Here is a 143,222-nt window from a genome sequence, read left to right as displayed (position 1 = left end):
TCTGCACCTTCAGACATTTCTGAAAATCTTATGTAAGCTCAGTGCTTATTGCTCAAAAAGCCTGATTTGCAATCTTGAACTATTACAAACATGCCAAATATCCACAGCAACACATCCCATTCTGGGATACGAGTAACTACAGCAATAACAGCACCGGGAAGCATGCAGTTCCTACCAGCTATTGGAGTCATGGTTAGGAGCTAACTGGAACTCTGGCACTGCACTCATGCATTTCTGAGCACAGATACACAAAGTCATACCAGAAGAACAGCAAAGGTGCAAATTTACCTCCAAAGATGCAAGAGTCATGAAAAGCCTCCTGCATTTCCTTTGTTTCAGTGAACTTCTTCCCATTCTCTTCCTGGTGGGATTGAGGTTCCTCAGCATGCTGTGGTGGCAAAGTGTCTTTGGAGGCAACAGGCACGATTTTCAGGGGCTCATTAGAAGCAGGTCTCTGAAGTTCTCCTGAGGATGTTTGTACTGCTGTGGAGCTGCCACCTTGCTGTCCTGCATCACACAGCTTGGACATGGGCACCCTCATTGGTATCCCTGTAGCCCTGGTGAGAAGGAATAACAGCAATGGAGCATGTTCCATGTATATGACAGCCCCAGAATCCAGCAGAGTAACTACAGCTTTCACCTCCATAAAGTTGACAAAATATATTTCTGAAGAACATACACTGCCCAAGCAGGACAGATTTCCCACTTTTGGGCAAGCACAACACATAAGGAGATCACACTGCTGTGGACACAGAAGTAGGAGAAAAATACACTGAGGGAACAAGGAAGTAAAGGCCTTTCAGCACACAGGTTGTGACCACACATTCACCTTGCTGTGGAACACCAACGCAGCTGCCTGGTGTTACGCGTGTGGGCAACCCCAAGGACTCCCCTGTGCTCTGAAGGGAGACTAAACAGAGGAGAAACAGAACTTCAGATACATTTTAAGAGACCCTGCTCTGATCATTTTTCCAGAATACAGGTTTACATCATACAAGCAGGTGACTATTAAGCATATATATGTAACAAACAAAGTGGCCAGCTATGGCATTCACTCATTCAAGGAAATCTTGCAGTGCTCACCAGCTACAGGGGGAAAACTACCCAAAAGTAATGCACTCCCAAATAAAAAAGGCAGAAGGACCACCTTTTGCACAGACTTGGCATTAGGACAAACAAGACAAGGAGTGGCAGCAGAAAGACACAGAGTAAAGGAAAACATCAAGCAGTGGAGGTTCAGAGAAGATATCTCACATAAAACTGGCAACTGGGCACACACATAAAACACAAGAAGTTTAGCATCTAGAAATTCAGGACAAGCTTGCTGATATCATTTTAAGGCCCACCTCAGAAGATGACCATCTGCAATATCATCAGCCCAGCAATCTTCAGTCATGCTGCTCTTCTGGCCGCTGGACAAGGATGCAGAATTTGTATGAAACTGGAAAGAAGAGAAATAGAAGAATGAGTTAAAGTTGTTACAATCCTTAGTGCAGCCTCATGCACAGAAACAGCAGAAGCTCAGTTTCACTCTGGAAAGAATGTAAAATGCTGCCAGTGACCCACTCCCATTTAAAATTGCATAAATTTTGAAATAAAAAATTATGAAATAACTAGATTCTGTCTCCACAAGATTAAGGATGAAGTTAAACTAGTTCAGATAATATGAGACTAGGAAGCAGGAGTATTTTCCCCATCCACCCATGAGACAGGAAAATGTCCTATTCCCTATCCCAAGTTGCCATGGCAAAACTTTAAAAAATAAATTGAAAAGAAGTCATAACGTGTCAGAGCAGAAGAGCCTACTGACCAATACAGCCAACGACCTAGAGGAAAGCAGTTTAAAATTGTAGCCCTTCCAACAGAATAAATTACTGCAGAAATCCTTAACATCAAGCTAAAAACAAGGATGCAGCCAGCATAATTCAAGCAAGCAAATAAAAACAGCTTAAGCATCCAACACTGCAGTGAGCAGGCAGCACAAAGCAAAAGACAGAGACAAACAAAGCCCCCTTCCCAGAGCAGTGTGCTCATGTTTCCCATGGTTTACCTCAGACAGCCGGGCCGTCTTAACTGCAGCCAGAAGATTTTCAAATTCTTTCAAGATATGATTCTGTTGAGGTAATAAAAGAGAGAGAAATCATACAGACATTAAATTAAAACATCTGTTCCAACAAGGATATTGGTAGCTAGAGCAAGGAACTGGGGAGAACACAGCTTGCAAAAAAAAAAAAAAAAAAAAAAAAAAAAAAAAAAAGCAAATGAATGGTGACCTTTTTCATATGCTGAGAATTTGGACAATCAGCAACAGGTCACTCCTCCCAAGGTTGAGATGCTAGTGCTGCATGCCTTGCCTACCACACCTCCCCATGCCAGTCACGTTGCTAGTGCCATACCTGGAAGGAGAGCCTGTGCCGCAGCACAGCGTTCTGGAAGTGGCACTGCTCCACCTCCTTCTGTAACATGGTCTTCTCCCGGGTGAGCCGCTGTGCATTGGCTTTCTCTGCATTGAGGGCCAGAGCCAATGCTTTATTGTTGTGCTTCAGGGAGACTTTAATAGTAGAAGAGTTGTCTGTAAGAGATAGAGAGATATCACACAGAATCAGCATCCAAGGTTTCATCCATGCCTCTTCCCTCACCATACTTCTTCCTCTTTCCAGAATAATTTTCCTTAGATTTGGATCTCTACAGCTCAACAGCCCACACACAAAACCAGCAGTATAATTCCTTCCAGCAACAGAAGTCTCCAGAGAAGAGAAGGGACAAAATTTCCATAACCTGCAACACTTCAGACACCCTCTTCATCCTCAGTTGGTCATGCTCAGGTAGCAAGCTACTGCTTCAATTCTTAATGCATGATAGCATGGTTCAAGTGCTGAGTTTGAAAAGATATGCTTCTGGCTTTGAATATGCCACCTGAGTCCTCATCTCTATCCAAAAAGTGGGAGAAAAACCTATTTTCCTCTAGTTGTCCTTGAGCAGATTTAGAGCCATGTTTCCCAATCTCAAAACAATTAAATAAGAGTAATAGAAATATCTAATTTTTTCAAGGTAGTCCAAATTATCTCATGTGCTATCTTTGCATTATTTCCCCCATAAAAACAAGTCACAGTTGGGCTAGCTTCTGCACAGGATTCCATATACACTAAAATACTTTCCACACCTCTTGTATTTGCTACTTGGACCCTGAGGACTCAGTTTCCCAAACACAGATGTCTGATGTCATCTGAGATGCCGCTGAGCAGCCTTTGACGCCCCAAGCTGCTGTTCCAGAGGTTCTGTGTTAAACCTGCCAGTCACAGATACTTCAGACACCCCTGGACACCTTGAGTGACACTTAACACTCATTTGCAGGTCACTGAATTCACTAGAAACCCCTCGGGCAGAGAAGCTGCCAAGACTGCCGCCCACCGCCACGGCCAAAGGCACAGTTCCAAGCTGATGTAGCTGCCAGCCTCTGCACGCGCTGCAACGCAAAATACACTCACTAATGATTTTCGTTTTGATTTTGGATACAAGCGAGGCATTCAACTTCGCAGTCTTCAAGGCACCCTTTTTCTTCTCCCGCATCCTCTCTCTTACGCCGCTCAGGCTGAAGAAGGACGTGTCGGCGGCCTTCAAAGACGCCATCGCTGCAGAGAGTGACACCGAGCAGGGTTAGCACCCGTATTCCCCGCCAGCAAGTCCTTGGCGGCCAAGACTCGTACTACCCCCGAGCAGCGGCCCCGCGGCCCCTCATGGCCCGAGCAGCTCTGGGCACAGCCCCGCCGCCCCCCGCACAGATCCCCGGCTCACCTGCGGACGGGGCCGGAGGGGAGGGCGCAAGAAGGAAGAGGAAGCCCTGCCTGCCAAGCGACTTTTGAAAGCGAGCGGGCCGGCGGGCAGCCCGCCCCTCGCCCCGCCCCGCGAGGTGGCGGCGGGAGGGGCGTCCTCGGCCGGCCGAGGCTGCTCTGTTCGCCCTCACGGCGAAGGCGGACCCCGAAACGCGCCTTCCCGGCCGCTGCCCTTCGGGCTGGAAGCCCCGAACCTTGAGGCGCTGCTACCGCCGCCTGCCCCGGCCCCACGGAGCTACACCGCTCCTGGAATGCCTCAGAAAAGCCCGGGGGTTGTTCTGAAGGGCGAATCTCACCCAAAAATGAGGGTTGGTTCGTGCAGAGAGCTTGGCTTGCAGCTTTCACCTGACAGTCACGTTTTACTGTCTATTAAAATGATTTTTTTTCTTATGTAATTTTCACTTCAGCCCAAGTTAATGCACTGTTTTTCAGACACCCTTGAATTTGCCTTTAAGAAGCTGACATTATATATGCTGGTGTGATGACGTTAAATATTTTAAGGAAATGACACATAAGGAAAAAGCAGCCAAATAATTTGAAAAACAATGATTTAGAGTGGAGATGCAATTTATAGCAGAGGTGCCAAGAGAATAAGGCTGATGAAAACGTGTCTACCTATTGACCCCAAACGGGTTCCTTTAACCCGTGTGCTATTGGCTGGTCCCCACATTTTCTGACTGTTAGAATTTCTCTCAATACTGTAAGCAAAAACATAACATAGATGAAAGAACAAGTAGCAGCATCCTTGCTATATGCCATAAACGCTGGAAATGGAACTGTAGATGGGCTCTTGGCAGGTATCAGGTCTAGTCTTTCACCATTCCATTTGGTGAAATGCTGAAACAGTAGAAGCTGGTATCTTCTTTTACAAGGAATTAGATCTGTTAGAAAACCTGGTGAATAGTTTCTGCCTCCCTTGTTAGCAAGTCTTTTATGTTTCCAACTAGCCACTCAGCAGTGTAACTCAATGCCTAGAAGTGCATTAGGATCATCTAGCTTGAAACTGATGACCCAAGCTGAAGGTGCAGGTTTAACCTCTTCTTTGTGATGGTTTTGGTTTGTTGTTTGGGGTTTTTTTCTTTCAGTTTCTCTCAGGTCAGCAGCATTGTTTCTAAGCAACATTGTTTCTAAGCAGCAGTCCTGCATGAAGCCATAGCCTCATTTCCCTGGCACACAAAGGAAGACAGAGGCATGAAAGGAACAACAACATCAAGAGGGAAATCCTCCTCATAAATACCTGAAGTCAGAGAGGCTCCAAACCCAGATCCTGAGGCCTATTGCAAAAGTTGACACAGGTAGTGCATGATTTCTTGTGTACATGTATGAGAAGTAGAATAGGGGGACAATATTCAGCAACAGAGAGTTTGTATATTATGGAGCAAAGGAGTGGAGCACGTGCTCCACGTGCATGTCACAATATATTGGTGGGCCAGGTGCTGGCTTATCTCTTTGCTGTTAGTTCATCTTGCAGCCTGTCCTCTTCCCTGTTTCTACCACATAGATCTGGTTAACAGACACACAGTGGGGAGAGCAAACCTTGTGCTAAGAAACCTGTAAGCGGCAGCAGGTCAATAGCTTGCATTATATGAGAGATATACATCACTACGTTGGGGATGCAGGCAGCTTGCAAGCTGATGCTCAAGATTGATGCTTATTCCAAATGGGTTCATTCTGCCCATTTCCCATTACCAAACTCTTTACCATCACTCTCAGTACTGTTCATGTTGTCTTCTTTCTTGACTAAATTTTTGTCAGTTTCTATTTTAATCCTACCTTGGAAATTCTTTTGGCTAGATTTTTGTAGGGGGTCTCTTTATCTGTTTTTGAGATTTGTTCACTGGTAGAGACACTTGGTTCTCTCCTAGATCCCACTGAGCTTATGCTACAATGACAACTAGAATATGGAAAGAAAACACCTGAAGAAAAAGATTGAAAATCTTCTGTAAGTAATAACTGCCCACAACTGCTTTCACTGCACTAGAGATTGGCTTGTTTTCATTGCAAAGAGTTGTATGACTAGGTGGATGACAACTCTCAAACCTCAGTCTTTCCTTGCAGTGCATCCAGGGCAGCTGCTGTCTGTAAGGGGTCTCCTAGTTCATGCCGCAGTGTCTCATGCTCTTCAATGCAGGATTGCCCAGCAGACAACTCCTCAGGGATGTAAGCAGTGTCCCCTCTATTCCACACAAGTCCTGTGCCCATCTTCTCTAGGAATGCTGGCATTGGATCTGTAGTATTTCATCTGAGGAAAGATTGCAGAATCAGGCCTCCTTTGAATGAGAAGAACAAGCACCAGTGAAGCATCTCTTTCATTCTCTGTACAGTGAAATTCTTCTGTGAGTCCCCAGACTTTAAATAATGGTTTCATATTTCTTCTTCCTATTTTGGAGCCTTTGGAGAAGACAGCAGTGTGGTTTGAAGGAAGCTAAGATCAGCAGAGATGCAAAAAACTAACAGCTTTCCTACTTGGGAACTATCTGTGAGAAATCCTGCAGCAGATTCCTAGCCCTAAATCATAGTGAATTTAGCCTTGGTCTTGCAGTATCTTTAAAGTCCTCTATTACATTTCCTATGCACTGGTTTGCTTAGAACCAGCTGTAATTTAGAGTTATTTCCTTGCTTTAAGGGGAGATTATGTTGGCATCAGACTACGAGAAAAAGAATTTGATCCAAGAGGACAAAGGCCACCCACCTTTCTAGATGACATGGTAATCACCAGAATTCCTACTTCCTATCCTCTTTAACTGCGGGGCTCCTGAGAATTCTGAAGGATGGCTATTTGGTACAGCTAAATAACCTATCCCTACAATGATAAATAGCAGCCCATTACTGAAATGAGTACCTAAACTGGCTGTGAATAGCACCTGGGTATAATGTATCCAAGACAATTCAAGATTTTGTTGATTTTTTTACCAAGAAAAAGCTATTCACAGAAGACATTTGATAAAGTTAAGTCAACTAACCAAAGATTATTCTTCACAAGCCAAGTCTGTTGGTGCATAACAAAACAGAAAGTCTTCCTGGATGCATTTTAAACCTCTGAAACCTCATCAAGTGTCTTACAACAAGTGAGGTACCCAGTTAGTTGAGGCAATATTGGGCACAGCTCAGGTTTCCCTGCATTACCCTGGTCTTTCTGTCTTCCCTCAGTCAAGCAATTCCAGTCAAACAAAACAAATAAGATTCTTCTGTCTTTCCAGGTACATTACAACTTAGCCCTCAGTGTTGCTTTACTGTGGCTTAGTGACTTGGATGCTCCGATTGCACTGACAAGAGAGAAAATGTGAGTATTGAAAAGCTGAGGTCCTGCTGTTGCGGTGGGTTACACCAGTGTGAAAATGAGGTAAAAGCAGCAGTGAATCGACCCCAGGACTACTTTTTGCATTTATAACACCAGAATAATAATCTTCTTGTTCAAAACACCATACAGGAGCTTTGCAGCTCGCAACAAATACACATATCCCAACCGAACTGAGAGAGAAGCTATGATATTATCTTCATACGCTGGAATATTAATGGTAAGAGCACAAAAAAGATGGCAGTATCTTTTATTCTATGGCATATAGAATAGAATAGAATAGAATAGAATAGAATAGAATAGAATAGAATAGAATAGAATAGAATAGAATAGAATAGAATAGAATAGAATAGAAAACTCCTTGTACCCCAGATGCCTTTGTTCATCAAAAGCACAGTATGCAGACAGTGCAAATATTACAATTCCATTCCATTTGTATCAAGTAGCCACTAAGTTTTGTGCAGTCTTAGAAAACAAAGCAGTCAGTTTCAGTAGGTGTGTATATGTTACTTAACTTGTTTCACCCAAGTGCAAAATGGCAAGCAAGTTTCAGGACCAGATCTCAATAGATTTGTACCAGCAGTATGAAACGATACCAGAAGTTCATGTGAAAGCTGTTTCAGAGATCAAAGGAAGGGGCTATAAGCTGGATTTAATTCATTTACTTGAAAGAATACTACTGCTGAAAGCTGAATCTCTCTTTTACCTGTTTTTTTACCTTTTACTGCTTGCAGAACAGCATTCCCGTAGAAGAGATCTTTGAGATTTACAGCATGAGGCCCTCAGCGACACACTCGCAGAGGTCTGCAAATGTGAGTGATTTGGGTTTTTTTCAGCATCTGTAAAGGAAGTGATCCTATAATATCTGTGCCTTTCAAAAAAAAAGCTACATTTTAAACTGAAGTCATTTGCCCCTTTTGCCCCATTAGTAACAGCAAACAAGCTCCAGCCCTCTCTTAGGACAGAGCAAAAAGCTGAATTATTCACCACTTCCTTCTCTATCTTACAGTGTGCCAGGGAGAGGCAAGAAAAGGGCAGCCCCGTTACTCACATCCACACTAAGATGTAACACAGCTCCTGCACCTTTGTGATATTGCTTTACAGAGGAGCATTCCCGCCAGCGTGCTCTTATTACCACTAGTGTGGATTAGGGGAAGAGGCTATGCAATTCTGAGATACAGCCTGGCATGTGTTCAGAGCAACTTTCTCTAGCAATGTATCTTTAGTCATATAATTGCCCTTTAAAAAACAGGAAAGGTATTATAATCTTTAATTTATGACTCAAGTCACAGGAAAGTATTCCGTATGACCCAGGTCCATAATGAAAAAGCATTTGTACTGGAATATATAGATTTTCTTTTCAGTAACACAGACTTTATTGATGTTTCCCAAGCAACCATTAAAAGTTGATGTGGACTTGCAGTCAGACTATAACAGATGATTCACATGTAATTCACAGTGCACTTTATTTTTTTTTTTTACCTCAGTCATGCTTAGCTGTAATATTAATGACAGACTGCCACCCGGTGTCCAGAAAGGGCAGAGCTACACCAGCTCACAGTTACATGCAACAGAACAGCCTTGACCGTAACCTCTCTTAGTTTAGTTCTTCCGTGTCAAGCACTAGATATGTCACTAGATGCCATGTAAGGGCATTTCACAATATGTTATTTAGAAGGAGGGATCTTATTCTCTGCTCCTGGGACAAGTGGGTGGATCAGCTGTCACTCCTTTTGCTGTGAATATTACAATGTATATTTTCACTGTCTTGCTTCTTATGGACAGGAATACTTTTCTCTAGGAACTTCCAACCCAGGATATTTTTAGAAATCTCTATTTTGAGAGCTCACCATACACTGTAGAGGAGTGATATTTTCTTGAAAGGTTTCCAGCTACTCATGCTGTTTCCCATGGTGGGGTGTTTGAGTTTTTGCTTGAGTTTTGGTGGTTTTTTTCTTTGGGAGGAGGGGAGGTTATTAGTGGTATTTTTAGCTTTGATTTGTATTCTGATGTTATGCAAGCAGAGACAAAGACATCTCATGTTACTGTGCACTTGCCTAGATCCTGTCCCTCATGGACTCAGAGACACTTCCTTAATGGTCACAAGGTAGCAAAGTTAAAAAATTTTCTAAAGAGGAAGATAAGCCATTGTTATCAGGATTTCCAGTTTCTGTTTCAGCCAACACCACTGCTTCATTTTATTCATGGGCTTAAGATCATTCCCAACCTATGAGAAAGGAACAAAAATGCTTTGCTGAGCTGGGAAGATAAGGATACTTTATTTTACAAAGCCTTGATTCATTTAAGAGGTTAAACCTACTGTTTTAAACTAACAGTAACTCTTGGAGCTCAACTTATGCTTCCTTAAGAGTCCTGAACTCAAAGAGATGGAATACAGCCCATCTGAAAATTCAGTTTCTGTGGGTATTTCCCACTGAAGTAAAATGGTGGAGATTCCTGTTACCCCTCATCACTTTTGAAGCTTTGGCTTGAATCTCCTTGGAAATCAAGCACTAGCCTTACCAAGATATATAGGTACTTAGGGAGCCTAAGCCACATCCTAGTGACATTTAGGATGGAGGTTATAAATGGTGCTCATTTATCCATCAGGACTGCTGAAGCAGTTACCTTAGTTTCTGCTGACCAGAAGAGTATGTCCATTGTCTTAGCACATAGTTTCTGCAGGTACACTTATTTATGAATTGTTGTCTTTTCAGGACCATTGGATTCAACCTTTCAGGTTCTCCCTGCATCCATCTGCCATGCTGACTGCCCCTGAAGCTGCAGAGTATGCCTGGAAGCAAAGTGAGTACATTTCACCTCAACTCCTACAAGGCCAGGGCAGGGGAACACAGAGCAGCACCAGGCCCAGCAGAGCCACCAAGTTACAGCCTGCTGAGCTCCAACAGCTGCACATGGAAAGGACAGTGAAAACCTCGGTCTGTGCGTCTTCTGTTGTTGGGCATGGGGGGAGGTACAGGTGTTTTCTCATTGTAGCCTAGAAATGGCATCTAGCTCAGGCTCCTGAGGTTCATGACAATTGCAAAAGGTGCATTTTGCTTAGGTTAAGGTAAAAAATATGATTACATGTTTCTAGTAGAATCAGCCTTCATGTCTGTCCATCACTTGTTTGTTCTTAAGCTTGGACTAATACTAGAACTTTTGCAAAGGTCAGTTATGCTACTGGCCAGCAAGAGCCTCCTACAACTTGCCTGTTTCTTCTCCAAGTGCAGCACAAATGAGAATAACTGCAGGAGCATTAGAGAATTTGAAGCTGGAACCCCTTACCTCCAATCATGAGATGACTGCAAGTGAGCCCATGCAGTAGGTCTGTAAACCAGCCTGGTGGCATTCTGTAAGCCCAAGATGATACGAGGCTCTTTCTCTCTCCCAAGGCATCAAGTACCAGACAGCAACAGCACATCAAAAGCAAGGACCTTGTTCAGCAAGGAGAGCTAAAAAGGACCACAAGCAACTAGACCCACTGACCAGAGGAAAGCAACACATTCACAAAGTAGGTCTGAAGAATTCACACAAGCCAGTAAAATTGTGTTTGCAACACTATCACTGGATGTCACAGAGTGGCACTTCAGGCCACTTGTAGCCCACAAAGCCCACAAAAGAGTCTGCCCTTTTCAGTTCTCTTTAGCATGAGATGTTTCATAGCAGCACTAGTCTATAAAATAATGTCAATTCTAAATTGGACTGCAAGCTATTAACAGGAGGTGTCACTTGTGAGCTGGAAAGTCAACTCCAGTAATATTCAATATATACATGGAAAGCACTCTCCTGGCTAATATCCCTGAAAAACATATTCACATTTAGGTTTAAAAAAACCAAACCTATTGCTATAAAAATTAACAAAAACCTAACTCCATAAAGAACTCAGTAATGTCAGATTAGCCCAGCATGTTCATGACTTAGGTTCTGCCTTTCTATCTGACCTTGATTTGCTAAAGCCTGTTGTTTGCCGCAGCTCCACTGAGCAGCAGAGCTAAGAAAACATTCCAGCAGCAGGGCTGGATTTGATGAACTAGAGTAAGGGTGCTCCCCCACAGCCCTGAGTTCAACATGCATCACATGTCACACAGCAGGAGGGAAGCTGATCTGCCATGCAGTCCCCATCTCTCCCAATGGATTCAGCCCTGCCTGCTGTGCTTGCGCTTATTAACATTTGCATCCTGCAGGGAGCTACAGAAGCAAAACAAGGAATCTCTCCAAGGAAGCCTGGAACAGATTCAAAAGTGAGGAATACAAAGGAAGCAAAGACATAACAAAAAACCTAGACTTCACCTACCTCACTTAGTTGTAGGTGAGCTAACTGATGTCTTCTATCTTAGCTTTGGTAATACATTTGCAACTTTTGTTTTGGTTGATTGGTTTGTTTGTTTGTTTTTAAATCTTAGCAGTCATTCCTTCCTTCCTTCCCACCCATCATATCTTACATCCAAGACATTCACTCCTTTTCCCTTAGCCAATTCTCTCCTGCTCCCCTGCCAGTGTGTTGGGAGCTTACATTTTCCCAGTGCATCCCTACTGATTCTCAAAGCACCATGCTACTTTTACAGAGGCAAAGAGAGGATGCAGCACTTCAGGGCCAGGGAATACATACTTCCCCTTTTCCACAGTGCTTTGCGACTCCCACACATGATCCAGTGTTGGGCAGGAATGAGCGTCCCTGCACGTGACGTGTGGGTTGTGCCTCTCAGGATGATCACAATTTCTTCAGCTCTCCCCTCTAACCATCCTGCTTTCTTATTTCAGCAAAGGGATCAGCTAAAGAAAAAGCCTCTCCCTGCAGTGCCAGTGTGGCACTGAAGTCTGTCTTCCAATCCCCATTTGTAGGTCTCTGATGATTTGCCTCTGTTATGTCCATGCTGTGTTGCCGAAGAACACTCCTCATTTCCTAGATGGGCTGTCAACTTTCATCCTTGTACTGACTCTACCTTGGAATATAAGCTGGATGTGGTTCTCCTTCCACATCCCTCTCTTCCTCTGTCACGAAGCTTGAGCACACAATATGGAGTGTTTGTATTAGACTCCTTCTACCTAATTCCATAGAAATTTCAGGGCTCAGTGGGATTGAAGTATTTGCTGCTGAGAGGTGTGTTTAACATTAATTGCAGGGTAGAGAGACTTCATTAGGGCTCTTTACATATAAAAATGAAGATTCCCAGATACTTGTAGCCAGGGGATAGACAGTTATCCAAAGTAGGGTCACATATTGTACAGCTGCATTAACCCATCTCTTGGAGATGGTCCTGTACTCTAACACAAAGTATCTGCTAAAGGAAAAACCAATAAACATTTGTGAAGCAAAAACATTTTTCTCCTTTTCTCCTTTCTGCTGGCTCTGAGTCACTGAGCCTATTTATGGAGATGCCAAAAGACAGCACTACACAAGAAAGCCTGGGAATGGTTAAACTTAATCAGGGATTAAAGGGTCTTTTAGATGTCCTCATGGACTCAAAGCTTGCTTTCAGCTTACCGGGTTCACAGTGTTTTGTTTTTTTAATATATCACAAATTTCCTGTTAAAATCACCTGTCCTTTCAATTCTGGTTTGTCTCTGGGGAAAGCCCTGACTACAGGGCTACATTTAGAAATTACAGATTAACCAGTGACTCTTTGTGTTGATATAGATGGGGCTTCTTAGCCGTACCATGCATCCCCATACTTTCCTTTCAAGCCATGTAAGCCCCAATTCTAGGCCTTAAGGAGTCAGGTGAGAGGGCCAGGGGGGACCTGAGGTAAACAGAAACATCACCTTCTATATTACACAGGAACTCTTTAAGAATTTCTGCAGCATCAGCTGTTTTGGCCTGGTTAGTTCACTCTGCAGGAAGGGAGACTGCTGGAACACACTATCCAATCCTATTTAGTAGTTCCTACCTCTCCTCTATTGTCTGTGTTCACTGCTGAGATAGGTCTATCCTGTCATATTCAGCACTTGCTTTTTCCTGGAGCTCAGAGCATCCATCAGCTTCTGAGCAGAGGCTTCTGTTCTTGCAAACAAATTCCATAGAACAGTAGGCCAGTGACAGGACCTGAGCAAATTTCCTCCCAATTCAAACAGCACCAGTCTGACCCCTGGAAAGCCAAAACAGAGAGAAATTGTCCTTTGAAATGAGGTCACTACAAGAGGGGAGGAGGGGATATTGCTGCTGAGCACATGAGAGAACAATGGTAAGGGGGTGGTTCAGATTAAACAGCTAGACAGAGAGATTAACATCTCATGACTGTTTTTTGTTCACTGACCTGTAATAAAATAAACAGTAAGACTTTAACAAATAGGTGATTAGCCTTGTTATTCCAGTGCTGTCTTTGCTATGGAGTACTGCCATGGCCTTCACTTTTCTTTGAATAATACTTCCTGGTTTTATAGGTGAGACTGGTGGAGTTAAGAGGAATAAGCAGCAGAAATCTTACTATGCTAATAAGCAGAAAAACAGTGTTTTATTTTCAGAGTGCAAGTCCCTGCCCCTTCGCTACTCCCTCTTCTGTTGGCTGGCTGGTATCTGATTGTCTGCACACAGAACTCAAGCCCAGAGGATCAGATGGTTTGCTGCTCACATGTTCAGACAGCCAGAATTAGGGAGCTGAAAGGTGCTTGTAGATGTGGGCACTGTGGGATTGATGAATGATAGCCTTCTGCCACCTTGACTGAAAATTCCTCCTTTCCTGAGCTATATTGTCTCCTGAATAATCAAGGTCTTGCTGCAACCGACCAATTAGTCAGGACAACTTCAAACTCTTTTCTCAGCTACGCAGAAAGCGATGGACATAGTTCAAAGCTCAGATGCAATGCAGAGTCATGAATTTGTTCTACAGGACCAGAAGAGACTTCTGATCATATGTGCACAGTTAGCACCAGTTGTCACATGCATATATTTAGTGCCTACCATTGCACTGCAATACTGTCCACAGTGAGAAAAGTAAGAGGCCATTCCTGGTCTGCTCTTTCGAAATACCTGAAATCACAGTACTGAGGCAAGTGGGGAACTCAACAGGGCATTATCCACTTTTCCTTTGGCAATTTAAGAGCTGCCTATTGTACCCCAGAGGTCAACTTCAGCAGCAGTACTCATGGTGGCAGCTTGGTGTTGCAATTCATAGCCCAGTTTATGACACCGAAATCAGATGGTTTCACTCTAACACTCTTGACTGTGAACAGCACAGCAACTGAGGCACAGACATACTGTCTGCCAGACCAGAGATGCTAACTTCTTCAACTGCTCCACACGAATTAGTGAGTCAGAGTCTTTAGACTCCAGACTTACTAGAGCACTGCCCATGCAAGCAAGCCCAAATTTCCCCCTCATTTCTGCTACAGTAATCCTGACTTCAGACACGTCACTACTGATTCTCTAGCTAGTCCTGAAAATTCTCACTCATTATGGTGAAGAGCTTTTTCCTAGCCAAAATGTCATGTGGAAACATCTAGCATCCACTACGGAATGGTAAAATATCTGTTTTTTCCAACAGATTGGTTTAGCTGTAGGACAAAAATATAACCAATCTCTTTTTAAAAGCATTAGTTTGTCAGGTTGGAAAGTCAAGTGCACAGGACTGTTTATCTTTAAGAGGTAGCAACAGCAAATAAAAGAGTGAAATCTACGAGAAAATCAGATATATTCCATCCCTGTAAAACACTGTAAAAGATGCTGGCCTCACGAGGGGAGTCATGGTTGAAAGATTTAAGAATGGTTAGAGGTGCTTAAAAAAGAAACTAGCTCAGACTGGCTCCAAAAGAGAGTTTGTTTGCAGCAAAGCAGAGTCAGAGGGAACACCAAGTGCCAAATCCTGCACTGTCACCAGGTCACCTGCTGTTGTGGAAGTGATCTGCCAGGTACTTGCACACAGGTATTTCCACTGCAGTGCTAAACACATAGTCCATTTAAGTGAAGAAAGTGTATGATGTGGTTCCCAAAGGCATCAAGGGCTAGATTTCATGGCCTTTCATGGGGATTTGCCAGCAGACAAATATCAAGCCCTGAACAGTGTACTTACAGTAGTACCAGCAATATATAAAGTCAAATACAACAGTCAACCAAACATCATGACAAGGAAATCCAGCAGAATGAAGGCATGTGGTCTGAGGTAACACAGAAAGTCTGGGAGAACAGGGTTGAATATACTAAACAGGACAGGAGGGTATCTAACCTGTTTGGAAATGGTGAGTGCACATTAGCTCCTGTCATTTAATATGGATACAGTTAAAAACAATATCAGTTAAGTGGTTTGTGATGGAAGGCTGTGAAGGTGGAGGTTTGATATCCCCCCCATCCATTTCCCCAGAATACACCCTTCTCTTTCTCTTTCCTTTCTTGCTCAGCACTGAAAGCCCATTTCTTTGGCCTGAAATCGTGTAAATGGAGCTGCACTCCACTAAGTCTCCCAAACTTTACCCTGCCCTCCCTCCTTGCAGCCACAAACACTCATTTGTTCCACTGGAGGTGGAGACCATGTAGTTGAAAACAGAGCTCTTTAAATAAATTTGATCTACAAAGGTGTTTAGCTGCATGCCAAGTTCCTGATGAATTATGTTGACAAGTTCTTCATATGCTTGAGTGAGTTCCCCCAAATACATAAGATTGTAAATCTGGTTTTGGAGTGCAGTAGTTTTGATCTGAAGCCTCACCTACTGCTGATATAAGACATTTGTATAACCAGCTTTGCATATTACATGAAGCAGTTTGTTTTTTAAGAGTCTAAGATTTAGGTGCAAGAAAATGATAATCAGAAGAGAACAAGTTAAGGTTTGTTCCAGCCCTCACCAAACAAGAAGAAAACAGATGAAAAGTTCCAAAACAGAGAAATACAGTTTTCTGTAACTTACTAGCTGTCCTTTAGTATTAAAGCACTCTGCTTCAGCCTTAAACAACAATTCTTCTGAGTTCCAGATAGAGGGCAACTTGAGTTTAACGCCATTTCCTCCCTTTGAATTTTTAGACAGGCTTTCGAAGAGAAAAAACTGAACCAACTGACCCAAACTGATTTACAATGTTAGCCAGTAATTCAGATAAGTGACAAACATCTAGTAAGAACCATTTTATTTCAATATTTATAGTCTTCAGGATTAATGCAGCAGTTAATCACACACCAGGAAAAGGATGAAAGTTTTAATTGCTATTTCCTCCTAACATGCCTATGTTAAATCTGTACACAGTACAAGGGATTAGTAGGCAAAAGGTAACAACACCACATGAGAATGAAACTTTTCCTGTCTCCAGGATAAGGCATGTGACAAAGTATTGAAACTGAAGCAAAATTCACCTGCTCTCAAAAAAGCAAAGATTGGGACAAACTTAGGCAAGAGGTAACCAACAGAGGGTGGAGAAGGATAGGAACAGACCCACACCAGAAACTGCTCAGGTCTGGTGAGTCCAATAGCTTTCAGGCAAAGGAGGTTCTGTAAAGAACCATTCTTACACACTTATATATATGCTTGTACCTATCCCACATTGGGTCAGGTGCACCACATGCAACAGCTGATAGCAGTTGAAAGTGTAGTCTACCCCATAGTTACACGATAATTCACTTGCACACAGCATCAGCAAATGCAGCCCAAACCCCAGAAAAAATAAGTCTCCCATAGTCAATGTAATAAATGCCATAACTACAAAAAAGACAAAACATGAGATCTCTCCAAGGTTAGAATAGTCTCCTCTGTGTTACTCTTTGCAGATACTGCATTAGGACTATGGCGTACAAAAGCAACCACAATGTCTGTGTCTGCACACAGCTCTCAACTTTCATCTCAGCAAACCATCAGAAATGGGAGAGATAAGTGGAAACCCCAGTATGTCAGTACCCTGCTCTGACACAGACACCAGGATGTCTTTGCAAATGTTTATATTGCAGATCATTTTCTTTATGAAGAGAAGAGCTTCTGGGGCCACTGCTATGAATGTAGTAGTGACCACCTTGACCTGCAGCCCTCTGTGAAAGAAAGCAATTCCATCCAGGTGAAAAAAGGCAGCTGGATAATTTACAAGAGCCTCAGTTACTCAGGACATCAGTACTTTTTGAAAAGGGAGGCAATTCTGACTTCCAGAAGTGGTTCAGTCTCTGCAACTCCATCGGGTCTTGCCATGTAATGCTACAAGTGAGTTCTGCTTGGCAGAGGATCACAGTTTAAGAAACTGGGTATAGTTTATCCTTTAAGAATACAGTTACAGTCTCTTCAAGCAACTCAAGAGTCGGGAAAAGTTCAGTAAGGCAATGCAAAGTTTCATTGGACACAAAGGAAATAGTCTGTTTAATCATTGCTATTTCCAGGGCCTTTTCATAACTTGAAGATGCAAAAAAAGGTTGTGTCACTATTCCTAGGTAGAGAATATCTTCACATCACCTAGGGAAGGGCCAGCAGGGCCAGCTGATGTAAACTTTTGCTGTGGGCTGATGTATGCAACTTGCTTATGTGCACACTATCTTATGATTCAGTGACACCAGAACATGTTAAATCAGCTCACTGATATTTGTCCCAGGCTATGTCCATCTCCTTGAGATCTCCTCCTTCAGTGTCTTAGGTGGCTCTTGGGTGTTGTATGAAATGCATAACTTCAGGGCAGACAGTATTTACTGAAACCTAGGGAATACAGAGGTACCCTTGATTGCAGTGCAGTAAATGCCAAAAACTCTCTTTGCAGAGGCCGGCTGACTTGCACTCAGTTATTGCTCACATACTAAGTAAATAGTGAATGCATTCCAAAATTCTGGTTCAAACAAATCTTTCTTCAGTACTACAAACAAATTCAAGTTTTACAGTCCCAAGGGAAATACTATTTCTTTCACATTCTAAGGGGAGAGGGGGGATACTTTTAAAAAATATTCACAGTTAGCCAGCTGTTCCATGGCACATGATAAGTTAGATAACTGTTAAAGGTCTAACTGTATATTGCTAACCGTGGAGGAGGTGTTGGGAAAGGTCTGATTCTTTCATCTAAGTTTTCTCTAGTTTTACAAATTTTGACTTAGCAATAGATTCCAGCTTTATACTTACCAGAGATAACAATATGCAGTTGGACCTTTAACAGTTATTTAAATTATCATGTACTGTGGAACAGAAAATAAATCCCATTAATAGTTATATCCAGTAAATTACTGACTGAGGAAGAAAAGGACAGAAGTGTGCAGAGGAACTCACAACAAGGTGAACATTGTATTTGACATCAAATTCTTCATGCAAACAAGCTGCTCCACCAATGCTACCACCAATCTAGCAAAGTTTTCTAGTCTTATTCCAGATGATTCCTCAAAAGTTAATTATTCTAGATCCTTAAATCACACTACCTTTATATATAGCATGTTTTAGTGAACCTGTGACTTCATGAACTAGATATTTAGCTGATGTCAATCACCCTGCTTCTACTAACTTCAGAGCTGCACTGATCTGTTGCAATAGGAGATTGAGCCAAATCCCTCAATTGCCATGCTATTCTGCAGGCAAGAAGAATTAAATAAGCATACCAGTGTGGATTAGAAACAGGACAACATCTTGTGCTTGAAAATGTCTATCACAGATTTATTTATCATTCAAGTGATTATGTATATGCCTACTATTCATCACCAAATCCTGTGCCAGCAGGCACCCTGTGCAGTTATGAATAAGAGTCATAATAAAATATAACAAAATACAGGTAAGGGATCTCACATCTTAACATACCTCTTCTAGGCAAATATACCACTGTTCTTCAGCAAGGTTCTAGAGACTTTTGGAAAGAAAAAGCAGTGCAGAGAACACAGAACTACTACGACTATCTGCAATCTTATCTAGTATATGTTCACTTTAAATCATTTCATCTGGGCTTTAAATGGTAGGCTTTGATTTTGTTTTGCCAAGTAAACATTCTGATAATGGAGTCCTTGAATAGAACCAAGCAACTTTTAAAGCAGTGAGGTAGACTGCTTAAAACTCACATCTCTGCTTGCTAATGTCAGAGACCTCATTTAGCCATTATTTCAAGCTCACATGACCCATCAGTTATAGCCAGTTAGTGATCCTCTCCAGCCTTTCCCTGACAACACTGGAGAGGAAAATAGAACTATTCTTTGACCTTCTCATCCTTTCTTTTGTACGTGGGACACTATCTCTACCCTCTCGCCTGTCCTTTACTGCGTGAAGTGGGCTGTCCAGCTGCTGCAGAGGTTTGGTGTACATAAGAACATCATGCTTTAGCCAGAGGGAAATGGAACATGACCAACTCAGCTCTCAGGACAGAGGTGTGAAAAAGGATGATTCCTCTTGCTCACAAATTCCTAATATCGTGCATTTATAGGAACTGCAGAGGGTAAGCAATACGTGTGTTAGCATCCTCAGGTTAGTATGCTAACCCAGGTTTGCAAAAGAACACAGCAATTCAGGTGCAGTATCTACTTGTTTGCTTACAACAGGGAACCAAAATATTTCATTTGTCTTCAGCAGGAATAAAAGAAAGAACAGACCAGTTCCCCAGACAGCAATTAACACATGCCTACATACTGCAACAAAATACCAATTAGTGCAATTGAGAACTATGGCTATGCAATGATGTGCAGATTACATGCTGGCATTCCTGTGGTCAAAGGCAAGAATGAACAAAAATAACTATTCAGAGATCAAGGCTATAGGTAGGATGTCTGGATTCTAGACTCTGCTGCATCCTAGGTTTTGGGGGTGGCTAAACCTCTCAAAATGTCTCCACCTGAGACAGAAATAATGGCATTTCCTAGTTTTCGAGGACCACTGAGGGGCTGTTCTTGCTTTTGTTTGCAAATGCTCAGAGAATCTCTAGCAGACATTAAGAACAATGGTGCTAGAGGAGAGAAACATGTGGAATTCACAGATAGTATCCAAGTTTTCACTAACAAGTCTTCTAGCTTCCTGCAGCTTGCTTTACTGTTGGTAGCAGGCACTACAGTTGCTGGCATGCAGGCTATGTTTCTCTACACAAACACTGCTATTTTCAGACTACTCCTGTGCTCGAGTTTTTCTGGGGTGCAAAAGCAGTCAATCTGCATGTAAAAGCAGCTGTCATAACAGCATACTGGTTGAGAACAGTTGGAACAGATGTAAATAACCAGACTTCTCAGACCATGGACACCATTTGTCTAAAAAGATATTTTAGCTCCAGAGTTTAAGATCAACGACAGCCCTTCCTGCATTGCTCAGTTCATCTGTGGCATAGGGTCCTGGGAGGTGAAAGTCTACAGGATTCAAGAAGAAGCTGGATGGGTTCTTGGAAGACAATCTTGTGCCTATCCAACTACACTTGAGCACCTGCAAAAACTGCATTGGCCTTGATGCAAAAGCAGAAAGTATTTTTCTGTAGCAAATCTTTGCTGTGCTAGATATAAGTCAGAGACAGTTTTGAAACAGTTTATCATCTTAGTAAATGAAAAGAAAAAAAAAACCCTGCCCACTTACCACTGTGCAAGAAAAACATGATCAGAAACAGCTCCCCTGCCTCAGCCAGAACCTTTTCCGGTTACTGCATCAACATCTAAGAAGACTGAGGGCACACAACTGCTGTGGCAATCCAGATACATCACTGAGTTTATTTCTTACCTGCATGTAGAGTTGAAGTGTGGTGAACTTGGCTGGACTCATGCTTCCTGCCCTAGCAAGTGCAGTTCTGCTCTCACTGCAGCAGAAAGGACTCACAGCACCACTACTTTAAATTAGGACCCAGGTGGATTAATTCCTTCTAAACTGACTTTTCCACACATACTAGTGGCTATTCACTCTTACCTTGAATCTGTATCACATCTAGCAAGCTGCAGTCACCTAGAAGTGCCACTTGATCTCCTGTTATCCACGTTTGGATTTGTCTGTGCATGCCCAGAAGCACAGCAGCTACAAATCTCTGAGGAATGACTTCAGAGGCAGGATGTTGAAGTTCACAGATAACTGCTCATCTCTCCAATAGGACTTTCACTCCAGGGACATCCAGTTTCATAACATACTTAAAGGAAGCTGTGTTTTATATGAACAGCCACACTTTCAAGACAGCAGTACATCCTGAGGCCTGGCAAATACAGGTGATTCACCAAATGGGGTGCCATGACTGCCGAAGTTGAATCCCTCGAACGAGCAGTGGATATTTTCTAACCAGCACTTTACTAAGCATATGTTTAAAAATAGCATCTTTGTAAAAAAATATTCTTTCAGACCTTAGAGGAAAAAATTAAATACATTCTTCATTTATGATAATGAAAATCCAGAACTCCAGTTGTAACTGAGTCCATGGACTGACTCCATGCTTGAACTGATTTCAGGATGTACCTTTCATCTTGAAATGGCCCATAAAAGAATGGCCTTCACAGTAGTGTTTCTGCTGTGAGTAGACTGGCAAGTTCACAGCAACAGTATCATCATGGAAATACTGCATACCAAGTCTCCAGCTGTGACACTAGATGACTTAAGACAGAGCAAAGCATTTACAGTATTTACCAAGTTTATTAATAAGAATTATTTCTGACAAAGACTATTTCTAATGCTACAGATATCTAATGCTACAGATATTCAGCTTCTTATTCACTTCATGATAAAAAAACACAAACCAAAACAAAAAACCAGTCCTGGTGCCCAATAGTTCCTGGTGCCATTTGGCATTAAGTCCAGATTTCTGCACAAGACTGAATGACTCCTATTTCCAGCTCAAGGCCTACACTATGCTCTTTTGTTTAGCCAGGACCTCACACCATTTGTAGACATGAACTCATGTTGACCTTCCACAGCACAGAGAAGTAGCAGCTTTCTCTGGGCGTCTGGGGTTAGGAACCAAAAGAGAGACCCATTATGTTAAAGATTCTACAACCAGTTCAGTGTGCAAGTGGGCCCCCACGAGTTCCTCACATACTCCCTAGCACACTGTTTACATAACACTGCAGAATCTTTAAAACTCCGTTTCAAGTTTTACAAGACTAGCCATCATTCAGGTTGATCTCTGTACCCTTTCTGTGCTCAGGAATTAGGCTAGCCAAGTCCCTGGAGTATTCACAAGGGCACACCTTTGGTTTCACATCCCACTCAGAAGCAGGCAGTGTGCTGCAGCCAACACCTAACTCCTGGGAAGCTGTGGTGCTAGTATTTTACAAGAATTCCACCTCCAGCAGCAGTTGGAGCTTTCCTAAGACCATTTCCCCTTAGTTACTTCCCTTCATTTGCATTCTTCCCCAAACCAAGAGAAGTTAGGCCCCAAGTTGCTACAGCAGGCATTCTTGGGACAACCTTACCTTGTCAGCTGAGAAGAAATTAAGTTCAGACAGATCCCCAGAGAATGCTAACCCCTACACATCCTTGGTTGCTGCCATGATGTTTTGTAGTTTGTGTGTTTTTTTTTTTCCTGACACAGGGATTGCTTTCAGGAATCATGCTGCAGATCCAGATTGCTGAGCACTGCAACATAATGAAATAATTCATTAAACAACTTCTTAACTAACGCAGAACAATTTGAAGTACAAGTATGGTAATTTCACTGATCACTGGCAGTAAGACTGTAAAGGATGGATTACTTTTTTTTCAGAAGGAAGTTCTCCTTCAGAAGGAAGGAGAACACTTTTATGATGCAATCTTAAGCAGTAAAAACTGGTGTCTTCAGGCATCTTCAAATGAAAGACAGCTATAGCATAAGTCTACACATTCTAGCTCTTGCATAGCTAACCTAAAGGACAGCAGAGGAGGGGCCAGTTCCAAGACTGAACTCCTACCCACGAATTTTTGCTGGCTGTTAGAGCTTTTAAGAACCTAGGCAGATCAAAGCATATAAACACATTCTATATATTTAGCACGAAAGAGTCTTTAAGAGGTACCCTACACAAGAACATTCCCAGCACAGCTGCAAACTTCGGGCTTGTGATAAAGGAGCCCATGCTACAAAAAAGGGAGCAGAAGAGATCAAGTCACTGCCTGGGCCTTTTACAACAGGAGTCATTATATTGAAGGCCCCCTGTGGAAACAAGCTGAAAGGACAGAGAAGGACAAAAACACTCACCACAGTCCCAGGCTACCCTGGGGTTAATTCCTTCATGAATTTAAGTCCGGAGAATGGTTTAACCCTGCATATATGAAAGCAGGGCAGCCAGGGGCCAGAGGGACTTAATGCTATTAGCCAAACCATCACCTCCCAGCTTTAGCTGTGGTCAGTCTCCAACACTTTTGAAAGAAACAACTACAATCCCTAGATATCAGTTTATATGTCAAGGGGCAAACAAATTCTTTTCCATTTTCAAATTTTACAAACAATTAACAAGCCCTGAACTACCTGAGGTACAATATGAATATAGTGACAGAAGGAAAATTAAACACTGAGTTTGCTGATTTAGCTAACAGAATTGCACACTCATCTGGCAATCATAGCCAGAGAAACTCAAGGTAGCTGATTCTGTGCTACCCTCAGCAAAACACCATCACAGAGACCCTGGCATCTTGCAAGGGCCATCTTGCCCCTTTCCAATAGCCACACCAAGTCCAGTCTCAAGTTAATTTGGCTGGAACTTCTAGAAACTAGCACCCACAAAACTCTAATTCCTTACATACAGCACAAGGTATTTTGATAGTGGAAGCTTTACACACAGTCACAAGACCATTTGTTTACTTAGACTGTAAAGATTAATCCTTGCTTCTGTGCAGGGGTCTGTTTGTAAAGAAAGATGGAAGAATTGAGGGGTAGGTTCATTTCTAAGCTAATTTCCAAGTCCATTTCTATTTTGGGTCTTCACTGTTGGTAGACAAAGCATTAGCTCTAAGACATCAAGAAAAACCTCAGCTGAAAGCTTCGCCTTATATCAGGATCATTTATGTTGGTCTGGGGCATGGTCTCAAGAGAAGCCTTAGGGCCAAACAAAAGGTTTGAGAATATTTAAAAGTCAAATACAGATTTTTTTGTCTTTTTTGTTTGCTTCTACAGAAAATAGGCATAGTTTACTAAAAGCAGTACTAAAAGGTATGTGGTTTTTCCTGCCACTTCAGAGGTTCCCGGACTCAAAGTTGCAATCCAATGCAGTCCATTCCTTTGTTAAACCTTTCCTTAACCCAAAATTCATGCTTTCTCCTTATTCACACTCTTCTTTACACCCATTCTGTTATCAGAGCTTGCTGACTGGCAAGTTCAGTCCCTAGTAAGATGACTGAGTTACTAATACACAGCTACTGACGAGAGAAATTAAAAACCCACTAATAATAAACAAAGGATGAGAAATAACCACTGTTGTAAACAGACCACAAGACAGCAGCTAAGGAACAAGGAAATACAAATGAACACTGTCTACCTGACAGTTTAAGGCCCATGAAACAATTAATACATAATTATGGAAGAGAAGTTGATGAAAAGTCTAGCAATTAACTTTCCCAGCTGAACTTATCCATATACGGTCACATTTTAAAGTACCCATACCTAGCTGGCAATGCTTCTCTTTACATCTTCCTCCATTCTTTGATTTCCATATCCTTAGCCAAGTCTCCATGAAGGTAAGTATACAGATATAAAAACTCACCTATAATTACACTACACCTGCAGAGACAAAACTGTAACCCATCTTTTTCCACTGACATCTCTCATTATTGCTCATATTTCTGTGTGAGAAAAGAATGTCTGTTTGTACAGACAGGGAGAGTTTAAACTTGACCTACACCCAGCAATGCAGATGTCCAAAGCCACCTTAACAACCTTACAGTGAACTATCTGGCTTGGGAAAACCTCTAGAAGGTCAGACCAGGAGACCACCCACTCTGTATGACACCTGTGGAACAGACTGTCCTGCTGCAAAACACAAATGCTTTACTTTCCATCTAGAGCACCTATATAAGGCAATAACACAGGCAGCAGTGATTGCCTAGGCTCACTAAAATAACTGCTTCACTACAACTCCAGCAGAGGGAAAAATGATTGCTTTATAGCCCTGGAGCACCCTAATTACGGGGGCAGCAGCATTTCACAAGGGAGGAGTCTCCCATTTCTATCAATGGACGTTTTTGTGTTGCTTTATTGAAGCCTGTTGCAGGACTTATGTGTGTAGGAGCAGCTGCTGTCACTTGCAAGAATCAGCAATGTAAAAAAGCAGAGCAATATCTGAAGGGAGGATTGGTGTTTGTACGTGGGTTTGCTTGGGCCTGACTTCTTCAAAGGGAGCAAGTTGTGAGAAAAATTTGAAATAGGCTGTTATTTAGTCTAGAAAAGGCTGTAAAAAGATTTGATAAAAGACATGCTACAAAAAGCTTCTTTTTGCCACATTACTGTGGAAGGGGCAAATAATAATGGTTTGCATTTGCTTCCAAGGTGATGCAGGTTGGCTTTTAGGGAGGGACTCCCAGCAGTAACTCAAGCCCTGAGATAAGACCGTCAGGGAGGAGGCAGGCGCTCTCTTTTTTCCTGGATGCTGTTCACCAGAGGAGTCTAGGGTGGTTTAAGCATAGCAGATCCTGCCCTGGGGACAGAGCTAGACTCTGAACTCTTATTTTTTTCTTGATGGAAAAAATTATGTTACAGCCTTAAGGCAGGAGAATATTGTGGCTAGCAGCAAGTACCAGAGCACATGTATCACACGACTAAAAATAATTTTACCGTCTCATTTTTGTCAGTGTCCCTCCAACTGTGCTAGGAACTATGTTTAGATATTGCAGTAAAAGATACTTCTCCCACTCCCACACTGCTGATCCATGTGATATAACATTGAGCACAGATTAGCTCTTAAATTTTTTCCAGGGAAACTTCATTGATTTTTTAAAAACAAGACAAATATGCAAAGGCCTATTGCAGGACCATATTTCAGACTGTCTTTATCCATCCCTAGAAAATTTTTGCAGCAGACAACATGTTGCACAGACAAGTTCTTTGCAAAGGATTTCCAAACCTTGCATGAAATCATTGCAATGCTGTAAAAGTCCCCTGCAAAGTAATCAACTATGCAATGAATGGCAATGAATGCTTTATGACATGGAACTGTACGAGACTCACCCAGGTGAGGAGATGACCCAGTGACAGAAAGACCAGGGCTGTGGCCAGAGGTTGCAGGACTGTGATTCTCCCAGCAAACTAGGGAGATGGCCCAGGTCTCATTAAATCTCCTCCTCCCTGCTTTGGAATCTGACACAACAGTAATTTCCAGCCTCGCTTTCTAAGGGCACAGATGGACATGGAGGGAAGCCCACTCCTCTGCATGTCACAGTAAAATGATCTTGTTATTGAATGAGCAGGAGGAGAGTCCTTCTCTGGAGTGCAGTACCTTGGCAGGATTAGTGTGTGTCAGTGTGCTTGGGCAGGGCCACACTTGATGAATAAGCTGATGGTAGGCTGATGAATGTCTTTTCACATTTCTCCTGTGGAAATCTAACTTATTTTAAAAATCTTTCCTTAGTCCTGTGCAAGCTCTGCATACGAGGTAGGGGGCTGCTTTACAGCAGTAGCACATTGGATGCATGGATATATCCACGCCCTGGAGGCTATGCTGGCGGGCTGCTCTGGAGCACGTGTAAAACACCTGTATGGGCTGGTAACCTTCATCAGAATCACAGAATGGGTCAGGTTGGAAGGGATCGCAGTGGGCGATCTGGTCCCACTTCCCTGCTCAAGCAGGGTTGTCCATGGCACAGGATTGCATTCAGGCGATTCTTGATTATCTCCAGCGAGGGAGACCCCACAGCGCCTCTGGGCAATCTGTTCCAGTGCTCGGTCACCCGCACAGTAAAGAAGTTCTTCCTCGGCTGGAACTTCCTGTGCATCAGTTTGTGCCTATTGCCTCCTGCGCTTGGCACCACCGAGCAGAGCCTGGCTCCGTCCTCTTGGCCCCGCCCCTGAAGATATTTATACCCATTAATGAAGTCCCCCCTCGTGAAGCAAAGCAGTACGGAGCCTTTCCTGAGGTGCTCTGTCCCGCAGGGACTGCGAATGCCGATTCTTTTACGGGCACACTCGCGGTGTGGCAGAGGGGCGCCCCGCCGGGCAGGGACCGCCCGCCCCCCGAGCGAGCGCCGCGGGCCGCGCCGAACCCGGTCTGGGCCGCGGGACTCCGCTCCCCGCCCCGCCGGGCGCTGCCCCGCCCGCAGCCAAGATGGCGCTCGCGGCCTCCCCGCCCCTCGGCGGCGGCCCGGGGCGTGTTCGGGAGCGCGGCGGGCGGGGCGGGGCGGGCGATGTGGCGAGGCTCGGCCCCTCCTGCCCGGCCGCCACCGCCGCGGCCGGGGAGGCTGCGGGAGAGGCCGCGGTACCGCGGGGGTAGCTGCGGAGGCCGGGGCGCGGTAGGTGGCGGCGCGGGGCGGTCGGTCCCGGCCGGGAAGCGGGCGACAAGGCTGCGCGGGGGCCGGGAAGGGCCGCGGCCGGCGGCTGTGCCGGGGCAGCCGCTGCTCTGCGGCCCGCCGGGGTGGCGGGGCGGCCGCGGAGCCCGGGGGCGGCGGCGGCAGAAGGGCGCGGCGGCGGCTGTCACTGCCGGGCCGGGGGCCGGGAGCGGCCGTACCCGCTGCCTCTGCCCGCGCCCCGCTCGGCAGCCCTGCGGTTCCCCCCCGCTGCCTCTCCGCAAAGACGAGAAAGCGCCAGGAACAGCGAAAGCCGGAGCTCTCTGTCCTGGGGTGATAGTGCCGGAGAGGAAAGCGCTGTGACCTGCCGCCGCCCCATTCCCGCCGCTGTCTGCGGGCTTTGAGTGCGGATTTGTTTTTTCCTCCCTTCACCGAAGGCCTGAAGGGTATGTTTTCACTTTCAGAGATTAAAACCGAAGTGGCGCTGGCGAAGAACGGACATGCTTGACATTTATCTGCAGTTGCCTGTGTTGTGCTTCGTTATCTACTCGAAAAGGAGAGACTGAGACCCTGTTGTTTTCACCCTTGACTTCTTCTCAGGTTATGATATAACTGTAATAATAAAGCAAAACTGCGGAAAGAGCACCTGGGAACTGAGCATGGTAGGATCTTGAACTAAAGTAGCTGGTATCGACGGAAAGAGGAAGGGAAGGAATGGCATCCCGAGAGAGGCTGTATGAGCTTTGGATGCTTTACTGCAGTAAGGTAAATATTGGGGGGAGTGGGAGGGTTGTTTGTGTGTTTTCATCCTCTTTTGTTTGGAAGTCGAGTACTTAAAAATGTATCTGTAACATCTTTTTAGCACATTTTTTTTCTTAGAAGTTGCATAGACTTGGCTAGCTGCTGTAAGGATTTAACTGCACTTCACAGGCTATTTACAACCTCATCTTGTGATTTGCTGTTCGGGTTGGCCTTTTTTTGGTCTGAGGTATGAATTGCACAGTGTTCATGGCTCAGTTTAAGCATTTATTGTAGTAGTATATTTTAACTACGTGAATGCATACATTCACATAATTCTTTGTAGCTCATTAAGATGTACCGTATTCATTTAATTCACTGTTTTCTAGTATTTAGCTTTATGCTTTCTGTATTCTGATCAGTTCCAGTTTCATTTAAACTTTATTAGCAAAAGCCTTCCCTAAGAGCAGATTTATTAAGTTGCTCCAGAGTCTGCCTTTGCCAGTTATTGCCATAACATCTAAGTATTCCATTAGTAATGGATTTCCTTCACCTGGCAGGAATGTTATTAAAATGCAGTCCTGTCCTGTCGCCATTTGCATTTTATAGTGTAAAGCAATTCATGTATTTAAAGCACATGTCCTAATTGCCACCGAGTACGCTGAGTATATACACAAATTGGATTGCAGATTATCTACATAGATAACTGTAAAATAAGAAACGTACAAAAAATAGCTGTAAAGGTAGAGGAAAGGGCTGGTCTACTGTCATATAGAAGCTCAGTGTCAGTGGCAAGAGAAGCTTTTGGTGGCCTTATTTCCTGGTTTTGTTTTGCCTTTTTGCAGTCTCATTTGTATCTCAGTTTCTTTAAGTCTCCAAGCCAGTAGGAGATTAAGGGTATAACAATCCTTCTCTTGTTCTTCCAAGTTCATTTCTAGAGAATGCCCATCTCAAGAGCGTAAAATGTGAGATGTTAAGTACAGACCATGTTCACACAAGTGCACAAAGCAGTCTTAATTGTAGCTTTTCCTAATTCTTGTATGAGTTTGCAACCTTAATGCTCCATATGTAGTTAAAAATAAAACTAGTGCAAACAGAACAGCATGGTATCAGTTCTTATTGCTCCTTGTGTGGGTGATCTGTTGGACTGGAACATATTTGTGTAGACCTTTGCGTTTTAAACCGATGTAATAATGATACTGGCATTAAGAATTGGAGTAGCACTGGAGGAGATGGATGTTTTGCCAGTGAGTTCATCTGTGTGAGAGGAATACAGACACTTGGAACAGACTCCCAGGAATCCAGGCTTTCCTCAGCTTTGGGAGATACTAAGGCTGCTGAGATGAGCCAAGCTCTGAATTTCTTTGCTCAGCTGTCCTTTGGCTCTTTCCTCCCTTATTCTTTATACAGTTCTTTTGTCTGTCTTGAACCTTCTCCCCCTTGGCTGGAGCCTTTCATTCATTGTATGTTTTCCATCTCCATGTTGTTTGCATGCTAGCAGCAAGTCTGCTAGTTAAAATGTGTGGTTTAGATTACTTAGAGGATGTTCAGTTTCTTTATGGGAATGATTCGTCCAGTCTAGTCTGATCTCAGGTGATGGAAGATGGTCTATTAAAAAAAAAATCATCTTTTCATATATGCAGTCTCCTTATTAGCTATCAGTGACTTTTTTTGGCCTTTTTTTCTTCCAAACCCACACAATGTGGGCATAATTAGGTGGATTCGTATGTTGATAAGGACTTATTCCTAAATAGCAAAACATATTTTAAAAATAAAATAGCTTGTCTTCAAAATATGAAGGCAACTGGAGTGTTTCTGAAAAAGGAGTCTTCACTTTTTCAAAAAGCACTAGGCACAAAACTGGGTTCTCTCTCTCTCTCTCTCTCTCTCTCTCTCTCTCAACTGTTTCAGGTTAAAATGATACCTTATTCTGCTTGAGGCAGGCATGCAACATAAGAGTATTGCATTAAGCTTGGTGAAGTTAAGAGCAGCTGAAGAAGCTAGGTCTTGGAATGCAAAATGATGTGAAGCCTTAATGTAAATGAGTTTGTTTAGTCATGTTTTGGTAACGTGTATGTTATGCTTTGTTCTCCTCAGAGCATCTTGCACAGTGGGAAGATGCAGCAATAAATAACTACCAGTGACAGGATGTAGTGGTTTAGGGAAAAATCTCTTTATACCTGGGGTGGCCCAGTGAAGTGTAATACCATGTCTCATATGTTGCACTGTCATGATTTTGTTGTCAGTGGCATCCTGGGAAAGAAAGCTAGGCCATTTCTTCAAACTAGAGAAACTGCTGGAGAGTTACAATTGAGTAAAGTGGGAATTTATTGTGCCACAAATCTCACCTATGTGGCTTTAGCTTTTGCAGCCTTGTTAACTAAAGAAACAGTGAAATCCAAGCTCCTCCTTTGTGATTCTTCAAATTGTTGCTAATAAATAGTCCTATTTGTCTTCTGATAATCGGGTGCCTCATGATAGTCTGTTAAATATAGCACCCTGTCGTAGAGCACAAGGCTTTTAACAGCTTTAAAGTGCTGGATAATGCTGTGTTACCATCTTGCCATCTATCCTGGGTCATGACTCTTGTTCTTTGTGATCACTTGGCATCTCTGGCAGCATTAGATGCCAGTTGCAACACTTACTTTTGTGCAAAGTAACGTCAGGAAGGCATTTCTCTATTTTCATTGCCTCCTGTGCAGTTGAGCAATTGGATATTTGAGCAGACAGCAGCATGTAACAAAGGTCTCTGCAGAAGCATCTTTGGAAGACACCATGTACGAGGTGGTTTAATTTCTCTGTTTTTTCTTTCTTTTCGAGATAATGTTTGAGTGGCTGCAAGAGATTGTTTTTAGTTGGTATTCAATTGTTTTTCATCTGGCAGTTTCTAATCTAAGGCTGGGATTTGGTTTTGGATTTTTTCCTGCTTTTGTTCCCCTAAAAGCTACAGACTACAGTCTACTGTGTAAGATGGAAGTAGTAGCCACACTTGATTTATGATGCTTCTGATATTTCATGGAAGCAGTTTAAAAATTCATTAAATTTAGTTAAGTTTAGAATTAAGTCACTGGGGTTATATCATCACATTGTATTGTTCACAGTCTGAGCTCTTCTTGCCTTGAGTCTTTTGTTGGTTTAGGGGTTTTTTTGGTTGTTTTTTTTTTGTTTGTTTCAGTTTGATTTATTTTAATGTTGATGTTAAACTTTATGCAAAGAGAAAACTTTGCAACTTCCTGGTGTGGTTTTTTTTTGGTAATTTTCAGTTTCAAATGGTTTTAGTGGTTGTTGGGGGTTTTTTTCTGTTCAGTGATCTCTTAATGTACAATGCTGTTATTCACTTAAATATTGAAATGGGTGTAAATTGCTGTCCTCTCAGCCAAGTGTTGAAATGTATGTGTTTTAACAAAATTGTATAGAATAGATAGCACAGGTCATTTCTATAGAAGTCACTTAAGAAAAATTTTCTCCAGTCGATTGTCAGTTCAAAGCCTTCAATAACCTACAGGAGAGCATGGAACACTTCTTATTTAGGTGCATGTAGAGCAGGTATCTGAAAATGCTTTACTAGTGTAAGTGTACAGCAGGAGAAGAACTCTATTAGGTTAATTGAAGCAGTCTCAGGAAAGGACTTGCTTTCACACATGTCTCTGACTTTTTCATGTTGATGTGACTGAGGTAATCCACCAGTTTTGCCTTAGATCATTATGGCTGTAATAATATTACTATTGTAATATTGCTATTGTAATATTGGTTGATTAACCTTTTAATAGATATTAATTATATATCAGCATAGAAAATATATTTGTTTTACAATCCTCTGAAGTAACTATTACTGCAGATTCAAATTAAAGAGATCCAACCTCTGTCTTATCTGTAAGATTTTAACTATGTGTTAAAAAAACCAAAACAAAATACCTGGTAGGTATTTTAGACTCTTAAACATAAAACATATCAGGATTTCTAGTGTTTTTCATTTTATTCAGAAAGTAGCCAGATACCCTTTCATATTGAGATTTTTTTCATCTATCAAAGAAAAAATCCAATTGCCTTCAGAAGGGGTTTCAAAAGCATAAATGCAGGCATTTAGCTGCCATATGCACATCAGATCTTCAGTTTTCATTGTATTGCAATGGTTGTGAGCTTTCTCTTACACTCTCGTGTTCAGTATAGCCCTGATTTCATTTAAACACTGTCTTTTTGTGTGATGATATAATGGTTTGAAAGGAAACCTCTGAGTCTATTCTCCAGCCAGCTTGTAGCCTGTACTTCTCATTTCAAAGAAGGAACATTCAACCTTAGTGTCACTGGTACAGTCAGGACTCTGTGTTAGCAGTCATAAATGTAATCGTAATGTTCTGCTCTTTACTAGTGCAGAGAGCTGAGACAGTCACATCCCTGGCTGTGTAAAGAGCAGCTGACTTGTGCATAAGCTGTCATCTTAAATGTGCTTTCTTACTTTGTGCTGTATCTGTTATTTGTTTTTACAGAATTTATTGTATAGAGATAAATGTTATAGTTTTCTCTCTGGCATAGTGAGGATATCTATATGTTATAAATATCTTCTAATTTAATATTGTAGCACAGAAATAAATGTGGTAGTTTTCTATAGGAGAACATTTTTTCAGTATTAGATCAAAAGCTGGATAGAAAAAAACCAAACAATAAATGACTATATGCATTAGCCTAAAAATGTCCTGAAGTGGTTGAAGTCCTGTTACTTTGAGTTATATTTTTCCCCATCTGGGATCCTTATAGGCTGCTGTATAGGAATAAGAAGGAGACTTGAATGAGAAATTAAGTGGTCTTGGGCGAAACCATGATTTCTCTTAGGTGCAGGCCACTGTGGTGAGTGAATTGCTGCCCACTGTGGGGTGCCAGCAGTGCTTTGCTGTCATCACAGGGCCGTCTCTACCTTTGGAAGACCATTGTAATGTAAATACTTAGAAGCTGAATCTTTAACATATAAACATTTAATTGGTATGAGTTAAACTTTCATTTTCTTTTTGAGAAGTAGGCAGGTCATTTAAATTAATGTTTACTCTGTGCCCTAAGTGAAGAGTCTTTGAAGGAGAATAATTTAAATTGTTTTCCTGTTACTGTGTCTTAATCCTAACATAGTACATAGAACTGAGATAAATTTGACCTTGATTTATAAATTTATGTGTTCCTTTGGCGGGCTTCCATTAGCATCAGCCACCTTGTGCTGGGCCAAAACTAACATAAAAAGAGGGCAATCTTGCTAGTAAAAAAGGTTGACTGGGAGCAAGAAGGGACTAGTATTCTCTGTGGTGTTATGGTCTTGCTAAGTTGACCAACTAGCAGGCTGTTACTGACAAAAAGCATTCCACTCTATCGTTAGTGTCCCTTCATTACTGTTTTACAAGGTATTGCCTGCCAGAAAATATTTTGCAGTTCAACTGAATCCCTCACTTAGCTACATGAAGAATTTGGGGCATTTAATGTCATGTTCAACAAGTGACAGCAAATGTATAACTTTGGGAAGACTATCATGAAATTACAAGGGGTGGTTCATCAGTTTATGTTAAAGGTGTTATAAGAGATTTTTAAACTCTGTCCCTGTATAAAATTGGAGAGTATTTGTAAATAAAGTAAAAAAGTTTATTATCAGATCAGATGTGACTTTAGATATGACTATTGTAGGGCTGCATGATGTAGTATAATTGAACTGGATTTGTTCACCCAAGTGGTCTTGCAGTTGTTTCTCCAAGAAATGTGGGTTTAGCAACATTATGCTTAGTTGTGGTGAGATGCATGTAATTCAACAAGACTATAATCTTTGGAGTTAAACTGTAAGCACTGTGTGAAACACTGACCTTTGCATCCCAATATGATCTCATCTGGACTTGGCTTGCCCTTGTCTTCCTTGTGCAATTGCTGATTTGGCATTGTTGCCTATCCCATTGCTATGTATTGCCTTTGTTATAGTATATAAAGAAGTATTCAGTTTACAGCTGGATGAATGCTTGAGCAAACCAAATGGTCAGTAAAAGTTTTTTGTAAGTCACTGTCATGGAAATTCATGCCTCTGCTAAAACTGGTGAGTGAAGTTTTATTAAACAGTTGCTGTGTAAGATACCTTTTCTGTAGATCAGTTTTAAATAAATCTCTGCATTCTTAGGGAGTGTTACTTGTAGAAGATCATGTCACAAGTCACTTGTGGCCCTGTCTTGGTGAAATTATCAGTGTTCCGTCTTTATTTATGCGAGGCTGAACTAAGGGTGGATATAGATAAACAAGAACAGTCGGTCTTCAATTCTGAATTTACTGTCTGCTGTTTAAAGAGATGTCTCCTAGTCCAAGAACTAATATAATTCTGACATTTACAAATATAGAACTTTTCATATAAATAATTGACATGAATATATGAGACATTAGTCTCTTGAGTAGCTGTTTCCTTCCTTAATTATGGACCTGGGTGACCTTGTGCTGGTAATTGTTCAGACACAAAAGAGGTACTCTGACACAGAGGATGCAGACTTCAGGTTGAAATGAGGCAGCAGATAAACCTAAGCAGACATAGAAATAAGAAAGCCATAACATTTTACAAGCTATGAAGAAATTATTTTTGTTTATAATTCTGTAATATATTTGGCAATACATATCTAGAAGTAGCTGCTGCTTCTGTGTGAAGAAGAGTCTGTGGTTCCTCCATGCTTTTCTTGTCAGATTTAGGGCTTTACTGGTGTCCAGCATGAGGTTAGAATTCCCTCATGTCTATGGGTTTGTGGATTAGTGCTTTATGGAATTGGTGAGAAACATCCATTTCTGAATGTGCCAACAAATGTATTTCAGATCAAGCTTTTACTGACACAAAAGAATCAAGTGTCTCTTAAATGGAATGATTTATCACAAAGCTAGAAACACAGCCTTCTGGGTCTGTGTGTTGATGTTCTAATATAAGAGTGAATTTAACAAACTCTGCGCTGTTGTGTGGTATCTGAGTTATGGCACTTTGACCTTGAATAGTTTGGCAGATCTGGGGATGGCATGTGTCCTGATAAAAGAATATTGCAGAATTGACTCAAAGATGCAGCATGTTTGTGCTGATTATGGAAATGGCAGAAAGGCTTGCCAGCTGCCCATGGAACAGCATTGTAGCTTAATGCCTGAATCCAAATGCTGTCAATAGATACTGTTAAAATATTTACAGGCTTCAGAAAGGTTAAACAGCTGCTATAGAAGAGAGAAGATCTTCCCTAATTACTGAACTTTTCTTGCTGAAGGATATATATGTAAGTAGGGAAAAAAACCAAAACATGCACATCTCAGCAGTCCAGATAAGCATCTTTTTTTCCTTAAAAGCAATTTGTTCAGGCCTAGCTTTTCTACTTTATCTTCTACTAAGTGGGGAGGCTGCTGTGAAGGACAATGGGTGATGCAACAGGAAACACTGAGAAATGAAAGCTATACTTGATTATTCTCCTCATAAACACTGTGTTAAGTTTGACATCTCAATAAAGTTTCTCCAGGCACCTGCAAATCTAAGCATTAGCTGTGAGATTTCTGTGCTGGTGAAATATTTGTATGTTGATGCATTCTCTGATGTTCAAAGCATTTAGGATAATCTGTTTGTCTAACTTATGATTGAGGATTGCATTTGCCTATAGTAAGCAGTGGAAATAAGTGACATTAAATAGTTGTTTGACCATTGAGTAACACTGCTAACTATGGCTATGTAAAACTAGGAATTAAATTTAACTTTAGGAATGGCTAATTATACTAATATGTAAATGCAGAGCATATCTTAAAACAGAGAGGATATTTAAGATGCTAAATTCCAAAGGCTTTAAAGGCTTTTGAATGCTTTATTTGAAGGATATCTGAGGGAGGCACAAACAAAACCTCAAAAAAAAATGGTTAAATACTACTCTTGCATAACACAAAGAGAACATAAAATCAAATCAAATGGCAAACCTTTAATTATATAAAGATAGCAATTTAACATAGAAAATACACTTTTATTTAAATAACCAGTCCTAGTAATTCCAGCTTTTAGACTGAAAGGGGTGGGGGACAGGGAGGAGCAGATAGGGATGAAGACAAATTTTTGAGGATGGATTTCTAAAGTCCGAATGAAAACAGTGAATTAGTTTGCTTTTAATTATTAATGTTGGGAGAATTGTAGTCTTTTTATTGCCAGTTACCATTCACCAGAATCTAAGAACTTACAGGTGTATCCCATAAGATGTTTAAAAACTGTTAAGTAAGTGAAGGCTGAGGTTGAAAAAGTAGCACTCACACTGGAAAGTAGAATTTGGCAAATGCCAGAGAAGTCTATAAAAAGCCAAGTGAAAATGAAGTAGTTTGAGTTTGACTTCTTGAATAAGATAGCAAGGTTATTCTTTTAACATTAATAATAATTTTAGGAAAATATACCTTCAGCTGGTTTAATGCCAAATTTCACTTACAATGTGGAAATAGAATTTAGGAACTGAACAGAGTTTTCAAAGTTACTGAAACTGATTCATAAAGCATCATGCAAAATGAGAAAATGCTTGGTTTCTGTGGAAGTGATAGAAATGTTCACCAACAGTATATATTGGGCATTAGCCCAGAGTTTCCAGTGATGTAATCCTCACAAGTTTTGTAGAAGGTGGTTGTGGTAATTGCAGGCTGCTCGTGAGTTGCCCTCCCAAGTCTGTCAAACGTTTGGCTAATGCACTCAATTATATAAAACCTGGTATTTGTTTACCTGTGCGTTGACTGAATTTAGGATTAGCTGGAATGAACAGTTTTCCTGATAAATGACTGGAGCCTCGTGGGAACTGTAGGCTAAATGGTTTATCATGTACTGAAAAGCAAGGAGGAAAAAGGTTTTCTTTGATGTTCCTGTTTTTTTATATTAAGTAACAATTTTTGTTAGATCTGTAGTGTTCATATGTTTTAAAGGGCAAACTTGAAATTTGGGAAAGAAAATGATGAGAAGGATACTTCTTTAGTATTTACTGTGTCTAATAACCCAAATTACAAAAAGAAGTCTCAAAAATGGCAAGGAGTCCAATGGTTCAGATGTGACTACTTAAAATTTTTTTTCCACAGGACCATGCAGCATTCACAGCAGTGGATGGGTAAAGCTCTTGGGCATAAAGCAGGATATAGAGAACAAGGGTGTTATTTGCAGGAATCTGATCTCATTATTTGCTTGTGCTAATTGTTTAAAAACCAAAGCAGCAGAAATGCAGTGGATGGCAAACAGCAGTTGCACAAGTAATGAATGTTCTGCTATGCCATAGGTTTTGAGGGTTTTCTTAAGCGTACTTCTGAAAAGTAGATTTGGGGAGTTTAAATTATATACCTTCAGTGTATACCTTCAGTGCTGGACTGATTTGGTAGCATCATCTCCTTGGGTGGTAAGATTGATGGAGAGATAGACAACAGGTTAGCAAAGGCATATAGAGCTTTTGGAAAACTCCATAAAAGAGTTTGGCGGAATAAATACCTGAAGAAAAGCACCAAGATCAGTGTTTACAGAGCATCATGTTATTTTAGTTGCCTTTGAGTTATTTAGGATGCTTTTTGTTTCCTTAGGCTTAAAATACAGCTTCCAGTTGGTTCACCATGTCAACTTTGGGAAAAGTCAATGTTAATTGAATGTAATATGTCATAGTATGGTAAATTCCTGATAAGTACCCTGTGTAGTGGACTCCAAAGGCTGAAATAGCGTATGCCAGCTTGTGCATGGAACTTGCCTAGTGGTACTTTCTGTCCAGTGCAATGTAAAGACATTGAAGTCTGAGTTCAGCTTAACTAGATTCATCCCATGGATGGCATCAGTCACATGCCAGTTCCAAGCTACAAGGCTGTAATTGTGTTGTTGTTCAAAAACTGTAACAAAAACAACAATAACAACAAAAAGACAAGAGAAAGAAAAATAGAAGCTTTACTTCCATTTTAATAAGAAAATTCTTTCATTTTGTTTTTCCAGTTTTGTTGGAGATCTGATGTAAAAAGGAAAATGAGTAACAGTGCTCAGATGACTCTCTTTAACTTAAGGCAATAGTGGAAGATTATAAATATTTTTTGTTTGTTTTGAAAAGAGAAGAAATGAATTTTACTTAATGTTTGTGAACTAAATATTATCATGATTGGCAGCCATAGGTTTTATTTTGGTATAAATCTCTATGCTAAACAGATTTTTTTAACTTGTCCCCAAATAATTGTTTCTATCATGATTCGCTGCAATTTCCATTTATAAAACCACCCCATCCCTTTTTTCTTTTAATTATGGAAATGGAACAGAATGCTTATGTGAATTTTGAAAAAGGAGGTTTATAATTACTTGCCAGGAGCTTTGCTTCCTTTGGATCAGCTGGTTCAAAAATCAATGTTTTGATTAAAATGAAAAGTTGTGCCCAAAAGTGATTCCCTTGGTAATTAGAACTGATTGATTGAATTTATCAAGGCAATTTAGCCAGTTTAAAATGGTTTACCTTGAAGTCTTTTACTAGTTCTAACTGTAATGTTGCTGCTGTAACCAAGCTTTTCATGTTTTATTTTGGCATTTTACAGATATGAAAGGTTCAAAAAAGTATAAGCACTTTAACATATTTCAGAGTAAAGGCTGTTAGGAGTTCTCATGCTAGAAGTGTAGCCTTTCATCTCTGAAAACATGAAGAGAAAAAGCTCCCTTAAAACAAACCACCTAAGTCCCCAAAGGATAGTTTATTTTAAACAGTGTTGAGATATGTTCTGCAATTCTGCATTATGCAGACTACTTCAGTTAATTTTAAGAGTGGTAAACTCACCAATTGATCCAAAGGCAGTGTTTCATGTTTAATTTTCTAACATTACATTTTGTAGGTCTAGTTCAGCCTTGACACCAAGGGATTGTTCTTATTTTAAATAAAATGCTTGGGGATGGGGGATTAGTTACGATAATACCAGTGCCAGTGAGATTTTATGGTTGTGCTTCTAAGCTGAAATCCACTTTGAAGGTTGATTGACTGCTCCACACAGGAGTCAGACCGGGCTGGCTGTTTGATGCCTGCATGTTAAATTTAACGACTTCAAACAACTGTCTTGTCAAACAAGTCGGGTTTGTTTGACGGTAGGACCCTGAACTGCCCTGCAGGGAATTTTTGCCTTTAGAGCATGGAATGTGACACTGCAAATAGCCTCGGGTGGATCCAGCTTTTGTTTTTAGCAACTAACACTTCCTGAACACAGCTATAAAATTGGACTGAGTTTTGCCCTTCCAGTTGTGTCTCTTTGCCTGAAGCCTTAGTAGAAATGAAAGTTACTGCTAAATCTAAAAGCAACACTTTATATAAATAGTGTTGATTTGAAACCTTGAATAAATGTGCCAATATTCCGTAGGCAGAGGGCTGAAGACTTTCAGTTTTCTGTTAAATATTCTCATTTAATTTAGAGTAAACTCTTAAGACTTCAATACTACTTAGCTTGTTAATGAGTTTAAAAAATGTTATATTGGAGCAAACATTTCTCGTGACCTTCTTGATAGGCAAAATGATTACTGACAACAAAATAGGATTGGATTTTTGCTGTTCATTTAATGAGTCTTCATAAAGACTAGAGAAAGCTATTGTAGTTTCTAGATAATCTAGTGTATATCTCTCTCTCTATATATATATAATCTAGATAATCTAGTATATCAAAGACAAGAACCTGTCCCAAATTAGTGTAGATTTTGGTTATAGTTTCTTTTCACTTCATTGCCTTGGAAAATGTCCTGTCTGTCAGAAGGGCTCCAGAGTAGATCCATCTCTGCTACTGGCTTTGTTTCAGCGTTGTTAAATGCTGAAGTTTGTGTTAGCATTGAGAGCTTGTTTGCTAGTTTGCCAAGTCTAAGGAATGCCTTGCTAGAGTTTATACATCTATATTGCAAGTGTTAAAATCTTGGACTCCATGGGAAACTTGCTAATTGTTTGGCACTGTTTAGTCCCAGTATTGCTGTGCATACTGTAGACCTGTACACTATGTTTACCTGGCAAGTGTTTTGTTCTTTCTAGCATTGCACTCTGTCGAGAAACACAAAAAAAAAAAAGGGAACAACACTCTTCTGGATGTTTTGTGGGAGGCAGGTTTAGTGTGTTATGGTTTTGAGTGTGTTTTGAGGTTATTTTCTGTACCTGTTAGAAACACTACGCTGCTCAGGCCTGGCAGTCTTTCTTTTTAAAGTGTCGAGAACTGTAACAATTATTACTGTGCTGAGAATATCTTAAAAAAAAAAAAGGAGGCCTGAAGGGTGATGTGTCATTTTGCTGGGTTGGGTTTTTTTTTTTTATATTTGTTTTTCTTTTTAAAGAAAACCAGAGGTATTTAAGGAAGGGAAGGAACAAGGAAGTATTTTCACTTTTGTGTGTTCTGAGCTACATTTGATTTAATGGGCATAAAATACTTTTTTTTATTACTGCAGGTTTGAATGGCTGTCACAGGCCTTTATTATATAATATGTTGAGCTCAGAAGTCCAAGCTTAGGCTCTACAAACCTGTGGCAATCAACTAAAGAACTTTATTTTGGTTTTTTGTGATTTTTTTTTTTTTTTTTATTCTTAGATTTGCACTTCTCTCACAATGACACCCTTAACATAGCCTTGTTGAAACTCTAGTTGTTTCCATTTATTACTGTGAAGTGGCTAACTTGAGTTTTGTCTTCTTGGATTTCAAACCATGGAGAAATTATCTTCCAGAAGTTTCAAGGCATGCAGTTTCTATGTATGAATTATTATTCAGATAAGTTACAGAAATTTGTCTTGCACAAAAGCTAGGTAAGTTTCAGGTAAATAAATGAAAAGCTTAGGCTTTTGACTTAGAAAGCTTCAAGCTTTCAGAGATCAACATCTTCTTTTAGTAGTTGGAAAGTTGTGATGGGTGAAAGGTATTTTATTACCACACACAGCTTCTTTCTGCTTTTACTGCTGTTGTACAAATCAAAAATTTCCTTCTTGATTTCTTGCTGATCTCATAGGGCATGTCTACAGAGTGTGTGTGGTGGGGCTGGGAACAAATACCAGTCTCAAATGGGTTTATTACAGTTCAGCCTTGTGGTGTATTATCAAAACATACATTGCTTTGTAAGTTGTGCTTTCGAAGTGTGGTGCATCTTCAACCAGCACCACAGAAAACAATGTAGAGCTATTGTCTGACATACAGCCTCCAGCTACCTGTCTGCAGAATGATAACAAAAGAGTAATTATCGAAGTGGGGAATAAGAAATATACTCCACAGGTTTTGCTGCTTCTACTGGTAGTAAGGATTCTGAGTGTTTACTCTGGTGTGGCTAAGATACACTACTTCCTTAAGAGGACTGAGGTATAATGGAGTAGCTAACCGTTTGCAGTGAATCCATTGGAGCTGGGGTTGCAGTTCAGTCATTTGTTGCCCTCAGTAGCAGCACAGATCTGAAGGATTGCCATACCCATGGGGTGCAGTCTTCTGCCACGTGATAACACAGATATTTGTCGTATTGCAACATGTACTGGCTTGGAAAGTTGTTCTGGCATTGAAGAACACAATGGTATTCATGCTAGAGTTAGGTCAGTTTGTGTTCTGCTGTTCGTGTGGTTTACCACTTCTGTCACGAGAAAATAGAGGATAGTTGAAAAGGTGGGTGGAAACAGAACTTAACAGGAACACAGTCTAAAATCCACTGAATTTAAACTCCAGATTAAATGGCAGCAGCTGACCTCAAAAATAATTCAGTTCAACCTAAAGATGCTGGATAGGATAATTGCATTGTACATAGAAACATGGTGCAAGACAACAGCTGATACACGCTATTACTGTCTGGTTTTATTACAAAATTAGAATTTTAAACCACTGTAAAATGACTGTTTTTCTCCTAAGCCACCATACTTCTGGTTTGGGAAAATATAAGATGCATTTGACACACATAAGCAGGTCTTAGGAAAGGTTGTATGTATTTAGCAGTGGTTTAGGATTGGACACTTTTGTGTACTTTGCCAAGGATAACATTTGCCATTTTCAGTTTTCTTTCTTAAATCTGCTTTAGTAAAATTTAGCTTTCTTGCAGCTTTCAACAGGTGACTGGTGTATGGGATCTGGGCTGATTGCTGCTAATAAGGAAAAAGGAAAATTTGGGCCAGATTAAAAGTTTGAAAGCTGTTTTCTAACATTTTTGAAATCACGTATCTTAATTGTAGCCAAACTTTTAAATATTGGGTCACTTTTTCCTGGAATGATGTACTCCTCAATCATAAGTCTTCATTTTTCTTCGTTTCTGGAAAGGTGGCATGCTTCTATTAGCTGGCTTATAATGGACACTTATTTCTTGGTGTTTCTTATGTTGCTAAGTTATACTGTTTATTTTATTGCCTTTGTGATTTTTAAAAAATTTTCTCTCCAAGTGATGTTGAGTTAGTGCTATTGCTTGGATGGAAATCTCTAGATTTGACTCAGAGAGCCAACTATTGCCTAAGCTGTTTTCTACTGGCATAGGCCAGTAGTGTTACCTGGTATTTTGATATCAAAACTGATTATTTTAATAACTTGGAATATTGCATAATTAATTGGCTGGCAGGGGATTGAAGTAGATGGGAGTTGGCTTAAATAGTGCCTGCAGGGAATGATCAAACAGTGCAGCAGCTCTTGATCTTTACCAGAACTGGGAGGACTGTTAGTGGCAAAGTGAATTAAGCAATATGTCCACTACAGATAGGCAAAAACTTTGGACCTTTTTATAACGTGTGACGCTTACTTTTGTCATCTGTGTAATTGCTTTTTCTTGCATGTTTTTCCTGCCAATGTTCTCCTGTTCCTAGTCTGCACTGATAGCCTTGCAAAGGCATTGTAGTTTATAGATAAGGAAGCTTGAAACCGATTTGGACTCATGACCCTTGTGGGTCCCTTCCAACTTGGCATATTCTGTGATTTAGGTTATACCAGTTAAAAGGAGCAAGCAGGCTTTGAATTTAATTTTGTGGTTTGCCCTACCCTTTCCCTTTTCTCATCCTTAACTTTTTGTTAAAGCAATTTTAAGTCAGATAATGATGTTATTTGCACATCTTCCTTCATGGTACCTGACTAAGAAAAACAAAGTTTTCTTACACAAGTTTACCGTCAGCAATTAGCAATGAGCCTCAGCTGTGTCAACAAACAATTTTAATGTGGGAATATGAATAGAATCGATTGAGTATTTCATGTTGTATTTCAAGGAGAAGTTGCTCATGCCAAGTAAAAACAAAGCTACTCATTCCATAGGAAGAAAGTCAAATAAATAGTTTTTGCACATGCATGGGCATTATCATTAGAGGCATGGCTACAAACACATGGCAGTGTTTCTGTTTGTTACTTCCCCATGATTGCTATTGCCTTGTCCTTTGTAGCCTGAGCTATGTTGTAATTACTAAAATTGTATCCTGGTTTTCCTTATCTTTATGGTCCTGTGAAATAGCTTTCTTGTGGCTTGTATTTCACAGCTTTCTTGCTGTGAAATACAAGAAAGTTAAAGCTTTAAGTATGTGAACATTTTTAAAAAGCTATAAAATCTGAAGACAGCATCTTCTACTACTTTTAAATCATTCTTTTAGGAAAGTTTTACTTCTTGCCTAACTTTTGGGTTGATTTTCAATGTGTTTGATCTCTGAACCTCAGAAATATGTATTCTGTGGTCACCTGCTTGTGATAATCTGACATCCTCTGTATCTTAATGCAGTGTCTTGGAAACCTTGAAGTTATTCTTTACCTCAGCAGCTTCCTTCATTCTGTGTTTTGCAATTTCACATTGAGGACAATTAATAGGTGTGTTTAAGATAGCTTAACCATTTGGTGGTTCAGTGCATTTTAAACATGAGAACAAGGCTACATTACACTTCCAGGACATAAGGCCTTTTTGAGAGATTTTTAGCAGAAAAAGAAAGAGAGTGATTACTTAAATCATTGAAATGTGAATAAAAGCAGAGATGAGGAGAAAAAAGATTATGAAGGAAGGAGAGGTTAGGTATTAAGTGAAGAAGGGGAAATAAGACAATTAGGAAAAATGAACAAGAAAATGCAGTAAAGGCAGTGGAAGCAAATAATCAAACAAGAGCTGTATCTAACTGAGGGTTTTATTTGGCACCTGTTGTCACAATATCTGAACATATTTCATAGACATTAATAACTATTCTGAAGTAAATTGTGTCTGGGTGTTTCTGCCACTTCTTGTTTGAGTTATGGTGGTCTTTTGGGGCACAGAGAAGGGTAAAGTCTAGAGTGGGAAGGGGGTTCCCATGCTTTATAACTCCTGTACTTGCTGTGGAAAGGTGCTCTGAGAAAAGCTTTCAGATTCTGGATTTGCATGTTTATTTTATTCTGAGGTTGTTTGTTTTGTTTTCTGTTTTGCTTTAGGGTTTTTTTTTATTTTTTTTATTATTATTTGTTTTGTTTTAATTCCACTAGAGGGTTCTTTCAGTTATTTTGGAGACAGGACTCTGTGTCACTCTTTCTTGCTGAGTCTTTCTTTTGCATTGACATTGCCCCAAAATATTGTGTGTCTGAGAGTTATTCACTCTTTGGTCTTAACTCTGCAGGGAAATAATCTGTTATTTGGGAACATCTGTGGTAATATAAAGGTAATAAGCAAAATGGAGATGATACAGAAAAGGGAAAAGAGAAGGATGAATAAAAAGGTTTTCAACTTTTGCAAAATTTTATTAATTATGGAGTAGATTTACAAATAATTAATAATCTTCAATACTTTTGGAAAATACTTTAAAGCTTTTTTGAAAATGATTTGTGATATAGAATGTGGGCCTGCATGCATGTACAGTCCTTGTGGAGGAATATGTTAGCTATGGTCTGGCAGCTTATTTTTGAAAATTAAGCAGCTTGACTTTTAAAGGGAGTCAACCTCAAATGCATATTGACAGAATTTTCCTGTATGGTTTGTTGTGGTCTATCTGTCCTCCCTCCTCAGGGCTGGAAACTGTGCCAGGGACTGCTGGTCCCAGAGTCTGTGTGCTCTACTAGGAACAACTAGAAAGGAATTTAAATTTAAATGATCTGTTTTGTAGATATCTGGTATACAAGTCACCGTTTCTGCATTGTCTTTTCGAACACCATCTGTCTCTAATCTGCTGCTAGCTGCCATATTGACCTATGAATGAAGCAAAAAACAATTTATTTCTTGATTAAGATTGCTGTTCAAGTTCTTATTTAATTTTATGAGCCATAAGGAGCGTTGTCTACTAATATCTATGGTATCAAGACTAGAACACATAGTAGTGAGTTTGTAAAGCTGGTATGGATTACTTTGGAGAGCAAGTGAAGATTGTTGGTGAGGGGAGAAGCTAAAATGCTTTGGTTGACCCTGGTACCAGGAAGAGGAGACACATAAACTATTTAATGGAGCAAGAATGTCAGATCAGCACCACGTGGCTGAAAATTTCAAAGGATACAGGTGGTCATTTTTTATTTTAGTTCTTCAAAATGTGTATTCCTTCCTTTCTCCCAGTTGAAATCTGTTAAATACAAGCTCTTCATTCTAGGTAGTACTACTGAGTTGTTGATGGATGACCTTGAGTGCAATATTGCCTAATGTTCTCTTCTTCCTTACAGAAAGATCCAGACTACCTGAAGCTCTGGTTGGATAGTTTTGTTTCTAGCTATGAACAGTTTCTGGATGTGGACTTTGAGAAGCTGCCAACTAGGTATGTAGAATTACATGTTCATCTGTCCTTGATATCTGAAACAGACCTGGCTGAGAGCCCAGTCTTGTTCAAGGGCAATACTACCTTTAAAGAAAAGAAAGATTTTTAGTTGTCAGGTGGCACTACCATTCATCTGAAGGTCAAGTTGGGTTAGGAATGATGAAACTAGGCAAATACTGGTATTTACATTATCTTGGGAGCTGGCATGAGTATGCCGTGCTCTTGTTTGTAGAAGTATAATCATTATTCCTGGATCATTTTTTTGAGTAAACATTCATTAAATGTTGCATATGAAATAGTATTAGTGCTTGTTATCTGCATCATCAGTGACTGAAGAGAATCAAGATGTAAGTAAAGAGTTTTGTAATTTTATTTCAGGGTTTGCTTTAAGATTAACGATGAGATTAAATGCTTAATTAAAGATTTGCTTATCTTAGCTGGAAACCTTTTAAAATATGCACCAGGTATAGACTTTAAAGTGATTTCTTTGCATCCATGAAGACTTCAGTTTAGGGTAAGAGTATTGCTGACTTCACTCATGTTGCTGACCAAAATTTCTCACATATAATCATGAGATGCTATTGAAGTCTAATTTCAGAGTTTTATATTTAATATTTTAAATTTGTATGTTGTGTTATCATGATTGTGTTTTCATGTCTAACTTTGCAAATGAGGAATAGAAATTTAAGCACTGGATGTTTTCTCTTGCTTTTGAGATGCTTGGATGAACTAGGGGTTTTAAGAAAAAACAAAGGTTATGGGAATCAGAATTCATGAGCACTGGTGTCAGTATTATAGCTGATACCACTACTGATGTTTGAAAGCAAAGAATGGTGCTCCCTGTATGATGGCTGCAGTCCAAGCCCTGTTGAAATCAATGGAAATTCTTTAATGGGCTTTGGATCAGATCCTGTTTGAAGTGTAAGTGATAGCTTCTACTGTTACAAGGAAATTAAGAATGCTGCAACTGGATCTTGGTGGATAAAACTTGGGCTTCTCAGCCCTTTGTATTAAAATTTTCCTCATCATGCCTATATGAATACAAAATATGTAATGCAATTACCAATAAGCAAGACCTTCAAATTAATTGTGTGCTCTTTCAAAAGATATGTTTTTCTTTGCAGTGTCAAAAATGCATCTTACAGTGTTTAGTTGAGGAAAAGAGTTTATCCTTTAACACAGGTTATCTTTATGCTTTTTAATATTAAAATATGAAGGGGGAAGAGAAGAATGTCTTGGTACTTCGACTATAGGTGCTTTTCAGTTTATTTGTAGTTTAAGTGGTTTTTAGTTTATGTGCTCATGGGTCTTGGGTTGGGTTTTTTCAGCAGCATAACAAACATGAAGCTTAGTTGTTGAGAACAATAGTAGCACCTTCATTGTGACAAATGATGACTTAGTGAGTGTAAAAATAATGTATTTTTCTGAGGTTGATGACAGGATTAGTGATTTAGTCTGAAAGAATAGAACCATGTGGATTTAGACTCATTTGTGGAACAGATGTAATGGAAAAGCATCAAAACAACATAGTGGTGAAGGCAAATCATTCCTGTGCTTTTATGGCTGGATTAAAAATAATACACTGAGAGCAGATATTAGAATGAACAAATAATTACAGTTTCTGCCCTTATTTACATTTGTGATATAATTAGGCATGTGGAAAATGGCATCTTTCTGAGGTTTGTCAGTTTGTATTGCAGGCATTCACATTGTAAAACTGATAATACTGGGCCCATAAAAAAGAAAAGTAGGTCAGTGTGGAACCACCAAATGCTGATTTCCAATGACTTGTGGGGCCATCAGACCTTGTGGACTCATTTATTTTTATTTTTTTTTTAACTTGATTGCTTATTAGACAACTAATTCTGTCTTTTGGTCTTGAAAAAATATATGATGTCAGCTAAAATGAGAAAGTGACTGAACCGATACTTTTTCTCCTTTCCTTTTTTTTTCCCTTCTATAAATCTTGGTATGTTTTACAGCTACATGCCTGCAAGACTTTGTGTACTGAAGGGCTAATGCCAGGAAATAATGAGAAACTGTGTGGAGAGAAGAAAGCTTGTACAGATTGCTGGACAAAACTAACCTTTTGGAAGACAGGCATAAAGTTTTGTGTCAATTTAAAACATGAAGGGTTTTTTAGCATCCAAGAAAATACCACTTCAGAAATGTAAAGATTCTATTAGAGGTTTGGTTTTAGGATTTTTTTTCCTGAAAGAAGGACTCTTAATTGACACTGTTACTTGCTGATTTAACTCATAAGAGTATTTCTTCTATACATTAGAATATATAATTTCCCAAGATCTACTTTGGAAATCTGAAAGGTGCTATGCAGTGCAGAATTGGGAAACCTCTAAATATAGTGGATGAGTGTATCCAGTGGTATCATTTGACTGTATAAGTAGAGCTTATACAATTATGCAGCTTATAGGCTTATACAGCTACAGGTCTACTTGTATCTTTTATCTGTATTTTTAAACGAAATGGCTCCTTGATAGTGTTATTAATGATTTTGCTGAGAAGGTGAATATAACTATGCTGACAACCTTGAGCATTGAGCACAAAAGACCAGTGCACCTGTCTCTTCTTTCCCTAAAAACACGTATTCATGTCATATGTATTTATCATGTAAAGGATAAACCCTTTACCAGCTGGTGGGAAGATTTTTTTCTCCTCATTGAAAAAGAGGAATTGTCACTTGGTTTAATACTTTTAGAAATAGCAAAGGCATCCAGAGTGTTGTCATGTTCTTTTTCTGCTTTTGGTTTACATGATCTTGAGCAAAGGAGCTTACAGGAAGCTCATGCAAAGTACCATAGAAACCATATTTTGTTAACTTACTGACTTCATAAAAATGATGCAGGAATCATGATAGGAATGCTGATTACGTGGTTTCCCGGTCGTTTAAAAGTAAAGCCTGGTTTTCTACAGCACTTTTTTCCCAAGTGCTTACTGCTGGTGAGGGAGTGGTCCCAGTGTGTGAGTTAGAGGTGTAATAAGTGCATACAGTTTAGGGATAATTTAACTTCCTTTCAGACACCTGAGATAGCAGTTTGTATTGCTGCATAACCCTGTTAATGTAAGGAAGGAAATTGTAAATAAAAAGAACCCAAATGTGTAAAGTTCTTTGTCTTTTTTTGAGGCAGGGTACCAGCAGACAAATAAGAATGTCAGTTAAAATATGATCTTTGAAATTTCTGTTTTTTCTTTCTTTTTTTTTGGAATACTTAGTTTAAACAGCCAGTCTTGTTGGAGAGAATTGGTACTACATGTCAACAAATGTAACTTTTAGATTTTCCTGGAGGTATAGTAGTAATTTGCTCTGGGGTGAAAAAAAAGTTGGATTACTACTATTTATTTTACATACTCTATAGTATTCAGTTTGAGTAATCTCAATTAGGATTTCTTATGCTGATCTCACATGAGGCACTAAATTCTCATGGGTTGTGCAATAGCACAGACAGGCAGCTACTGCAGAGAAAACATTCTTTGGGATATGAGGCATGAAGGGTATGCTGTTTGCTATCTTGTAAAGCATTTTATGATCTTACTGAAAAAGACTTGTTGGCCATTTTAGGGAAATAAGTTTGGGATATTTGATTTCAGCTGTCAAAAACTATGGCCTTCCTAATACTGAGAGGACATAATCAAAATCTGAAATACAAAAACTGAGTTATCAGATTACGAGGAACCATGGCTGTAGTTCCAGAGAGTGTGGATCTCCTGGCATCTTGAGGGGTAAAGTTGCTATCAGGGAAATTAAAATTTCATTCTTCGTATTTGTGTTGGAAAAAAGCAGTTGCTCTCAGTTTTGTGGTTAGTGTCTCTATCAGTTTAGAGCCTATAGGCACTATAAAATTTGTGCAACAACTTTCTGACTCCCTTGAGATTCTGAATCTCAGATCTGAAAAGCATATTGCACAACTCTGTGAAGAGGCAAGGAAATGAACAGTATGTGGTCCTCTGTATAGGTACAGGTAACACTTGTTTTCTAGGATAGAAGAGCTTGCTGTCACTTACACCTGTCTAGATGTTTTACTAAATTAGGTCTCCATTTTTCCCTTCTATATAGGCTGCCTTTTTGATGTTAGAAGCTGAACAATGTATTGTACCCCATTTGCCTCAAATAATAGCTATCACAGTGTATAGTGTCAGTCATTGCATTTCTCCACACTTTTTGATCCTTTTTTCTTGCACAGATCTGTGTATGCAACTATCATATTAGTGAGTTTTTGTGCTAGATGAATTTTTATGGTTATGTTTCCCCTGGCTTTGCCCATGTTGAAGGCTTTTGTAAGCTGTAAGGCTCTTGCTTTTGTCTTACTTTTCCTGTGCAGAGTTCATAGAAGATGTGTCAGAAGCTGCTGCCAAAAGCTAACTCCTTTTTTGCATGTGCCACAGCAGATAAACAGTCTTCATCCCAAAGAATGTTCTAACAGATCTGTATGTTTCTATCCTGTTGCAAAAATGCATTTCCATATGGTTGTTCCTGGATAGTTGGTGTATTTGGTTGTATTCATGGGTTTTTTTCCCTATTCTTTTCTTCATGTTTTGGTTCTCACTGATGTATTTCTAAAAATGGTTTAGTTCAGCAAAAAAACAATAGGCAAGATAATTTTGTACAACTTTTTGAAATTTATGTAAGAAAAACGTGAGGTTCACTGTGGGTGAATACTAACTGGGCTTCAATAACTATGTAATAATTGACACCTCGTTTATTTGGACACTTTTAGTCTTCAGTAGACAGTTGAAAATCTTCCCCCAAATGTGTTATGTTGTTTCATTCCATTGTGGCTATCCTTTTCCTTACTTAGGGATTTCCCAGGCTACCTGTTTACCTGCTGAAGATCATGCAATTTCTTCGTGGCAATTAAGGCAGCTCATTGCATGGAGGAGCATTTAGGAATCCAGTTACTGAATTTCAACACTTTTTTAAATGCAGTTCATTGCTGGGGTAAAGAAAGCTCAAGCTGGTGTATTGCCACCAGACATTTTCTTGTGGTTCATTAGAAACTGTTTGTGAACTGTCAGTTTGGTGCCCTTTCCTGTGGAACTTTGCTTGAACACTACATGAGTACGTGAAAATTGATTCCTACCATGTCATTTGTATTAACAATTTTGTGTCTGTGTTTTCTCATTAGAGTGGATGACATCCCACCAGGAATATCACTGCTTCCTGATAACATTCTTCAGGTCCTCAGGCTCCAGCTGCTACAGTGTGTCCAGAAAATGTCAGATGGCCTAGAAGAGCAGCAGCAGGCTCTGTCACTTCTACTTGTGAAATTCTTTATCATCCTTTGCAGGTATTTGTTCTGATTGTTACCTCAGCAATGCTATTGTTTTGTTTAAGAAATCTTGACACAGCCTATAAATATAGATTCTAATGACACATACAATATGATTTGATGTCTTCCAGTAGAAACAGAGAAATACCACTTCTCACAGTCTTCAAATTAAAGAAAGAGGGAATAAAAGAGAGAAGGATACAATGCAGTAATCTTAGCAATAATATTTGCTATGAGAAAGGGAATAGAAAGCCTTTAGGTGCTAGATTCTCTGTAATTACAGAAGATAAATCTATGGGAATTCCAGATATGAGGTATTGGTATAATAAATACTTTTAAAAGAAAAAGTACACTCTAACAAGTGTTAGATATGAAATAAGTTGAGAGAATTGTACAGGAAGAACTGTTTCACATTTTTAACATGCTTAGCATTCCAGAAACAGCTTATGAAACTTCTATTACACTATTAATGCAGCTGATTTCCTTCTGAAACTTCTGCACTGAAGCAATGAATAAACTGCTTTTAGAGATCTATTCCTCACTATTTCTTTAGTCTTCTATTGTGAAGTGCACTGAGAGAGGAAGGGAATAAAATATAATAGGGAACCCCCTTTTCTCAGAAGTATTTGAGACAGCATTTTTGAGTCCTTTAGTTCTCCTTACCTCTGAAATATACAGAGAGCTGTGTATGGCAGTGTTTAAGTATCCTGGGATTTTAAGTATAAGCTGAGTACCTGGTGATAATGTGTTTTTGAATTAAACTATTGTCAGCCTTACTTGCTGAATAGTTCTCCTTACAACATCACTTTGGTATCTGATCTTTGTGACTTGTCCTCAAGACTGAGAAATTCTTTGTCGTTGCTTTATTTATGTTTTAAAATAATTTATTAGGTGTTTGTTTTCCTCGGGAGAATTTAAAGTGAATAAATGTTTCTAGGTATATGTTTGCTAAAGTTTTAGAAAGTGTATGCACTAGTAATGTGGGAGAAGTGGAAGTTATTGTCTTTTATCAGATGCCATTTCTGAGCTTTCTATTTAGAGTGTCCTGGGAATCTGCTTAACCTCTGAAACCCCAAATTCCAAAAAGAATTGGCCTACAGCAGAGTGACTTGAGCCTTTCTTCCTGTTAGATGAAAACTTGTGAGCTTTGTTACTGTGACAGAAGTAAACACTTAAGTACATGCAGTCTTTTAGAGAGTATTTTTTAAATGCTAGTATACTTTTGTATGTTTTAGCATTCTGTCTATAATCAAACATTGTTTGAACTAGCTTCAAATAGTACACTGTGTACAATTCTGTGGCTTTTATGTTGTATTCATAGGAATTTGGCTAATGTGGAGGAGATTGGGATGTGCTCATACATTAACCATGTTATCACCATGACTACGTTATACATTCAACAGGTACGTGGTTAACAATTCCCATCAGTTATTTTTGCCCTCTGATACTTCCTGTTCCTGCTTATCTGATCTACTATTTCAACAACAGTGTTCTGTGGAGAACAGTTTGTGGGTCTGAACTGCTCGGGAGGTGATTGAGATTAATTTTCAACATCTAGAAATTTTCTGACTGCAGCTCTCTTTTTTTCAGTTAAAAAGCAAAACTAAAGAAAAAGAAGTGGCAGATCAGACCCCCATAGAAGAATTTGTGAGACATGCATTGGCTTTTTGTGAAAGCCTCTACGATCCGTATCGAAACTGGAGGCAACGAATTGCAGGGTATGCTTGGACTAGGACAGGATTGTAAACACTGTGGTTTATGATAACTTTAACCATGAATCAATAGAATCACACCACAGAGAAGTGTTATGCTTTCTGAAATTGGATAGGGTTTAAATAACTTTTAAAAATTATAATATATTCACTGGCAGTCTAGAAGTTAAAAGTTAAAAGAAAATTAAATTTGAGGGTATACTAAGTGGTGTTTGGTTGTAACTGACTGTCACAAAGGTCCTGTTGTTGCTTTCTCCTTTTAACAACTGGCCCGTTTTTCTAAATGGGTGGAACAAAGAAACCAAGAGGAAAGTAGTATGCAGACCTGATTGAATTAGGGCAAAAGAAGTTATTGAAGCTCATAGTATAGATATGTTGCATCTTTGAAAATAAGTTTATGAATGTATCAATAGAATTATAACCCTTTAATTTGATGGTTTCCTCTCACCTAGTGAATCCATAATAATGTTTTGTGCCCATTTCAAATTGCATTCTGCATTTTGCAGTCTAGCTGATGGCTTAGTTACAATAAGCATGGAATAAGCATGGAATAAATAAGAGATTGCTGGCTTCTTTATTTTTTTTAAAAAAACAAATCATTTTGTAAAATATTAAGCCATTTGTAGGTGAAACAGAACAGTGAATACAGAATTAGCTGTGATTCATGTTTTCAGGGTGAAATACTACTTCACTATGCTTTGTCATCCCGTAGGCAAAAGATAACTCCTGATTTTTGGCAGTTTTCTACTATAAGTCCTATTATAATTTACTATTATGAGTAATAAATTAAAAAGTATGTCATAAACAAAGTATCATACCTAATTTCTTTGGTGTATGTTTTTTAATGTAATTGCAGACATTTCCTTAGTACAGTTGAAAGGAGCAGACAGAAGTATAAACCAGCTTCCCTCACGGTCGAGTTTGTCCCTTTCTTTTACCGTAAGTATCACTAACAGCCTCTTTAAAATAGTCATCTTTAGAGGACTGAACTTAGTGATCCTAAGTAACTTTCTCCTAAGAATACTTGACAGTGTAAAAGCCCCTCACTTTCTGAGGCTGGGTGAAGTGGGTTACTTTGGTTGCTTGTTTTTTGCTCAGAGAGTCACTGTCTTGCCATTCCCCCTCTTATCTTTGAAAGCCTTTTTCTTTTTTTTCCAGACTTTATTTCAGTGCCCAACATGGTTTAATAGGGTTGGTTCTGTGAATTGCCAACTTTTCTGTTTATTAGTGAAAATAATAGCACACATAAGGTTCCTGTAGCAACTGTGCTGATAACTCTTATGGAAAAATAATCTTAGAAAAGTGTTCCTGCATTTTTGTCTCTTTAATATGATTTAACAGCCAGAAAGAATGGAGCTCTGTGCCATTCAACTAGCAAATGCTCCTTGGGCTTCAGTTTGGGAAACTCCTGTTTTCTCTCTGGTTAAGTCATTAAATATCATGATGGCTGCTTTGGGATTCATGTGTTCTTACCATTATAGATTGTCTGTGTGGAAAAGAAGGACTTACATGTCCATATTCTGTACTTAAATCTCAGGAAGGTGGGATGCCCAGCTAGTTTGCTGGTTTAGCATACTGAAGTGATAGTGCCAACAGAATTGAAGCAGCAGGAACAATATTGAAAGATGGGAAGTGAAGGAGTGAAATCAACCCTTTTTGCAGCTATCTGTTTTTAATTGAAAATAGAAAAGGAAGATTCTATTCCTAGAGTGGTAGCGTTTATGAATTTGATTTTTCTAGGTTTGAGTCACAGCTCCTGTTCCTTGAGATTCAATCACTATGTGCATAAAATAGGATAGTTGCCAAAAAGACCAAATTGCTGATGGCACTAAAATGCCATTATCTATGAGTGAGAGCACTGGAAACTCACTCTAAAGGCTGCTACTGAGGAGTGTCATCTGCAGGATCTCTCCATTCGGTACAGTGCACTGTGGTTCCTCCTAAATCTCTTAAATATTATAGAATGTGACTGAGCTAAAGTTGTGCTGATTAGCAGTTCAAATGCTCATCTGCTTGTTGGCCAACTGACAGAAAAGACAGAATTTGCCAAGCATGTGCTTTAGACATTCTGCCATGACAGGACTAATGTGAAGGTTTTTAGTCTACCCAGCCTAATGATTTATTCACAATCTCCTAGGTACTGCTCTTTATATTTGTCTGAGATTCTCCAAAAGATTCAGAGGCTATAAGTTAAGGGAGTGGTGGTACTAACACCCTAACAATGTGATCATCTAAGCTTTGTTTACTTTGAAGAACAGATTTAAAAATTAGCTCTGCAATTTTCTTTTAAAACAGGCTTATACCTTCAGTATATAGTCAGAAATCTTACTTGTCAATAACTAGTACTTGTCTTAAAGGTCATATTATTATTTTAATGCATATAAAAATCTCATTTTCAGTTTATAATGTTTCTTTAAAATCTCACTTTTTACAAACCCAAGTAATTATCAGTTTTATTTTACAAAGTTATTGGAAGTTTTACAATAGTTAATTCCAAAAAATAATCAATAGTAATTTGTTACAGCTACTTTGAGTGTAGTTTTATTGCTTTTTAAAAAATATCCAGGTTATATATATATTGCTAAGAAGAGTTCCTGAGGCTGTAACTAATTTATATCAGATATGGCATGAGAAAAGATGCAGGATAACTGCCTTTAAAGACTGCTGGAAAGGTTACAGACCTGCATGGGATTTGCTGGGAAGTTTGGCTCTAAGGGAGCAAACTCAAGGACTGTTTTTTTGAACTACCTGCACTGTATATGGCATCAGACTTTCCATGCCAAAATTGCTCTCACCTTTGTCATGCTTGATAACTGGTTGTGTGTTAACACACCTTTCTGTTTCCCATTAGTAGGGACAAGATGATCTTATTTTACATTATAAATCAAGACCAACAGTTGTTGTGTCTATAGTTCTGTCAGCCTTCGTTGAATGTTTTATGCAAGCTAAAGGTCTGGCCCTGAGAATTCCTGATAAATGTGGTCATGTTATGTTACTTTGATAATGCTGGAATTGATGTGTTTGTGTCTAACTTACATAAAAGAAAGTGGAGATTATATAGTTGATTTTATTTTTTTTTAATTTGTATGATGACAGGGAATATAGGCAGGGGTTTTTTATTTCATTTGTTGGTGGGTTTTTTTGAGAGGAAAATTTTGGTAAAATTTGTGACCAGAGTAAGAAATTCTTCTTCTTTTTATTTACTCCAATCAGAATGCTTTCAAGAAAGTGAACATCTCAAGGAAAGCCTGAAATGTTGCCTGCTGCATCTCTTTGGAGCTATTGTGGCTGGTGGTCAGGTAAGGATGTTCTAAACCCTTTTCAGCTGCTGAAGCCTCCAAATGTCTGTTCCTTGCTTAAGGCTTTTAAACACCCCATAACCCATAAATAGGAAGAATTTACTATTGACTATGAATTTTTTCTTATCTTACGAATTTTGGGATCATTCTGTGCAATAATATCTAAATGCTAAACACTGAGTCTTGCTTTCAAATAACAGTAGAAGTTTGCCTTTTACAATAACTACATGTTCATATGAACTTACTGTAGTATTTAAAGTGGGTAACTAGATTAGGAATTTCCACCTGCGAAGATGAAAGTTTTGTAGCAACACATGAAGTTGATCTCTCTTAATTCCAAGGTTGAAAGTTAACTGTTTCAGTAAGAGGCATGGGGCCCTTATACCTTGGAAGCGATTTAAAGTCTTTGAAAGAATATGAAGAAAAGAGGGTATTCATCATCAAAGCCACATCCACTTTCTCAGTTGACTTGTGTAATATCCTGCCTACTCTGGTCACAAGCAGATGTTACTTCTTGTGATCCTGAAGAAAGAGTGTTTTAAATGTTATCAGGGAGCTGCAAAGCCAGGCACTGCTCCATTATGGAAGGCAAGCTGAGACTGAGCAGGAAGGCCAGACAGGCAGAGGCAGTTGGCCTAACTGGCAAAAGGTGCAGTCTCACTATACCTGAACAAGGTCTGGTGGTTGTAACCAGGGTCAGCCAGCCCAGACCACTAGACAAGTCTGTAGTGATGAAACCTAATATCAAGCCAGGAAGTCTGGTCAGCATATCAGAGTCTAGTGATGGTAACTGGAGTCAGACAAGAGGCCATAGGTTGCCAGCCCCATCCAAAGTCATGAGGCAGTCTAAGGTCAAGCTGGGCAGTCAAGTCTGTGGGTCAAATTCAACAGTACATGGCCAGGCACGGACATGGCTGCAGTGTTGCTCAGGCAGGTAAAAGGTTGAGAGCCAAAACTTGAATGCAGTTCCCTAGAGAGGGCAAGAAGTCCCTGACAGGGCTTCTCAAAGGTCTCTACAAGCCTGGGCTCCTGTCCTAGATTTAGGTGCCCCTGAACCTATGCAGTCAGGCCTCCAGGAAGAAAGGTGAGAAGAGTGCACTAAGGGCCCAGACAAATATTCGCTAATTATGATGTTCTTATTGCTAATTCTAAAGTATCATGAATCTCTTTATCTGAAATGAAAATTCAATTTAAAGTTTACTTAGAATTAGCAGTTTATTGAGGCTACTTTATATGATTTTTGTAACAGGTTTTAAATTATATTTCCTTTTCCATATAAGCATTCTCTTTGAAAGAGAAAGCCTATTTAAGTGAACAAGATGGGATGCATTTCATCTGTAGCCATCAACATAATCCAATTAGAGTGTTTCATGTTTATTCAAAAACTACAGGGCATTAAGACATAATAATGTTTCATGATTCAGATAATTTGGGTAGACACTGCTGGTTTGAAGAGGTTTAATTTTTTTAAAATTCATTTATTATTTTTGCCTGATGGGTTTCAGAGGAATGCTCTTCAAGCAGTATCTCCTGCCACCATGGAAGTCTTGATGCGTGTTTTAGCAGACTGTGACAACTGGGATGACAGGAACCCTGAGGAAGTGAGCAGGAAGGCAGAACTGACTCTGAAGTGCCTGACAGAAGTTGTCCATATCCTTCTAACCAGCAGTTCTGACCAGCGTCAAGTGGAGACAAGTACAATATTGGAGAACTATTTCAAGTTGCTGAATTCAGACCATTCTGCTTTACCTAATGCGAGGCGATGCAGGCAGTGGGAGAGCAGATTCATAGCACTACAGATCCAAATGCTGAGTGAGTACCCAATTGTCCAGTTCCTTGAAATATTTCTTGACAATAACTCCATAGCAAGTAATGATTGGGCCATGATAGTAATATCACTGAATGTTCTACCAAAAAATGTTCATTTGGCTAAGCAATTGAAAATTTTCTAACATTTCTTCTTTGATGTTACTTTACATATATTCTAGTTTAATCATTTACTATCAAAAACCAAACCGAAACAAACAAAAACACCCCAAGAAAACTCCCCAGAAGAAGTGATATCATATTGCTACCATTTAACCAGTGTCAAGGTTTGTAGACTGCCAGTGTCCATGAAAAAAGAAAAATGTTGCTAGGCAACAACTGACACTCATCAGCACCTTAGTAATGGCAGAATAAGACTGTTCTGTAATAAAATACCCATGTGGTGACTGTTTTGTGATAGTTTGCTTTTCAAATGGCATTGTTCTAAACATTGGCCAGAAGTAATAGTCTGAAACAATTGGGTTTAAATTTTTGGATAAAAATTCAGGGATTTGTTTTTTCCACTTTGATGTTCAGAATGGGAAATAAAAGTACTTGTTTTTTCATACTTCCTCGAATACTAAAGAATAGTACTGAGGCTGTGATGAATACTACAGTATAAGGCTGCTGTAGAATGCAGAGTAAAGCAAGTCTTCACGTGCTTTACAAAAAAGTAATGCTGCTCATGTGTTCAAAACTGGCAATGACTTCAAACAGAGCTCCAAAACAATCAAAGATATTCATTAGCTGAATTTTTCTCCAGATATAGTAGGTTATGTGGCAATTTTTACAGCATCAAAATGTTCAGCTCTAGGCCCAGTGATCTGTGCTTAAAACATGTCATTCTTGATCAAAGAACGCAGAGCATATTGGTTGTTGTATATTTTTTTTCCCTATGTTTATTATGTAATGTGCAGAAAAAAATGCTTGATGGATTTGGCAAGTGTTTTGTCTTTGATGCCAGTTCTGTTTTAATTTTATAGATACCATCACAGCCATGTTAGACTGCACAGATAGGCCTGTTCTGCAGGCAATTTTCCTTAACAGTAACTGCTTTGAGCATCTCATTCGACTGTTGCAGAACTGCAAGGTACGTTTTCCCTTATCAGAGTATGTTTAACAGAACCTGTCTTGTAATATTGCAAGTATATTAATTATCTTTTCGTCTTCCTTATGAAATAGAAGCAATTTTAAAGTGTCTGCACACTGAAAGTGAAACTTTGGATGGGTTAGAGCCACTAATGCCATGAAAGATCTCAAAGATCCAAGTTACTCTAAAATCTGTTTTTTATTGCTAATGAAGTAGAGATGATTCTTGTCTGTCTTGTGATTAAAGCAGTGAATGCTTATTTTGAGTCCTGAGCAAAATACCTTTACAGACCCCATTCAGGCTCTAAAATCTGTTATGATAGTTACTGGTAACAATCCCCCTTGCCTTTTTGTTTTGGTTTATGTTGTGAGGATGTTTTTTCATTTGTTTGTTTCTTTTATATTCTGTCACTGGATTGCTAGGAAGTCACAACTGCTGCCAGATGGAGGTCTGAACTCTAATTTCAGAGGCATATTTTTCCATTAAAAAAAATCTTGCTAGTGTGCCATTGTTAGTGTTTCAAAATATGAGTCCTGTGTGTAGCTGACATAAAACATGTGATCAAGCTGTTAAAAATGTTCTTTGATTGTTCTTTTTCTACATAGGATTTAATGGTTTTGTCTCAATCCCAGATGGTCATAATTGGCAAACTAATGCCTTGCACTGATTGCTTTGTAGATTTTATTTTTCCTTGCATAAAAAAACATAGATATGATATAACTCTCTGGAATATTTTTTTCTCTTTTTGTGATATGTTGGTGACAGAGCTGTTTTGAGCTCTTTTGATGCTAGATAATTTAATGCTAGCTGCAGTATGCAATTTGTTTCTTAATCCATTTAGATTTTGGATTAGAACATATTTCAGTGCAGTGATACATTAAAAATAAATGTGTTTGGATTATGTCTTAATTGTAATTATATTCAGTGGCAGAATGCCAATTGACTTGCACAGTTTTGAGTAGTGTTTGTAATTTTATTATCTTCTCCTGAAAATACATTGTTTGACCTTTCCATTCTTCTCCTCTGTTTGGGAATCTCTGCCTATTTTTGTACTAACCTTGTACTCTATAAGAGACTTCAAGAAACTTCCCTTTTAGTTTCTTCTGAAGTCATCAACAGTTTATCTGTTCATGGAGAGTCCAGCTGTGTTCCTGCTCTCATAAATAAGTGGTGGAATTTAAGAAAGCAGGAACAGCTACTCTATTTTTGCAGCTTGCTCTTTTTATTTTTATTCTGCCTGTAGATGTGTCAGAAGATACGCTCTTTTAAAGTTTTTTCCTGTGATACTGTCTCACATATCACTGGGAGTGATTGGGTATCAGTACTTGGAGTTTGCTACATTTTTAACCTTTCATGGTCAAAATACCCCCAAGGATGAGAAGTAGGGAGAGGATAGAGATAGGGCAGGTGTTACAGTATATTTGTATTTTCAAATATACCGTATCTTAATTCTGAGTGTTGTTTTTCGCCTGTGATATCCAAAGAGATGGACTGTAATTTATAGGTATCAGAAGGTGCTTATTCTGTTCTGAGAGTCATTTAACAAAGTGGTTTGTCAGTGCTGAATCTTTTCTTGTCTGTTAAACTCTCTCAGAGGTCAGACTTTGAGTAAAGCACAACAACCTCTAGCAGTATGCCTGGTTAAAAAAAATAATTTTGAACAGCTTTTTAAATGGAAGGATTAAAGCCATATGGACATTGTAATAATCTATTTTTCCTTTTCACAATATATATTATGAGAAATTAAGTAACTCATGAAAAATTCAATGTATTTTTTTTATGTCTGCTTTTGCTTCTGTTTAATGTTCTTATTCTTAGTTGTTAACATTAGAGCCCTCTGAGGCATATTATAGTTATTCTGCACTGTTAAGTGCTCTTGACTGTGATGTACCTTTCAAAGTGACTTGTGTTTCTAACCATGTGCTTTCACACCTATGTAAGTCAAAGCAATATCTTAAGTGTTGTCCTTTGTTTTGCCTTAATTTATGGAAGTTGATTTCTCAGGTTGTTATTCTTCAGAGAGACTGCCTAGCAGATAATGGCACAAAATGTGTGTTTGTGTGGAGTGGGGAAAGACAAATGCTTAGTTTTTACCACTAAGAAACACTAAAAGAAAGTGTTGTTTCCTTTTTTTTTTTTTTTTTTTTTTAAGGGACTTCTGAAACGTTTTGGTCAGGGATTTTTTTAACAGCGCGGTAGAAACTTAGAAGGAGGTAAATTTAAGTCCTGATTAGGTTACAGCTAAACTTTGCACACAAGGTGACTGCAATCAGGTATGAATTTGGGTGAGCTTTAAATTTACAAATTCAGGAGCTGACTAGGAATCCAGCTACTAAAAACAGAGCAGTTCCTTTGCTAAAGATGCAGTATAGATTTATGTTTGATTTAAAGCTATTTACAACCTTCCTGATTCTTAGGATGATGTCAGATATTTTGCCTTTCTTCCTGATCTAAAGAATGTGTACCCCAAAAATTCTGCTACTGTGCTGTTGGAAGATTAAATTATTCTGTCTAGGTATCTTCAACCTTCACGTAGGATGAAACATAAGTAGAATGTGGTGAAACATCTGTATCCATTTCTTTGCTAATGCCCCACTGTTGTCTTTATTTCTTACAAGCAAATTTTTGAGAACCTCCTGTCATCTTGCATGTTGTAAATGAAATTAGAGATGCTAAGCTGGAGACCAATAAAAATTCCAGATTTTTTCCTTGTCTCAGCAATTATATATTTCCTTTTTTTTTTTTTGAGGTAAAAAAGTAATTACTCTTTAGAAAAAATACAGTGTAATCTTCAGTATTAAGAATTAACAGAAGACTAATAATAATGGAGGATTGCATCTCACCAGTGTGAGAACACTTTCTTTTTTTTTTTCCTTTTTTCTTTTTTTTGGGATGTGAAATACAAACCCAAGGCAGCCTCCACAGGTTTGGCTGCAGGTAACTGTTTAATGTGCAATTATTTCCATTATTCTTGTCTCTGTTTCTAACAGCTGTTTTTAAATGCTAACAATAAAGTCGCAGACAAGAGTGAGAAAGACCTTACCAACAAATTACTGACAGAAATGAATGAGGACCAGGTACCTACCTAAACTGTATTTTGCTTCAATCAAAGTCAAGCCACAATCACAGGAAAATTGATTCCTGTGCTTCACCTTAACCATCCTACTTAAGCCTTCTGCAGCAAGCTGAACTTGTGTTGCTGCACACATCAGTATTTCCTGTCTCTCAGAAAATGATTTTTCTGAATAACAGATTGAATTCAATCTATGTTTTATTCATCTACTTCAAACTGCAGATATTTACAATAGACTGGGCCTCAGTTATGCTTCTTTTAAGGAAAAGGTGAAGTACATGAATGGAATCCAAATAAATTCTCTCAACCTGGTGGTGATTTTTTTTTCCCCTCGTTTTCTTCTTTTTTACTTCTTTGTCTCAGCACTGTGGTGTTTTGGATTCTGGGGCCTTGTTTGTGAATCTCAATGGTTGTGTTTGGTGTCCTGATTCTTTGCTTGTCATCAAGAACAGATGTTCACAAAACAATGGACAGGCTGAATCAGGGAGGTAGGAATAGCCTGTTGTTTTACTTTTTCCAAATATTATGGAAAGTTTCAAATGCAAATTGTTGTATTAATTTTATAGTAGAATTATTTGTTCCGATTAAAACTGTAAAGAAATGCTAAATACAGGGGATGGTAATCTACAAATCGTGATTTTTAACTAATAGCTTTGGCTTTTTTGGACACAGCACAACACTCTAACCGCATCTAAATGTTTCTTCACATCTAACGTGGTCTTCTAATTCTTGACATTTGATTTTCAAAATATGTCTGAGATGCATATAATATTCCAGAGATGATGAAAACAGTACATTTGTTTGTACAGTGTTGCTAATTAGGCTTACGGATGGATGCAAAATAGTGCTCCAACATTTTTGTTCTTAAAACCACCATAGAAATATCAATATAGAAAAGAATTACAGAAAAAACCTCAAAGGATTGCTTAAATTGGAAAGAGAGGTGTTGATCAGTGCAATGAGACTATGGGTGAGGTAGCCACCTAACTCTGGCTGTGTGACTTATCTCTTATAATTTGTGTGTTTGTGTGCTGCATTGGTGTGTAGGGCCTTGGATGGAAAAGAAGACAATTTATGTGAACTGCAGGTGCCTGATTGTCCAGCAGCACACACACACATACTGCAAGAGATTTCCTGATTGTTTTCCTCCCTCCCTCTTGAGGTTGTCCATTAGGCGCATGAGGAAAACTTGTTTGTCCTTTAGAATATTTGAAGTGCAGCGTGTGTTGTGAATGCTTCTCTCCTCTTGAAGTATGTGGATAGTTGTCTACCGTGGTGTAATTCCTTGTAGGCTGTGGGGTTATGAAATCTTGACTGGTGGGGAGATGATTTTTGAAGCATGTTGCCAAACTCTTGGTTTCCCTCCTGGCAGGAGGGCACAGTACACACTTTGGAGCTTAACCGTCTTTGGACATTTGTTTATGACTTCTGTACCTGCTACTTTCAGGTGTTTCAGGGACACCTGGACTCCTTGGCAGTATCAACCATTCAAGCCCTCACAGCAGTAATGCACAAGTCTCCAGCTGCAAAGGTAACAGTATATATGCAGAGGTCTATTTGCAGTAGGCTTCTTGATCTTTTTTCCACTTAGTGTTTTTATCACAGTATCTTGATGGATCTTCCTAATGAAGATGAGCAGATTGTGGTCACACATTCGTGACAGATAGCTGATTAGAATTCCTTATCCTTTTATATGTGTCTAGTGGCTGAACACTGAGTCATCTTTCTTTCAAAACTGGAAGATCAGAGTATAATAGCAGTTGGAACTTTGTAAAGGAAGTACATTGTTACTTGTCCCATGACTACATGGGGTAGACTTAGTGGGTATTTGCAGGAATTTTCAGGCAGGAGTTTGTGTTGTAGTTTTATCATGGTTTTAAACTAACCTAGGACAGTATTGCTGTCCAAATGGTGGTCTTGCCATTCCCCTGCCCTTCCTTGGTAGTTACCCTTGTGGTTTGATAAATGGATAGATTGTGGTTAGTTTGTGATTCTGACTGGAAGCTAAGCCCATGGAAAAGTAGTGTATTTATTCCTGGATTGCTGAGTTCATTAGATCCTAGCCTTGGTTAAATGATTCCCTGGTCTTGGCATGGGGAAAGGGATGTGGCTGCACAGTATGGTCTAAAGGAAGAGTGGGAGTCATCTGATTTTATTGCTAGTTGCAGTACAGCCTGAGGGAAAAACAACAGGGTCAGTTATGCTCCTCCAGAGCCTTATTCAGGGTGCTTATTTCTCCACTGACTCTGGAAAGCCTGAAAAGAGTTATATGTTGGAGATGAGAACTGCTGGGATTCACAGAGGGTCAGCAGAGTTTTCAGTTGTACTTCTGCTGCAACATACATTTTTCTTTTTTCTTTCCATAGTTACCTAAGCAACCACCTCACTTCTGATGACAGATTTATTCTTTTTAAAAAAATAAAATTAATTTCAGTGCGGAATACAGCCAGGAAAAGAGTATCCATTCCATATGATGTGTTGACTGTTTATTAATTAAACTATAAATATAAATGGATGCTACATCTTGAACTTCACTGGCCGATTTAATATTTTTCTCTTGATGTAAAAATCAATTAGTTTTCAGAAGAACTTCCTTGGAACACTTTTCTAATTTTTTAAAGTGTTTAGGATGGGCGGTTTTTAATCAGCTGGTCTAGGAGAATCTTTGACTGAAAGATTAATATTTGAATACTTCTAATTCTTAATGTAAACATTTCATGCTATAGTTTGCACTAAAAAACAAAGCTATTAGTTCTTTGCGATAGTTTTAACATTTGGATTATACTGAAGCAATTATATTTTTGTATAGGTAATTACTAAAATATTACTTCGAACTTTTATTTGTTTATCTGTGTGCTGCAGTGAGATCCTTCTCATCTGTAGCATTCTAGAGACAGTACAATGGATATGTTATCAAAAAGATTTTTATAGCATTCTAGTTATTATGTGTCTAATATTTTGTTAAATTAGAACCTGCTGCAGTAGGCGAGCAATTTTTGTCCATTTTATTTGTTAGTGAGACTGGGATTTTTATCCTCAGGAAGTCTTCAAGGAGAGGATTGGCTATGCACACATATATGAGGTACTAAAATCACTGGGTCAACCCTCACGGGAATTGCTGGAAGAACTCATGAATATGGTGAGATATCCTTGCTTTGAAAGCAAAAACATTTACGTCCTTCAAAATTACTTCTAGCCCTATTTTATTGTTATTTCACATCTGAGTTCTCTGCTGTTTCTCAGGCTGTTGAAGGTGACCACATGGCTGTTGGGATACTAGGCATTAGTAATGTCCAGCCCTTATTGCTGCTTATCCAGTGGCTTCCAGAACTCGAATCACATGAGCTGCAGATTTTCATCTCAAATTGGTTGAGGCGAATCTGCTGTATTAACAGACAGAGTCGTGCCACATGTGTCAATGCAAACATGGTCATCCGGATCATTGAGACACTCAACTCCCACTCCGCCCTCCACTGTACTTGTGCAGAGAACCTGATTGCCCTTCTGGGCTCTTTGGGGAGCCAGTCAATGGGCTCAGAAGAACTGCTTCAACTGATACGGCTCCTGAGGACTGAGGAGCCCAGAGGAGCTCACCCTTACGTGGTTCCAGTGATGCGAGCCATCCTGGCGATGGCCCGGAAGCAGGGCATGGCCAGTGCCTTGCAGTACTTCAACTTGCACCACAGCATGGCCGGGATCGCTGTGCCAGCAATCCAGAGGTGGCCGGGCTCTGCCTTTTCTTTCAACGCGTGGCTCTGCCTTGACCAGGACCGGGTGGACCCCAGCACGACCAGCAAAAGTGGCAAGAGGAAGCAGCTCTATAGGTATAGTTACTATAATTACTTCAGCAGCACAAATCTAGGTCATCTGTTCCCCATGGCATATGGTGCCCTGTGACATGTGGCGCTTCTGCTTATCTTCATAGAGTGCAATACATAATGCTTAGTCTGTGAAAGGGAGCGGTTTCATCTGTCACCAGAGCCAGGTTATGTTAAAGAAATAAACGTGTAGTTTCTCTGTTATAATGTTTTATTGTCTACAGTTCAATATCCATGACTCCAAATTGTGTTAAGGTTCACTGCTTAAACAAAACAACATTAAAAAACAAAAACCAACCCCCCAAAAACCCCACCCCAATGAACTCTATTTTTTGTATAAGAGCACAATGAAAAGGACAACTTCATAGTGCTTAAGTAGTGGCTGTTGACATGAATGGTTCTTGATATAATTTAACTTTCTGGCTACTAACATTCAGCAGTAAACAGAATGTCTTCTGTTTGGTTTTTTTTTCATAACAAGAGTAACAGCTAGTCACATAGTAAATATTGGACCAACAACAAATGACTTATGTTGATTCTCTCCTTAATGAAAGTACTGTTAGGTGGTAGTTTTGATGAAGCAAGTCCTTGATTGTCTGTTTTGTTCTCTTTCTATAGCTTTTTTACAGGAAGTGGTATGGGGTTTGAAGCCTTTATTACATGCTCTGGGGTATTGGTGGTTGCAGTTTGCACAAAGAGGGAATATGCAACAGTGATGCTGCCTGACCATTGTTTTTTTGACTCTCTCTGGGTAAGATTTGATACTGACAAACACTGTGTTTAGGATAGTACTGTTAGCTAGGAAGTCCAAGTTCTATTTTTTGGTTATTTTACAAATATATATCTCAATAATTCATTGCATAAGAACAGATTTAATTTCAAATAATGAAGGTAATTTTCATGTAGATGAGATGGAGCTAACTTATGCTTGTGTTACTAGGCATTTTTTATTATTAAGCTGGTTACAGCATTGGAGGGTTTTTTATATTAAATTATAACAAGCATAGGTGACTGTGGTGCTATGTGAATATATAAACTGTCCTGCTGTGTTTCTCCCTTACCCTTTTCTATTCCCATACTTAAAGTCTGATGTACGTTATTATGGAAGAGCTGTATCTCTTTTCCCTTCAAAAAACTCACTCTTCCCTTACATGTAAACGTTTGCTACTTGTAAATGGAAGGAGCCAATAGGTGGTCTTATCTTCTAGTTCATACTTTGGATTTATTTTCTTAAGTGGTTTCCTCCACAGCCTAGTAGAGATGAAGTTAAATAGTTCCATATAGTCATTTCACTGTTTTTAATAATGACTTAATTATTTTATATTGCTTAACCAGCACAACATAACTATTGTTCATGTGCCTGGAAAGAGGCCCTTTGGTCAGAGCCTTGTGTATATCTACGTCAATGGACAGCAGAAGGTCTCTGCCCCACTTCGATTCCCTGCTATGAATGAAGTAAGTTCCCTTCTGAGTCATACCCCTGTTGGGATGAACTCTCACAGATTAATGAAAATATAGGTGCCATTTTTAATTTGGAAACTGTGTAAGAGTTTAATATCTTAACCTATTGCTGATAAGCTTCTGTTCAACTTTGGACACTGTCCAGACTATCGTTTTGGAGTGTAACTACTGTAAGTAATGCTTGTTTAGTCATCTCAGTTTAAAAACAAACCAAAAAAACCTCACTAGATGACCTTGATTAAATTGTGAGGTTTTCCTCAAAATAATTGCCTGAACATATTGACATTATGGTTAAGTTATAAAAAATCAGAGCTCTGCCAGTAGGATTGATGTAACAGCACTCAATAAGGATTATTCCCTGTTGTTTTCAGTGGTAACTTTTTTAAATTGCATTTTTTAATGTTTCCTTAACTATATACTAGTCTTATACCTGCTTTGCTAACTGGATAAGCAGTTTATGTGCAGTTAATCCAACTATTTTGAATGTGCACAAATTTAGCCAAAAAATACACTAACCCTCAGAATGAGTGTATGTCATGTTTGGTTTCCTTTGTAAGCATTGTTCATTCTTTTTGTGGAACAAATTTATTTTAAACTGGGCTACAACACTGAACATTCTTCCCTCTTTTGTAAGTTCTAATTTGATATTTGTTAGGTATATGGAGCAAACAGTTAAATTGGATGCCGTCATAGTAAAATCAGTATAAATCTTAAAAATGAGAGTAAATGTAGTTTTCCTTGGAAGATAAAACTCTGGATTTTGACCTATCTGTAGAATAAGTGCTGTAAACATCAAGGTAACTAAAAGTGAGGCAATTAAGCTTACCATGAGAGCATCTATTTTAGTGGAATACCTGATAGGAGAAATGTACAGCAACAGATACACTGGGCTAGTATTTTGGAATATAATCCAGAAAAGGAGTGTTTATGAGGATATCTGGAGCACCGTCCTTCCTGTCTGTGCTCCTGCCAGAGGTCACACAACAGTTGGAGTAATCAAATTACTCTTACTCAGAGAAAGAGCATTCTCTGCTGTTGCGAAAAGTGGATGCTCTTTTTCTTTTTTTTTGCCTAATGTTTTTCGGTGCTTGCCAGAACTTGTTGCTCTTGGTTTAATTTATTTAGTTCAGTATTGCTAGATATAGTCTTCAGATTTAGAGTGTAGATTTACAGTATGTGTTTCATTTTCTTTCTTCCATGTGTGACTCTCCAGTCTTTTACTTCTTGCTGCATTGGTTCAGCTGGTCAAAGAACAACAACTCCTCCTCCATCTCAGATCCCAGATCCGCCTTTTTCCTCCCCGGTTATGCCCCATCGGACATCACTTGGGGGCATTCTCTCTACAGGAAGTTGGGGTGGGGTGCTTGGAAAACCAGAGCTCATCACCAAGATGATCTCAGCAGGGACTCAGGACAGTGAATGGGGGTGTCCAACATCTTTGGAGGGCCAACTTGGATCTGTTATCATCTTTCATGAAGCACTGCAACCTTCTCAGGTGAAAGCATTATATTTAGCAGGTGAGTGGTGATTGTAGTGGCTTAGTGGAATAAAAGGAATGAGTTATGAACAAGACCCCATTGAGCTTTGCTCTATACAGACACATAACGAAGAATTTACAGTCCAGAAGCCTTATAAAAAATAAACTTAAAATTTAATGGTAAGTATTGTATGAAGCTTGATTTAAAAATGTTATGTTTGCATAAGCTCATCTATTTATCATATGTACAGACCTACCAAAATCAGAATGTTAGGTAGTATTTTCACTTGTAAGTTCTAAATTTTTGCTGCTGTTTGCCTACATGTAAATTTACAGTTGAGATTCCTTTATAAAGTATTGCTCTTGCTATGATAGGCCACTTTAAAGTGATTTATGCTTGAGGATTTTTCTGTAAGAATTAATTATTAAGTGGTCATTTAAAAAAAAAATACACTGAAAGTTATGTCATACAGTTGAAAGTGTTAAGGTATTAAGTTCCATAATGACTTGAGGTTGTTAGAGATTAGCATTAAAACATTTGTATCGTATCAAGGAAATATTTTGTATTGATAAACAAAATGATCTTGAGGGTTACTCATTTTTTGGCATCTGGGCTTGATGACAGAGATTAGTGACAAATATGAGATAGGTAATTGTAAAAATAAACATTAGAGCTGTTTGAATGTATAAACCCCCCTGTTTTTCGTTGTGTAGTTTAGCTTTTCATGAAGAATGTAATTCTTTTTAAGCAGACCCTATGAAATAAATTATTTAAGTCATAGAGACTCCTTCAAAGCATGTCTCAAATAGATATGGTTCAGACTGTCCTATTTGTTGTTGCAACAAATTGTAGCAGTATAAAATTTGTAAAGAGCAACATTAATATCCAGTGGACTCTTGAATATATGTATTATAAATATATAATTGTGTATATATAATTTGTTATAGGTCCAAACTGTTTAACTCCATGGAAGTCTCAAGAGGCTGAAGTAGCAGATCTCCCCAGTAAGGTGCTGCTTCATTATACACCAAAGGTATAAAACAGTACATAACTTCTCTTTGATTTCACAGTGTGGATTACTTCTGGAATATGTTCTAGAGGGTCTTTGTTTTGCTATTGCTGTTTCATAGAACAGATGAGTGTGTCATCTTTACACTGTGGTTATTATGGCAAGATAAGGAGCTGTGAGAGCTTTCTTAAACTGTAATCTTCTGCAGACATAGTAGGTTTTGTCCATGTTTGGCAAAAGGACAGAATTATCTTGTACAGCATTGAATGTCAAGTCTCAGATGACATATATGGTGTTCTAAGGATTTCACATTGTTTAAATACTTTAATATCAGCACATTGGCACTAACTTCCTGAAACACGTTAGCCATCACTCTGAAATGTCATGTGTTCAAGGATCTGTAACTTGTTCCTATAAGGTACCATAGCTGCTTTGTTTGTTTAACAGGCCTGCAGAAGCCCAATTTGTCTTGATCTGTCTGCAAACCTTTTACATGGAAGACTAACTGGAAACAAAGTAGTGAACTGGGACATCAAGGTAAATGCATTCTGAAGAAGCAGAACCTGATGTAAACAAGCCAGTGGTTGTGTGCATTCAATTAACTTTTGGAATGCTGGAAATTATTAGCATAATGCAAATTATATTTAGCAGATACAGCATGTTTTTATAATGAGAATTAACGAGATAATGCTGTAGCTGGAGTAGTATTGCATTTACATTGCATTTATTGAGAACTTACAAGGGCCACTGTTTTTACTGTCACAGTGTATGAAGATGTTTTGTGATAGCTGAGTAGTCTTCATAATCATGTTCAATGCATGTAGTGTACTGAAAGCATTTTGTCATCTCTAGGGAATTTTGTGATTTTTTTTGTAATCTTAAGATCTGAATGAGATTAAGATTAGTAGGGTTAAGTTAACACTTGTGACTTGTCAGTAGAATACTACATTTTTTTATCTTGAGGAATAATTTACAAACAAATAAATATGAGCTGGGTTTTTTTGACATTGAACAATCAATTGTACTAGAAAACTAAGTAATAAGGAAATATTCTTAGAACAACCCTATGCATATGCACAGTGCATGTCTCCACAATCACTTATGGACACTAATGTTAAGAAAATTCAGACACTTGGTAGTTAATTTTGCTATGATATGAGTAGTTTGAAAATACTGCAATTTGTCCTCTTTACCCAGTAGTGGGAGAAAGGAGGGATGAGAAGTGTTTATATCTCTAGCTTTATGGAAAAACATATTGTGAGAACAAGTCTTAGCGGAATCATTCATTAACAAACATGATGGGGGTTTGCACCATCTTGAGGTGGACTAGAGAGGAAAAACCACAGGAGCTCATGAGGAGATAGGTACAGCCTAGAAGGAGCTACAGCTACTGCTGTCCTGTGGTTCAGGCAGATTTCTGTTTTCCAAGTTCGATTTCTTTTTCCAAAATTCGCAGGTCTGTGGTGCCTTTTGTTTTGCACAACAAACACAGAAATCTTCATCCATGAGATGAATTTTGCAGATTTAAAAACATCATCTTAATTTCACTTTTCAGTTTGTTTAACCTCACCTTAATAAATATGGATTGGAGAAAGGGCATAATAAAGACACATGGAGTAGAGTTACAACTGAAAAAGCAGACAACAATGAGGAGGAAAGGGGTGATTTTTTCTACTTGTCTCCAGCATTTCTGACTGGGAAAGGAGAGTGATATCCCTCCCATGTTACTAAACTGGCATAGAGGATGTTGGGGTTTTTTTGGCTGTTAAAATTTTACTCTGCAGTAGTTTTCATTGGACTAAGCTGGGACTAAATGAGTAGGCGTCTCTGACTAGCTTGCTGAGACCTGCATTTTGAATTGATTTGAAGTGGTGGTGAATCACTTCTAGAAATCTTGTGATTTGGATGTGTTACACCTTACCACAAGAAGCATTGTCCGAATCACAGAATCAATTAGGTTGGAAAAAACATCTGAGATCAACTCCAACCTATGACCAAACACCACCACGTCAACTAGATCATGGCACGAAGTGCCATGTCCACTCTTTGCTTAAACACCTCCAGGCACAGTCTTGTGCCATCCCTGCTTGTGAGGAGGAGGGGGAAAAAGGGGTCTTAGGAGACTTGAATTTTAAGGAGAGACTTAGAATTGACATATGTGTAAAGTTATTTTAAAAAAACAAAATTAAATTTTATTATTTTTTAACTGCTTGAAGTTGAAATCTTGCGGGAATATGATTAAAGCAGATGTGTATAATCTTACAGGCTTTTCTTACTGCTTACTGCAAGTAACTTAGAAATCAGAAAATATTTTTTTTCTGTTTTTCAAATATATTTAGCAGAAGATTCTTTCTGAGATTTGTATCCTTCAGTTTCCCATGTTTATATGGGGAGAGGAGGAAGGAAATGTAAAAATACACTTTCAAAACAAGAACTGACAGGAAGGCTCATATGTAATTGTGATGGCTAAAACCTGGGCAACTCTGTTGTTAACCTGTGAGACATTTGGATTGATTTGTGATTATGTTAGGTTTCCTGTATTTGGAGTAAATATTTGCTATGTAGTTTAGGAGATTTCATTTATGGTGATGTGTTTTCTCCCTTTTCTCTTGATTTAGGATATGATCAACTGTATTGGTGGAATAAATGTACTGTTTCCATTGCTGGAGCAGATCGGCTTTCTGGGTGGACAGATGCCTGAGAAATCTGAGGGGGAAACTTTACCTCCAGAACTAGTAACTCCCGTAGAGGGAGACTGGGTGGTGTTCTCATCCACAAAGGCATCAGGTAGGAAAGTGCAGTTGAACTGAAATAATTTTTAAATTTTGATTTTAAAAGTCTTTTTGTGAATGACAGAAGGCTGTTTATTATGTGCTGGATTTTCCAGATCTATATGAAACTAAAAAGGCTCTTTCTGTTCCAAGATATCTGACATGGATACTGAATACCAGGAATTCAGCACTATGTAAAAATAATATATTTCAAGTATAGCTATAGTTAATAGCGTTCTTTTTCTTTTACAGCAGTGTAATAGTAAATCATGAAAAGTATGCAGTTTTTTAATTTCTGTTCTGATTATTTTGAGAAATTATGTGTGATGTAAAACCTACTAATATCAATAGAAAAAGCTTTCCTACAGCTTAAGTGCTGGGTCACACAGCAGCATCAGAACAGTACTATTTAGCCTTTAGCTAAATTTTTTTTCTTAGTAAAATGTTCAGGCTCCTATCTCTTCCATTTGACACAGTCCAATTTTAGTATTAAAATTAAAAGAAATTGAAAGGAAGCCTTAAGAATAGATTTTTTTTTAACTTTGCTAATATTGAAACTTAACTTTGGCCTTAACAGAAACCAGGGCGATATCAGACCTTGCAAGGGAAAATAGCTTTTTTTTGGTTGTTGTTGCTGTTTCAAATATGATATGGTGAAGTAAAAAAAATAGATCTTTTTCTCTCTAATTTTTTTGCATACCATGGCTAGAAAGTGTCAGTTTGCAACTACAGGGGGAAAATAACTTCAGCATGTGTAAAAGATTGTAACAAAGAAGTTGCAACCTGCAGCCATGGGTGAAGCAGCTGAAATGAGTACTGGGATCAGTTTGTTCTGGAGAGGCATGAAATGAAAGGAGTTGAGAAGTTCAGGAAATAGTGAGGAATACAAACACTTGATTTTACTGTTTCCTCTCTACTTTTATGCAGTGATCCAATGATAAACCATAAGACTTCTGCTACCATTGTTCTGTTTTGCAGAAGCACGTCTGGAGAAGAACATAGTTGCAACTTTCATCTTGATGATAAAACACTTTATTCAGAGACATCATGTTAATCAAGAAAATCTCATTCACTCCCATGGAGTTGCCACCCTAGGTGCCTTGTTACAGAAGGTGAGAACTTGAAACATCCTTTAGTAATGAATGTCATGGATGAAGTCCTGGTTGCTTTGAAACATAGCCAGGATATGAAGGTCTTCAGAGGTTCCTTAGCAAATGGTCTTCTTTCTTGTGTTTCTGAAACAAAAAAGGTGTGAGAAGTTGGTCTTGATCTGCAAAGTGAAATCCAGTGTTTTGTCTTTTTGTCTTTTTAGCATCTTCTGCTTTTTTTGATATAGGTACTGCATTTTATGGTTATTCAAACTGGACTAATTTTGTTTCTTGTATTGTTTTAATGGAAGCAGATGTTGCTGTAGAAGAAAACTTTATTTTTTTTTTTTAACAAAATCTTATTAGGACATTCAATATTTTAAGTGCTAACACCTGTTGTTATTTTGCAAGGTGCCAAGCATCTTAATGGATGTGAATGTACTGATGGCTGTACAGTTGTTGATAGAACAAGTCTCAGTAGAAAAGAACATGCAGCTTTTGCAACAGATGTATCAACACTTACTTTTTGACTTCAGTATATGGAACAGTGGTGACTTCCCCTTCAGAATTGGTGAGCTCTTGGACTTGGGCAATTGTGCGAAGGCACAGTATTCTTCACTTGACACAAATCTTTATCTAGGTTCTAAAAGAAAACTTTATATTGTAGGACATATACAATATCTTTCTACAATCATCAAAGACAGTAGAAGACTCTTCAGAAAGAAGTATGGTGTGCAGTTTCTTCTAGACACACTCAGGATTTATTATGGGTATGTGGTTTACTAGTTCTGACTCCTCCTCATTTATTGTATGTGGCTGTTATTTTTTTCCCCATCATCCTAGTAAGAATTAATAAATAAAACTGAAAGTTGGCTTTTAGTAGTTGATTTAATTTACAAAATTACATTAAATTTTTTCCCCATTTGACTTCCTACTTTTCCTTGACTTGAATTTTTGTGTTAAGATTATATAAAATTTATGTCAGTGATACTAAAAGCACTTGTAAGAGTCATTAAAATTACAAAACTGTAGAACTTGTTTTCAACAATGCAAATTAATTCGTAGGTTGTTGCCATTATAGAAGGGAAGGGTGTTTCTCATTTTAAGTTCTTTTATATACTTGTAGAATTTGAAGTAGGACTTCTTTAGGAATTTTAAATTTTAGCTTTCAGTATTGATGACATATTTCTGCTTATGAGTATAGTTATGTCCTTGAGGAAGATTGGCTAGAGACTCTGCTTTTTCCTTTAGAGGGGGAAAAGGGGGGAACCTGAAATCCTGACCTATGTACAAATCAGTACAAGTCTACATTTCAGGGCTTTTATGGGCTTGCTAAGTCTGATCTGCTTATTCAGTTGCTTGACTTCAGTAAAATTTGAAAACTCGTGCATGATGCTGGGGTAGATGAAAAATTACAAAACTAGCTCATTAAAATTGCTATAAATGAGTCATGAAGAACTTCCTGAGATTGTCTTTCCGGTCTGTTGGTGCACAGGAGTGGTTGTAAAGACAGTGATTTGGCTCCCGATGACCTGAGAACGATACGGACATCCCTGTATGGACTGATCAAATATTTCCTGAGCAAAGGTGGAACACATGAAGAAATACAGAGCATTGTAGGATACATAGCTGCCACCACTGATGAGGAGCAGGTATCCAACATGGCATAAATTAAGAGTTTAAACTGTACACGTTTTGGTTTTACTTCTTGGTATTTAGAAATCTTGTCTTGTGTGTTTAAAAAAATGGGGAACAAAGAAGATAAAGACCACAAGAGAAGTGTTAATCGATGTATGGTTCTGTTTAGATATAGCTGAGGTAGGATATGCCATTAGAAAAGTTATCTAGTTTACAAAACCAAATGAATTGAACTTTACCTGATCAGTTGTAATGTAGTTTCTATTTTGTAGACATCAACAGCTCTTGAACTTGCTTTATAGCTCTACTTTTTGTTTGATAAGGTGTTCTATATAGAGATAAAATGTATTAAAAATTGTACAAATGCAGTAATATTGAGCAACAAAATTTCCATTTTATTAACCAGCAAAAGGTTAAACTTAAAAGCCAAGAAAATTTTCCTAAGACAGAGCATGAAGTCTGAATGAATTGTGGATTAATTTAGTTGTCTTCATTTTGTAGCTCTGTGGAATTTTGGATGTTCTCTTCAGCCTACTTCATTCCAGTCCAACTCCAGACCAGCTTTTTTTATTGCTTTTTGAACCAGGGAATGCTGATATTCTTTATGCTCTGTTATTGCATCAAAGATACTCTGACAGGCTTAGAGAGCTTGTGTTCAAGGTAATGAATTGAATGATACGTTCTTAAATTAATCAGTTGAACATAAATTTGTATTTTTCAATGGTCTGACTGCAGAAATGGATATAATTAAAAAGGTACTAATCATCCAAGTTTTTTTTCTTATCTCTTATGTTAGCTAGATGGTATTGTCACAAAGGAATTAGTGTTCTCTTGAAGTCAAGTATTGAGATCTATTAAAAAAAAAGAAAGAGTCCATGTTGTTTGAGTTAGCCTACAAAATAAACTTTAAAAACTGTGGACCAGCATATTGTACCATACACAACTTTAAGAGGTCTGGATGTTTCTTTGTGTTTATTTTGCATTTGTGTCTATTTTTTCTCGCAGATTGTGGAAGAGATGCTGAAATGTACCAAAGTTTATGAACGTAGTAAGCACCGTATGAGACTCAGAGAAGTGGGATACTCTGGACTGGGGCTTCTTCTGAATGAATCACCAGTTCCTGTTTCCCTAATTAAAAACCTTCTTAACCAAGTTCTTTACGCAGGTAGTTGGCAAGTGTTATGTCTAACGTCAGTATGCTCTTGCTGCTTAGAGGCAAACATACCTGTTTTTTGTTCAGGAAAACCAGAGCTGTTCTACTCAAAGTTCCTGTTAGTCCCAGCTAATGTTTTCTTGTTTTCTTGAAGTTTGTTCCTTTTACTGTCCATGGATCTAGACATGACTTGAAAGGCAGTTTTTAATATTTAACTGTTACATTCTCGTGTGATATTGCTTATGTTATTTTTTTCTTTCTCTCCTACAGATCCTACTGTGAATTATAAAGATCTTATAGCTGTAGTGCATCTGGCTCATAGATCAGATATAAACGTGAGAGTGGTTATCTGTAGAAAGGTTAGTTGTCTTCTTTAGAACTGGAATATTTTCTTTTAAGCCCATAAACTGCACAGTGTGATAGCTAAATTATTTCTTTAAAACACAGTGGTAGTATTTGTTGCTACTGTTTTCTTTAGTGATGATTCATGTTAAAAACTAAGCCCATCTGTCACTTTCTCTTGCATTTTTTACATTCAAGTCCTTTTAAAGACCAAAACGAAAAGCGATGCCTCTATCATGATTTGCAAATAGCTTGTATTTGCTACAGGTTTGAGGTAGTAGGCTCCTTGAATTACTGAGTTTTCTCAAAGGATGCATAACACCACGATCAAAGTTTTGTTTATGTTCTTAGTATGTTATTTTGATGGAGCATACTACGGATCAAAAAAGTAGTTGTAGATGCAGGGAAGAGATGGAGAAGAAGCAGTGACTTTTTCCTAAACTGAGCTCTCTCTGGCTTGTATCACTGGAATTAGTAGTATTGAATGTAGCTGTGGGGCACTGTATTGTCTATTAAGGTTTTGCAAAATGAAAAAAGTGAAACTATCAGTAAGATATTAATACTGTGGTTTTCTTAATTGTGTCTATTTAATAATCAAGCATATATACTATTTCAGAGTTTTATCTTTTTGTAGACTAGTGACTGAATAGGATTATTTATTGTGATAACTGCTTTTTGCAAGAATTGTTGCAGGACAAATATGAGGACTTAGCAATATGCTTTGATAGCTTCTTTTCTCCCTTATTCCTGAGAATTTTTTTTCTTTTTTGTCCAAAAAATGAGAAAAAAATTATTTGGTGGCTTGTTTGATTATTATTAACCAATTGTTACAAGGTTTTAAAAAGTTGTAAGATTATAAAATATGTAATTGAAAAGCTAGATGAATGCAGTTACAAGCTAAAATTAATGTGTAGATATGTGATATCTTCTGTCCTTAGATTTTGCACCTTTTGCACACCCAAGTGGATGCAGCACAACAGATTTCTCAGCAGCTGGGCTGGCAGGACACTTTGGTTAGATTATTCCAGAAAGAAAACTCAGAGGTCCGAACTGGCTTTAAAGAGAACAGGACTGATTTCTTCAGGGAAGAGGAAAAAAAGCCTCCTGCTGAAGAGCTTCAGAAACATCCGCCTTATAAGACAGAGGGAGAAAAAGCCAGCAGTTTTGTTAATGGTCTGTTTGATCAGTGGAGTTTAGAAGACAACAAATCCCTGGATGTCCCTGCTCATTTCTCTGTTATGCCTCTGGAAGATGCATCCACAGCAGAGATGTCTTTTAGTTCAGAGGACCGAGAAGAATTGTGGCACAGTAATCCTTCACATTTGAGTTTAGATCTCTCCAGTGTTGACTCTTATGAGCTGGCTGATGTTGGCAACCAGATGACAGATAGCCAGCCCAGCACACCATCACCTACAGAGAGCACAAAACCGTTCTCTGGGCAGCCTGACAAAGAGTTGGGTGTTATGAATGATGTGGGCTTCACAGCTGATCTTTCTTTATTTGAAAACCAAGGAGTAAGTAATTCCTCCCTATGTGGCTAATTTCTCTAACTGTTGGCAATTTCTCTTTATTCTTTTAAACTATCTAATGAATAATTATTATCTTTTTTTTTTTTTTTTGGACTCTCTCATCTTCCAACAGAAAAGTGAACAGTATGTCTCTTTTATAGTGAGTAGGGATACTTCCTTTTGTGATGTGTCTTTTTCGATTGTCTGGTTGGGATAGCTTTGATGTTAAACAAAAAATAAAACCAACACCCTCTGCCCCAAACACAAGAAACTACAAACAAAAAACTGCAAACTACCTCCCTGCCTTTTATATTTAAACATCCTTTATCTTCCAGAGGAGGCATGGGGCAGACTTGCTGTGAAAAAATCAAGAGTTGCTAAAGGCAGTATGTATTACAACATACAAGCAAGCCACAGTCTTTTATATTTGTGTTTTCACAAATTTAGCAATTAGACTTTAGACTACAGAGTTTTAAAAAATGTTTAAATGTGCAAGCACAGGGACTGTGATGAGCAAGAAACGTTTTGAAGGTTTTCTACACTACAAGGGCTTTAAATATTTCTCTTCTTTTGTAGGGGAGTGATAATGAACTGGTACAGTTACTTACAGACATCTTACTGTGTATAATGTGGAAAGGTGTTGAAAAATCTGATGATGATGCTTGGATCGAGAGAGGACAGGTGTTCTCTGCACTGACCAAACTGGGGATGTCTAATGAGTTGCTGCGACCTTCTGATGAAATAAAACTCAGGTGAGTGTACTGTCCATCCCTTTTAAGGGTAAACAGACGAAGGGACATGAGTGAAGCTGGGAAGGGGTGGGTGTTTCCTAACAAGATGTACTTTTCTTTGCTCTCTCTTCACATACTGTCAGAAGTATATTCCACTACCTATTTAGTAGTGTCGTGTGGCCATAAGGTTTTAAAACTGTATCGCTGTTTTCATGAGCCTCTCAATCTCTTTTACCTCATTGGCTTATCAAGAAGGTGGCAGTTATGTCACTGCAGACTAAGAGATTCAATTAAATACTTAATTGGATTTTTTAAAAGCCACTTACACTTAGAACATGTAATACTTACTTTTGGATTTTGTTTTCTTTGCAGCTTGCTGGAGAAGATGTTAGAATGGTCAGTCACTGATAACAGAGATTCAAAAGCTCTCCCTACACATGCTGAAAATGCCTTAAAGCTCTTGCTAATTGTACAAGATTTCCTGCAGGCAGAAGGACTAATTAATTCAAGTTTATGGACAGAAAAGGTACAGTAACTGAATAATGGGTGTACCGTATATAGGCTGAAATAGCAAGGAAAAAGTTACCAGCTTGGATACTGTCATCCTTTCTAATCATATGTTTTTAAATCATAGATATTACAGAGTAAAGATTTATCGTGGAATGGAGTAGAGTACCCCATAATGAGTAAGAGTGTGAATGCTTACCACAGGGAATATGCTTAACTTTCCAAATTAAATAGACCCCTAAGTGGTTGTGGTGGTTTGGGCTAGGCCTTCCTTGGTGACTAGTTTGTAACCAAGGAAGGGTCCAGATTTACCCAGTATTCCCTACGATTTTTACGTAAGCTGGGCTATAAGAAGAAAGGAGGAGAGGCTTTCGTTCTTTTTCCTTCCGGCGGCTTGGAGGTGCAGGTTCCCTGCTGTTGAGTCTGCCGTGTTGGGGAGCGAGGCCTGGTTAGGCCTTGTCGACCTTGGGAGACAGAGGTTGCCGGCGATTGTTCCGGAGCAACCCTCGGTTGTCCCAGGAGAGTAGTGAGCTATTTCTTTGCTAACTCTTTTAGTGGATAGATATTGGGCTGGTAATTGGGATATTTATATATATAATATTTTGGTTTTGTTCCTTTTCCTTTCCCCCTTCCCTTTCCCTTATTTTTAATTATATATAAGTGTAAATATATTTATATATCTCACTTTGGTTGTCTCTCTCTCATTTCGGGTTTTCTTTCATTTTTTTTCTCCCTCTTCTCCCTGAGGTTTGGGGGGGGGGGGAACTCTGGTGGTAAGGTTTGGAGACTTGGCAGGGAGCCAGCTTCAAACCATATCAGTGGTACTCTTTACTGAAAATTCAGGTCTTGCAGACTGGAGAAATACTTGGAAAATGTAGAAGCTAATGAAATAATATCAGTTGTAGCCTAAGCACATTTTGCACCATGCTCATTGTGTATCCTGAATAAAAGACCAGCCAAAATTCAGGTCTCACAGACTAGAGAAATACTTGGAAAATGTAGAAGCTAATGAAATAATATCAGTTGTAACCTAAGCACATTTTGCACCATGCTCATTGTGTATCCTGAATAAAAGACCAGCCAAAATTCAGGTCTCACAGACTAGAGAAATACTTGGAAAATGTAGAAGCTAATGAAATAATATCAGTTGTAGCCTAAGCACATTTTGCACCATGCTCATCGTGTATCCTGAATAAAAGACCAGCCAAAACTCTGCTCTCAGCTACAGGCTGAGAAATGTCAGTTCTGGGGTTTGACCTATATTGAAGTTTCAACACCCATAATTTGTCTCAGCATTTATGTAGTTTCTGGCACTGGTCTTGCTTCTTCTCCAGTCTGAGTTGTCATTGCTTTTCCATTTTTCTATGCAAAAGGGGAGAGATGCTATGTGGAAAGTGTCATTATATCATGATAAATCCTCACAAAAATACTTTTTAATGCTACTTTTTTGTGGAGAAAAAAAAAAAAGGTATAATGTTAGTCATCAACACAGTAATTCCTAAGCTGTTCCCCAAAATACCTGCTTATGAGTACGCATAGCTTAATCTTAAAGCTTCAAATTGCTCATTTTAAAAAAGTCTCTTCTTGGTAAAAGCTTTGCCTTCTGTTGTGAAACCTCATTAGAAATGATATCTGAACTTTGGAGTAATGAGAGTTGTGCTTCTTGGCAACTCTGAATTGAAAATTACAGTACTTTCATAAATTATTTTCCACTGTCCCTGGAGAGAATTTAAAGCACTGTAATATCCTAAGCAGGATAGCTTTCAGTCAGAATGATTTTACATTTGAGTGATTTATTAGAGAATGTATCAGTGTGCATTAGTTTTAAGCAAACATGCCTGGATAGTGAAATCTGCCATTTGTCTTGAGAATAACTTCTTTTCACAAGGTTTGTATCACTCCTGGTGTCCAAATTCTGACAGAAAGGAGTGCCTCCTAGAGTGGAGTCTATAACTTTTCTAAGGAAATGTCATTTACTGGAATTAAATTGTAGGAAAAGCAATAAGCATACATACTATATGCTGATCTGGGCTTTATTCAGGGGAGATACTTGAGTTAACATACTGAGCTAGATGGAATTTTGTAGTCAGCAATTTCTTGAAATTACTGGTTTAACTGCAGTGTTCTATGATCCTTTTCTGGGTTTGGTTAAGTTAGAAGTGGGAACACAGGCTTTTCTTCAGGTCTTTGAAATTACTGTGTCTCCAACTGGAGTTATTGTTTATTTTATTACAATGTATTTTATTTATTTTGATTTTATACAAATCTTCTGTTTTTGCAATAGCTCTTGGAAGAACTAGTAACTCTCATGGATAGCCTGTCAGTCTGGTACTCTGCTGGCCTAGAATCAATTAGGCTTTCACAGGTCCAAGTCCAGCTGCTCCTTGGATTCATTGCACAAGATAACTTACAGGTTTGTTCCAAATTCCTGCAAGTAGTACTGAGTTTTAAGGGCGTGTTCGATGTAACTGTTGTGGGGAGAGCTGCTCATACCAGTGGGGAGATTGGCAGCAGTCCTTTATCCTTCTATAGGGAAGATATTTTACTGTTTCTTACCATTTGAAAGCTTACAGTCCTGTCATTATGCACCTCTGAAGCATGACAAAGAAGTAGAGGGCAAGCTGTTTGAAGCTGGAACTATGTAGGCACTAGTGGCAGTAAAAAGATAGGTATTGAAAATTGCTATTTTGAGGATTGCATTCACTTTTTGCTGTTTGTTTTTGTAGGTCTGTGCTATGGCAGCAGCCAAACTAAACACCCTCCTGCAGACTAAAGTAATTGAGAGCCAGCCTGAAGCATGCTACCTCTTGGGGAAGCTGGAAGGCATTTTGAGTAGATCAATTGAAGAGAAGACAGAAACTTACTCATTTTTGATTCCCCTTGTTCGGACATTGGTATCCAAGATTTATGAACTTCTTTTCATGAACCTGCATCTCCCTTCATTGCCTCCTACCAATGGCAGCCCTTCTTTCTTTGAGGACTTTCAAGAATACTGCAGCTCTGATGAGTGGCAAGTTTATATTGACAAATATGTAAGTAGTAGATTCTTTTTTTATCATTTTCCCCCTCTTTTTAACCACGAAAGCAGAGGAACCAATTCAGAAATCGTGGTGTGCTTTTTGTTTTGCTTTGGTGGAACCAGATTATTCCAAATATGAAGCAGTATGAAGAGAACTCATTCAGACATGATAATGAGCAGATGGCACTTTATTGGAAAGTTTGTTATGAAGCATTTATGGTGAACATGCACAAGCGAGACCGGGAAAGAGGAGAAAGTAAGCTTAAATTTCAGGTAAGGTTTTGAGTGAGTGCAAGGTTCTCTTAGAAGTTAGTTCTCTTACAAGAACTGTCTCAAGAGTTGACTTCTAAAAGATGGGTAAAATGAATTCCAGGATGATCCAATTCAAGTGACTGTGAACAGGTTCATTGTTTTAAGATTTTGTGGGAAGTGTGACTATATACACTTCTAGGATATGCTTTTTAATTCTGCTCTCTATTTAAGAATCTTATCTGTTAAGCAAGGTTATTTCAGTGCAGTAGCCCTTTCTCATAGTACAGCAACCTAGAATTATGTTCTGCTATATGCTGCATCTTCTTTTACTTTGATTTGTGTTTTGAATTTCTAAAACCTGTTCTCCATTATGAGCTGTCAGTTTTTTGATTTTTTTTTTTTTTCCTCCTTAGCCCTATTTCAATGCAATTAATACATTTAAAACAGTGAACAGTTCCTATTTAATGTGTGGAAAAATTACTTCTAATCTGACCTTTTCCTATAAGGTCCAGACTCAGTTTCAGCATTAGAATTAACTGGTAATTACAGGAAATATTATAGTAAAGTTAGATTTCTCTTGTTTTCCCTTTTTTTTCTTAATAAAGGAGCTTGTAATAGGTCTGTTTTATTCAACTAGATAAAGGAAAAATACAATGTGAGTCACATCCTAGAATATTAGAATTTAAAGAAAAATCCTATCTATTATAGTAGGATTTCTGGTACTGACCACTTTTCTGATAATGAAAATGACTTTCATATGGATTCAGCATTGATAATGCTTTCTTCACATCTTTAAATCAAAGTCTAGCACTATTTCTTCTAGTACTAAGCTTTTTAAAATTTCTCTCCTAAGCATTAATTTAAAATTTCAGAATTTTTTACTGCTAAACTTTTTTTGTTTCTCCTTATTTTATGAGATTTCTTTGAAGACACGAACCTGTTTTCAAAGGTCAGAGTTACTTCAGTGCTAGATTTATTTTTAATGGTCTTTCAGGAGCACTTTGTGGAACCATTCAGCAGAAAGGCTCGACAGGAAAATCTGCGGTACAACAGTATGCTAAAGCAACTTAGTAGTCACCACACAGCTACTCTGAGGCAGTGGAGAGCAGCCCAGCTTTACTTGTTCTCTGAACGTGGTCCTTGGTCTGAAAGGTAAGAGTGAAGTTCTTAAACTGTATATGATGCTTACAAGGAATTTACTCACATGACTGTTTCACATAGTTAGAACCAGGTCAAATTGAGTTCTTGAGATGTGAAGTGAATACTGAATGGATCTTTTATAATGTTTTCTGCATTTAATTATCAAAATGCAAAGTCTGAAGTGTTATGCTGAGCTGGTTACATGGATACTAGATTTTCTTGCCAAGTGGCAAATGAAAACTTTTGAGTTTTTTATGCATGAAAGTAATTTCAATTTAAGAGTACATTTTGCGTGTCTTAGATTTTAGGCAAGTTCTGGATAAAGATGTTTTGGGGTTTTTTTGTCATTAGCTGAAAGTGTAAACAATTTGGTGTATTTCAGTAGAAAATACTGTTAAACAGGGCTGGTCCTGTTTAACATCTTTATCAATGATTTGGACAGAGGGATTGACTGCTCCCTTGGTGAGGTCACAGATGACACCAAGTTAGGTGGGAATGTCGATCTGCTGGAGGACAGGAAGTCTCTGTGAAGAGCTCTGGGTAGGCTGGATCAATGAGCTGGGGACAACTGCATGAGGTTCAACAAGGCGAGGTGCCAGGTCCTGCCCTTGGGTCACAACAACCCCAGGCAGCACCACAGGCCTGGGGCAAGAGTGGCTTGAGAGCTGCTCAGCAAAAAGGGACTTGGGGATGCTGGTTGACAGTCGACTGAACATGAGCCAGCAGCGTGCCCAGGTGGCCAAGGCCAGCGGCATCCTGGCCTGTATCAGCAGTAGAGTGGCCAGCAGGACTAGGGAAGTGATTGTCTCCCTGTACTCGGCACTGGTGAGGTGACACCTTCAGTGCTGTGTCCAGTTCTGGGCCCCTTACTTCAAAAAGGACATTGAGATGCTGCAATGTGGTCCAAAGAAAAGCAATGATGTTGATGAAGGGTCTAGAAAACATGTCTTATGAGGAGCAGCTGAGTGAGCTGAGCCTGTTTAGCCTGGAGAAGAGGAGGCTCGGGGGGACCTCAATGCTCTTTAGAACTCCCTGAAAGGAGGTTGTAGTTGGGGTGTGGATCGGCCTCTTCTACTGTGTCTCAAGTGTCAGGACAAGAGAAAATGGCTGCAAGTTGTGTCAGGGAAGGGTCAGATTAGATATTAGAAAAAGATTTTTCACTGAAAGAGTGGTTAGACATTGCTCAGGGAAGTGGTGAAGTCACCATGATGACTCACCAATGTCACACTTCACTCTGAAAGTGTTGAAGAGGCATCTGGATGTGGCACTTGGGGATATAGTTTAGGGGTGATTATGGTGGTGACAGGTTGATGGTTGGACTAGATGATCTTGAACACCTCTTCAAACTTTGTTGAATCTGTGAAAATAAATACTGTTTGCAAAGTAAAGATTGATGATTGGAGCTGCAATACAAAATAAAAGCAATAAAGTGCATTTTAATTTTATATGTTTTACAGTGTTGAAGTGGATGACCAGTATTCTTCTAAATATGGTCTTTTGTAATCAGTTCATTCATTTAAGTCTTTGCTTTCTTTAAACTGTTTTTATGAATATTCTTGTTTTCCTAGGAAACAGCGTCCTATTCACTGGAAACTTTCAAATGTGGAAAACTTTTCACGTATGAGACTAAAACTAGTGCAGAATTACAACTTCAACTCTCATCAGGATGCTAGTGACCTGAGAGATAATTTAGGTAAAGTTGTATTTGCTATTTCCTTTGTCTTTACCAAAGAAAGATACACACTTTCCTCTTCATATTTAACAAGAAGTTTATGCTAGATACTTAAATCTTGATTTTTCTATATTTCATCTTTAGTAATACCTATAATATAATAGTGCTGTTTTGACCTGAAACAGTATCTTCCTACTGATTAGAATTAGTTTCTCCTTTTTCATTGAAGTATGTTTTTATTTTGCAATAACAAAAGAAAATAACTCCTTTGTTTTGAAATAAGCAGTCACAAAGCTTTCTCGCATAAGATTATTTTTTTCAAGAAAAAGAAGCAATCAGACCAGAGTAAGCAGGCAGCATTTGTTCAAAACCTTTCAGTGTTTATGATTAAAATGTGTGGATATGAAACTGTTTCAGAAATATGCCAAAGTGGTGTAGCTCTGAAGTTGGGTGCATTGGATATCAAGGCTCAAACAAAACAAAAAAACCCCAACACTCTTGTAAGTCCATATAAGCAAAAAATAAATGCAGTGTTATTTCCATTAAATCTGCATGCTTTAGCAGCGTCTGAAAGAACATTCTAATATATTTTCTTGCAAATGTCCCCATCAGAATTCATATTAAATTTTTCTTAGGTGTTTGTCTTCCCTTTCCACTGTTACAGGTCAATATGTATTTCAGTGTAGTTCAAGGACTATTTTTAGTGTTCTGCATAACCCCAAAAATATTTAAGAAGTCTAGTTGCTTCTTACTTGGTTAAAACCAACATTCAACCATAGAAGACACAGTAGTTTAAATTTCCAAAAGTATTGTAGCAAAAAATGTTCTGAGCTGTAATGTCTATTTATGATAGGTGTGCACCAGACACAGCCCTCTAGTGAGTCTCTGCTTCTGGAGGTGGTGAAGCAGGTCAAAGTGAGTGACTTGGAAGATGATGTTCTTGAACTACCAGATGAAGACACAGCAGCCAGTTCCAATTTGTAAGTAGAGCAGAATAGAATGATTGAAATTTGTTTCTGTGGTAGGGGTAAGTATCAAGAAAGAAGTTTGGGAATTGATTAGTATACAGAACTTCCCTCTTTCTTTGTCTGGCCTTAACAATCCAATCCAGGGCAGTTTTGATCAGCAGAAAAGTTTCTGTTGGATTTATCATTGTCAACAATGGGACATGAAAAGCCTCAGGGAAAAGAAGGCAGAGCATAGGTTTGTGAGGATCCATCGGTGATTTACTGCTCGCGGTTGGTCTGAGGCTGAAGCTCCAGAATTGCTGAGGCTTTTCTGTGTACATTGACTGTAATTCTCAAGAGGCAATCTGCCCTATAAGGACATGGACCAGACTTGAACTGGCTCTTGTCCATAGTTGCTGTGGCTATTCACTGTATCATCAGTTGCATAGTGTGAAAGTTTGCTCGGTTGGCAGTAATCTGCTAGAGAGTGCCTTGAATTTGAGCACTCCAGGGAGAAGGCCTGCTGTGCTTCCTTCATGTCACTTGTGTAACTGTAAGAAAAAAGGAGTAGGGAGGAAAGGGGGGCTTGAGGGAGGATAGCAAATACTTTTTTCAGTATGTGGACATGTGATGTTGTGCATGCATCTCTGTGTGTCTGTGCTGTAGAAGTCCAGTAGAGATGTGGCTCTTTCAGTGATACTGATGCATCTTCTTGTACTTTAAAGTTTATAAAATGCTTGCTATAGACTGTAGCAAAATAACTCGGGAAATAGCTTTAGACACATGAACTAGGACTCAGCTGTGCTCTGGGCCAGAGAATTTAAGCACCTAGCAACTAAAAAGGGAAATGCAGCCTGACATTTTCATACTTCAAAGACATTTAAGTCCATTGTACCTGAGGCTGAAATATTAAGCCTGAAGAGCAATGCCATGAAATGTTTGTGGTCTGGTCTGAAACACCCAAGACTGCTGATGAAAGTAGCTTTATCTAATCATTTATGTTGTACTTTTAATGCCATTTAAATTTGCTTCTTTTCTGAACTGTACTCTTACCAAATACCTAAACAACTGTATACTCTGTACAACCCTGTAATACTTCCTGGTATTTTTGCAGGGATGACAAGGACGAGGAAAGTCAGAAAGAAAAGCTAATATTGTCTGAAGACTGTGAACTCATTACAGTAATTGATGTGATACCTGGCAGGCTGGAGATCACTACACAGCACATCTATTTCTTTGATGGTAGCATTGAAAAAGAGGAAGGTGAGCATGATCAATATCTCCTTTTCAGTGCAGTTCAGCATTCTGCTTTTGGTAGGCTGAGTCTGATCTTTAGAGAATGAGTGTCAAATTAATTGTAGAGACAAGATTTTCTGTACTTTAATATTGCACTTGATGGTCAGGAGCTGGCTAATCCCTTCAGAATCAAGAATCTGGAACAGTACTTGCTGAACTCTTGAAGTGATTCACTATTCCTAGTATTTCTTTAAAAAAATTTGCTTCTGTAAGTTTTTTAATTTATTTTTAATTTTATTTTAAAAAATTACTGACTAAGAAATAGTCATTACCTCTCATTTTCTCCGTAAAGGATACCTCTCTGTTCTCCTTGACAAATAATGTTTCACTCATGCATTGATTAAAAAGTAACAGTACATAAGCATTAATCATCTGTATTAATCTAGTGAACTTTAATAGAATATACACATAGAATATAGAACATAATATATATGTATATATATTAGACACAGTTGAGTGTGAAAACAGTGAAGTGAAATGTTTGACCAATAATAGTAAAATTTTCCTAAACAGTATATCAAAATGTCAACCTTTGGGGAAATTTGAATGTAAAAGCTTCTCTTTGAGCCTGTTTAAAAAAGCAAAGGCATTTGGTTCATACCTTTTGTCAACAAAATGTATTTGTCAACAGAATACATTTATAATATGTTTTTAATCAGAAAGGAGAAACAAATTCTACACTCCATCAGATATTTCTTGCTTCCTTTCTTTCAGCAACAACAGCTGAAGTTAGTCTTTTCCTAGAAAAATGGTTAATCAAGCCAGATATAAAATTTACCTTTTCTAGGAATAACTCTGGGATGATTGTAAGTGGTACTGCCCTATGTCTATATGAAAAGGTTTTTATATATATTCCAAGTCAATAATAGAAGTGTTCTTCCTAGGGGTAGGTTTTGATTTCAAATGGCACCTTTCTCAAATTCGAGAGATACATTTGCGTCGGTACAACCTGAGGAGGTCAGCTTTGGAGATCTTCCTTACAGATCAAACCAACTACTTCCTCAACTTCAATAAGGAGGTATGGGTTTCCTGAATGTCCTGGATTTATGTAATTAACACAAGGATCAAGTTTAAGTTCACTGATTTTATTTAATTTGAGTCTGGTGTCTTTCATAATACTGTAAGACTAGTAGCAAAAGGTTTGCTGGATATAGCCATTATGAAAAACCAGACTGCAGTCTCTGAAAACCTCAGTCTGGCATCTAGAAACTGATTAGTTGTGAAAAGATGGATGAAACAAGATTGTTCTTTTTCCTTTCTCTCTTGTTATCATACAGAACAATTATTGAACTAAAATTACATCAGTGGTAATCTAAATGTCTTGAAGCCCACCTTTTATTAATATTGAGCAAACTAATTACAAAACAAAGGAGACCTTCTGTTTTAGCACAATATTTTAAATTATTGCTGTTTCTATATTCCATGGTTTAGGATTAGTGAGGGATTTTTTTCCTCTTTAGGCAATGTCAGTGATCCTTTGTGTGGGGGACTAAGACAAATATCAGAACTTAGGGTCAGTTATATACTAGTAGGTCAATTTGAGTAGCTCTTATAAAATGTTGTGTGGTTTGGTTTTGGTGTGAAGCATGTCATATCCATGCATGTCCAAACATTGTAGGTAGCAAGAGGTCAAAGTGTTTGAAAGTGTAGCTGTCTCCTGATTATTTCACATTTTAATTAGCAGATAAGTTACTCAATTGTCAGCTTCAATCTCCAGAATATTCTTTTTATTAATGCTGTTTTCTAACAGGTACGAAATAAAGTATACAGTCGAATATTGTCACTGCGTTCTCCAAATATTTCTGGGACCAGATCTCCACAGGAACTTTTTAAAGCTTCAGGATTGATGCAGGTATGAGACTTCAGCATAAATTGTCTAGGGCATTCCTCTGCTTTTTGAAGGAGTCCCTCAGTGTTTAGATGTCAACTGCCAACTTTTGTACCCTCCATCTGGCCCCTGAACTTCCACATGCATCTTTTTAGAATTGTTGTGTTTTGTGTTTACAGTCAGGTAAATCCACAGAGTCAGGCTCTGTTGGTGTGATTGATGGGCATTCCAACGTGAATGGAAAACGTAGCAGACTTGCTTCTGTTTTTAGTCTATGATCTTGAGTGCACATTTTGGAACTTCTTTCACCACATGTGCAAATAGTTTTCCCTGCTACCTTTGCATGATGGAGCTTTCAACAAAACCCACATGAAGTTTAAGTGAGAATTGATAAAAAAGGAAAATGTCAAAATGCCTGTATTACCATAAACATGGATAAATTTTTTGATGTGGTAAATATATTTTTATCTTCCATCTCTTTATGCCACAATTATTGCATTCTCTGAGGGAGGAAGCTTTACAAATAACATTAAAGTATTGGAAATACTTTGGGTTTTATTTGTTTTCCTAATGATAAAAGCTATCATGTTACATATTTAAGTAGAAAAAATATCGTGTCTAATGAAATGTCTCCATCTCCACTACAGACAAATATTGAGCCCTTCTGAACGCAGCTATGTGTGTTCCTTGGTTTAAAATATAATAATGGAGCAAGGGTGCAGGGACCTTTGCTTAGATTGCAAATTCCTGTTCCATTAACCAATGGGAGAACAATTTATAAATAAATTTTGACCTTAGAATTCTAATGGATTTCAGAGTTCTATTCCCCTTTTTCTCAGTACTTGTTTACCTGCCTTCTTTTTGTTTCTTTCATTTCTGGTTTTCATTTCCTTTTTTATTCTGAGGCTCCTAGTTGTCTGCTGCCCTGTATTGAAAACAGTATTGTCATCAATCAGAGACCTACTTTCAATGAAATATAGGTAACACAATCACTGAATCACAGGGAAAATAAACTTTATTATGAGAAATTGAATCTGGACTTTCATACCATTTTTGTGATCTTGTGCCTCTCACTTGCCATTATTATCCTCTTGCAGATAGATACTGACAGGACATGTAATTGGCATTAGTGGTATCTTTGATATAATGAATTCCATTTTATCTTTTTCAGAAATGGGTGAATAGAGAAATATCCAACTTTGACTACCTTATTCAGCTGAACACGATGGCAGGACGAACTTACAATGACCTTGCTCAATATCCTGTGGTAATTTAAAAAGTTAATTTTTAAATTTTTGCCAAAGCTATGTATATTTTTCTGGTTTGAAGCTTGTAGTTTTAATCTCAATTTGATCTTGAATTTTTTTTTTTTGGTAGTTTCCCTGGATTTTACGAGATTACACTTCAGAAGAACTGGACCTGAATAATCCTGCAGTCTTTAGGGATCTGTCCAAACCCATAGGTGTGGTAAATGAAAAGAATGCTAAGACTGTGAAAGACAAGTACGTATTTGAAGACTCGATTATATTTCTCTCTTTTCTGAGCCTGCAGGCTAATTAACACATTCACTGTTACTGCAGTAAAATTTTTAAAGCTGGTTTTATAACATCACAGATGCATTTGCAAAGGTGGTTGATTTGTTGTTCCTGCTGCATTCAGATTATCTTATATGGCACTGAGTTATATGGCAGTGAAAGGACAAAACTTATTGTTATAAATTTTCAATTGTTTCTCAGATGTGGAGATAAAAAACTGAAAGGCTGTAGAAAAAATTTAATGAATTTCAATTGAATTTCAATTTAATTGAAAAAGTGTCAACCCAACAGGTTGAAAACTGCTCTTTTTTTCAAGCATAGATTATTGTATTTAAAATAAAATGTATCTTGATGACTTTTGGTAAGTCCTGTGTGGGTAGGAATAACAGGTACTTACACCAGTGTAGTGTAGTGATCTTTCCTTTTTTGCTAGGGTGGGTCCTGAGTGTGTTATCATACCAGATTGCAGTCAGGTATCTTCCAAAATCTTCTGAAAACTCGGAACATGGAGAATTTTCTTTGAATTATTAGGCTCTATCCTGACTGTAATGATAATTGATTCTTTAGCAGTATGATTAACTATAATTTCTCTTACCAGCCTTGTGATGCTGAGGAATATATCAGCCAGATGGTGGCATGGTAGAGTGAGTTTGTGACTGAAAAAGGAAATGGGCATGAGTGTTAAATAAATCTCTCTTCTGCGTCCTGACACAGTGACACACACATTTCTAAAATCTTTCAGGAAATTGTCACAAGTATCTTCAATAGTAAATATTCAGCTTAGTGATGTGAGGTTTTGTGGTCTGTTGTATAAAGTCATGCTGAATCAGTCCTGTCTGCCCTTTTTCTAGTTTCTGAATGCCTAGGGAAGAATATAACAGGTATGCAAAGGCTTCTTCTGGTGTACATTTTTATAATTTAGCAGCCTTTTGCTTAGAGACTTTCTAAGTAAGATTTGGGATTGTCATGCTTGATAGAATCCAATGTATTTTTCTGTTACAGATTGCTGTGATTGTTTCTTTTGAATCTTTGCCTGTAAGAAGTATAACCCATGTGTAAATCAACTGTAGTGCTCAGTTGTATTTATAAAGATTTCTTGTTTTAGATATGAGAATTTTGAGGATCCTCTTGGGATGATTGACAAATTTCACTATGGGACACATTACTCAAATGCTGCTGGTGTCATGCATTACCTCATTCGGGTAGAACCTTTCACAACACTTCATATCCAACTTCAAAGTGGCAGGTATGCTGTGGGCAAATGAGTAGCACCTTTCTATTTCTTCCTTGTCATTTTACAGAGGGAACAACCTAAGTCTAACCTGAGTTTTCTTATCCACAGATTTGACTGTGCTGACAGGCAGTTTCACTCTATTCCTGCTACCTGGCAGGCACTCATGGACAACCCCAATGATGTCAAGGAACTTATTCCAGAGTTCTTCTACTTTCCAGAGTTCCTGGAGAATCAAAATGGTAAACTGACTGCTCAGAATATTCTCACAGAAAGCTATTATTGCATGCTTCAGAAAAGAATTGTTAAAACCATTAGACTTTATGGTGTGATTGTAGATAGTAATCATCATTCTGGGTTCAAATTGTTTAGTGAAGACACCAGTTGTGTTAAGCAGTAGCCTAAATGTTTAAAATTCAGAATATAGGCTTAAGGATGGTTAAGAATAGTGTTGTTTACCTGATGTAAAGTATGAGGGATTCTTATTTGGATGTTTAAAAAATGTAGTAATAGTTAATATTAAGTAGTCAGCAAAAGTTAATAGAGATTAATTAGTATTCTTTTTACTGGGTTCATTGGGTGATAGAGTATGGACATCTTCAAACATTTGAGGTCTTTTATTTGCTCTAGGCAACCAGCATATTTTCTGCTTGTTACTTTTGTATTCCAGTGCAATATTATGTCAGCTGATTCCAGAGCCATGTAAGGTTTCAGCACCATCAGAAGAAGAGGCAGGGGGAAAAAAAAAGGCTGTTTCACTCATACAGAATGCTAATTGAAAAGACAACATCCTGCATTCTGACATGAGACTCCTAGCCATTTTTAATTCACACTTATTGTATAGAGAATTTTTTCTCTACTTATGTTTAAAAATGGATTTGTCTCTTTGTGCTACTGCTACTTTAGTCTGCTAGGTACAATCTACTGGAGTTCTAAATTAGAAAAATTGGAAACACCCAAGTCCCACTTTCAAGTAATTTGAGTATTTAGAGTTATTTCAATGATAGCTGGTGGGATTTAAGACTTCCTGAAAGCCTTGATTTTACAATCATATAAACCTATAAGTAACTTTCTTCTTATGAATAACCTCATTGAATTGTTTTGGACTCTTAATCCTAGTAAAGCAAAAGCAAATGTTTACAGATGAGTATGTAAAAGATTAATGCTACTTTTATGGGTGGGACTTCAGTTTCAGAATCGTTTAGATGCTTTGGATTATTGTTATCCTATATCATTTGAAATTTTAAACATTCAGAGCAAAACTTAACCTCTTGTGTCAGTGGTAGGGTTATTGGAGATTTACATTAAGAATTTTTCAGTGTTCTTCCCTTACATTGAGAAAAGAATGAGTTTTAATCTTTATTGAGAAATCAAAATATTTGAAGTATTTTGTAGTAACTCTTAAAATTCTCTGAATTATTCACTAGGTTTTAACTTAGGCCAACTTCAAATATCAAAAGAGATGGTCAATGATGTTGTTCTGCCCAAATGGGCCCACTCTCCAGAAGACTTCATTTATAAACACAGGAAGGCTTTGGTAAGATGATGTTTTGTGTGCCATAATTGTAAAGAAAGTACATTTGCACATTGTTACTGTGGCTTAAATGTAAAATTACTAGGATGACATTCCAACTAATCTTGTGGTCTCATTCGGCATTAAAAGTATCATTATAACATCCCATTAAAAGCATTGTGTATGTTGATAAAATCCTCAAAAGAGCATTTAGTCTTTTGGGCATTTTAGACACTAATCATTTGGGCGTTTGCTGCCCTAGGAGATAAAATGCAGAAAGAGGTGATTTTAGATGATTAGACTTCCCTTGCTATTTAAAGATTATTGAGTATGGTATTGGGAAGCTAACAGGTTGCCTTCCCTTGCATAGCTGCATCTCAGTATTCCAGATCTGCTGCATGACTGTATTAATTTTCCCTCTTACCTGGCACTTACTGCCCATAACACATGAATATTCATATGTTTCTGCCCTATACTGAATACCTAATGTGTGAATACTCTTAGTTTAGTAGTTAAATCTCCTCCGCAGAAAACAGTAAATAGTTCAAGATGGGAGCAGTACTTCTCTTATTCTTACAAGAGCATCTTTTCCTTCTAGGAATCTGAGTATGTTTCTGCTCATCTTCATGAATGGATAGATTTGATTTTTGGCTACAAGCAGAGGGGACCAGCTGCAGTGGAGGCGCTTAATGTGTTCTATTATTGTACTTATGAAGGTACAAAGCAGTATGCTCTCTTGTCATTGTCATCAGACCCGTGAGTTTTCAGTATTAGACAGAAAACACTTGATTTGTGAACATACCATGCAGTAGCACATGGTAAGAAAACAGATTTATAGATGAAATATGGCAGCATAACTTGTAATTTACCATCAAATAACTGGTACAGTTTTTTTTAAAGGAGGGCTGTTACAGTTGCTTGTCTTTTCTTTCTAAAAGTTATTGGGGTTTTTTGTTAGTTTCTTATTTGCTCGCTTAAAAGCATTGACGGGAAGAGGTTTCTTGTGGTTTAGAAGTTAAGGCAAGTTCCTTATAAAGAACTAATATTGAAGACAAATGTTAATCTGTTAATTTCAAAGTTAAATCTTGGGTGGGTTTTCTGTGCTATTTGTTTCTTGCCTGAAGTATATTAAATTCATTTGATAAGAAAAAAGGCTGGAATTCTTTTGCTTATAGATATACACTTATATTTTAAATGGACACATTGTTTGGGGGCTTTCCTGGGGTAAAGGATGATAATGTTGCAAATAAATTAAGTTTTGCAACATTAGCTGACCATATTGGTTATCAATAAGTTGTTTGGATTCTGGTTTTTTTCCATCTTTCTACTCTTTATCATTCTGGTTGTGATACAGGGGCTGTGGATTTGGATGCTTTAACAGATGAAAAAGAAAGGAAGGCTTTAGAAGGGATGATAAACAATTTTGGGCAAACTCCCTGTCAGCTGTTGAAGGTAATGCTTTTTTGTTCCCACTCAACTAGACATTTGTGGTTGAAATACAACTGAGTTACAAAGGACTTCTGAAAAAATAATGCTTTGTAAGATAATTACTTGTAATTTTAGAATGTTAAGTCTGTGTTACATTAACATTTGTAAATAACCCATTTTCAAAATAAATTTACTTAAAGAAGGGAAATTAGGTACATAAAAGACTGTTTTCCCATTAAGATTCTGAGTATCTCGTGTATTGAACAAATTAATAAATTAGTCTAATTTGTTACTCCTTCAAATATTGCTTCCTAGGAGCCCCATCCACAAAGGCTATCAGCAGAAGAGGTAGTGCAAAGACTAACTAAAAGTGATACCTCTACTCTGAATCTCTTCCAACACCTCACTGAACTGAAGTCATTCTTCATAGAGGTAGATGTGTTACTTGAAGTTATTTAAAATCTAGTTGAAACTTCTGATGTACTCCAAACAAAAGGTCACAACCTAGATGAAAATAAACTTGCTTCCTATTTAAAGAAAATATTTTACAATGCAATGTCTATAAAATGAGCTCTGTCTTTTTAGTTAGCTTCAAAGAGGTTGAATCCCATAAATATGTATCTACTGGATGCTTGTGTGGGTGTTGTTTAAATATTAAATTAGTCACCACACCAAGAAAGCTCAAGATGTCACCGGTGGTGTCAGAGGACTCACTGAACTTGGTAGCTAAACTCACTGATTTGAGGCAGAGCCAGGGTTTCATTTCCAGTGTTTGGGACAAAGCATACCTACATGAACTCAGTGTGTGTGTACCAGTGTCTTAGAGTACTGTACAGGTCTGACACTGAATCCAGAGGCTTTGGATCTGACTCTTCACAGTTTCTAGAGTTGTCCTTTTACTCTTGGATATAATCAGATCAAAAACATGTCTTTTTTTTTTTTCTTTAGGGAATTAGTGATGGTGTGCCCATTGTCAAAGCTGTTGTTCCCAGGAATCAGTCACGTTCCTTTATTTCTCAGGGAAGCCCAGAGATCTTGGTGAGTTGCATGTGTCAATACTGTTATGATACTGCAGACAGTCAGATGGATGTTTCTTTGTTTTTTTTCATACAGCATGTAGAGAAACACTTAATTGTTCCTGTTCAGATGTGTTCCTTTAACCTATAATGAATGTCAGCTATAAGTTAAACATTTATCTTCCAAAGGAGAAGCGAGGCTGATTTCTTGAATGGCATTTAAGAGCTGATGAGACATGACTGTAAGTTGTAGCGAGGCATATTGTAAGTTGCCCACTTGATTCACTTCCATGTAACAACCCATTTCCTAGTGCAATGCAGCCCAGATTTAAAATTACAGGATTGAGTTATTAATGGTGTCTTTATATTTATCATTGCTTTCCAACCCATATATAAAATATACCATATGTGTTGCATACACACTCCAAAGACCTGCACTGTTGCTTAAATTTACTTTTGCACTAATACAGGTTCTGGTACTATGGCAGATGACCAAATAACAAGGACAGTGTTTTTGTATTTACATCTGTATATATATGGCCTACATATTGGTCCCAGTGCAATAATGTTATGTTTTGCAGGAAAGAATATTATTTTCCAATATTCCTATTTTGTAGGTCAAAATTATTGTCCTGGCTTAATGTGGTACATGCATGTTATTTGGAATTTGGACACATCTAAAATTATGATTGTGTTTTTTATAAATATCTGATGAAAATACCTTACATATTTAGATTCTTTTGTTACTTCCTCAGAAATGGAACTGTAGTATAATGTTTTTGAAACTTCCTCTGTTAATGTGTTAACTGCTAACGATTACTATTCAAAGAAGAGAAGAAGCAGCAGCTTAAATTAAATGACTGGATTGTAATTAAATGTTTGAGAGGGGTTGGTCAGCTGAGATTTTTCATTTTTGTCTCCTGCCTGTCCCTCCACCCCAGCTTCTCTGACCTATCTAGAACATACACTATTCTAGCTTGGTACTATGTACCACATGTGGATTAACTTGTCTGAGCTGGAGTTTTTACTTGTTTGTTTGTTGGGGGAGAGTTACATGTGGTTTTTCCTTTGTGGTAAATTTTCAAGAAGCCTCTACTGGATTTTATGCAAGCTCTATTACCATGAAGGCAATCAGAAAATATACCTCTCAGTTTCACCATTTTTTTTTAATCAAACTTTTTTAGGTAACAGCAAGTCTGAACTGCATTATTGGAACTCATGGTTGGCTACCTTATGATAAAAATATCTCCAACTATTTTACATTCATCAGAGATACCACAGTGACAAATCCCAAGTAAGCAAATTATGAGGAGGGGTGCAGATGAATACATCTAAACTAATGGAATACAGCAATTGTTCAACAATCAATGGATTGTTCTGTTTCCATTGTCTGAGTTTTCACCTAGGAGTTCATCTTCTGATATTCAGTAATACTACACCTAGTCTGTAATGGCGTTCTAGTAAAGAGTTATGTGTCATTTCAAGCTTCGTTGTTCTTAGAGCTACTTCCAATTTTTTTCTAATTATCAATCATAAAAACTCATCTTGAAATCCAAGATGGGCAGTCTTCATACTTTCTTACACAATATCTGGTGGTTTGGGGTTTTTGGTTTTAGAATATTCCTTTTTCTCTTTGATGTTACAGTACTGAGTACGGACATGAGTTATCAAATTGCATAAAAGACTGAAAATATCTAATGTAAAATCTCGCTTCTGCTCTGCTGATGGCAGTGAGAGTTTTGCCATAGGTATAGCCTCCTTTATAGATGGAGTTTGTAACAGATTTTTAAGGATAGAGGAAGTGCAAAATACATAGGTTTGAACTAAGGTTACTCTTAACTGCCCATCATTTGCCTACAGAACCCAACGCAACATGAGTGGTCCTTTTGCACCAGGGCTGGAGATCACCTCAAAGCTGTTTGCAGTGTCCCATGATGCAAAGCTGCTCTTCAGTGGAGGACACTGGGACAACAGCATCAGGGTGACATCTCTTACGAAAGGCAAGCTGATCGGACAGCACATCAGGCACATGGGTTAGTAACTCTTTGTATTATGAAATAAAAAGGGTTTATGTGTGTACCTTGTTATTTGGTGGTCTTGGAAGGAATTATAGGCTTGGGCAAACAAGCATAGCAATTATAAAGCAACGGCAGCATAGGAATGAAAGAATGCTTGAACCATGATTATACATAAATACTTGAACATGGCTTTTTAGTCACTGGAGTGGTGGTTTAATGTAGTTTCAAAATAAGGCTTGCCTGCTGTTTTTAGATAGCAAGGCTGAATAGGTCAGGTTGGTACACTTGGCTGCACCATGACTTCATTGTTTCAAAGAGTCTCATCAGCCCTTATCACAGTGGAGGATTTCATGCTGATGCAAATCAGGATATGTTGTTGCCAAATTGTATCCACATTGCCAGTCTGTGGGAAATTAGTCTTAAATACCAATGTGATAACTTTCTGTTTTCTTTCCTTTATCTAGATATTGTGACCTGCTTGGCAATAGACTACTGTGGAATTCATTTAATTTCAGGCTCCAGAGATACTACCTGTATGATATGGCAAATAGTTCAGCAGGTATGTTACTTAGGTGTACTCTGAGAAGCAGTTTCTGAATGTATTTTTGTCCTTCTCTGTTTTGCTATGATGTTTTGTTGATTTCCCTTCAGGTTTGCAAGGAAGATAGTCCACTAAAATTGATTAGCTTAATAATTTTACTCCCATTGTCTTCTCTGTGTGAAAAACTATCCACGTGAAGTACACCACTTTAGAAGCTCTTTTAAAGATTTCATAGATTATTTTCATGGTAGGAAAATAGGAATGTTACATTTCTAGGCAGTTGTTCACTCCAGTAGTTGCATTTTAGCACTGCTTTTTCTCTGTGGAGAATATTGATGCCTACAATAGGAGCTAGTCTATTACCTGCATTTACACTGTCATTTGAGAATTCTTTAATATTAGTCTTGTGCTTTCACACAGTGAAGGTGGTTGTGTGATCCAGGTGTGTGCTTACACTAAAAATGTGAAGCCATTTCCATTGTTATGCATTTAAAATATTCATTTCTGATTGCTAAGTTCCAGATATACAAGTAGAATTAACTGCCACAGGGGAGCTGTCATGTTTTGGTCAGGTCATTTTGTTCTTACCGTTGAACTGAAGTCAGCACATTAAAGCAGCAGAGTGGTGCATAACTGCATGTGTTTTTGTGGAAGCTGTCTTTATGGTGGGAGTATTCACAGTTCTTTCAATTGTAGTAACAGTGCAGGGTCAAAAAAAAATGAGACCTTAGAGCTCATACCAGTATTTTTTTGTCTCAAGAGGGGATAAATGTTGGAAAATTTTTAGTTTGTCTTTTCAGTGTAAGTTCAACAGTCATCCTCTGGAGATTATCTTTGTTTAGAATGACTTTTTCTTAAGATCTGAATGTATTTTTTGTTTAATAGATATAAGAATGATGTTTTATGTATTATAAATTCTTCTTGTGAGAGTTTTATCTTGGTCTTTACAAAGTGGCAGCAATGGACTGCATACTAGCAGCTCCATTCTAATTGTCTTCTCTGTACTGTCACCTTTCCCAGCCCTGTATTTTGACACTTATTCTGTATTCCTGCATGCTTCAGGCTTTGCAGTCAAATTTTTATCAGAGAAATGAGAACAAATAGTTCTCTGCAGAACTGTTTACTGTACCTTCTCTCTAAGTACAGGTCTTGCCTTAGAATTGGTTTGAGAATGTCTGTGTGTGCTGGCAGTACACTCCCTGTAAGAAAAGTTGTGATACCCTGCAGTTATGTGGGAAAATTACTATTCTTCATGAACATTATTGCAAGATTTCCTTTGCATATCACGCTACTGGTAGTCACTGAGAAGGATTATTTCCTTACTTTTCCTTAGAAAATGAAAGGATTGCTGTTATTTTAAGCAAAATAGCCTTCAACTTCTTTAAGCTTAGCTGTGGAGATAGTGCTTGATTCCAGGGTAAACTATAAGAACTGGACAAGCCCAGATAACACAGGTGAAGAATAAATGTGTGAATGGGGGGGTGAACAAGGCCTGTTAGGACTTCTCACTGTGGCCCTTGCACTCCTGGACACCTGAAGGGATAGAGACAAGACAGCTAAGTAACACACTCTTTCACGCACACACACACACGCATGGAGTAACTGCATGTTTGTTCATTCAAATGATTTCAGTGAATAGGGCTGCTGACATAAAAGGCAGCAAATTAAAATTGGAATGGGTGAGTTATACCTTTGGTTTTGGCCTACGTCAAATACACACCTCTCACAACTGAAGATACCAGAAATTCATTTTTTGTTTGTCCTCAGCTGCAAGAGAATGTGTCATTGCACTTTTTGTTACTCTCAGGGAGGAGTGCCTGTAGGCCTGGCACCTAAGCCATTTCAGATCCTTTATGGGCATACTGATGAAGTTTCGAGTGTTGGCATCAGCACTGAACTTGATATGGCAGTGTCAGGATCCAGGGTAAGTATCTTCCTGCTTTTCCCTTTTTTACCTCTTCTCTACTCAAACCATAGAGCACACTTGAAGTTGATAAAGAAAAATACAAAAAATGTCACTATTGCACAATTTTTTTCTTCAGCCTTGCACAATGAGAAGATATGTGCCATCTCCTTTGCTGCCTGCTTACATCGGGCTGTCTCAAACTGCTGTGCACAGCATGGGCCTCACCTATTATGTGCTGTTACTCTGCACAGATGAGCTTTAACAAGTGTGGACTTCCTTGGAGATTTTAAGCTTCTCATAGCGATGATTCTGGGGCAGTTTCTTCCCTGCTCTGTTAACCCTGTGCAGCTTGCTCATAGTCTGCCTTACTCTTACTATGCTGGCAGGCTGCTGAACTCTGACTTTGTACTGCACATAATGCCCACTCGTAAATGTGACATATGAAATTTGCTGCCTGCCCTCCCCCTCTTGCCCTGCTTGCATTTGGTTTTTTCATATGCCTATAGTGCATGGTCTTGAGGGGAAGGCTTCTTTGTCCTTATCTCCCATTAAGGATTTGGGTGCTTTCAAAGTATTCCCTGTATCCTCTCTGTACAAGTGTTGTGGTAACTTACCTGCTGAGTAACAGTTTGCCTGGCTTTGGTTGCTGCAGGATGGCACCGTCATTGTCCGCACTATTCGGAAAGGTCAGTACGTGAGGACTCTGCGACCACCTTGTGAGAGTTCTCTCCTGCTGACTGTTCCCAATCTGGCTGTGTCCTGGGAAGGACATATAGTTGTCCACACCAGCGTAGAAGGAAAGACTACTCTTAAGGTACTTAGGTTCATGGAATACCTCTGTTTCTGTCACTGAAGACTTTAATCGTAAATATACCTAACTTATTTCCTAAGGGAAAGGCCTTTTGAGCATGCAGTGTCTGTTTCCATATTTTTTTAATTTTTCTAGCCACTTTCAATGAAATTTGATTAAAAGATAAATCACAGGCATATTGTGCTCCTGTGAATTTCATGAAGATCTCCAAACACATGCAAGGAAGATGCTTAAGCATAGGCTAACAAATATTCCTGGGAAAGCTGCTTTGAACTGGAAAACTAGGGGAAACAAGTTCCACTGTGCACAGAAACAGGGGCTTATAAGGGGAGCAATAAGTTCTGTGTGCAAGATGCTCAGTGACTAGTTTCTTAGTTTCAGATTGGAGACATAGCTCTAAGGTTCACTGGTAGCTTATTCTGCCTGTTGAGGAGCTGTGTAGTTGCTTTAATAAGGAATCAAGTCGTGATTTCTAGGAGCATAGGAAATTTATTGGTAGACAAATTTTTTTTACCTAGGCATACTAGCTACATTGGGAAGATGGGGAGAGAAGAGACCTAAGGTATTGTCAGGCTGGAAGAATTTTGTTAGTTTAGTGTCTTTAATCCATCAAGAATTTGTTGCCTTGTCCAGAAAATGATTTTAGTTCTAGTGCTCTAGAAATATACTTGTTTCCTTCTGCTTGTCATTTTGGGAGGGGAAGGGGGGGAGGAGGGTGGTAGCAAGGCTGAAGATGAGTGCTGTCTTCCTTTCTTCTTCCTTAAGAAAAATCTTTATAAAATAGGGATCTGTCTATTAAATCCATGATGTTTCCTGGAGATTTGGAATTAATTAAATGGATAGGTAAGATGTTAGAATGTTACATAAAGAGGTAACTTCAAAAATTTCCTTACAGGACCTCGCATCCGTACTTATTGAGTGTAGAATCACTACTCTTGTATCATTCAACAAGGAGACTGTTTTCAACATTGTCTGTGGGTTTGCTCCTGTTAGTGAGTTGAGGATACAGATGCTACACTCTTTATCCTGTCAGTCCTCTGTAACATACTTATTTTTGATCTATTCAGGATAAGAATGCATTACATCTCTATTCTGTCAATGGAAAATATCTGGGTTCTGAGACTCTGAAGGAGGAAGTGTCAGATCTGTGTGTGACTGGCGAGTATATCGTGATGGGCAGCTTACAGGGATTTCTTTCCATACGGGATCTCTACAGGTAATGTACCACCATCAGTAGTTTATTATTGAGGTACAAATAGTACAAATATAAGGGCTTATTGAAAAATGGCTGTGTAATATGGACTTTGCTTGGTGCTATAGGCAATTCCTGTGTTCCTGAAAAAACTTTTTGGGGAGAACTAAGACAACTAAGGGAGAAAAATAAAATAAGAGGTTGTAACTGACCTCTTTCTTCCCAGACATTTATCCCAATTAGACACCTAGAACTGACAGAATTCAGGAGGAGCTGTGTCTGACATTTGCAAACTGTGATTTTCCTCTGATTAGTGACAGGGAGCTCAGCAACTGCAGGATCAAGTCTCATGTTGCTCTGCACTGAGTTTTAAGCTCCACTTATTGCTACTCTCTGTAGAGCTCCATTGTTCCTCAGAATGGGAGTGATCTTTGTCACTTAGGCAGCTGTGGTACTAATGTTACTATATTTCAGTGAAAATGTCTTAGCTTACTGGCTTACCTATCAATGCCTTTACTTGTTATTGAAGCTCTGTTCTGGGATACGATTACATTGTTCTGTAGGAGTTTACAATAATGGAAATTGCAAACTGGATCCTTGAGAAAGCGTGTTTTATAGTGCATCCTGTGGACAGCCATTTCAACTGCAATGTGATTCTTTGCAGTATGTGCAAACAAATACATGATGTACTTTCTCTCTGTGGTTTTTTGGTTCATTTCAGCCTGAGTCTGAGCATCTCCCCCTTAGCCATGCGACTGCCAATTCACTGCATTTCTGTCACCAAAGAGTACAGCCACATCCTTGTTGGCTTGGAGGATGGCAAGTTGATTATCGTTGGTGTTGGCAAGCCAGCAGAGGTAAAACCTACCATCAAGAACTTTTTCTACCGAACAGTGGGAAGTTCACTTATTTCTGCTTTCCAGTTGAGCAAGAGGTCTCCTCTATGGCAGGGTAAATTTAAGAGCAAGTTTCAGTTTTCAGTGGGAAACAAATAACTGTTGAGACTGCTCTACTGAAAGTTCTCATTAAGAATCAGAGGTATATAGGGATCGCAGATGGGAAGCTCAGCTGGACTAACTTCCAGACTTTATCACTCACATCTGAATAAGCAAAGTCATAATAGCTAATCTTTTCTGAACGGGATAGTGTTGTCAGCCACTTCTTGATGAAATAATTTCCCTGAAGAAAGTTGGAAAAAAAGAGAGCAAGCCACTTTGTTTATTTTTATGGTTTCTGTCAGATATCTTTTAATATGCATTGACTGACATTGGGGGGGAAAAATATTACTTCTTTCTGTTTAAAGTCTCTAATTGCAATGCACAGAGAATCACTTCTGTAGGTTCTCAGTATGCTCAGTGCTCCATATGGTGAATATAAACTTGTTGGTACTGCATATGCAATATCAAATACAGAGCATCCATCTGTCAAATAGATATGCCCAGTTTTTCATGTGCAAAACATAGGTTTTGCTTTAAGTACTTCTTGTCATGACTTTCAAAGTTCTTGAGTTAGCTTAAACCTGCTTCTCTTTATAACTGGATCTCTGTTGTGCTGCAATGTATTTATTTGAAAATGTGATTATCACTTTTGCATGACCTTTAGTACATGCCAGAAAAGTGTCTTAATTTAATTTTATATTTTAAATGTGATAAAAGAGAACTTACTTGTCAGTATTTCAGTATGTTTTAGCTAGGAGATACATAGTTTAAGACTGGAAATAGGCTTCACACAGTGGTAGTCTGATCTTGCTTGCAGCAGATGCGGTGGGGTTGGTTTTCACTGACTTCCAGTTGAACAGCTTTTATTCTATTGTAGAATTGACAAAGAGCTGATTATGATGTGGTTAAACATATGTTTGTAACAGCAGTTTTAAAGTCACTGTCATTTCTAAGTTTCCTATTCCGTAGAAAGATCTTTTGTAGCCTGAAATTTGTATGTATCATTAGACTGAAGGCTTTTTGTTTTCTTATTTTCAGTTCTTAATCATATCTATTTTTCTAACTATGCAGAAAGTGTTGTTTCAAAGACTGATTTCCTTTTATGACTGTAGAGGCTTTCCAATGATTCTTTTTTCAGGATTTTCTGTTTATATTTCAGATGATCTTCAAGTTAATATCCATGTAAATAGATTTTTTTTTTTAAGCACAAACATATAAGGAACAACATTATGTCCCAGATTTTCTAGTTTTCTATAATGGCATCAATCAATATATTTGAAAAGTGTATGTATGTGGGGTGTTTATTTGTTGAATGATTTATTTTTAGTTTGGAAGGAATTAATTACTAGAATTTATCTGTATACAGAAGACAGTGTTGTAGTTCTGGCTTTCAGTGGTGATACTGATCCTTAGGACAGAGGATTGGATCCATAGGAGTAACCTTCTCTAATGTGCATAAAGGGAAATGCTGCTTGGTATTAAGATTGGTCTTTAGTGTTTCTACATTGGCAGTATCTAGTATGAAGTATAATAAATGTTTTTGTGTTTTTAACAATTACTTAGCTGGTTTGGAGGTTGCAGAAGTCTGGGCAATTATAACCTGTTAGTGTTAATCCTGGTCAGCACTGTGCCTTTTCTAGAACACTGCTGCTGTAATGATACAGTTCATAAGCTTGTTAAATTTGTAGTAGTAACTGGGGGGAACTGTTCCTGAACTTGTGTTGTTAAGGCATGCATCTTGTTTACTGAACTGCAAGGAATTTCATAACCTAATCAGCTGCCAGGCTGATCACTACTGACCAATCATCAACCTTGTACTTTGGCAGTAAAACAGTTTCTTAAAAATTGTTGTCAGATTGCAGACCTACCAGATGCTGGATTTAATATGGCCTCTGGTTACTTGTTATCTGTCTTAACTTATGGAGTACTCATTATGACTTACTTCTGGTTTAAATTTTACTCTGAACACTTCACACAGGATCTTTGGAAGACTATAAATTTGACACCAGGAGATAACCTTTCTCTTCTTCCTTCATTCTGCCATCACTGTCTTGCATCTTGGTTATCTTTTCTTTTTCACTTCTAGCACTATTTGAAACCTCTAAAATAAAATGCCCTTTCTTCTCATTTGATTCATTCTTGCTTGACATCCAGTTCTTTTTTCCCTTCCTATCAAAATAGCAATCTAAACACTGTTTCTAGGCCATTTGAAGTAGGTTAAGCATATAAGTGTACATTACTTGGCAATATCCCTTTAGCTGTTCAAAATCAGAGAAGACTGTGGTTAGTGTTTTGTGTGTTGTTTTTTGTCAGTCCCAAGAATCATCCCTAAGTGTTACTTCTGGTTTGTTTTCAAATAATTTTTGTTGATATAGTTTTGTTTACGCAGTACATTGTAGTGTCTGCATTTCACCAGAATCAGTGTCTGAATTCCTTTTTAATTTATCCACCTTATCCCTTCCCCCTCCTTTTGTTTCTCTGAATTACTTTTAAACAGATGCGCTCAGGTCAGCTTTCCCGAAAGCTGTGGGGATCAAGCAAACGGCTCAGCCAGATTTCATCAGGAGAGACTGAATATAACACTCAAGATTCCAAGTGATTGCTGCTTCTACCTTCTCTCACGGATTCCAGAAACTTATTTAATCTTTTTGTCACTTTAAATGTATAAATATGCAATCAGGGGCTTGATTCTTAAGTCTATTGACAAAGAACCTATGTTGGAGGTATAGTAGTAAGCATATGTACTCATGCAAGTTAGCTTGCTTGCATATTTTCCCTAACTGTGTTGACTTGGTCACAGCAGTATCCCTCTCTCAACAGCTGCTAAAACTGTGTTTTGGGAGGGGAAAAAAACCCCAAAACCAAAAAACCCACAAGTTTCCAAACTCAAGCTTACTAATTGAATTTAAGATAAGTAGCATTTGATTTAAAGCTGAATAGGGCCAGATGCTCCTTGATCACAAAGAAGGTATTTGGCTTTGCTTTGACAGCATTGTTATTCCCCAATAAATTAAAATTCTGGCAGTTGCAATGGTTGGATTCAGAATTGGGATAGCTGACAGTTATGACCTTCTCAATATGTTTTCTAGCCCAGTGAACATTTTATTGCAATTTGTTCATGTAAATGGCTATTACTGTCTTCTTTTGTGCAGTTCCAGTTTTAGGCTGTTCTGCAAGGAACATCTGTGTTGCACTACTTGATTATCAGAGATTGTTTAAAGTACAGACATGAATAACTTAAAAGGAGTTGAAGGTGGTGAAGGAGCTGAAGGAGGTAGGAAATACTTGCTGCTGAAAATTATTTATATTGTCAAGTAGACTAAGACACACACCAAGAAATCCCATGGTATATTTAATATCTTGTAGAAATACAGAGGAAGAATCATTATCTTATATTGGTCAAAGATCAATCTGCTTCATTAGTAAGGCAACTCCTGCAAATAGAAGATAAATTTCCACTGCAGAATCATTATGCAACATTGCAGCACAATTTAATTAAAAATAGCACCTGTTTGTTTCTTGATTTGGTGTTCACCAAACCAGTTGTTAGCCATATTTTTTCTGTAAAAACAAACAGGGAAAAACAGATGAACATTTTGAAGATGCATTTAAGACCTAGTAAAAGAAAATACTAGATCCTTACACGTGCTGTATCCAATTGCATGCTATGTTTTGGAGAAGGCATTACTGTTTTTTTTTTTTTTTTCTTGGTTTACCAATATATGATGATAGAAGGGTGTGCATTTTCCTATCATTCTGACATTTTTATAATGTTACTGATTTAAATGATAAACCCCATACTGTTGGAAAAGCCCGGTGCTGAGGGAAAAATATGAATTTTTGGATCAGCGTGTGAAGGTGTGTGTATGTGTATATATGTGTGTATGTGTATATATATGTATATTCATGTATCTATGTCTATTAAAAGAGAAAATACCATGGGATAAGGGGAGTATAGATACAAGGCTGAACTATAAGTGATTGTTAGATAGCATGTTTCCTTTTGGCTACCCCTTCCTTCCCTCTACCATCACTTTTCTTGTTATTTTTTATTTATTTATTGAAATGGATGTGTGTTGTATCTCTTGTAAATGTTATCAGATATTCCCTGTGGCTGGGGAGTTGTTGAACTACCTGAGGAACTGCATAATGTATAATCTCATTTCATTAACTTTAAGCACAATATTTATTAACTTTGTAGAAATAGTAATACCTCCTTACCCTGTTAAAGGATAATCTTTACAATTTCGATTAGTCTCATTAAAACTGATTTCTCCTCCTCAATTTCTTTACTGGAAAAAAAAAAAGCCCTCTTAATGACTGATTAGTGTACTGTGTAAAGAAAGTTGTGTTGCTTTTTCTTAACTTTTGTAAATGAAATAATAAATCAGACTAGTGAACAAGTGGGTCTATGCATAGTTGCAATATTCTAACTATCACTGTGACAGACTGGATTGTCTGGAAAGTTAGGAGGAAGTAAGAATTATTTTCCCGAGTCACTTGCCAAGAGAGGATTAAATTTCCAAAAGTAGAGTGGTGTGGTTTCTTTTCATACTCCATGTATGTAAAAAAAAAATTTACAACCACATCCCATATTTTCAAATAAGCTATAGAGAATTGAAAAATACTATTTTTAATCAGTTACCTATCCAGTAAGAATACTGAGGATACTGTGGAAGTATAAAGTTTGTACATGAGAATGTGAAGTATGTTTGTCCATTATAATTTCATGAAGAAGGGATTGCAGGGGAGCTCTTTGGAGAGTAGTTTAGAGGAATTTCAGCTCAGAATGTGAGATTTTTCTGTGTTATGGGAAATTGAAAAACTCAGTTGGGACATTGAGATGATGGTTTTTGTAAGTATGCATATATGTTGTGTTTAAATGCATATATGAGGCTAAGTGTTTATTTGCAGGGGAAGGGGTCAGGAAATTATGATGTTTTGGGCTAGCAGAATAAAGTGGAAAAATGGAAGAGATGGGTCTTTCCTAGTGTTTGGTGAGAGCATAGTTTGCTTTTTGGCACTTGCTTAGAGAGGTTTGCATAAGGGTTTGAAAACGTCCTACTGTGGGTTAGGTATGTTTATACAATAGTTGAATTGACCTTTTTAGTAGTTTAATATTAAAGATTACTGAATACAGTGAGTCAGTTTAAGTAAAATATGTTGCAATAATTGGGGAGGAAATAGTTTATGATGAAGACCTTTGACATTTCAATACCATCATATCAATGCATCACAAGCATTGGGCAATCTTCACAAATACATGGGACAGGTTTAAATGTGGACAGTTCTTGGGCTCTAAACTTGAGGCTAGTTTGTGTTCAGCACAAAGCAGCTGCAGCATGAGGAGGGGGACAGATGAGCTCTGAGCTGCTTTATGCTCTAGGAAGAGTGGCAACATCCATTGCCTTTTGATCTTTTCTCTGGTCCTTGAGGGATGGGAGGTATACACCATCACACACTTGGTGTCCTTGCCAGAGGCCTTCTGGAGAGACCTCCATAGGTTTGAAGGTTTGCACTTTGCCTTTATCTAAAACCAGCTTTAAGTAAAAGATAAAAGTCGTAAGTGTGAGCATTAGCTGGCATGTTGTTTCTTTTGGTTTTAACTTATTTGTATAAAAAGTAGAAAATAATTTTTTAAAAATAGAAAATAATTTTTCTGATCAGTTGTTTAGGTCGGTTGATTTGCAGTCTGTTGTGCAGTGCACTGTGAATTAGTGAATTGACTTCCATAGTTCTTCCATTTCTTCAAGTCAATAAAGCTTAGGATCCCATTTTGTTTTGTCATATAGTATTGGTGAAATAAGATTATTCTTTGGTTTTGAACAAAGATTTATCTGTTAAAAGTACAGCTGTGAGATGAGAATTCCAATTAAGAATTTAGAATAAAAAAGTCTTAAGTGACATTTGTTTCATAGCACTACATTTGTCACCATCTTCTTGGTGATACTGTTTTTAATTTTTGGAGAAACTCGAGTTATTTATCAACGTTTAAGATGTGCTTACCTTTGAAGATGAGTAAGTAGGAGTGTAAATATATATATCTAAAAGAAACTGAAAACTGACATGCTTTTCACACCTGTACATAAATGAGATCAAGTAGTTAGCAGTATTGAGTAACTTCTCCATAGCACAGTTTTGAGCTTGAATACCAAAGGATATTTAGAAGACATCTCTCCTTTATTTCAAGTAAAATGTTTGCTAAATTTCTCTTTATCAATTTACTTATAATTCATGATAGTATTTTTAGTTGTCTTTTTATATATAGTGAAGAATCCCATCTAGTCTTTGCTGATTTTGTACTATACAAGCATACAGAAAGTGAAGTGCTTGCTCTTCAACTTAGCATTTGACTTATGCAAGTTCTTCTATATCAATGTACTTGTTATCTATTACTTGCTCATAGGATATCTAGAAACCACGTCTTCTATCATCCATGTACCTTACCAGCACTAAATAATAATCTCAGTGTTAAACTAACTGCATTTCTCCTGATGGTTAATACACATTATGGAAATGAGGTTTTAGGAAGCCTGTTGGATTTAAAAAGAAAGGAAAAAAAAAAAGAAAAAAAACCCAAAGCAACAAAACAAACAAAACATCCACAACCTCACAACTTCCCCCCAAAAAACCCAAATTAACCTATACCCACATTACAATTATTTTGCTAATCTGCAACAGTGATATAAAGAAGCTTTTTTTCCCCTCTGGTATATCTTAGATCATGCATATTATCACAAAACAGGTTTATCAGTCTTCACAGGCTTTAAATAGCCTAGTCAATTGACTGTTTTATAAGGATCCTCTTGAAAGTTGTATTTCTTTGTCCTTTAAATGAAAGCAAAGAACCAAGTTTCTGCACTGGAAAAATTCTATATGGGACTAGTAACATTGTTCTGCTTTAAGACAGTCCTGCAGGAATGATAAATTTATTTTTATCTGTAATGCACAATATTAGGTAGGTCTTTTAACTCTTGCCTTAGTCAATGGGAACTGTATACCTCACTTCCCTAAATCATGTCTCCCTCCTTCCTGTTTCCTCTGCAAGTCCTTCCCAATCTTAATTAACAAAATCCTTAGAAAATATAAGTCATGGAACCAAATGCTGCACAAAGCTTTTACTGTGTACATGTATTTAGCTGAAAACATGTATCTATATACAGATTATGGAATGGTAGAGAGCTTTAGAGCTAGAAGGGGTGTAGAAATGTCGACATCCTTCTGCTCCTACATTGAGAGTCTGTGTAGGTACGTGCTCTGTATCACCTGAAAGCATTCCTGTCTTCCACTGCTAAAGGCACCTTGCTGGCTAGGATAATGCTGAGCCTACGTGCCGTGAATATTTTCCTTTTTTTCCTTTCAAAGAGTTAAAAAAAGAAGAAGCACACACATATAAATGCATATCCTAATGTGAACCTAAGGCCTGATCTAATACTGTTATATGAAAGCCCTACATAGGGTTATATTTAATTGGGTGGAAATTCAAGCATGTGCTTCTAGGTCTTTTTATGCTTTTTGGCTTAAAAGCTATTTCAGTTTCAGTTGTAAACGTGACACTTGTTAGTAGTCTCCTTTGGGGGAGAGTAAGTTTTTGTGAAATCACATATATGTGGGCTCATTGGATGTTAGAGTCAACTAAAGTGTTTGGAATATGTCTTTCCCTCCATCCCAAGGAGCCAATCTTATTACTAATTGCCCTTGTTAACACATACTTTTGAAGGAAGCAAGGGTTTTCTAAAAAGCTACTGCAATTAAAGAAAAACATTTAAAAATTGATAAAATGCTATTGTCCCCTTCTTCACTATTGTAGTCATTAGATGCCTAAATGCAGAAATGCCTCTGAGTGGCACCATAACATGCTCTGCAGTTTCAGTCGAGTGCCATCGACCTTACTGCAGTCTTGAACACCCCACCCCATATGTGAGGAACTGCCCTTTCTTTTGTTTTAATTCACCTTTTTGCTGTGTATCTGTGGAAGAAGACTGGTATGTCTTTCTTTTAGTTACCATTTACCTACATGGCTCAGATAAAATACGTTTCACTTCTTTTCAATAGGGTTCCTTCAGTTGTGTGTTATTCCTAGTTTTGACTTGGAAAATTTGGCAGGTATGTCCAGACTTTGTCTGTGATTATACTCAGCACAGACACAATTTCATAACACATCTTCTGTCCCAGAAACATGATTATCAGTGTAGATTATGGTTTAAAGCTGCTAAGATGTTTTGAGATTAGAATATAAAACTTCCAGCCATGTACATCACAGATCTAACTGAACCTGAGGCCACTTGTTTATTTAGCTTCCTTTCTAGTCAGTATTTTCCTCTCAAGGGAGCCATATTTTTGCCTTGAAATAACTTTTTAAAATAAATTTAAGTCTTGCACCTGACAGTACTGCTTTAGTCATGCGCAGCTGTGAGCTGTCGCTTAAAGAAAGCCATGAGGGGAAAAAAGAATTCAAGGAAAACTTGCAATAAGTATTCTGATTCAAACCTTTACTATGCAGGAGCAGCTTGATATAAGCTTAGAGAAATGCTATGTGTAAGACTTACCTCCCTTTGGTCAGTGTTTTGATGGAAACTGTGATGCTACTCAGTTTGCCTGATGAATTTTTACTAAAGCTAATGAGGGAGTGGAAGCAAAGGCCTTACAGCAACAGTTAACCATATCTTCTGGTAATTCTTACGGACTGTGCAATTATGTGATTACAAATGGATTTTTAAATGCCAAAAAATGCCTTTCTAAAGAGTTAATGTTAGGTCTGAGGAGTGTTGGAAATAGCCACTTTCAAAAATGAGCCTTCAGGCACTGTAATGAACTTGCTGTCAGTCTTCTGTGCAATATCTTTTTCCCTCTGGGTGCTTTAAGTGTATACTGTATGTCTTACTTTGTTTTGAGAGTGTGTATATTGGCTAATGATGGATTTTTTTCCTGTACAGCATGGTGGAAGATGTTTTAAAATTTTGCACTTTTCTAGGATTTGCAAGTTTGTAACCTGACAATTTTTAACATGCACACTTTTGTACATAATTAGCATTGTATATATTTAACATGAGTCTGAAGCAAATAAAAGTAATTGAATGCATAACTTCTCCATTTATTAATAGCACAAAAATGAAATGAAGTGTGGAAGTACACTGAAGGAACGGTTCTTTCATTTAGCAGGTAAATCTATGCAGCAGGAACAGCTGACTTGCTGTCCTGTCTTAATTGTGTTAAACTAACTTTTTTTTCGGTGGGGAAGGAATCAAACTGGATACATGAATGTACAGACCCTTTCAGACTTCAAATAGCTCTGATTACTCAAGTACTGCAATAAGAAATGTCTTTTTGCTGGGAAGGAGATGTCCAGGACATGAATCAGGGTGAGGAAAAAAGCCCACTATACATATTTATAAATAGAGATAAGGTTCCCCACCCACCCTGGGACTTAGAAGCATCTCTTTCCTTCTTCCTCATTGTCTTCTCCATGTAGTAATTTGTGCTGCAGGAAATGGAAGGCTACAGATTCGGGGGATTACTGTCAGTCAGGAGGAAACTGAAATCTGTTCCAGGCTCGTGTTCAGTTGGTTTCTTACCCCTTAAACAAGACAAACCATATTGTGAGCTTTAACAGGAGCTGGGACTACTGTGCTTCCATCTGTTACTAGGGATGGAACCAGGCACCCTTATTCTTAACAAGCAGAGTTTTGACTCCCTTCCTTGCCCACATCATAGCACATACATATTAGATTTGAACCTTACTAATGTTCATATGAATAAAGACATGGGTTTCCTTGTTCTGGAGTTCCATGCATTAGGACCAAACTGGCGTTCCCCTGGCTTTCAATAACGGAGCTGACTACTGGGGCTCTTTCTGTGAAGGGCAACTAGAACTTGGAAGCATAAGCATCAGTGGATGCAATGCCACAGCACTTAACTGTGTAAGTTAGACTTCCTTTAGAGTGCTGTCATACTGTCTGCTCCTTTGGAGCATAAAACTACTCATGTTTTCCCCAAAGAAAAATGGAACCAAGGGATTAAGTAATTTCTGATGTGGGGGACAGGCAGCATATACCAGGAATCTAACAAAAGCTTCTCTTCCTTTCTATCTGAAGGATGATAACAATTCAAATGAAGCATTTACCTCAAAAACAGACGTGCTCCTGTCAATCCTTGCAGCGTGGCTTTGTCTCCTTCCACTAGCAGCATCGCACCTTCCCGCAAGCCCTAATGTAGGTGGAAACATTTAACATGATTTTCGAGCTATTTGACAGGGTAGAATGCTTGTCACAAGCAGGCCAGTCTTAGTGCATCTCACCATGACTACAGACTAGACTTTCTCGCTTACCTAACAAAGATGCAAAGACAGAATTTAGTGAGTAATCTTGTTTTAGAAGCTGATTTTCTTGTTTATTTCAGTTTTCACTTTTAAAGGAGGAACCATTAAGGAGAAGAGGAAAGTGTGGTTTTTTTCCCCACAGTTACTTCTACTACCCCACCATTCTTAGATCCAGTTCGGGCCAAGCAACAGCCAGCTGGGTTTGTTAAAACACAGATGTTTTACTCCCAAGATCAAGCACAGGGACAGGAAACACAGAGGTCCCAGTTCCCTAGACAGACATAATGAAATGACATATATTATACTGAATGTGCAAATTCAGAAACTGTATTGGAGATCTGCAAAAAGATATTGTATATGTATTGTACCATCTGCATGCACACCACCCCAGTGTACAATATATGACTAGTGGCCAGTGACTGGGAAGATCAGAGCTGCCTGAAATATAGTGTTTAGCAACATAATATGGAGTATGCATTTAATTTGTTCTAACCCATTTTCTGCAAGCAAGCAAAATCCAAGGTTGAAGCTCTTAGCAAGAATATAATTAACCTTCCATGCCACCGTTCTGGAAGGCTTGTCAGGCAGGGGAACCCACACTGAAAGCTGGCATGAATGCATTTAAAATGTTTATCATGCTACAGCCATGAGCTTCCTGACTGAGAACTACCAGAGAACTCACCAGAACTGGAGGAGTGTTTGGTTCTTCATGGTATTGGCGGATTCTTTCCTCTCTTGTTTCCTGCAATAATGAGTGTAGATTTAGTTTCCCAGGCCATAAGGTAGGACTTGGAGTTATCCAAGTAGCGTGACACCAAGCAATTCCATAACATTAAACAAAGCAGGCACTCTATCCCTCAAGCAGAATGGAGTGGCAGATTGATTCTAACAGATATGTATTTTACCCTTCATCTCTAGTGGCAATTTACTGCAGGCCGATCAAACAGAACTCACACAATCTCAAACCAGAAATGCCTTAAAACTTATTTCCACTCAATTCATCCTTTTTGTTTGTTTCTTTGTTTGTTGGTTTTTTACTACTATCTCTGCGTACACTGAGGAAAGTGGTGGAAGCAAATGCCTGAGGTGCCATTTTCATGAAAGAGGGTAGTGAACCATGGATTTCCAGTGATATTAAATATTTGCTTGTCTTCAAGTAGGTATTACACTGAAGAATTTTCCTTCTACCATGTTTCCTGAGGTTTGCTGCTGAACTGAGCAACAGTAGTTAAAGAAATCAAACCAGAAGGATTTATGGGTAAGGAAACACAGGAACACAGCAGGGACTTGGTACAGCACAGAGCTTCCAGCCTCCTCTTAGAGAAATAGCAAAAGTTATTTATAGGGAGAAGACTGCCTGCTTATCTAATACTGGCTGATTTAATGAATACCTACAACTTCAGCTAAACTCTAGAAGCACACCCATGTCCACCATCTCTACATAGTTTCCTAATTCTTAATACTTCCTCTAACCATGACATTTTGATTAGAAGGAGGAAAGTATTTGGGTTGTTAAAAGATTCACCACAAAAACTGTTCTCCAGGGAAGTAGCTGACATGCTATTCAAGAAGCAGGTCCTCCATACACGTCTCTTTGTGCTTGATGGCTTTAGTGTTTTTCTTTCAGCTGTATTAGTGCATGTGCCTGCTCAGTACTGGACATTAGAGGGTGTGCTCCCTGCAAGGACACCAGTGCCTAGGCATTTTCTTACACCATAGACTGCATGCAATCTCAAGATCTCCCTGTTCTGATGGTTTTTCTTCAGACCCTCCAAAATCACAGTGCATTGCATCTTAACATTTTAGGTTTATCTTTTTCTTTTTTTTTTTTAATTCCCCCATTCCATGCCAGGTATCAAGCAACAGTATTTCAGGCATTGCAAAGCTTCTGTTTGTGAAAAATACTTCATTCCACTTCAGTAATACTGTTGCCAACTCCTCTTCCCACGCAAAGAAAAGTTTAGAATGAAGTAAAGTGCTACTGCCTCACTGGCATTTCCAGTTTCTCTAGGGTGCAGATGTTTGACATTCTGTAGCTTTGTAAGGCCTCACAAATGCACGCTATGGTTACACCTCTGCACCCTGGTTACTGTGTTAGCTCTGGCATGCATTACTTACACCCATGTGAGTGCTTTTCACATCTGGGTCCAGGTAGTGGGGATTAATATTAAAAGGAACTAAACCTAGGGCCTGCAGGGAAGGTGGATAAACAATTGGCATGTCATTGGTGGTGTTGATGCTGATGGTAGCAACGTTAGTTCCTGCACTGGATCCCATGTAAGGAATCCCATCCTGAAAGACAAAAGCAATGATCAGTATGCTGTATCACAAGTAGGAACTGCATTTTATAGCATCTTCTGTCAGTCTCAGAGACTCAGCAATCAGATCAGACTTAGTTCTTCTAGCTCATCTCACTGCTAACTTTACAGGTGACAAGCAGAAGAATAAGATTCGGGCTCTGAGGCGAACAGTAGCTTGTCTGTGTCAGAGAATTAGCTGCTGCACGTCCTGCACTCACAGCTCTGTGACCCCATCACAAGAGAGAACTTAGAAGGTTGTCAGTGCTTATCCTGGACTTCGCTATTAAGAGAGGTGAGACTTGTCTACGTTGCAGTTACAGGAATTACCTGAACTAGCTTTTAACTAGCTTCTGAAGAGAGTAGTCCATCTGAAGTTAATATAATGTTATCACAGCATCAGCTTATGAGTACCATGACCAGTTTAGCATTGTTTAGGTATTAGTACTGAATACTGAGCTGTACATGGAAGAATGCCACTCAAGCATGCAAGTTCACAGGTAATAAACATTAGTAAAAATAAGCTATCTTGAGAGAGTTGGTGTTAATATAACCAAATAATTATTCAGATTTCACTAGTATTTGAACATTTTATGGATTTTCTGCCCACAACAGACATTAAATTTCTATATATAGACAAGCCTAGCTAACCTTTCTTCTTGGCAGCTGGCCTTACTGGGCTTACATAAATCTGTCTAAAGTCATTTGCAGCTCCACATTGCTAGTGCAACACCTTTCTTCTGTTCTCCTCCAGAAATGGTGTATCTTTACTGTGCCTTACAAGATTCACAAGCCGGAACTGGGCTGCTGAGCAGAAGGGCTCAGTGGCACTCACACCTCTCAATTCCAAGGAGATATGCAAAGTAATTATGTAATTTTCAACATGAACAGAACACTGCCTAAAAGGCATGTATGGATCCAACTTTATCACTAGTTTATTAGCAGACAAGCTGTAATGTGAACACATCTATATCTGTCAAAAAGACACAAAGTGGACAACTCAAACTGAAAAACAGGGTTTCTGGACGTAGACTAAGTCCTGCACTGTTCTTCATTGATTCATTTGACTCTCTTCATTTCAAGTTGAGAGACTTATTTCTAAGGTTCACAGCATTGTACATCTCAAGGTCTTGCAGTCCCACATCTAGGAAACTCTTCTAGAAAGACAGACTGCTGACCTTAGTCATTTCAATGACTTAATGGCAGGTTTATATGGCCACAGTTTTCAGTTCATCAGGTTGCCTGAGATGGCTCAACATTTGAAGTATATTAGAAACAAAGATGTAGAATCAATTTGGATTTGTCTAAACAAAACCTTATGCATGAAATCCTGCCATTTAGACTTGACCAGAGTCCTGTAGTTTTACCTCAAGAACTCTTTTCCTGATCTCGTGTATCAGACTGTTGTCGTAAAGAGCTTTCAGGAGACGGAATGTGTTCCCACCTCCTGCAGAAAGAAAGTCCAGCTTATTTAACATGCTTTCACCACCAGTTTTAACTAAAGCCTTTACAAACTTGGCAGGCTCAATGAGTTCTCTGCTCTATTCATGGTACTATCCTGCTTTGAGCAGCAGTAAAACCAGAATCTTTGCAAGAACAGTCATTGGGCAGGCCATGGGCTCATACCCTGAGTCCTTCTTGTAAGGCTGACACTGGCTGTTTGACTGTTCTAATACCCAGGAGCATGGTATTTGGACTAGATCTTCTTAGGCTTGATAAAGTGATGATACAGCTGTGATGATCATGTTTTTACACTGAAATACTGTTCATATTAATAACTTGAAACTTATGGAAGATCCATTAATAAATCTCTCCTACTTCCCTGCCTACCACTAAACTTAGGGTCTTCAGTCTCTCAATTAAAGTACTGTTTTCTGTAGTTTCTAATGATTTCTAGGTCCAACTTTTTAATTGTTGGTCTATAGTGCCAGTTCTGAGCAGGACTATTCAAGTGCCCTACATAAGCCATCAATGGGAAGTGAGAAGTAAAACTTACCAATAAAAATTGCTTCAGATTTCCTTACAGCTTCCACTGGGTCACAAGATTCGTGAATGCTGTCCAGCCCATAACCTTAAATGAAAAAGTATTTGCCTTTGCCACTTCAGTCTGGTGGAAGAATGTGGTATGTTCAATTTCTCTCTGCCCACCCCCTGCCCCCCACCCTGAGCCAAATTTTTTGCCAGATAACCAGGGAAATTTCTGAGAACTCTACAACATAAAACAGAGTGTATGTCCTACATTACTCCCGGGCTTCTGCATCCAGCTATACCAAAGGAAATGTTTGTTTTGTGGATATATGTGTTCAGTGTCTAAGAGCAGAGCATTTCACTCAGCAGGTGCAGGCTGAGGCACAACGTTACCAGGTAACTAAAAAATAAGGAAAAAGCTGTCAGTCTTGAACTTGGCTGTGCTGAAGTCTGATAGGATGTGCTGTCATTGGTCTATCATTACTTGTGCAAATATCTAATCCGAGTGTGGTTTCTGTTGAAATGGCTTTCACAGATTTGCCTTGCTGGGGTTCACTGAGTACAGGAAGCATCAGGAGAGCCAGAAGAACATGGACATTTGAGAGCAGCAATCTTTTTGAAAATCAAAGAGCAAAGTTTGCTGCCCAGGGAGGCGAGTACTGATTATTACTACACTAACAGGTCCAAAGTTACCTTCAACAGTGATAGATATTGGGTGGAGGTGTTGCTGTAGGCTGCTCTGCAAAGATCTTTGCTCCAAGCAAAGCTATCTTGCTGTTCATTGAGGAACTATCTGGCTGGTTGAAGTTCTTTGTAGAAATAGTCTTCACACCAGTGGTTGCACACCTTGAGCACATACGGGAAGAAATGTTCCCTCATGTGATTAAACTTAGTATTTAGGAATAAAATCTTCCTCCCTGAAGTGGGCAGAAGTGTTGCAGCAGGATTTCTTCTGGAGGCCTCTAAAGCATCTAGTCCTAGGCAGAAGTCTGGAGACGGCTCCTGCTGCTCTCAGTTCCATTGCTGACCCACTGTAAGGCAGCAGCCGAGCCAGGCCCCTCTGCAGCGCTGCCGCCCGTTCTGCCGGGGCAGCACCGCCCCTGCAGCCTGCCGGCCCGGGCTCCCAGCGCCCCATCCCGCAACACGGCCGGGGCTGCGGGAGGCCGCGGGCAGCCGGACCAGCCTTACCCACCCAGGCTCTCAAACTTCTCCCTGGCGGTCCGGGCGTAGGCGTCGCGGTCGTGCAGGGCGTAGGGAATGAACAGCACCCGCTTCACCTTCCTGGCAGGAAAGAGGGGAGAGAGCGGTCGGCGCGGCGGGGGCTGGGGCCGGGAGGGCTCCCGCGGCCCCCACAGCGCTTACTGCCCGAGGAAGCTCTGGATGTGCTGCTGGCAGTGGCCCAGGTACCCCCCTCCGTGCAGGGTGGAGTTAGACACCAGCAGCAGGCGTCCGCGGGCCCCATTGCCGCCCCAGCCGAGCCGTAGCCGAGCCGAGCGAGCCGCTTGCTCACCTGCCCTGCCCGGCCACGGTCCGCCCTTCCTGCCCCGCGGCGGCGCCGGGGTTGGAGCCGGAGGCGTCCCACTTGCCGCTGCCGCCGGCCGGGCCGGCCCATGCTGGACCTTTCGCATCTTCGGCCGTCACTTTCCTGCTTCATTTCCTGTGGCGCGTGCGTTACCTGTACCGGGTAATGCTGCGCGGCGGGGTTGGGGGGGCGCCACCGGCCGGCCCCCGGTGCAGGCGGGCGGGGAGCGAGCGGCCGTAGCAGGCCCCGGCCCGCCCATCCTGCGGTGCCCGCCCCTCCCACGGCCCCGGGCTCGGGCGGTGCCCTCTGCCCGTACCCCGCGGCCCGGGCCCGGACGGGGACGTGGCAGGGCCATCGGGAGCGTTCCCTGCCGTGCGGGGCGTTCCCGCGGCACCGCACCCCGCGGCACTCCTCCTGCTTTCCCTGGAGTGAATCCGCGTACCATAGGCGTTGTCTGCTCACCGTGCAGTTTTGCAGGTCTGCAGGGCAAAATCTGTGTGTAAGATCCCACACTGCAAACCTGACCGTTTAAATCTTTACACAGACATCTTTCATCTAACCAGATGAATAATCCTGGTTTAGCCAGGGTGACCAGGCACACGCTTGCAGTTTATCGGCTTAGCAGGTCTGAAGCCTGCAGATGTAGCATATCCAGCTTTTGTTTAATGTTTTAAAGTAGTGCAGCAGTATGTGTGTGGAAAATCCATCTTTCCTGCTGAAAAGCTGTGGGGCTTGTATAAAATCTGAAGTTTCCCATAGACTGATGCATTTCGTTTACTCTAGGCATCTAGGCAAGCATCAGGTATCCCTGGGCTGGCTCCAACGGATGAAAAGTAAGTCACTTCCATCTCCACATTGATCAAGTTCAGCATTGGCAGAGGATGCTGTTCATAACCAGATATCCTCTATGTTCCTCAGGGATGGCAATCTGCCAGATATCATTGCCAGCAGGAGTTTACATGAGTTTCTGGTGAACCTTCATGAGAAATATGGCCCACTGGTCTCTTTCTGGTTTGGAAGGCGTCTTGTCGTCAGCCTCGGCTCCATTGATCTCTTGAAACAACATATTAACCCCAACCGGTTGTGTAAGTGCCCTTTGCATTGTCTTTGAGTCCATTTGTTCCAGCCTTGCTGGGCATCTTATGTCAAAGGCAGTTGGGGTTTCATTCTAAGTCGAAAGAAAATGAGACTGTGTTAGCAGTTGACATGGTGGTTCAAGTATGGCTTTGCTCCTGCTTGCTGGACTTGAATATCAGTGACGAAGAGTTACTGCTGTCCAATGGCCATCAAGAAATCAGTGCACTCTTGTACCATCTCTCTACAGGCAAATGTGTATGGAAAGCATCATGCTCATTAGTCACTTGAGAGAGCAAGGTGAAGGTCCGGTAGCCACTTGGCATACATTTTAAAGGCAGTTTGAAATATGGTTTAAGAGGGAAAATTTTGCTAAATTAAGTCTGAAAACAACTAGGCTAGTTTATGATAACTGCCTTGTATAGTTCAGCATAGAGACTTTTTAAACTGTTATTTGAAGAAGTTCTTTAACTTTTGTTTTTCTTTGGTGTGTAGAATTTTGTGCTGAAAACCATTAATGATCTTCCGGTCTTTCAAGTTGTTGGTGGTGCTGGTAGCTGAGTTGATCATCTTAGTCCTGGGAAAGTATTTTAAAATAGGGTGTAAGTCTCTTAGGTGGGCGTTTTGCTTCCTAAGGTGATCACAGTCAGTGAGTTAACTCAGTTGATGTTTGGGTTTAATCCCTTGCTTTTGTGTTTTTTATCTTACGAGGTTGAATGAGGTGCTGGGTGCACACCTCTGTCCTGATCCTATAGGCTGTCTTTAGGCACAGGCAGATATCTCAGATAACTTTATGCTGGGGTCATGATGGGTAAGCTTCATGTACAGTTGCATGACAGACTCAAAAAAAATATGGTTACAGTCTGGGAAAGGAGTGGGAGTTAATGAGAATCAGCAAGACACAGTGGATAACGATGACACTCCAGAAGGTGGAAAACCACCCTGAAAGATCTAGATGTTCTCAAGTGTGTTTGGGGGAAATTGAGCAGACAGTCACTTTCTCAAAGCTCAGAGAAGTGGTGACAGGCCCCTGAGCAGGCAAGTTCTCAGAAGTGTTCTGAATTTGGGAGTATTTGAATACCAGAGAAAGATAAATACAGCGCCTGGACGTACATACAGGAAATTAAGTGACCCAGGCCACTACAGACTAGCCCAGCATCCTGCTATGCCAAGGACTAAACATGTATTTTTAAGCATGAGGATGAATAGGATGCATGTTGTATAATTAGAATTATAGACAAGGAAAGTGATAGAACTGTGTTTTTGTTAAGGTTTCAGTTCAGAATTTGCTTGGACACTGTGTGGGTCATCATAATGGCATAAGAGAGATGAAAGAGGAAGGAAGGGTGGATTGTCTTGGTAAAATGAAATACTGTGTTGAGGAGGTGACGTACTTCCACTTAACATTAGCATCTTGTCCTGATGGCATTATGCTGGAACCCTCTGTCACCACAGGGAAGGAGAGTGAGATGGTTATCCCTGAGAGCTGGGGTAGCGGGAACAGGAAGAGGAGGGGAAAAAGCAGGGTGCATGAATTGCCCTCAATTCAGTCATCACACAGCCATGGATGAAAAAAGAAAGGGTACATTGAGTCATGTATTTTCTGTAAAGAGAGGAAAACATCTAGACTGTTGCACAAGATGAACATGAGCCAGACCTGGAATCCTGTGTGTGGCTCTAACCTCTGTACTCTGGCATGATGTTGAATAAAACAAGTGCAAATGAAGGCTGCCAGTGTTATCAGAGAAGTGGGAAGCCAGTTGTGCAGAAGCCAGGGAAAGTGTGTTCATCCTGGCAGAAGGAAGAGCTTATGGGGGGATCTTCATAAAGGCAGCAGCAGCAGGCTTGAGAAGGAGGGTTCTCATGATCTCAGACCTGAAAAAGCAGAGATATTAGTTGTATCAGTACTTTCCTTTTAGCATGGGTGCTTGTCAGAAGTGCTCAAATTTTTTTAGAGGTGATGACTTTTACTGGTTGTATTTCCTGAAGTGTTGAGGTATAAACAAACATAGCTGAGTAGCTGTAGCAAAACTTGATTTCCAAGGTTGAGGTGTAGGGTTTGGCTCCAAGTATCGTACAAAGGTTCTTCTCAACTCACATGTGTGTCACAGGTATGGCCAAACTTCTTGGAGACAGAAAGAGAGAGAGGTGCAGATAGTGCATCTCAGATCAGAGCCTTGAAGTTGGACTAATTGCATTCATAGTTATTAATATTTCTAATGCCAGGAGACTTTTTCCTTATGCTTAAAACAGTGTTTGAAATTGGTATGTTTTCATGGCCTCTTAAAACTTGGTTGTGATTAATTTGCAAGAAGAATTCAAAGGAAGTAAAACTTTGCTGCTGATACTGGTGATTCCCCTGAGTGGCTCTGGGGAAGGAGTCCAGGCCTGCAAAGAGTGTGGATGTGAAGAGGGTGGACTAATGCAGGATTGCCAGGAGCAGTATGTTCAGACACCCACTTGGAAAACTCCCATGAGTTGATGTTCCATTTTGAGTGGGGACAATGAACCTGAAGCACATTGAATGCTGGAGATGGAACTATGGGTCCTGACCTGTCTGAGCAGAACAGCTTCACTGCTGTTCTGGAACCATTTGTATTGTGTAGTTTCAAAGATCCTTTCCATCTCTGATGTCCAGTTCTGCTTGGCATCTGCCTTGACTATCCCGTTAGATCTTTTCTCCCTTAGTACTTGCAGTGGCATCCAGGACAGCATTCTGAGGTTCTTGGGATGAGGGAGAAGACTTCCTCGTAAATGAATGGATCAATCAAAATTTTTATATGTTTCACTAAGAGGACCGAAAATGTAACCCTGGAGATATTTTCAAGACAAGGAGAAAGGAAGAAGTCTGTGAAAGTGCTGGCAGAACAGAGCTCCCTCCAGAGACAGTTTGTACCTTGTGGAGTCACTGGCCTCCCACAGCTGTGGAGAAATGGCCATTTCCCAAATGGTGCAGAGCCAGCCCTCAGCAGAGGGCAGCCTGGGTGCTGCAGCCCTGAGAGCACAGCAGTGAGTGTATCACTTGTGTGGGACTGCCAGTCTGGACTAAGGACAAGGGGAGGAAAAAACGGAGCCTGTGGCTGATCCAGCAGCTTGCTCTCATATGCACCAGGAAAACTTTGCAGTTCCAGCAGGTGTTGGTGTTAAGCATCCTCCAGCCTCTCTAGATGCCTCTGCTTTCTGGATTTGCTATGTGGGCTTTACCACCTGCCATCTGTCTTTCTGGCTACCCAGTGTTGTGCCAAGCTCTGCCAAGGCCAGTCGGCAGGGAACTATGGCATGAATAGCAGCAACCAGCCCATGACAAAGTACCTTGGAGGAGGAATTGTCAGCAGCAGCTAGAGTCACATAACAGCCTGCTCCACGTGGAGAGCCACAGGTACCATCTGCTGTGCCAAAAGACACATGCTCATACTCCTTGTAATTCTAAGTGGGAAAGAGGGTGAGATCCAGAGCTTAAAAACATTGGAAGGGAAAAGATGTGAGAGAAAAACATTTAGGAAAGATTACCATATTCATGCCTCTGGCCTTGTTAGCTGCTTTTATGCCATTAGGTAGTAAGTCCTCTGCAGGTGGAATTGTCTCTTCTTGTATGTTTGTCCAGTGGCATAATGATCTCTGTAGGGAATTCTAGATACCTCCACAACTGGGAGAGTCATATGTGTCTAGCCCAGCCTCAGTGTTTTCTGATGCCTCAGAGGTTTCACTCTCCATCTGGGAGAAATAAGACTGTGATAAACAGTGACAATATCCCTCTTGAAAACCCTGATTGCTGCTTCCAAATAGTTCCTTAAAGATTCTGCCAGTTCTACAAGACCCACTGAAAGGTTTACAGAAAGGGAAAAACATATGCCATGCTTTTTCGCACCATTTTACATTGATACCTAGTATACTTTAGCAAATATATTAAATAGAAGTCCCTGGTGGTGAAATTCAAAGTTAAAAATCTAACTGAAGTGAGTCATGGATATGGAAGTTATGTGGTTTTGTCTAGTTTGTACACTGTTGCAAGTGTCTGTGTGGAAGGAAGATGGAAAGAAGGCAATTAGCAGTAGAAAGCATTCTATAGCTTACTGGGGTACTGTTTTCTGTAAGAGCTTCAGAGCTTCTCTGCTGGAGGCAGCCCTGACAGAGAGGCAGCTGCTGGTTTGGGAAGAGCTCATCAGCAGGGAACTTGGTGCATGCAAGAGAAATCATACAGGAAGAGTAGGGTATCAAATGAGGTTTGCTGGGGCTGTGAAGCAAGGGAAGGAGTGCAGAGAGCAGCCTCTGGCTACATCTCTCGTGTGAGCTGATATATCCTGAGTGCATAGCCTTGATCAGGGCAGGAGGGCACACCAGATGTGAAGGGGTAATGTGCTAAAGGGGCTGCAGGTCAGGCTGGAGAAGGGGAAGGACCGTGCTATACTCAATCTTGTCACCAAGGCAATGGCACAACCACCTGGGAACAGGCAAACTGGGAAGAAGCTCTGAAGGCATTGTTACTTAAAGAGTTACTTGGTAGAGCCAGCAGGCAAGCTCTGCTGGGAGAGCTGATCACAGGATGGCACCCTGCCCCAGAAAAGAGACCTTATGAGGTCCCAGCCCACACTGAGCAAGAGAAGCTTGACACCCCAAAGAGAGTGTTCCTAGGGGAAGGAGCTGTGCCTTGCTCACTGCCCAGAAGTAGCAGCACCCAATTAAAGAGGTTGCTGTTTTCATCAGCCCTGTGTAGTGTGACTTTTGAATGGTGTTTCCTCTGTTTGCTTTCAGTGGATCCCTTTGAGACAATGCTGAAGTCCCTCTTGAGATACCAGTCCAGCCTGAATGGGGATACAGGAGAGAGCCACATGAGGAGAAAGCTGTATGAAAACGGTGTGACCAAGTCCTTGCAAAGTAACATTGCTCTCATCCAGAAGGTGCGTAACTGCCTTTGTACAGCAGAGAAGCCCTGTGTGTCTCACAGGGGAAAGTTTAATGAGAATGATCACTAGGATAAAGGACCTCCATTTCAATTAGTGCTGGAACTATAAGCATCTGAGACAGCAAACAGCCCCTACCTGTTCAAGCATGGCGTGAATATTTGGTTTCTCTTAGCTCCAATGGGCCAGGGGGAAGGGCTGAGCTTGGTTCCTTTTTATGCCAAGATATCAGATGCAGTTAAAGATATTGCAGCACCCTGATTCTAGATATATTTCCCAGGACAGGAGGGAGGAGCAAGGAACCAGCTATTGGGACCACAAACAGGTGAAGAACTGTTCTGTTGATTTAGTCCAGCATCTAGAACATGATGTGTTTTCCCAATCTGGAGCTATTAGTGTTAAAGGGTTTAAGGTTTCTTTTGTGACAGAGGGAACAAGAGAGGGAGGATAGGGCTGCCTTGTTGGGAGAAAACCTTGAAAGAGGCAAAAGATTTGAGGCTAAAATGTTACTGTTTAGGTTAACAAGGGAAAGAAAGCCTGGAAAGAGTGTAGCTTCATGCCATAGCCATGAAAGTGTGGTCTGCCTTCAGAGCTGCCTTACGGTGGGAATGTCTCCAGGGGGTGTTTGGTAAATAGACTGCTGATCTTACTTCTAACTAATTGTTCATTCCCTCTCAAGCTGTCAGAAGAACTGCTAGCCAAATGGCTCTCCCTTCCCGAGTCACAACATGTGCCACTCTGCCAGCACATGCTGGGCTTTGCCATGAAGTCTGTCACACAGACAGCTATGGGCAGCAGCTTTGAAGATGACCGGGAAGTCATCCGATTCCGCAGGCACCATGATGCAGTAAGTGTCATGAAGAGCCAGGAAATTTCCTATTATATTTTTCCAAACTAAGAGCACAGAGCTTGTGTCTGAAATGGGACGTGGTATCCTAAAGAGAAGACCAGTTCCATGTTCATGGGAAGTCAATTTTATTTGGTGTTTTCATTTTCCTGAGTAGGGAAGAATAGAATAGTCCCAGCAGTGTCAGCCTGTGGTGAGTGATGGTACTGTTCTCTCTCTCATTTCAGATCTGGTCAGAGATTGGGAAAGGTTTCTTGGATGGGTCTCTTGACAAAAACATGACTAGGAAGAAGCACTACGAAGATGGTAGGTTCCTCCCAAAATCACAGTTTTCCTCCCACTCTGATTAATACTTAGGAATTAGCTAGTCTATGGAAGCACTTAATTTGCCCAGCTGTCTTGGCTTTTCTTCAGAATTGGTCATCATGCCATAAACTATCAGATGTGTTGTACTTACTCTCATTGTTTTGGAGTTGAGTGACAAGCCTGCCATTACTTGAGAAGTCTGTAGGACTAGAACTCTAGTTCCAGGCCTAATTCTAGGGTCTATCCAGTCTGAAGAGTGATAGAGGTGAAGTATCAGGGTATGCTTGCTCCCTTCCTATTCTGTTCCCTAGTGTCCACTTTTGACCTCTCTTGGAGGCAAGCAACTGTGCTAGGTGGAGAGAGATGGAGCCACTTGATTTGGCCTGTGTGGGCATCCATATGATGCATCTTTTGGGGAATGAGCTGCCAGACAGTCACTCACAGGCTGGAGGACACAAGTACAGAGGTGCTGCTTTGAGGGATACTTTCCATGGGATAGCCTCTGATGTGCTCTTACAAGGTAACATGATTTTCAGGTCTGTTATGGCAGTACTTTTGTTTCTCATATATTTTATAGTAAGTAATTTTATTTTTTGGTTGTCCTGTCTTTTTTTGATCTTAATAATTAATAATTAAACCCTTAATAATTAATAATTAAACCCTTTCAGTATTGATTAATAAGATGTTAAACAAAAGTAGCTTCCATCTGGAACTAAGGATTTGCTTGTAAATCCTCCAGACTCAGTGTTTCCTTGTTCTTGGATAGTCTTCAGTAGGTAATTTAAATCAGGCAGCCAATGGCATCTAGGTCCCTAACTCCCCTTGGTTCTCACAGTAGTTACCAGGAGTTGGGCACTCAGACAACTTCAGATGTGTGGATTTGTTGTGCCAAAACCCTCCCACATTTTCCCCACCCTCCTCTCTCTGCCTATGCAGACTCTTTAGCACAGATCCATCCTCTTGCTCCATGCCTGTAGAACCTCTGGCAAAAGGGGCACCATCAGTGGCTGGAGGTGCTGTGGTACTGTAGTAATTATAGCCCTCCAGGTCAGGTAACCAGTGCTATGTGGCTCATACATGTTTTCATGGAGGCTGATTAAACACGTTCTCTGATGGTTAAACATTGTGATTTGACTTCCCTTAAGTGATTTCAGCTCATAGAGTACACATCTTGGTTATACCTGTAAGGATGGCTTTTTACAGGCAACCTGTGCTATTTGATTTCTACATTTTCAACTAAATTGGAGATGCTGCCTTTCAGATTGACAGTAACATGTAACAGAGGCTGCTTCTGTAACTGAGCCCAGCAGGGACAGCTGGTCTGAAAATCTGCTTGAGGAGACGGATTTGCTTCTCTGCAGCACCAGTATGACCAGATTTTAAAATAAACATTTCTTTTTTGTTCCAAAGCTCTGGTGGAGATGGAATCCGTCTTAAGGAAAGTTACAAAAGAGCGCCGAGGCAGATCATTCAACAAGCATGTCTTTGTAGACATCTTGCTGCAAGGGAACCTGAGTGACCAGCAGGTCTGTGCAGCTGTTATATCATTACACAGTAATGGAGTTTTGATAGATGGGCAACTCATTACATTGTAGCCTTTGATTAGTATAAGTTATTGCATCTTAGCTCGGATTCTTTACTAAAGCAGGATTTCTAGTTCTTTTTTCCACTCCTAGAATGTTTAATTGCATTAGACTTTGGTAGCTTTCCTTACCACTGCTTCATAGCTATTTTTATAAACCAGAAATATGTTAATTTTAAGCATGTCTCATGTGCAATTCCAGTGGAATTTCTACAGAGAGTTCAGTCCATGTCTTCTAGATTTATATGCTGCTCTTTACACTAAAGGGATTTCATGTGCTTGAGTGGAGAATGTGCCACTTCTTTTTTATCTTTACAGTCTTGCAAATTTCAGTCTCTGAAGTAGATTTTATTTCCTAGATTCTGGAAGATACAATGATTTTCACCTTGGCAGGATGCATAATCACTGCTAACTGTAAGTACAGATTGTAGGTAACTTCCCATCCTTACACTCGGATGCCTAAAACTCTGTGTGATGACATGAGACTTATCCTAGGCTAATAAAAAGTTGTATTCATCATTTTCTTTCTCCTGAACTACAAACATATAGGAGAAGGTAATTTTTACATCAGACTCTTGACATAGCCTCACAGCTACTGAATTGAAACCAAGCTGTATTTGACAGCCTTCCCAGTCTTTTGGTGAACCTTGGAATTTCTTCCCATTGCTTTTTGCTTGCACTCTTAACCCCAGATAACTGATGCTACATTTGATGAAAAAGCATCAAAATGTATAACCCACAAAGATCATGTTGTAAAATAGGTTCTGGCACATGGGAAAGAAATTATAGTAGAGTGTTGGAATCTGCCTGACCACTTTGAATTTCTGGAGGATAGGTATGTTTCATGTATGGAGGACATTCAAAGGAGTACTCTGGGATTTGTGCAAAGACTGTGGCAAAAAAATACAAATAAAAATACTAGCTGAAGCTGTGTAAAATGTCTTATGATAAGGGGATGGTTATCTGGCTCTGTATCTCAGCCAGTGGGGCTGGGACTCCAAAGAAAACCTCTGAGGTGCATCTAGGTGTGAAACAATGTGGAAAATAAATTAGGCAGCTCTTCCTCAGGGAATATCCTCTGCAAGTACTCCAGGAAGACTGTAATTTTAAGGGGCTTGAATACACATGGATTCCAGATAGTTCTCACAGACAGACATTTTTGAGTGCTAGAAACATTTCCTTGTAGCTTTACATCCTACACACTTATTTCTTATGCAAGGTTTCTTTTTCACTCTGCTATTGAAGATATCTTGAGTACTTCATAAAAGAGATGTAGTGGAGACAAGTGCTGACCAACCTGCTGCAGAGAGTTCCTTGTCAGGAGCCCCGGGCATTGGCTGGGCCAATTCATTTCCATGGTTGGTCTAATAACCCTGATTCCCCAGGGCTTGTTGATCTGTATGGTTCCTTTGCCAGAGCTGAGGGACTGAATGACTTAGTCTCCTGCACAGCTCCCTAAGCTCTTCACAGCATCAGAAAGAGAATTTTAGCTTGCAGGGTCTCTTACTACACAGGAGTTCAGCTCTGTTCCTACCTCTGAATACAGAATCAGCACAGCCTGCTGTGAACAGAGGTCACCCTTTTTTAGGTCAGAAAGTAATGCTGAAAATACAGGAAGTAAGAAAACTGAATGCAGGTTGTAAAGGATTGAATATTCTGGGTCCAGTCTTGTCTTGATTTCTTCCCCAGTGTGTACCTGGGCAGTCTATTTCCTGACAACCTCAGAAGATGTCCAGCAGAATCTCTACAAGGAAGTGGACCGCATTCTGGGGAAGGGACCAATTACACTTGAGAAAATTGAGCAGCTCAGGTGAGTCCTGTAGAAGGAACTGCAGAGGAAGGCTATGTCATGTGGTGTGGGACGGGGGTTTCACATGGAACCTGATGCCTAGCCTACACTGGGCCAGGAGAAGGCATCCAAAAGCTACTCCCTTTTTTTTTTTTTCTGGAAGTGATCAAACCATAGGATGACTTGCAACATAGAGAGAATCTGCTGTAGGACTCCAGACATGGGGACCAGGGTGCTCATTTCAGGGTGTCTTTTGAAAGCCCTTTAGGTTCATTGGTAGAGGAAAGCCCTGGCTGCCAGGCCAAAATTTGTTTGTTTAACTGTCTTGTTTGGTTTCTGTCCTAGTTTTCCAAAAGTAGAAGTAATCAGTCATTTTCCTGGTTAGATTCATGTTCGACATATTTAGAAAGAAAACATGGACCAATCTTCTTTTCAAAGGACCACTGGATGATGACTAGTCAACAGTGTGCCTTTATTTTTTGTGCATCTGTTGGTTTAACTGGGTGCATTTTGGTTTTGGACTAGTGTTAGGGAGTATCAAATGTGTGGGTTTCTTGCTGCTTCTTATATGGGTGAGAGAACCAGGAAAAGGGCTGGTGTGTCTGTGCTTTTTAGCAGTTTTGGTTTGGTTTAAAATCTGAAAGAAGAGAGATTTCGATAACCTTCCGTAAAAGCTGTTAATGAGATTTAGTGCTTCTTGCAAAGCTGGGACTCCTTGCCAGAAAAAAAATACAGTAGGTGACTCAGCTCTCCTTGCTGCCACAAGGATGTGGACAAGCTTCTCTCTGGGAGGGTTAAACTAACCAAGTGTTACTGGTTGCAGATACTGTCGGCAAGTCCTGTGTGAGACAGTGCGAACAGCAAAGCTGACTCCCATTGCTGCACAGCTGCAGGAGCTGGAGGGCAGAGTCGACCAACACACTATCCCCAAAGAGGTAGGGCCCTGCTGGGAACACTAGGCCACGCCTTTCCTGTAGAGGGAGTTTTCTGTTTCCTCTTTTTCCCGACTAGGGGTGAGGCTGGAAGACCGTTTCTTCTGAAACTGTTCAACCTGAGTAGATGTTCTGTCATCTGAAAGTACAGTTTAGCTCAAAGTTTGCCTGCAGTTCCTCTGCAGGAGAGGCTCTGGGAATTCATGTTCTCTTGCTGAGCAGATTTGCTTCCAGTTCTGGGTCTATCAGAGATGAGTAATCTTTTGAAGGGGCTTATAGGCTCAGTTGTGCATGAAAGAACATTGTTTAAGGCCTGATCATATCACTCATCCATATCACCTTCCATTGCAGAGAATAAAGTAGCCCATACATACACGCCAGCAAGAGCAGAGAAATGGGGTCAGACCCTCTGTAACCACTAACAGTCACAGCATGATTCTTAGAAGTTAAAATCCTAACATCTGGGCATGGATTATGGAAATCTGTAGATGAATATAGCATAATTGTCTTTTTAATCCACCTAAATATGAGTAGTCTACAAAATAATCATCATCCAGCAGAGCTGTCCAGAGGTGTCTTTAATTGTGCATTTCTTTCTGCTTTGACATAAATGTCATAATTTTCTTTGCAGACACTTGTGCTTTATGCTCTTGGTGTGATGCTGCAGGATAGTTCATCTTGGCCATCACCATACAAGTATGTAGAATCAACTTATTGCAACTAATTCCTTTCCTTTTTTAAATTAGATCTTAAAGCACAGCCTTTTAGGCTGCAGGGCCTGCCTTAAGCAGATTTTGGAGATGAAAGGCAGTGTAAGAAAATCAGTTTATTAAGGTTTTGGTTTGGTTTTCTCCATGGATATGCTTTCGGAGCAATTAAAGTCATGATCCTCCCATGCTCCAGTCTGCCTGTGTGCGTGTGTGCGTTAGAGTTTAATAAAAACTTTTTTTGTGCACACACAAAGAGTTTCCCTGGAAAATGCTGGTAAATTCTGTTTAAGGTTTTCTGTGAAACAGTGACTTGAATGGCTTTGGAATCACTGCTTGTCATCATGAAACAATGATACAAGAGAGGAAATGTCAGTCTGAAATTTTTGTTTTTTCAGGGGGAAGGAAAATGCTGCCTCATTATTTCTGTCTGTGAAAACAGAACAGGATCCAGGCCAGTGTTCTGGAGGTTAAAGAAAAAAATTGCTGTAGCTTCCTGTGGCCTCCAGGTGGCAAATATTAACGTGTATCTGACTTACTTCACTTGGGCTGGGAAAAAATGTGGGTCAGTTATTCTAGACAGAGAGAAAAGACTGCCGGGATTTAGGAGAAGGAATAGAGCCTTTAGAACAGCACTTGTCTGGTGCTGTGAGTACACCTCTTAGAAAAGGCTCAGGCACTGATGCACCACTCTACAAGCACCTTGGCAGGCATTCCCTGCTAGGATAGGACACGACAGTGTTTAGGTTTGCTGAGGCCTCGTGGGAGAGACAGTGAGGACTGCTATAAACACTGTGTGTTTATTCCAGGAAGACTGGGGTTGAGCCTGAAGTAGATGTGTATTTCTGTGACAGAGACAGGAGATAGCTCTGTGTGATGCTTTCACCTATCTACTGTACAGAAACACTGTGCATAGCTGTTTGCCCTCTGTATTTATTTGCTAGGCAGCTGCATTTTCTCTCCTATTACATCTGTAATTTGCCACTTCAGGAGGAATGTAAGTTTGATGCTGCTTTTCCTGAGGGTCAGCACCCACATGCCCTTTCACCTTGTTAGAAGCAGAGCTTGGTTGTTTAGTCAGGGAAATGAAGGCTTGAAGAATTAAGCAGAAAGGTTTAGCAGAAAGGGAAAGAACTGTCTTCCATCCATCCAACCATCCATCCATCAAATTTTCTGTTTGGAGGTGGTTTTTTTGTAACATTTAAATTGAATTATATTTTGTTAGTCTCCCTTGTTTTAACTCATGCCAGCCCTGGATAATAGTTTTCTTACAGCTTCTACCATCCTAAAGCTGGAAACCATTTTTCTCACTTGAATGAGTCACCGTCTTCCCTCCCCCAGCACATACACATACACACACCAGCTGCTTGAAGAGAAGTGTGAGAGGCAAAGAGAAAAGGGAATATTTTTGGAAGTGAAAAAGGAAGGGACTCAAGGGAGAGAGGGAGGGAGGCAAATGAGATTGCGTGTGCCCTGGAGGGGAATAGAGGGCAAGTAGCGGCATTAGCTCAGCTGTGTACTCAAGCTAAATACCCACTGCTGAGGGGTAATGTATGTTAGTTCCAGCCCTGTCTCACACTAACTGAGTTTGTCAGCATTTTGACCAAGATGGGACACAGCTGACCAGCTGGGAACATTAATGGAGTGGATGCACGATTGGCTTCATATGTTTGTGTGGAATTACGCAGCACGATTTAGAGAGCGCAAATTAGTGAGATTCTGTATTTTGTTGCCAGTTTTTTACTCGAGTGTGTGCCCATGTTTATGGGAAAAGGGTGCTGTGCCTGAACAGAAGGCCTTAGTGTATTTTGTTTTTCATAGGTTTGACCCAGAGAGATTCAATGAGGAATCAGCCATGAAAAACCTGTCCTTGTTGGGTTTTTCAGGAAGCCAGGAGTGCCCGGAGCTGAGGTGAGCATAGGAAAGGGGGTCTTTCTGAGTCTCTCTGGCAGAACAGGAGAGGAGGTGCTTTCAGCATCTTCCTGGTACTGCTGGGACAACCTGTCCAAGCTAGCTGTTGTCCTTTGGCACATTTACATCATAGCAAGGTTTTTATTCTTTTCTCCTGATTCTTCCCTCAGGTTTGCCTATCTAGTGACTACAGTCCTGCTGAGTGTGCTGGTAAGGAAACTGTATCTCCACCCAGTGAAAGGACAAGTCATGGAGACAAAATATGAACTGGTAACCTCACCAAAGGAGGAAGCCTGGATAACAGTGTCCAAGAGAAGCTAAGAGGAAACAAAACAAGGGTTTGAAAGTGCCAATAGTGAAGTTCTGAGCAAGGGTCTTAAGGAGAATCGTGCTTGGCACCACATTGACTCAGCCAAGGAATTTTACATCCAGTTTTTTTTACCTTCCACATTCTTAAGCACATGCCTATCTTGGGTACTTTTTCTAACTCAACCAGTAGTCATATTAAAGTAGATTTAATCTGTATGCCTTTTTTACATTTGCTTTTGGATTTCTGGCCAAATCATTGCAGAGGAAGCAACAAAACCTTTCAGTGATATATGTATGAACTATTGGGTATCAGCTAGTCAAAGACCAGCCCCTTTCCAATAGCAGCCAGAGCTGGATAAGAGTGCCTCTGTTATCCAGTGGAATGCTTCTTCAGGGATCCTAACCAGATAAGATCTTGGAGACACAAGGACAAAGCCTTTCTCTATATATAGGTATTTTTATTCAAAGTGTCTTTCCTTCCCTTGAGCTATATCTATAACTGTCAAGAAGAGCAGATACATCTTGTGAGAAGTATGTGTGAGTGTGAGAGAGAAAGAGAGAAATAAAGTGGGGTGGGAATTGCACCAGTTCTCTTGCTGTATAATCTTGGCATGCTGTGGGGTTGCAAGAGAAAGAATGACTGAGAAATGCTAGTAAACCAAGAGGAATAAAATTGATTTGGCCCCTGAGAAAACAGAAGTATCAGTAATAATATAATGAAATTAAATAAAACCATAGAACAAAGCCCTGAGAAAGGGATTCTCTATCCTGAAAGTTCTGAGGGCAGTGTCTAATATTATCTACATCAGAAGTTGACAGATGCTTTCAGTTCATTCAGCACTGGGTCAGCCTGAGATTGATCATACAAATGCTGGAAAGGCAGAGTGCTGATTTTATAGAGCTCTAGATTAATGTTGTACTTAATAACTTAAAAGCCTTTCAAAGAATCTTTTTCCTCCTCCAAAATGGGTGCCAGCCAAAGCAGCATCAAGTGCTGCATGTTCACATGCTTTTCCCTACTTCTTTCTTTTTCTTTTGTCCATTACAGGACAGCTCCTGAAAGATTTTTCAGAGTGCCACTGAAAAGGTTGTGAAGCAGGAACCTCTTCCTCCATCATCACATTGGATTAATTGCCATCTGACTTCCTTTTCAGGTTGTGTTTCTCCCTTTTCTTGCTTACACAGGATCACCCTTTATCTTTATTTCCTTTATCAGGAAATCTGCTGGTCTTGTAAAAATGTTCTGTATTGCTGCCGAGTGCCAGCCTGAATGCGGTCCTGTCAGCTCTTATGGAGTTAACATCTGATGCCAGCCTCTGTGGGCACAAGACAAAGAAAATTCTGCTCTTGGGTTTAACTTGTCAGCTCTGCTTTTGGTTGAGCTGTAGAGATTCAGATCCCCCTCAGTGTAGCTTCTATTAGGGGAGAGGTGACACAGAGATGCTGGGCAGAAAAAGGAGGGTTGTGCAGTTCAGCTTGTGCCTCTCTTGCATTGATTTTTATAATGAACTGCAAGAAAGCTCTTGATAATCTGACCTCCACTTAACTCAAGGTTGGTCATGTCCCCAGATAGCAATTCATGTTAGGCTTTGCTTCACTGCTTATGCAAACAGGCCTATTTTTCTTGAAGGTTGCAGATGTTTCCTAAACCACCTGGAGAAATCAGCATGATAAAGGATTTTAGTTTAAATCATCCTTGGTGTGCAGAGGAGGTAAAACAGAGGTCAAGGTATTGCCTTCTTGGGAAAATATGGTAGGATAACATTGTCTCTGCTAGGAACTGGACAAGGAATATAATTGTGTGGCAGAAATCTGCTTTCTTTTAGCTGTGTCATAGGAGTGAAGCTTTTGGACACTAGAAAAGCTTCCCAAATGTAATTGTCCAGACTTCTGTTACAGCATTTCTCTGCCCTGCTGGAGCTGTTCAAGCCAACTGCCTTGCAACAACCCTTCCCCAGTTACAGGAATCAGAAATGGGAGTGATTCCATATAATTTGTTATGAATTTTCCATCAGCCTCCACCCACAGAGTCTATCTGGGCCAGTGATCAAGCATGCTACAGGAGTCCATGACTGATACAGGAGAATGTGGCCCAGTGTGCTGGAGAAAGCCAGTGATCAGTTTGTGTTTGCTCAAAACTGTCAAAAAAGCACCCTGACTCATCAGTTAAGGAAATGTGTTGAGCATGGAGGGAAAGGAGGCGGGTGAGGTGCTCTCAAGCATTTGTTATGCACTGCTGGGACACTGAGGTCACAGCCCCATTGTTTGCTGCAGTCTGTAAGTTTCCGTTCTTCACTCTATGTGTGTCAGTCATTTCAAACAGCTTAACTACAAAGATTTTAGCCCAGCTGTGGACCCTTGTGCAACAAACCTTTTTTTGTATGATAATGTTCATGGATTGGAGCTTTCTCATGAAGTTTTAATCTATTTTGATTTGAAGATTGAAATACCAGTTTTCTCCAATTTCTGCCCTCACCCCTTGTCCAGCATGCGCTATCAGCTGGTTCTTGTTTGGCCTGGCTTCCTAAGGAAGACTTGTGTTCATAGAGTGTTCCCCCTTCCCACTTATGTTTGGCCATTTTCTCTGTTCTCTTCTGACAAGAAGTAACTTCTGAGCCTTGGGCCAAATCAGCTGCATTTGACAGAGATCAGAGTATGAAATGTCAACACTGTTGTGTTCCTGCAAATTTTGTGGGGAAAAAAAAAAGAGAAAGGTGTCTGGACATAGGGAGTCTATGCTAGATGTGTCACAAGATTGCAGTCAAAACCGAAGCATTGTTAGATGCTGGCCTGGGGAAAAGCCTGAGTCAGCACCTGCACTGTAGCAGATAGCCAGTCTCAGGAGTCCAGTCAGTAAAGAACAGGGTTTTGTCAGTCCTGCTGCTCAGACCCATGCACTAAGGACACATCTAAAGCCCAGAGATCCCTTCTGATTGCAACATTGACATGTGGGCAAGCATTGCAACCTGTGGGAAAAAATGCCTTGGTCTAGGAAGAAAGCCAAGGGGGAGGGATTGCTTCTCTAAGACAGGGAATAATTTCTTTTTATGCTTCATATTCCTGCTCTACACCAGCAAGCTGCTTCACAAATTCAACAGGTGGTTTTGAAAAGCATACAGAAAAGCTGTCATTTCATTCCTTGGACTCTTACTGTAGAACAGGTTTCTACAGAGAGCTGCAAACTCACAGAAGTAAGATGCTGAATATATCCCTGTGCCTGTGCAACCTGCTGCCCTCAGCAGCAGGCAGCCAGTGCAGGTGGTGGGAGCAGTCAGGCCATCCCTAATGGGCTGTTTATGGCTGGCACAGCCTTTTACTTTTGCCCCTTGTATTGGTGGCAACTGGTGAGGCAGTCAACACAGCTCTGAGCAGAGCAGACAGCTTACTGAGCTATCCTCCCACTGCCTTCCAAATATCCATGAATGGTGTTACCTCTACATTTTAATTAACCTGGGCTACATAGAGAGGCACTATTGTACATTATTAATATCCTTCTGTTCCCAGCAGTTTAAGAACTTGCTGGTAATGGCTGTGGCATGCAGCACAGGTTTGCAGGCTGCATGTTTTATTTTCCATCATTAAATGGGAAGGATGGTCTTGGCAACTTCTGTCCTACTTGCTGCAAAAGTAAATGTTGGTTATTGGGCAGAGTGGATGCTTGCTGATTTAAAATACCTTGGGCAGCTCTCGTGCCAGCTCCCCCATTAGCTGTGCAATTATGTGAACCTGAGGCTGCTGGCAATCCAAATTGGGAAAACACTGTCTCTCACCTGCATAGTTTGTTGGTGAACATTTTGGTGCTGCTTTAACTCACAGGTCAGCAACATTGCTTTCTCACTACTTCTTTGTACATGTTCCCCACTGACAGCGGGAGATACCTGTACAGTCTCCCCCCTCAACAGTGCCATGTATGACCTGCCCAAAGTTTCTGCTAATTCTATGGAGGGGGCTCCCTGACACTGACCATTGCATACAGATATATCTTGATCAGCACAGTAAAGCCTGTAGCTTATTGACTTCCTTTTTGTGTTCAGATCCTTTTGTAGCTTTGGGGCAAAAAGAATGGGGTAGAGCAGTACTACCTTCAGGAAAGCACTTTGAACATACAGGACCTCACCCACCTCCCAACCCCTTTTATCAAAAGTGGCAAGGAAGGTGGAAAAAGGCTTGTACTGAGAAGGAAAATCATCATCACTTGTGGGTTATGCCACCGAGAAGTGAAACTGTTTTAATTACAATGGCAGCTCTTGCTGCTTCTTTCCACTTGTGCAAAACAAGAATTGCTGGAAAATATTCCAGGCATCTTTTTTCTGGAGCCTGGGGGTATGATCCCATCTTGACACCTCTCTATAGTTCAACTCAGGAGTGGATTTTAGCAATCACTTTTCAAGTAGACAAAAGGCCTGTTTGACATCTCTTAGGATTCAATGCCAGGGTTTTGGTGGTAGCAGACAGAGAAGAGGAACTACCACATGAAAGAAAAAAAGATGAAGAAAGTGTTCTTCACTTATGGAGGGTGGAGAAGGAGACAAGATAAGGGTTTCCATGGCAACATTCCTTGAAGATAAGTATTTTTAAATCTGTGTGAATTTTAGCATTGAAAACACCGTTGTGTTTTCCACAAAAAGATTTGGGGGAGGGCTGGAGTAGGAAGAATTTTTTCCCCTGCTTTTCAGGTCATTCGAGTTTGTTTTACAGAGGAGCCTGAACCCAAGCTAAATGAAGTATGTGTGATTGCTATGATGTTAATGCTTCTGTAAAGAAAGCCTTGCTTCCAGGAGGCATAAAGCATCAGTCATAGTTCTATATCTGCACCAACATCTTTGGCGCAAGCACTTGATCATCTCTTTAATGGGAAAAGTAGTTTAAATAAATCAAGGCTAGACCAGTTAAAAGTCACAAGGACAAATCTTGCAGGATTCCACATTAAAACTAGTGTAACTTGGCATGAAGTCTTAATTATAATTGATGTACAGATAAGTGATAGTAGTAGTAATGAGGTAGCTGAGACCTTTTGCCTTGGCCAAAGAGTGGAGGATGAGAACTGAAAAAGCAGAGAAACCAGCTAAAATGTGTCCCTGGTGTGTGTCCCAGTTACTTCAATGACAGCGAAACATCCCTGTAGGTGGACAAGTGATGCTCCAGTGACACTGCTATGCAGGAAATATTTGCTCTTGATATGGGGTTGGGCCACCTCTGAACCTCTCTGAAGCTTCTCTGCTCCAGTCTCTGCATTGCTGAACAACTCACGGGCACTGGCACGCTCTGCTACCACCTCTCTGCTGGCATCCAGGCAGGTCAGCTCTGTCACAAGCCTGGCAGTGAGACATCCAATGCTGTGTGCCTGCTTGGCTGCCAACTTTGTAGTCTCACTAAAAAAGGCTATTTTTTTTTTAAACGGTTGCTTCCAACTCAGTGGTGACTCAGACACTGCAGCAAGGGTAAAGTGATCATCTTCCCTTCAAAGCTTTACAGCAGAAGGCCCTGGGTATCCTCTCTAAATGAGAGCTTGCTGAACCCCACCATCAACTGGATTCAGATCTTTAATTTAACTGATGGAATGAGATGATCCAGCAGTCCTGTGTACCTGCTGGCTCAGGGCTTGTGTTTCAGCAATAGACTAAATGATTTCTATAAGTACTTTGTATTCAGAAGCCCTGGGGAGGGGAGGCTGAGAAAGAATGGTCACATATAAAAGAGAAGGGGGCAATTCACCCATTAGGGCTCTTTTGCTGACCAAATTTCCCTGGGCCATGAATCCAGGAAAGGAACAAAAATACATTGGAATAGTAAGAGAAAAACAGTCATATTTTGCTATTTATCCTTTGGGGTGAGGGACAGGAAGCAAATAAGGATGTCTAAAAAAGCATAATTCATACTGTCAAAAGCGTGGAAATTGGCACCCAGTAGTATTGTTTCATACAGAAGAAGCAAGGCTCAGATCTAGCTAAGATGACTTGTCAACTTCCCTACAGCTTCATCGATAGAACCTACCAGCAGCGTGGAAAAAAAGCTGCACTTCTTATGTTACTGTTGGATCCTCTATAAAGATTCACTGTTGTCAGATTTCTAATTGTGGGAATAATACGATGCCCTGACGTTAGCACTAACGTGAAAATGCATACTCTGGCTTGGACTAAAAAGCAACTGACTTGCTCATGTAGGACTTGTTAGATTTTAGTTATTGATTATGTAAATCATGTTTACTCTGTCTCTTCCTTTAAGACCACTGTGGTATTTTGTGCTGCACTCTCATGCTCTAGCTCCTTACAGCTGAACTGGAGATGCAGGAAAACTGCCATACCTAAATAACACAAGTGCAGCAACTTCAGTATCCAGTATCCAGAAGCTGACTCTTACTCCATCCGTGGATGCATGTGAGCCAGCCAGGCACAGCGTCAGGGCTCAGGGCTCCGTGGGCGTTAGGCAGCACTGATGGGATTGCTGCTGTGCAGGGGAGCGGAAGAACTGCCTTGTTGCACCATGTACGAGTGTTCTTACACAGCTCTAAGCTTGCACAAATGCAGTGTCCAGGCCAAAAAGACCTGCCTTCTGGCAACTTGTCTACCACCTGCAACTGTCCTACTTGGGGATAAAGGTGTGGCAGATTTGTTTCTGAACGTGTCCTGGCTTTACGAGGGGGCTCTCCTGCTTTTTCAAGCCCTTCCAGAAGTCTGAATGGGAGATAGGTGCCTTAAGAGGAGAGGAGTGAGCTGTGTGAGTTAATGGGAGCTGACAGGGATGCCTGCAAGAATACACCATCACATATGACGGGAAACCAACTAGACCAATGCCCCACATTCATTGGTAAGCAAGATATTTGGGAACAGAGAGGGTGTTTGAAGTACTTAGTTCTTCTGCTGTGAATTCATACTAAATTTGACAGAGCCTGTGCCTTGATTTGATGATACCATTCTCCTAAAAGGAAGAAGCAAATTGATTGCTTGTTAACAGAATGCTCTAAATTAACCTCAGGCATGGGCCTGGGCCTGCAAACCTTTGCATGACTGTGACTATTATTTATGCTGTATGATTGCTTTGAATACCGCTGACTGTTCAATATATTGGCCTGGCACAGCTGCGCTGAAATTTTAGTTGTGGCTTTCAGTTGTTGGAAATGAAATTTTTGAAGCTGTTTAGGTGTTGGGATTTTGAATACCTCATTAAGCACTTACTTGACTATTTAAATGCCTAGATATCTTTGTACATCTAGTGTTGCCATAATGCAAAAAAAAAGGAAATTAAATAGAAGGTTTGCTGGGTCAGGCCTCTGGTTTCATATCCCAGCAGTGATAACTAGGTATATACACCATAGTTCACTGCAAAATCTTTTCTGCTTGAGGAATCTTGATGGAGACTTTTACATAGTAGAGATAAAAACGATGCAAACATACATCCTGCGTTAGCCTTTATATATTTTATAGCTGTACTGTTCTAGTGTGGTAAACTGAGCTGAGCAATCACATTTTTTCAATTATCCTCAAGAACAGGAAATCCTTATCACCTCTGTGTTTCTTTCTCCCACTACTGCAGCATTGGTCTTGAAATTGTCACCACAGCTCAAAATCCTCATTCTGTAAATTAAACTGTGATTTAAAAAAATTTTACAGTACAGCCTCCTCATAAAACTCCACAAGTCTTTTACTGATGTGACTCACTCAATTACTCATGTGGGCAGACGTTCAGATAATAAAAGTAGTTAATGGAAAGCTGTGAGAAATACTGCTGGTTCCTGAGGAGGCAGCCAGGGGGAAGGCTACTGCGGGTATTTTATCCGAAGAGCTGCTGAATTCACTGAGCTCCCAGCCATTTTTTTAAGATAAGGATTTCTCCGTTCTGCTTTTTCCTTTGTATAAGAACAGCTTGAGAAATCAGACTGGCAACAGAGAAGCAAAAGCACACCAGCTGTACATGTTTGCTCTTCTGCTCCTCTTCCTACATATTAGGGATGATAGCCAGCCTGTGCCCTGAAAAAATCTCTTTATCCTAGTGATGTATGTACCTAAACAACACTCAGTACTCTAATGAGCTCTGGATTCCTGAATCAAGGAGTGGAACTAACCAGTAGCTAAATAACTCCTTTGTTTGGAGGTGTCACATATACTGACAAGGATCAGATTTTTCTGGAATTAATAATGGTGCCTTGAGTTTGGTGTGCAGTAGGTCAGGTAATACGTCTAGAAAGCAGGTTTCAATGACATTTCAGTGAGTGCACATTAGAGGAATATGGCACATTTTGAAGTCGGTGAGGCAGAAAGGAACTGAAGAGTAGTAAGGTACCACTTGGATGTAAGAGCTCCCTAACAAAATGAAATTACATGTATGATGATTTCAAAGAGACTTAGAATTAAGCCAAAACTGGAACTAGTGTAAGTGGACCAGCTGATTAGAGCTAAGGGCTAACTGGCATTTGCAAAACAACCAGAGCAGTTAACTCTTGGTTGTGTGGCTCTGAGGCTGCTAGATTTCCTTACAAATGGCTGTGTGAGCCCATTCCAACAACAGTGCTGGATATAGAAAGAGAGAGGACATGAGGATATGCTCATTTTTCATGCAGAATGAGCTGCAGGGAGACTATGGCTTGACTTGTAAAATAGAGCTTCTGGCACAGAGAAGCAGTGCATGGATGTTGAGGCTCTGGATCAGAGAAAGTAAGCTGTCAAATTATATTTAGCGACTACATGCTGCAGGAAAGCGCAGAGAGGGAAGGAGGGAACTATTGCATAGCTGGGCCCCATGAGTAGTGAGCACACAGAGCAGGGAATGAGGCTGTTAAGAGAGGATGAATTGCCTTGGTGTTCCTGATTCAAATAAATCTCTGTGTGAGGCCAGGGATCTGCACAGACTTGTATGACTACTTTGATCAGCAGAACCCTGCTTTATTTATCCCCAGACTCCATCAGGTGAAGAGTGACCAACTTGTGGCCTTCCAGCCATTCCCTCTGCCCTCACCCTAGGGATGTTTCCCACAGCAATGCCATTCCCAGCTGGGGAAGCAGT

General features: G+C 39.5%; 5 protein-coding genes across 8 annotated transcripts in view; 3 read left to right on the top strand and 2 right to left on the bottom strand.

The window, feature by feature from the left end:
* LOC103764269 (shugoshin 2-like) overlaps positions 1 to 3,804 on the bottom strand; it is an 8,853-nt gene extending 5,049 nt beyond the window's left edge. The window contains exons 1-6 of the mRNA XM_018071559.2: positions 3,796 to 3,804; positions 3,489 to 3,632; positions 2,397 to 2,572; positions 2,051 to 2,113; positions 1,347 to 1,441; positions 289 to 557 (exon numbers count right to left, since the gene is read on the bottom strand). Of these exons, the coding sequence (XP_017927048.1) occupies positions 289 to 557; positions 1,347 to 1,441; positions 2,051 to 2,113; positions 2,397 to 2,572; positions 3,489 to 3,630 (745 nt within the window). The 5' untranslated portion in view covers positions 3,631 to 3,632; positions 3,796 to 3,804. The remainder of the gene's footprint in view (positions 1 to 288; positions 558 to 1,346; positions 1,442 to 2,050; positions 2,114 to 2,396; positions 2,573 to 3,488; positions 3,633 to 3,795) is intronic.
* Positions 3,805 to 4,910: 1,106 nt separating this feature from the next.
* On the top strand, positions 4,911 to 12,078 carry CUNH2orf80 (chromosome unknown C2orf80 homolog). The gene is made up of 10 exons (XM_018071684.1): positions 4,911 to 5,128; positions 5,662 to 5,775; positions 6,460 to 6,541; positions 7,034 to 7,116; positions 7,264 to 7,351; positions 7,866 to 7,943; positions 9,849 to 9,936; positions 10,527 to 10,645; positions 11,319 to 11,443; positions 11,977 to 12,078. Exons 2-9 carry the CDS (start codon positions 5,735 to 5,737, stop codon positions 11,403 to 11,405), a joined length of 666 nt encoding a protein of 221 aa, XP_017927173.1. The 5' UTR covers positions 4,911 to 5,128; positions 5,662 to 5,734; the 3' UTR covers positions 11,406 to 11,443; positions 11,977 to 12,078.
* Positions 12,079 to 27,688: 15,610 nt separating this feature from the next.
* Positions 27,689 to 108,162, top strand: NBEAL1 (neurobeachin like 1). Of its 4 annotated transcripts, XM_029959540.1 has the most exons (55): positions 27,689 to 28,104; positions 45,616 to 45,707; positions 50,849 to 51,010; positions 52,314 to 52,395; positions 52,583 to 52,710; positions 53,561 to 53,643; positions 55,918 to 56,003; positions 57,509 to 57,815; positions 58,793 to 58,899; positions 61,890 to 61,976; positions 63,420 to 63,503; positions 65,013 to 65,111; positions 65,216 to 65,796; positions 66,409 to 66,541; positions 67,126 to 67,245; positions 68,465 to 68,768; positions 69,677 to 69,762; positions 70,186 to 70,275; positions 72,357 to 72,525; positions 73,488 to 73,621; positions 74,009 to 74,168; positions 74,265 to 74,367; positions 75,093 to 75,249; positions 75,737 to 75,895; positions 76,241 to 76,400; positions 76,659 to 76,747; positions 77,669 to 78,244; positions 78,815 to 78,990; positions 79,342 to 79,495; positions 81,761 to 81,889; positions 82,203 to 82,508; positions 82,619 to 82,768; positions 83,742 to 83,899; positions 85,456 to 85,580; positions 86,413 to 86,539; positions 87,621 to 87,769; positions 88,687 to 88,820; positions 89,553 to 89,654; positions 90,802 to 90,897; positions 91,008 to 91,132; positions 92,271 to 92,411; positions 92,508 to 92,638; positions 93,824 to 93,933; positions 94,508 to 94,625; positions 95,264 to 95,361; positions 95,653 to 95,769; positions 96,286 to 96,375; positions 97,538 to 97,647; positions 98,214 to 98,386; positions 98,836 to 98,930; positions 100,720 to 100,836; positions 101,471 to 101,632; positions 102,697 to 102,845; positions 103,543 to 103,678; positions 106,257 to 108,162. In XM_029959540.1, exons 1-55 carry the CDS (start codon positions 28,054 to 28,056, stop codon positions 106,356 to 106,358), a joined length of 8,169 nt encoding a protein of 2,722 aa, XP_029815400.1. In that variant the 5' UTR covers positions 27,689 to 28,053; the 3' UTR covers positions 106,359 to 108,162. The 4 variants fall into 4 exon arrangements, 3 of the variants coding, with proteins under 3 accessions (XP_029815400.1, XP_029815401.1, XP_017927208.1); XM_029959541.1 differs by lacking the exon at positions 61,890 to 61,976; XR_003915767.1 differs by lacking the exons at positions 102,697 to 102,845; positions 103,543 to 103,678; positions 106,257 to 108,162 and having other exon boundaries at positions 100,680 to 100,836; positions 101,471 to 101,584.
* On the bottom strand, positions 107,099 to 119,970 carry LOC103764273 (alpha-aspartyl dipeptidase). The gene is made up of 9 exons (XM_018071720.2): positions 119,705 to 119,970; positions 119,535 to 119,623; positions 118,371 to 118,445; positions 117,742 to 117,821; positions 116,196 to 116,369; positions 114,760 to 114,819; positions 113,883 to 113,965; positions 109,766 to 113,336; positions 107,099 to 107,320 (listed from the first exon to the last, which is right to left on the bottom strand). The coding sequence occupies exons 1-8, from the start codon at positions 119,968 to 119,970 to the stop codon at positions 113,258 to 113,260; spliced, it is 906 nt and encodes a 301-aa protein (XP_017927209.2). The 3' UTR covers positions 107,099 to 107,320; positions 109,766 to 113,257.
* A 457-nt stretch (positions 119,971 to 120,427) lies between these two features.
* LOC103764188 (cytochrome P450 20A1) lies at positions 120,428 to 134,438 on the top strand. The gene is given in 13 exon segments (XM_008931079.2): positions 120,428 to 120,550; positions 120,648 to 120,697; positions 120,783 to 120,949; positions 125,691 to 125,836; positions 126,519 to 126,686; positions 126,914 to 126,992; positions 128,403 to 128,518; positions 128,934 to 128,988; positions 130,264 to 130,384; positions 131,187 to 131,298; positions 131,927 to 131,991; positions 133,824 to 133,913; positions 134,084 to 134,438. Coding segments are annotated over 13 exon segments (1,443 nt in total). The 3' UTR covers positions 134,235 to 134,438.
* Positions 134,439 to 143,222: the final 8,784 nt, after the last annotated feature.

This window comes from Manacus vitellinus, unplaced genomic scaffold (assembly GCF_001715985.3).
Source record: "Manacus vitellinus isolate BGI_N305 unplaced genomic scaffold, ASM171598v3 scaffold_20_pilon, whole genome shotgun sequence".
NCBI lineage: Eukaryota > Metazoa > Chordata > Aves > Passeriformes > Pipridae > Manacus > Manacus vitellinus.
Note: the sequence above shows the minus strand (reverse complement) of the source record. Positions and strands in the feature narration are given on the sequence as shown.

Bases quoted from the DNA above. Each gene is read 5' to 3' on its own strand.
- CUNH2orf80 (XM_018071684.1), top strand. From the start codon at position 5,735: ATGGAAAGAAAACACCTGAAGAAAAAGATTGAAAATCTTCT. The intron at 7,117-7,263 runs GTGAGTATTGAA...AACACCATACAG, and splicing joins GCACTGACAAGAGAGAAAAT to GAGCTTTGCAGCTCGCAACA. The intron at 10,646-11,318 runs GTAGGTCTGAAG...TGCATCCTGCAG, and splicing joins GAAAGCAACACATTCACAAA to GGAGCTACAGAAGCAAAACA.
- NBEAL1 (XM_029959540.1), top strand. From the start codon at position 28,054: ATGGCATCCCGAGAGAGGCTGTATGAGCTTTGGATGCTTTACTGCAGT. The intron at 67,246-68,464 runs GTAAGTTCCCTT...GTGACTCTCCAG, and splicing joins GATTCCCTGCTATGAATGAA to TCTTTTACTTCTTGCTGCAT. The intron at 69,763-70,185 runs GTATAAAACAGT...TTTGTTTAACAG, and splicing joins TGCTTCATTATACACCAAAG to GCCTGCAGAAGCCCAATTTG.
- LOC103764273 (XM_018071720.2), bottom strand. From the start codon at position 119,970: ATGCGAAAGGTCCAGCATGGGCCGGCCCGGCCGGCGGCAGCGGCAAGT. The intron at 116,370-117,741 runs GTAAAACTACAG...TTTGTCTTTCAG, and splicing joins TCAGGAAAAGAGTTCTTGAG to GATGGGATTCCTTACATGGG. The intron at 113,337-113,882 runs GTAAATGCTTCA...GTCTTGTTTAAG, and splicing joins GGAGCACGTCTGTTTTTGAG to GGGTAAGAAACCAACTGAAC.